Source organism: Suillus paluster (assembly GCF_016628075.1).
Source record: "Suillus paluster strain FC165 chromosome Unknown EDB91scaffold_15, whole genome shotgun sequence".
Lineage (NCBI taxonomy): Eukaryota > Fungi > Basidiomycota > Agaricomycetes > Boletales > Suillaceae > Suillus > Suillus paluster.
In genome coordinates this window covers 487,199-612,515 of record NW_024537575.1, presented here as the reverse complement: position 1 = coordinate 612,515, position 125,317 = coordinate 487,199, and the positions used below count along the sequence as shown (strand labels likewise).

The 125,317-nt window shown below is 48.9% G+C and overlaps 39 protein-coding genes and 1 non-coding gene across 40 annotated transcripts in view; 20 read left to right on the top strand and 20 right to left on the bottom strand.

Annotated features, from left to right (window-relative positions):
• The window catches only part of EDB91DRAFT_1246610 (glycosyl transferase family group 2-domain-containing protein), a gene marked incomplete at both ends in the record, with an annotated part of 3,471 nt that extends 359 nt beyond the window's left edge, over positions 1 to 3,112 (bottom strand). Inside the window, 15 exons of the mRNA XM_041322684.1 lie at positions 1 to 89; positions 140 to 362; positions 413 to 427; positions 481 to 603; positions 661 to 769; positions 819 to 1,060; positions 1,114 to 1,183; positions 1,232 to 1,703; positions 1,751 to 1,891; positions 1,938 to 1,975; positions 2,031 to 2,140; positions 2,195 to 2,585; positions 2,636 to 2,744; positions 2,806 to 3,005; positions 3,059 to 3,112. The exon at positions 1 to 89 is cut by the window's left edge and continues 178 nt beyond it. Coding sequence (XP_041179257.1) covers positions 1 to 89; positions 140 to 362; positions 413 to 427; positions 481 to 603; positions 661 to 769; positions 819 to 1,060; positions 1,114 to 1,183; positions 1,232 to 1,703; positions 1,751 to 1,891; positions 1,938 to 1,975; positions 2,031 to 2,140; positions 2,195 to 2,585; positions 2,636 to 2,744; positions 2,806 to 3,005; positions 3,059 to 3,112 — 2,386 coding nt within the window. The remainder of the gene's footprint in view (positions 90 to 139; positions 363 to 412; positions 428 to 480; positions 604 to 660; positions 770 to 818; positions 1,061 to 1,113; positions 1,184 to 1,231; positions 1,704 to 1,750; positions 1,892 to 1,937; positions 1,976 to 2,030; positions 2,141 to 2,194; positions 2,586 to 2,635; positions 2,745 to 2,805; positions 3,006 to 3,058) is intronic.
• Positions 3,113 to 5,702: 2,590 nt separating this feature from the next.
• EDB91DRAFT_1122519 (glycoside hydrolase family 16 protein) lies at positions 5,703 to 8,269 on the top strand. Its single transcript, XM_041318293.1, has 8 exons — positions 5,703 to 6,584; positions 6,640 to 6,993; positions 7,053 to 7,059; positions 7,115 to 7,227; positions 7,298 to 7,447; positions 7,498 to 7,661; positions 7,722 to 7,896; positions 7,955 to 8,269. The coding sequence occupies exons 1-8, from the start codon at positions 5,845 to 5,847 to the stop codon at positions 7,983 to 7,985; spliced, it is 1,734 nt and encodes a 577-aa protein (XP_041179256.1). The 5' UTR covers positions 5,703 to 5,844; the 3' UTR covers positions 7,986 to 8,269.
• Positions 8,270 to 9,896: 1,627 nt separating this feature from the next.
• Positions 9,897 to 11,909, bottom strand: EDB91DRAFT_1271705 (UbiA prenyltransferase family). The gene is made up of 8 exons (XM_041324587.1): positions 11,432 to 11,909; positions 11,225 to 11,377; positions 11,050 to 11,167; positions 10,905 to 10,993; positions 10,761 to 10,857; positions 10,666 to 10,702; positions 10,371 to 10,613; positions 9,897 to 10,314 (listed from the first exon to the last, which is right to left on the bottom strand). Exons 1-8 carry the CDS (start codon positions 11,514 to 11,516, stop codon positions 10,234 to 10,236), a joined length of 903 nt encoding a protein of 300 aa, XP_041179255.1. The 5' UTR covers positions 11,517 to 11,909; the 3' UTR covers positions 9,897 to 10,233.
• A 2,575-nt stretch (positions 11,910 to 14,484) lies between these two features.
• Positions 14,485 to 18,722, top strand: EDB91DRAFT_1220686 (uncharacterized protein; the record flags this gene model as incomplete). The annotated part of the gene is made up of 8 exons (XM_041320898.1): positions 14,485 to 15,361; positions 15,494 to 16,320; positions 16,383 to 16,742; positions 16,806 to 16,998; positions 17,132 to 17,358; positions 17,433 to 18,121; positions 18,188 to 18,527; positions 18,576 to 18,722. Exons 1-8 carry the CDS (start codon positions 14,713 to 14,715, stop codon positions 18,720 to 18,722), a joined length of 3,432 nt encoding a protein of 1,143 aa, XP_041179254.1. The 5' UTR covers positions 14,485 to 14,712.
• Positions 18,723 to 19,101: 379 nt separating this feature from the next.
• EDB91DRAFT_176151 (Hydantoinase/oxoprolinase-domain-containing protein) lies at positions 19,102 to 22,372 on the top strand. The gene is made up of 11 exons (XM_041326325.1): positions 19,102 to 19,462; positions 19,516 to 19,571; positions 19,620 to 19,736; positions 19,792 to 20,169; positions 20,221 to 20,668; positions 20,725 to 20,940; positions 20,995 to 21,192; positions 21,244 to 21,327; positions 21,381 to 21,509; positions 21,563 to 21,875; positions 21,923 to 22,372. The coding sequence occupies exons 1-11, from the start codon at positions 19,392 to 19,394 to the stop codon at positions 22,214 to 22,216; spliced, it is 2,304 nt and encodes a 767-aa protein (XP_041179253.1). The 5' UTR covers positions 19,102 to 19,391; the 3' UTR covers positions 22,217 to 22,372.
• A 2,029-nt stretch (positions 22,373 to 24,401) lies between these two features.
• EDB91DRAFT_1246605 (ABC-2 type transporter-domain-containing protein) lies at positions 24,402 to 29,699 on the top strand (the record flags this gene model as incomplete). Its single annotated transcript, XM_041322683.1, has 21 exons — positions 24,402 to 24,624; positions 24,682 to 24,888; positions 24,936 to 25,365; positions 25,417 to 25,676; positions 25,725 to 26,034; positions 26,084 to 26,179; positions 26,230 to 26,451; positions 26,508 to 26,703; positions 26,757 to 26,972; positions 27,032 to 27,412; positions 27,466 to 27,545; positions 27,619 to 27,735; positions 27,787 to 27,901; positions 27,951 to 28,066; positions 28,117 to 28,281; positions 28,331 to 28,433; positions 28,482 to 28,682; positions 28,736 to 29,100; positions 29,149 to 29,246; positions 29,298 to 29,554; positions 29,607 to 29,699. 21 exons carry the CDS (start codon positions 24,402 to 24,404, stop codon positions 29,697 to 29,699), a joined length of 4,251 nt encoding a protein of 1,416 aa, XP_041179252.1.
• Positions 29,700 to 30,441: 742 nt separating this feature from the next.
• Positions 30,442 to 31,658, bottom strand: EDB91DRAFT_1122464 (uncharacterized protein). The gene is made up of 4 exons (XM_041318292.1): positions 31,162 to 31,658; positions 30,946 to 31,092; positions 30,580 to 30,890; positions 30,442 to 30,542 (listed from the first exon to the last, which is right to left on the bottom strand). The coding sequence occupies exons 1-3, from the start codon at positions 31,274 to 31,276 to the stop codon at positions 30,871 to 30,873; spliced, it is 282 nt and encodes a 93-aa protein (XP_041179251.1). The 5' UTR covers positions 31,277 to 31,658; the 3' UTR covers positions 30,442 to 30,542; positions 30,580 to 30,870.
• A 119-nt stretch (positions 31,659 to 31,777) lies between these two features.
• EDB91DRAFT_1122461 (uncharacterized protein) lies at positions 31,778 to 33,290 on the bottom strand. Its single transcript, XM_041318291.1, has 3 exons — positions 33,269 to 33,290; positions 32,078 to 33,205; positions 31,778 to 32,017 (listed from the first exon to the last, which is right to left on the bottom strand). The coding sequence occupies exons 2-3, from the start codon at positions 33,080 to 33,082 to the stop codon at positions 31,877 to 31,879; spliced, it is 1,146 nt and encodes a 381-aa protein (XP_041179250.1). The 5' UTR covers positions 33,083 to 33,205; positions 33,269 to 33,290; the 3' UTR covers positions 31,778 to 31,876.
• An 824-nt stretch (positions 33,291 to 34,114) lies between these two features.
• On the top strand, positions 34,115 to 36,451 carry EDB91DRAFT_1200080 (cytochrome P450; the record flags this gene model as incomplete). The annotated part of the gene is made up of 14 exons (XM_041320646.1): positions 34,115 to 34,313; positions 34,373 to 34,502; positions 34,555 to 34,743; positions 34,796 to 34,947; positions 35,006 to 35,118; positions 35,170 to 35,275; positions 35,332 to 35,345; positions 35,395 to 35,584; positions 35,637 to 35,693; positions 35,746 to 35,770; positions 35,820 to 35,942; positions 35,995 to 36,008; positions 36,065 to 36,197; positions 36,248 to 36,451. The coding sequence occupies 14 exons, from the start codon at positions 34,118 to 34,120 to the stop codon at positions 36,330 to 36,332; spliced, it is 1,527 nt and encodes a 508-aa protein (XP_041179249.1). The 3' UTR covers positions 36,333 to 36,451.
• Positions 36,452 to 37,832: 1,381 nt separating this feature from the next.
• On the top strand, positions 37,833 to 39,256 carry EDB91DRAFT_1122439 (uncharacterized protein). Its single transcript, XM_041318290.1, has 7 exons — positions 37,833 to 38,050; positions 38,104 to 38,196; positions 38,251 to 38,337; positions 38,387 to 38,491; positions 38,549 to 38,722; positions 38,773 to 39,030; positions 39,080 to 39,256. Exons 1-7 carry the CDS (start codon positions 37,954 to 37,956, stop codon positions 39,127 to 39,129), a joined length of 864 nt encoding a protein of 287 aa, XP_041179248.1. The 5' UTR covers positions 37,833 to 37,953; the 3' UTR covers positions 39,130 to 39,256.
• A 908-nt stretch (positions 39,257 to 40,164) lies between these two features.
• Positions 40,165 to 41,905, top strand: EDB91DRAFT_1220677 (uncharacterized protein). Its single transcript, XM_041320897.1, has 4 exons — positions 40,165 to 40,624; positions 40,680 to 41,355; positions 41,499 to 41,669; positions 41,725 to 41,905. Exons 1-4 carry the CDS (start codon positions 40,249 to 40,251, stop codon positions 41,726 to 41,728), a joined length of 1,227 nt encoding a protein of 408 aa, XP_041179247.1. The 5' UTR covers positions 40,165 to 40,248; the 3' UTR covers positions 41,729 to 41,905.
• A 2,304-nt stretch (positions 41,906 to 44,209) lies between these two features.
• Positions 44,210 to 45,193, top strand: EDB91DRAFT_1122430 (uncharacterized protein). The gene is made up of 5 exons (XM_041318289.1): positions 44,210 to 44,386; positions 44,435 to 44,527; positions 44,576 to 44,653; positions 44,834 to 44,911; positions 44,963 to 45,193. Exons 1-5 carry the CDS (start codon positions 44,284 to 44,286, stop codon positions 45,010 to 45,012), a joined length of 402 nt encoding a protein of 133 aa, XP_041179246.1. The 5' UTR covers positions 44,210 to 44,283; the 3' UTR covers positions 45,013 to 45,193.
• A 1,040-nt stretch (positions 45,194 to 46,233) lies between these two features.
• On the top strand, positions 46,234 to 46,806 carry EDB91DRAFT_174875 (uncharacterized protein). The gene is made up of 3 exons (XM_041326323.1): positions 46,234 to 46,520; positions 46,569 to 46,658; positions 46,707 to 46,806. Exons 1-3 carry the CDS (start codon positions 46,418 to 46,420, stop codon positions 46,796 to 46,798), a joined length of 285 nt encoding a protein of 94 aa, XP_041179245.1. The 5' UTR covers positions 46,234 to 46,417; the 3' UTR covers positions 46,799 to 46,806.
• A 2,985-nt stretch (positions 46,807 to 49,791) lies between these two features.
• Positions 49,792 to 50,907, bottom strand: EDB91DRAFT_1050376 (kinase-like domain-containing protein; the record flags this gene model as incomplete). Its single annotated transcript, XM_041313528.1, has 6 exons — positions 49,792 to 49,829; positions 49,881 to 50,070; positions 50,121 to 50,233; positions 50,281 to 50,480; positions 50,540 to 50,738; positions 50,820 to 50,907. The coding sequence occupies 6 exons, from the start codon at positions 50,905 to 50,907 to the stop codon at positions 49,792 to 49,794; spliced, it is 828 nt and encodes a 275-aa protein (XP_041179244.1).
• Positions 50,908 to 52,284: 1,377 nt separating this feature from the next.
• EDB91DRAFT_1050317 (uncharacterized protein) lies at positions 52,285 to 53,878 on the top strand (the record flags this gene model as incomplete). Its single annotated transcript, XM_041313523.1, has 7 exons — positions 52,285 to 52,477; positions 52,525 to 52,578; positions 52,630 to 52,928; positions 52,980 to 53,291; positions 53,358 to 53,505; positions 53,560 to 53,672; positions 53,726 to 53,878. 7 exons carry the CDS (start codon positions 52,285 to 52,287, stop codon positions 53,876 to 53,878), a joined length of 1,272 nt encoding a protein of 423 aa, XP_041179243.1.
• EDB91DRAFT_174786 (uncharacterized protein) lies at positions 53,726 to 55,157 on the bottom strand. Its single transcript, XM_041326322.1, has 8 exons — positions 55,076 to 55,157; positions 55,014 to 55,025; positions 54,877 to 54,945; positions 54,678 to 54,830; positions 54,583 to 54,630; positions 54,473 to 54,530; positions 54,166 to 54,422; positions 53,726 to 54,108 (listed from the first exon to the last, which is right to left on the bottom strand). The coding sequence occupies exons 1-8, from the start codon at positions 55,115 to 55,117 to the stop codon at positions 54,019 to 54,021; spliced, it is 729 nt and encodes a 242-aa protein (XP_041179242.1). The 5' UTR covers positions 55,118 to 55,157; the 3' UTR covers positions 53,726 to 54,018.
• A 1,161-nt stretch (positions 55,158 to 56,318) lies between these two features.
• Positions 56,319 to 59,254, top strand: EDB91DRAFT_1122384 (cytochrome P450 monooxygenase CYP63). The gene is made up of 10 exons (XM_041318288.1): positions 56,319 to 57,022; positions 57,092 to 57,180; positions 57,229 to 57,271; positions 57,325 to 57,336; positions 57,391 to 57,907; positions 57,968 to 58,023; positions 58,083 to 58,218; positions 58,269 to 58,576; positions 58,635 to 58,829; positions 58,880 to 59,254. The coding sequence occupies exons 1-10, from the start codon at positions 56,636 to 56,638 to the stop codon at positions 58,919 to 58,921; spliced, it is 1,785 nt and encodes a 594-aa protein (XP_041179241.1). The 5' UTR covers positions 56,319 to 56,635; the 3' UTR covers positions 58,922 to 59,254.
• An 837-nt stretch (positions 59,255 to 60,091) lies between these two features.
• On the bottom strand, positions 60,092 to 60,663 carry EDB91DRAFT_1122380 (uncharacterized protein). The gene is made up of 3 exons (XM_041318287.1): positions 60,445 to 60,663; positions 60,311 to 60,388; positions 60,092 to 60,246 (listed from the first exon to the last, which is right to left on the bottom strand). Exons 1-3 carry the CDS (start codon positions 60,542 to 60,544, stop codon positions 60,122 to 60,124), a joined length of 303 nt encoding a protein of 100 aa, XP_041179240.1. The 5' UTR covers positions 60,545 to 60,663; the 3' UTR covers positions 60,092 to 60,121.
• Positions 60,664 to 61,416: 753 nt separating this feature from the next.
• Positions 61,417 to 64,846, top strand: EDB91DRAFT_1122377 (mitochondrial translation optimization protein). Its single transcript, XM_041318286.1, has 17 exons — positions 61,417 to 61,755; positions 61,803 to 62,000; positions 62,054 to 62,109; positions 62,161 to 62,335; positions 62,389 to 62,463; positions 62,557 to 62,771; positions 62,822 to 62,924; positions 62,981 to 63,076; positions 63,126 to 63,275; positions 63,325 to 63,350; positions 63,402 to 63,588; positions 63,650 to 63,727; positions 63,785 to 63,894; positions 63,944 to 63,993; positions 64,044 to 64,159; positions 64,213 to 64,370; positions 64,424 to 64,846. The coding sequence occupies exons 1-17, from the start codon at positions 61,596 to 61,598 to the stop codon at positions 64,592 to 64,594; spliced, it is 2,124 nt and encodes a 707-aa protein (XP_041179239.1). The 5' UTR covers positions 61,417 to 61,595; the 3' UTR covers positions 64,595 to 64,846.
• Positions 64,847 to 65,910, bottom strand: EDB91DRAFT_1122376 (uncharacterized protein). The gene is made up of 3 exons (XM_041318285.1): positions 65,563 to 65,910; positions 65,154 to 65,510; positions 64,847 to 65,094 (listed from the first exon to the last, which is right to left on the bottom strand). Exons 1-3 carry the CDS (start codon positions 65,820 to 65,822, stop codon positions 65,055 to 65,057), a joined length of 657 nt encoding a protein of 218 aa, XP_041179238.1. The 5' UTR covers positions 65,823 to 65,910; the 3' UTR covers positions 64,847 to 65,054.
• A 1,081-nt stretch (positions 65,911 to 66,991) lies between these two features.
• Positions 66,992 to 68,695, top strand: EDB91DRAFT_1122372 (uncharacterized protein). Its single transcript, XM_041318284.1, has 7 exons — positions 66,992 to 67,195; positions 67,251 to 67,391; positions 67,446 to 67,523; positions 67,577 to 67,695; positions 67,786 to 67,909; positions 67,960 to 68,343; positions 68,398 to 68,695. The coding sequence occupies exons 1-7, from the start codon at positions 67,047 to 67,049 to the stop codon at positions 68,528 to 68,530; spliced, it is 1,128 nt and encodes a 375-aa protein (XP_041179237.1). The 5' UTR covers positions 66,992 to 67,046; the 3' UTR covers positions 68,531 to 68,695.
• Positions 68,696 to 68,739: 44 nt separating this feature from the next.
• Positions 68,740 to 72,283, top strand: EDB91DRAFT_1220657 (uncharacterized protein; the record flags this gene model as incomplete). The annotated part of the gene is made up of 6 exons (XM_041320896.1): positions 68,740 to 68,867; positions 68,915 to 69,452; positions 69,636 to 70,205; positions 70,257 to 71,120; positions 71,185 to 71,680; positions 71,721 to 72,283. Exons 2-6 carry the CDS (start codon positions 68,922 to 68,924, stop codon positions 72,281 to 72,283), a joined length of 3,024 nt encoding a protein of 1,007 aa, XP_041179236.1. The 5' UTR covers positions 68,740 to 68,867; positions 68,915 to 68,921.
• Positions 72,284 to 72,519: 236 nt separating this feature from the next.
• On the bottom strand, positions 72,520 to 79,559 carry EDB91DRAFT_1050183 (Ion transport protein-domain-containing protein; the record flags this gene model as incomplete). The annotated part of the gene is made up of 22 exons (XM_041313517.1): positions 72,520 to 72,610; positions 72,664 to 73,092; positions 73,145 to 73,449; positions 73,502 to 73,684; positions 73,737 to 73,848; positions 73,897 to 73,926; positions 73,977 to 74,153; positions 74,200 to 74,522; positions 74,613 to 74,847; positions 74,900 to 75,955; positions 76,006 to 76,154; positions 76,227 to 76,504; positions 76,569 to 76,854; positions 76,905 to 77,340; positions 77,397 to 77,572; positions 77,626 to 77,715; positions 77,770 to 77,980; positions 78,036 to 78,118; positions 78,171 to 78,506; positions 78,723 to 78,795; positions 78,847 to 79,017; positions 79,072 to 79,559. 22 exons carry the CDS (start codon positions 79,557 to 79,559, stop codon positions 72,520 to 72,522), a joined length of 5,718 nt encoding a protein of 1,905 aa, XP_041179235.1.
• Positions 79,560 to 80,131: 572 nt separating this feature from the next.
• Positions 80,132 to 81,225, top strand: EDB91DRAFT_1050359 (putative methyltransferase-domain-containing protein; the record flags this gene model as incomplete). Its single annotated transcript, XM_041313527.1, has 7 exons — positions 80,132 to 80,182; positions 80,240 to 80,352; positions 80,412 to 80,544; positions 80,594 to 80,695; positions 80,742 to 80,852; positions 80,901 to 81,095; positions 81,151 to 81,225. The coding sequence occupies 7 exons, from the start codon at positions 80,132 to 80,134 to the stop codon at positions 81,223 to 81,225; spliced, it is 780 nt and encodes a 259-aa protein (XP_041179234.1).
• Positions 81,226 to 81,373: 148 nt separating this feature from the next.
• On the bottom strand, positions 81,374 to 82,311 carry EDB91DRAFT_173980 (uncharacterized protein). Its single transcript, XM_041326320.1, has 5 exons — positions 82,041 to 82,311; positions 81,902 to 81,984; positions 81,822 to 81,846; positions 81,695 to 81,761; positions 81,374 to 81,642 (listed from the first exon to the last, which is right to left on the bottom strand). Exons 1-5 carry the CDS (start codon positions 82,173 to 82,175, stop codon positions 81,500 to 81,502), a joined length of 453 nt encoding a protein of 150 aa, XP_041179233.1. The 5' UTR covers positions 82,176 to 82,311; the 3' UTR covers positions 81,374 to 81,499.
• Positions 82,312 to 83,096: 785 nt separating this feature from the next.
• On the bottom strand, positions 83,097 to 88,182 carry EDB91DRAFT_1050201 (ABC-2 type transporter-domain-containing protein; the record flags this gene model as incomplete). Its single annotated transcript, XM_041313518.1, has 19 exons — positions 83,097 to 83,189; positions 83,242 to 83,498; positions 83,550 to 83,647; positions 83,697 to 84,061; positions 84,115 to 84,466; positions 84,517 to 84,681; positions 84,732 to 84,847; positions 84,896 to 85,010; positions 85,062 to 85,178; positions 85,219 to 85,331; positions 85,385 to 85,765; positions 85,814 to 86,029; positions 86,083 to 86,278; positions 86,335 to 86,556; positions 86,606 to 86,701; positions 86,751 to 87,060; positions 87,109 to 87,368; positions 87,420 to 87,849; positions 87,897 to 88,182. 19 exons carry the CDS (start codon positions 88,180 to 88,182, stop codon positions 83,097 to 83,099), a joined length of 4,188 nt encoding a protein of 1,395 aa, XP_041179232.1.
• A 1,615-nt stretch (positions 88,183 to 89,797) lies between these two features.
• Positions 89,798 to 92,099, bottom strand: EDB91DRAFT_1328289 (ENTH-domain-containing protein). The gene is made up of 6 exons (XM_041325275.1): positions 91,846 to 92,099; positions 91,696 to 91,774; positions 91,116 to 91,645; positions 90,877 to 91,063; positions 90,635 to 90,825; positions 89,798 to 90,575 (listed from the first exon to the last, which is right to left on the bottom strand). Exons 1-6 carry the CDS (start codon positions 92,004 to 92,006, stop codon positions 90,131 to 90,133), a joined length of 1,593 nt encoding a protein of 530 aa, XP_041179231.1. The 5' UTR covers positions 92,007 to 92,099; the 3' UTR covers positions 89,798 to 90,130.
• Positions 92,100 to 92,174: 75 nt separating this feature from the next.
• On the top strand, positions 92,175 to 92,246 carry EDB91DRAFT_t58. Its single transcript has one exon. It is a non-coding gene; the product is annotated as a tRNA-Gly (tRNA).
• A 3,843-nt stretch (positions 92,247 to 96,089) lies between these two features.
• On the bottom strand, positions 96,090 to 97,396 carry EDB91DRAFT_1122323 (uncharacterized protein). The gene has a single exon (XM_041318283.1). It carries the CDS (start codon positions 96,970 to 96,972, stop codon positions 96,202 to 96,204), a length of 771 nt encoding a protein of 256 aa, XP_041179230.1. The 5' UTR covers positions 96,973 to 97,396; the 3' UTR covers positions 96,090 to 96,201.
• A 613-nt stretch (positions 97,397 to 98,009) lies between these two features.
• EDB91DRAFT_1200042 (uncharacterized protein) lies at positions 98,010 to 100,415 on the bottom strand. Its single transcript, XM_041320645.1, has 10 exons — positions 99,832 to 100,415; positions 99,736 to 99,783; positions 99,605 to 99,685; positions 99,505 to 99,555; positions 99,283 to 99,454; positions 98,789 to 99,230; positions 98,633 to 98,762; positions 98,513 to 98,578; positions 98,406 to 98,462; positions 98,010 to 98,350 (listed from the first exon to the last, which is right to left on the bottom strand). Exons 1-9 carry the CDS (start codon positions 99,966 to 99,968, stop codon positions 98,441 to 98,443), a joined length of 1,149 nt encoding a protein of 382 aa, XP_041179229.1. The 5' UTR covers positions 99,969 to 100,415; the 3' UTR covers positions 98,010 to 98,350; positions 98,406 to 98,440.
• Positions 100,416 to 101,426: 1,011 nt separating this feature from the next.
• EDB91DRAFT_1122313 (uncharacterized protein) lies at positions 101,427 to 104,898 on the bottom strand. The gene is made up of 3 exons (XM_041318282.1): positions 104,335 to 104,898; positions 103,837 to 104,281; positions 101,427 to 103,783 (listed from the first exon to the last, which is right to left on the bottom strand). The coding sequence occupies exons 1-3, from the start codon at positions 104,840 to 104,842 to the stop codon at positions 101,866 to 101,868; spliced, it is 2,871 nt and encodes a 956-aa protein (XP_041179228.1). The 5' UTR covers positions 104,843 to 104,898; the 3' UTR covers positions 101,427 to 101,865.
• A 293-nt stretch (positions 104,899 to 105,191) lies between these two features.
• On the top strand, positions 105,192 to 105,585 carry EDB91DRAFT_1246584 (uncharacterized protein; the record flags this gene model as incomplete). The annotated part of the gene is made up of 2 exons (XM_041322682.1): positions 105,192 to 105,308; positions 105,346 to 105,585. The coding sequence occupies 2 exons, from the start codon at positions 105,192 to 105,194 to the stop codon at positions 105,583 to 105,585; spliced, it is 357 nt and encodes a 118-aa protein (XP_041179227.1).
• A 656-nt stretch (positions 105,586 to 106,241) lies between these two features.
• On the bottom strand, positions 106,242 to 107,271 carry EDB91DRAFT_173780 (uncharacterized protein). The gene has a single exon (XM_041326319.1). The coding sequence runs from the start codon at positions 107,130 to 107,132 to the stop codon at positions 106,686 to 106,688; it is 447 nt and encodes a 148-aa protein (XP_041179226.1). The 5' UTR covers positions 107,133 to 107,271; the 3' UTR covers positions 106,242 to 106,685.
• Positions 107,098 to 108,087, bottom strand: EDB91DRAFT_173703 (uncharacterized protein). The gene has a single exon (XM_041326318.1). The coding sequence runs from the start codon at positions 107,872 to 107,874 to the stop codon at positions 107,287 to 107,289; it is 588 nt and encodes a 195-aa protein (XP_041179225.1). The 5' UTR covers positions 107,875 to 108,087; the 3' UTR covers positions 107,098 to 107,286.
• Positions 108,088 to 109,731: 1,644 nt separating this feature from the next.
• Positions 109,732 to 110,716, bottom strand: EDB91DRAFT_1080577 (uncharacterized protein; the record flags this gene model as incomplete). Its single annotated transcript, XM_041315250.1, has 5 exons — positions 109,732 to 110,097; positions 110,138 to 110,153; positions 110,202 to 110,365; positions 110,397 to 110,542; positions 110,590 to 110,716. 5 exons carry the CDS (start codon positions 110,714 to 110,716, stop codon positions 109,732 to 109,734), a joined length of 819 nt encoding a protein of 272 aa, XP_041179224.1.
• A 548-nt stretch (positions 110,717 to 111,264) lies between these two features.
• On the top strand, positions 111,265 to 114,156 carry EDB91DRAFT_173623 (uncharacterized protein). The gene is made up of 3 exons (XM_041326316.1): positions 111,265 to 111,583; positions 111,658 to 113,696; positions 113,750 to 114,156. The coding sequence occupies exons 1-3, from the start codon at positions 111,365 to 111,367 to the stop codon at positions 113,817 to 113,819; spliced, it is 2,328 nt and encodes a 775-aa protein (XP_041179223.1). The 5' UTR covers positions 111,265 to 111,364; the 3' UTR covers positions 113,820 to 114,156.
• A 542-nt stretch (positions 114,157 to 114,698) lies between these two features.
• EDB91DRAFT_173604 (uncharacterized protein) lies at positions 114,699 to 115,764 on the top strand. Its single transcript, XM_041326315.1, has 6 exons — positions 114,699 to 114,745; positions 114,794 to 114,841; positions 114,911 to 114,972; positions 115,022 to 115,072; positions 115,123 to 115,294; positions 115,345 to 115,764. The coding sequence occupies exons 4-6, from the start codon at positions 115,032 to 115,034 to the stop codon at positions 115,660 to 115,662; spliced, it is 531 nt and encodes a 176-aa protein (XP_041179222.1). The 5' UTR covers positions 114,699 to 114,745; positions 114,794 to 114,841; positions 114,911 to 114,972; positions 115,022 to 115,031; the 3' UTR covers positions 115,663 to 115,764.
• EDB91DRAFT_1200036 (uncharacterized protein) lies at positions 115,674 to 117,374 on the top strand (the record flags this gene model as incomplete). The annotated part of the gene is made up of 5 exons (XM_041320644.1): positions 115,674 to 115,942; positions 115,996 to 116,061; positions 116,111 to 116,176; positions 116,232 to 117,087; positions 117,142 to 117,374. Coding segments are annotated over exons 1-5 (1,296 nt in total), but the record flags the coding sequence as incomplete, so codon positions are not given.
• A 5,623-nt stretch (positions 117,375 to 122,997) lies between these two features.
• On the bottom strand, positions 122,998 to 123,156 carry EDB91DRAFT_1037560 (uncharacterized protein; the record flags this gene model as incomplete). Its single annotated transcript, XM_041312835.1, has 1 exon — positions 122,998 to 123,156. A coding segment is annotated over one exon (159 nt), but the record flags the coding sequence as incomplete, so codon positions are not given.
• Positions 123,157 to 123,292: 136 nt separating this feature from the next.
• EDB91DRAFT_1050146 (uncharacterized protein) lies at positions 123,293 to 124,145 on the bottom strand (the record flags this gene model as incomplete). Its single annotated transcript, XM_041313513.1, has 3 exons — positions 123,293 to 123,463; positions 123,512 to 123,695; positions 123,751 to 124,145. 3 exons carry the CDS (start codon positions 124,143 to 124,145, stop codon positions 123,293 to 123,295), a joined length of 750 nt encoding a protein of 249 aa, XP_041179219.1.
• Between the last annotated feature and the right edge of the window lie 1,172 nt (positions 124,146 to 125,317).

The window sequence follows — 125,317 nt, the reverse complement described above, 5'->3', positions numbered from 1 at the left end:
TCGTTGCTCCCCAAGTGATGTTGTATGAGAACATGTGGGCCAAAAGAGCGGTGGAGAGGTGGACACTAAGACCGCCAAAGAAGAAAAAGCTGCGAGAGTTGGCATGAGCTCGGGCCTGACATCAACGACGGACACGTACAAGAAAGGGACCCAGGTGCAGGTCTCGACAAGCGAGGCCCACATGTTACGGTGCCCAAGTCTGTATTCAAGAAGAACGTAGCCAACGTTGCCCGATCCAGGAAACACGGCGAGAATGGCGAGAAAGACTTCAAAACTATGAAGATAGTAGCCGTCCGTTTCGAATCCCAGTCCAAGAAGGATATAGTTGAGGACCGACAAAATTGCCGAGGCTGCGATACCATCTGTACAATCTGTGAGCTTAGCAGGGATACAACAAAAGACCTTGTCCTACAATAGGAAAACATGTCTTTTGAAACCGAAGTCAGCATATTGGCCATAATTCTTATCAACCTTACTCACATGCCATCATACTAATTTTGTAATGGACCGGCGCATTTGACCATACGAAGATACGCAGCTGTTTGTTGATTGGACCCTTCCTCCACCAGTCAATAAGGGGGTTGAAAATCAACTCGCTACAACCTTCCCAAGACCCTAATCGTCAGCACAGATCCCGTTGACGGAACGGCTCATCCGTACCGTATGAGTATTTTTGCCATCGATTCAATTCATCATCGACCGTCAACGATACACCTTCCTTGAAGCCGCCCTCGGAGTATGTCGCCCACCGTATGATGTACTTCTTTAGCTGTACACAAATGAGGAAATGATAAGGTTTAACAATGCAGGAACCATACCTGAAGTCGCAAAGCCATATCGAAATCCTCAGATACATTTGATTCCGACCAGATCTTCGTCTTCCCGTCCTCCGGGTCTACAAACGCGGCGTCCTGAAGCGCAGACCACCGAAGGAAAGCATTGTGTCCCACGAAAGGAGCTATTTCACCATTCGCGCAACCAAGGGATATACACTTGTTGATCCGCCTAGTGAAGTGGGCAATACCATTTTCAAAGTAGTGGTGGGCGACTTGCATGACATCTTTAATGCGACGTTGAGTTATCGCTAAAACAGGAGCACGAAGTCTGACTAACCTGATTCATGCTGAATGATCGCAACCTCGGGGCTCTCTGCTAGTTCACGAGCAGCATCACGAAGACAATCCTAGAATGGCGTCAGTTTTGTAAACACAGGAGGTGATATGTCGTTCACCTCGGGTACGATGGTATCGGAGTCGACAAGCAAAATGATCTCTCCCATTCGAATGGATTTGCCGTTGCAAGCCCACGGTTTCCATTTCTCTCCACTTTCCATGAAAAGTTCTTCACAAGCCAAATCCATAGCGCGATCCTCCAGTGGTTGGTCGTCGTCATCCAGCTCTTCTCGTTCTTCTGCTTCAAGGAGCACCTTGAGATGTTTCTCGAGTTTCAAGCTAAGCGTGAGCCCGTAATTCATATTCGACGCCTTCTTAAAGCGGCCGGCACGTTTGAATCCACCCGGAGAGGAATCATGAGGGGGACGTGCGACCCAGCCAATGTTGTGATCGGCGTAGAAAGCAATGCGTTCCGCGCGTTCCTTCTCCGAAATGAGCTGCAGACCATCGTCATGCACAAATATCGAAGATGTTCCACCCTGGCGTGCATATGTTTGCATAGCCTTTTTGAGGGAGTACACGGACGGTGAGCTAACAAGATGTGAATATGGGAAAGCAAAATTCGACTTTGAGCTTACATTGTATGTTCAAGACTTTCTTTGTAGACAGGAAGCTCGATAGTGACATGAGGAAGAGCCGAATCGACAGCCTTATCCTCGTCGGGCTTGATAGCAGAATAGTAACGCGAGTTTTCATAGTACTGAGAGACGGGACCGATACTACAAAAATGAATGCAAGTCAAGATGAATCAGAACGGGCACTTACATCATGCCGACATTGCCGATAATTTGCAAGGAGAAGAACTGAAATTACAAGGTAAATTCGATTACGAAACGTCTTTTGTGATGCATGACATACCAAAGAAACACAGAATGACAGTGGGGCTGTGACGAGCAGACAAAACCGAATCCATTGACCATCGAGCATGGACTCCTGCAGAAGCATGCTGATACCAGTACCGATGAAAACTGTCAAACGAGGTAAGTCTAACTTGAATAAAACCTGAGTCCACAGTTGCTTACAGATAGATAAGCCGCAGCCCAAACCATTGTAGCAGGGCGCGATGAGCTTGGTTCGGCGGGCTTTCTTCACACCCTTCTCGGGGTCACCTTCGTGCTCCTCACGAGTGGTACTCCAGCTGAAAATCTTCCAAAATGGTGATGAGGACTTAGGCTTTGGCTTCCGATTTGTGAGTTCTTTCTCAGTGACAGGAATCTCCTTCATAATATCATCCTGTATTGCTGGCAGACTGTCGTCTGACAGCGGAGTAGATGGCAAGATCTCAGAGGGAGCGGCGGAGATAGCGGTGCGTTGTCTCCAGACAAGCTTGATCAGCTTTTCCTCGAAGTCGCGGCATAGGGGTATAATGTTATCCAAGTTATCGGACCAAAGAATGAGAACACATTCGTCTCGCTAAGGTTTCGTCAGAAAGGCATGGTAACGTGATGAGAATTATCAATTACAATGAAGGCTCCACACTGTTCCTTCTCAGCTCTCGGCAGCATAGCCATGGAAGCTACTATCTGAATGCGTGTGTTATGATCGACATAGATAGCAGATGCATCTTCGGGACTATTATTACGGAATGCGGACCGTTAGAAAATGACCGAATACCCGACGAGAAGCAACATACACAGTTGTTAATGCAGCATGGACTGCAGCACTCCTCACTTTGACCGCAACCACGGGATTTAAGAGGCGTACTGCTGCCTCAAAAGGTGCAAGGTAGGCGTTCTCGTACGGAAAGACGCGGAAGTGACCAGGTTCGACACGAAGACAGACCCCAGCAGAGATATTCTCCTCGGATGGCTTGAACCAAGCATCACCCTGAGTCTGTGGGGGACAAAGATATAAGCAGAAGACGAGATCAAAAGAAATACACGTACTTGCTTGAATATGTGATGGAGGAGTGCATCATATGCGTCGTAGTCCATTGCCATTGTGGAAGCCCAAAGTAGGAGGTAGGAGAAAATAACAAGCGGTGTCCGAACAAAGATCGTTCCTAGCTCGGAGGGGGGATATGGGAATTTTTTGGGCTTGAGACTTGTTCAAATTTGGAGAGGAATATAAGAGTCCTCAGATGATTGACATCCGATTTGGAAGTGGTAAGCAGTGTCATTTGAACCTAGGGGGATAATGATACAAAGGCGATAACAGGCCAAGGAACAAGTAAGGGATCAGTGCCGTCCAAAGACCTGTATCCCTGGATGGGTATGATAATGCCGTAGTGCAAAGGAACCATCGGGCTCCATCGGGCTCGTATCTTCCTTGGATATGCATGGAGACTTCACAATAATTTGAGAACAAGTCAACGGGCTTGAGAAGCATCCGGTATCTGGAAGGTCGCCTTAGGACAGACCATAGGCACAGTGATATGTACCTGAAAAGGATTTTTTTGGTCTGCGAATAGCCTTGGACTTAGATGTGGGAGAGATCAATACACGAGTGACTTGGAATTTGAAAAGACCCACCCCTGCGCGCTTAGAGACGTACAATCTAGCTGATCTAAGACTCTGTTTGAATATTCCCTGTCAGATGAATTCCTGGTCATACATACCATTCACTGAGCTGTGCGAAAGACCCTAGGCAGGATCAATTAATCCGCTGTCACTTTTGGGCTCGGTCGGCGCTTCCGTGTCGCTGGGTCACGTTGAATTATATAATCAAATTTCAACCCCGCGACCAGTAATAACAGTCCTCGACACGGAAATAGTAGAGCTGGTGTTTGTAGCAATCATCCAAAGCTACTACGACTTGTTTCAAGCAGCTCGAAACATAACCAGAACGTTCAGAATTTAACTTTGGTATTGAATGATATCCTTACTGAACGTCATCAACCACTTCAAGTTATTCCTCCATATGGCGTCATGCAAATTGCGGTAACCCGGGGCCCGAGTTACTTGTTGTTATCTGCCGAGATGATGATCTCTGAGTGTTGATCTGCCAGGATCATCCAGGCAAATCAGTGCCGGTATATCCACAACAGCCCGTTTGATGTTCAAATATTGACGTTTGACGCTTTCTTGAACACTTGGGCGCTCCGATTGGTTCAAAGGACTATAACTCGGCTACGGTACATGTTCCGGGAAGGCTCGTGAAGTAATCCACTTCTCAACTCTCAACTCTCAAAAGGCAGCCTTGTAGTAGTTTATCTATTTTACATTTGTGAACGGAATTATTCTCGTGGACTCTAATTTCGTATGACATGTTCGTGCCTTCCTTCCTGCCAAACACACTTACGCATGCCAACAGCGAGGGTCCGATGACATTGTCCATGTTCCGAGCTCTCCTGACCCTGGATGCATGGCGCTGTCCGCGCATCGCAGGGACAAGCGCTCATGATCTGATTATCCGGAACGTGTTTTACACGTAATTTGCTCTGACAGCCTGTGGCCTCAACTTGGTGTTATCGCTCGCGAGTCAGGAGGAACTTGATCAGAAATTCATTGGATCATTGGATCAACCTTGCCATTTTGACATGTGCGCTTGCTCGAAGCTTATCCCCCCTACTGCGATAAGCAGAATTTGAAGGTACATTTGCCACATCACGCTTCGCTTCCTTGATTTGCTGGCGCGAAGTCGAAGCCGATCTGAATTAAGGCGTATACTACAACGTGTAAGTTGTCTGAGCCGCAGAAGTTCTCGTTTGGCGGTCCCGGAACAGAAAGGGAATTGTGCCATTCGCTATGATTCCCTGAATGAAGCTCGAAACGGTTTATCAAATGGTCGTCAATGCAACATTTAATACAGGAATGACGACTTTTTCGTTACATGGAGGATTGGAAACTCGAATGTTGATAACATCGATTCGACGTACCGGGTTCCTCAAAATTCTGCTTGGATAAGATCAGCAGGGAAGGCATGAGCGCTGAATGACGATATGCACAGGAATGGATGATGATTGAGGTTACACTACTCATCGCCGGCATCAGCTAGGGGTGGCATAATTCCCTTAGACGGGTCGGTTTTTCTTTGCAACTCTTACTTGTGGTTATCGACCTGCATCCAAGGCACCTAGCGTAATACGCTCCTGAAGATCAACACCCTGCAGGTCGGGATTGATTGACATAATGCCTGTTTACGTCACTTGTCCATCATGCATCTATATGCCGAGGGACTCCATCGAGCAAGTGACACCTTGGGAAAGGGTTCGAGTTCAAAACTCTGCGTCCTAGAGCAACCTGGGCCGGAGGAATAACAACAGCTATAACATGTATAAGTAACTTGCACAAATGCCATTTTAGTCCAAGTTGGTTGATGATCATGCTGGTTGAGCTGATCACGTTTGTTCTTGCATAGCCGGCCGCCGAGTCCAGGCAGTCAGAGGCAGTCCTGTCCTAATCCTGTCAGTTATATTATCTCCGAATCTCCGATGATGAAGGAGCCAAGAAAGGAAACCCGATCAATCTCCCTCGGGGAGAACGATCGAGATTCATCAAGTTTGAACGCTGGACTCGGAGGTGCCTCTAGGTGCCTTCGCACAAGTTCGCACAGCGACTGTCCAACATAACAGATAACGCAATCTAGAGCGCTCCCTGACATGGCGGTGAATTCAGGGATCATTTGGACGCGTTTGTACTTGGCTTTACAGGCCTTATATCTGCAATAAAAGTTCTCCATAGAGTCCAGTTGTCTGTGAGACTTGCCAGCACTCCAATCTATTGAATCCACCATGTCAACATCAGCGGACAAGGATGGCATCAAGCCGCCATCCCCATTCTATCTCGGCGACAACTCCAGACAAACGAAGGATAAGCACCATCACTCCACACCTTCGATTTCCAATTACTCTCGCCCATCTACTGCAGGAACTGCCGCAAGTTCTGTCGTCAACCCTTTTTCTCCACCTGCTAGCGTCGTTAGCTTCAGCGTTGATCCCATAAGCAGCGGACCTATGTCTGCTGTCACAGCAGGCGTTGCACAGTACGAGGTCCAAGAAGCCGTACCCCGTCATGGTGTGATGGCGCGTCCTCGCACTATCTCATACTATGGCAGCAGCCGCCCCAACACTGGAGATAACCCCAGTCGCACGAACTCCGGCGTTCGTCTTCGTGAAACGTTCGCTGCACCACCAGCTCGCCCCATGACGGCAGTCTCGACCTCTACGAGTCTCCCTCCACCAGGCAAGACAACCCGGATGCGTTCTACCATGCTTGAAGATCCAAGCACCTTAGAAAAGCCTTGGGTGACGACAAAAGACCCATATGCACGGATTGCATATTTCTTGACTTATTCGGTGGCGTTCCTTGGAATAGCAGCGTCTGCTGTGCGCTGTTACTATGGTTATAAGAGTGTGCCGTTGATCACTAGTAACTTGTGCATGGTGTTGGATGAAGATTTCAATTCTGACACCGATACTACTTTCGGACCCAGCGGAAACTGGTTCCGCGAAGTGCAGTTGGGTGGATTTGGGTCAGCGAATTTGTACTTTTGATGAATCAAAACACTTACATCAATGTTCTTTCAGAAACGGCGAGTTCGAGATGACAACATCCTCATCAAATAATTCATACACGTCCAACGGATACCTTTACATGACCCCTACCTTGACGTCGGACATGATCGGCTCGGACGCTGTGTATAACGGTTACACATACAACCTTACCGATTGCACGTACAACTCGACGAACCCGCAAGCACTTCCGGGCTCATTAAACGATACGGGTTTTGACGCAACTGCCTACTACCAATCCTGTGGTGCCGTAAGCAACAGTTCGACGGGTACAATAATCAACCCCATACAAAGCGCGAGGATCACCACACGCAACAGCGCCAGTATCAAATATGGACGCGTAGAGGTACGGGCGAAGCTTCCGCGGGGGTACGTGTTATACTTTTTTGACATGTCATGTAAACTAACTGACCGTCGGCTCCCTGTAGTGACTGGGTGAGAATTTTACCGCCAGGTCCTGAACCATATGACTTACTGATGGGCCCTGCAGCTCTGGCCTGCTATCTGGATGCTTCCTGTAGACAACACCTACGGACCGTGGCCAATGAGCGGCGAAATCGACATCATGGAATCACGCGGGAACGGTCGTACTTACCCCGACCAGTGAGGCACCTAATCATTCGCAGAACCGTAATCTGCTGACCATGATCTGTTTTGCTGATCTCCTTGACAGGGGTATCGATTATGTCCGCGGATCACTCAACTGGGGGCCCTTAACTTTCTTGAATGCTGTATCCAAGACTTTCGGCTGGTGGACGCAGCGACGCACCGACTATGGGGAGGACTTCCATGTCTATTCACTGGAGTGGACACAGGATTTCCTGTGAGTTCTATGTCACTTCCGAAGTTGGGCGATCCTCTGACTCGACCAAGTCGCATTTACGTTGACACTCGCTTGCACTATATGCTTGAGCTTTCATTTAACGAACCCTTCTTTACACGGGGAGACTTCCCCTCCGTGGTCCAAAACGGATCCGAGCCTATTGTTCTGCAGAACCCTTGGATCAACGGGACCAATGCGACACCTTTCGACCAACGTGAGCTCTTATGAACATTTACGGAATTGCAGTATGCTGAACTCACCGATCGATGTACAGGATTTTATCTCATCCTCAATCTCGCTGTTGGCGGGACTAACGGATGGTTCCCCGATAACGCAGGTAACAAGCCATGGCTGGACAACTCGAAAACAGCCATGCGGGACTTTGCAAATGCGCAGGATACGTGGTACCCCACATGGGGCTCAGATGGGGAGAGTGGTTCTTTCATTGTGTAAGTCGCTTGGTCGCTCAACGTGTTGTTCGTATTCTGACATCAAGATATGTTGCAGGGATTATGTCAAAATGTGGGAGGTCTGTTAGTCGAGCCGTCGACGATCTTAGAGAACTCGAGATAAACATACCTCTTAACATGATAGACTTACCTCGATCACACTATTGTGGACACTGTGGCATACCTTATATATCGTTGTACTCGCTCTTCCATAGTTCTTGTCTAAATATGCATTATAAGTTAGCGTCTGCGTGGGCTTGCGACAGTGCGAACTGATATTTTCAACTTGCGTCACGGGTAAAAGACAGGCGGTGGACAGGGGACCCAGGCGTCTTCGAGATAGACTTGTAGGTGAGCTCAACGTGCGTGTTAGCGTTCGTCAGTAGTTACGTCTGTTTGGCAGAAACACAGCCACCTAAACAGGCTCGAACGTTCACTAGACCAAGTAAAAACGGATATCGATCTATGTCAACTAGAGAGTCTTCCTTCTATAAGTTTGACTAGGGGCAACTAGGAGAGAGCTCTAATGTTTTAACAGCTCAAGGAACGCTCACTCACCCGATCATTATATTCTAGCAACCAATATGCACCGGCGATGCACGAGTCCTTCAAGTAGTACTCTGGGCAGACTTATTCAAACAAGTATCAACGAAGTCACAGTGTCCATGACCGGAAGCTTCAAGCTGCAAGCGCAGAGTATTGTTCTGAAAGCTGCGCATTCTTATTTTCTCGTTGCAAAGCTCAGATCTCAGCTTTGAATGTAGGTTTGTGATCATAACCGCCTACACGCTTTGTCTTTATCTAGAACGCAGCATTGCTCAGTGCATGCTCAGACATACCATTTCGCACCAGGGACAAAACGCCGTGATGCTATACAATGAAAGTGTATAGTAAGTACGTGCATCAGCGCTCCCGTGGACCGCACAAAACGTCATCAGCCAAGGGCCATAAGCTGCTCTTGAGTAAACTTACTGGTGGATCGGGCACAAACTCGGAGTCGGATGCAAGGGAAACCCTAGGCTAAACCTGTAGCATCAGAGAACCGGTGAGCCGTAGATGTTGTCATATATAATTTCGCGTTTCGTCACATTGGAATATAAAGCAATATATATAATCATGTAAACCCATCGCAATCTACATAATTGCTAGCAAGAACTCACCAGTTCACTGATAGGCTAAGGCAGGAGGCGGCTGTTGCTCAGGGATGGACTCAGTCATCTGCAAGCCGGGACTCCAGCCATTGCACCAGGACCTCCGGCACTCCCACCAAGGTGGTTTGCCCAATTTGTCATTGTCAATTTGTTGACAGCCCATACTTGTACGGAAACAGATCGGGTGCTGCAGGGTACTGCTTATTATATTTTGCCAGATCATCGAATGAAATTCAAAGAGGTTGAAATGTCCAAAAGAACGGATTTTGAAGGATTCTGACCGCTGGCAAGTACCGCGGACTCTACATACCAATCGATCAATTGCAAATTTATGTACCATCTGTGCATGACGAGATGTGAATGGTTCTCGGTACCCCGTTCGGGGAAGCGCATCTAGATGTCGTCACGCCGGCTCATGTCGGTCGACGCTCCACAATATACACGGCCTCGATTCATGAACACCCGAGGCGCTACACGGACATGATATATCATATGATAGTAGTACAGCGTCCGAGGTGTTTTACCCATTACACGTGTCTGCGGATGTCGATGAGGAGATCGCACTCGAGTTTTTGGAAATTCTATCGACATTTAGCACCATAGTATGTCTGATTTAGAGGGCTCACGCGGCGCTACCGGGGTATTGAGTGTTAATATAGCCTGAGCAACCGCAGGCCTTAAGCTTATGGAGGTGAAGAAGGATGAGGATTGATTCTAAAATTCGCAAGTATCCATGACCTGCATTCGCACTATGTAATACTAACGTTTCGTAGGATCTTGATTTAAACAAGGCCTTCGATATCGGATTAGCATCCTTCAGCGAATCACTATACGCGCGCCTACATAGTGACTTAGTCTTCCTTCTTCAAGGCAGACGAACTTTTGTAGACGCGATGAACGGCTTACATAATAGAGGCTAGTTTTATTTCTCACAACCGTTGACGGCGCAAGGCAATCTTTCATCATTCTATGTACTTAGCCACGCACGGCGATTAACATCTTGCATATCACCTAGATTCGCACTCTGGTAAGGATCAGCCCGTGATTATCACACTACTTATTACTCACGATTTGCGAGATACTTAGGGCGCAAAACATGAGGAATACCACAATAAACACGTCATCTATAGTAGTTATTATAGTAACAAGGATGGTGACCGAATTAGCATTGGATGGAAGTGTATGCTCAGATGGCAAGGGACGCGAGATTAAAGTAATGATCCACCATCAATCCTGCGCAGACCATCGCTGCGCCGTGGCGACCTGCCTGGAGAACAACGCGATATCAGAATCAGAGCATGTGGTTATAAGAGTTCAACATACGGTGAATTTCTTCCAGCTGTCTCGGGGATCATTGTGATCAAATGACCAGATATGCCAGAGACAAAGGAGGAACGGCGCAATGACACTTAGCACGTAGAACGGGAGGTGCTGGCCGTTCAAGTACCCAGCCCACAAAAGGCACGCAAAGAAGGTCACATCAAATATACTCAATGCAGGACGAATGCCGTCGCCCAGACGGACCGCCATGGACTTGACTCCGGCCTTCTCATCGTCCTTCTTGTCCTGAGATGATATAATCAGCACATGCCTTCAAAAAACCTTCCAGGTGAGTTACCTGGCATGCGTAAATTGTGTCGTAAAGACATGTCCAACTACAGAAGCATCGTCAGCACCTCGAAGAAAAACGCCGTTTGGCACGTGCACACTTACCAGCACGACGCAATTGCGACGTTCAGGATCATGCCCCAATTAAACTCGCCCGTCGTTGCTACCCAAGTGAATGGGACTGCCCAGCTAGCAGCAAAACCTTCGAACCAGATAAGATGGTATACTTCAAACTTTTTAAAGCCATACCGAGGAACAAAGAAGGCCAGTACATCCAGCGCTTCATAAGCGGATACGTCCCACCACAAGCAGGGAGTCCAACAATTCCGAGTGCAAGACTAAAAAAAACAGTTTGTTCGGAAAAGTCTTAATGTTTCTTGAAAGATATGCTCACGCTGTAGTGCCAGCAGTCGAAAACATGTAGAAGATGGCAGCGACGAGAACGGCTAGAAGAATTGAAGCCTCTGTCATAGTGACGGCTCCAGATGCGATCGGTCGGCCTTTTGAACGTTCTAATTGAACAGCGTCAAGAGACCAGTGACAAAGTTCAGGACATAGATGAGACGGACCAACTTTGCGATCGAAGTCGCGGTCAAGCATATCATTGATGACACAGCCTGCGCTGTGTACCAGTGTGCCCAACAATGCATAGAATAAAGTATTTTTCACGACTTCGTTCATGGGCAATGCCATATGATAGGACGCAGACAGGGAGCCCCAAGCTATGCATGATGAGTTAATATTAACCGACAGGTATGCCACATCTTCCGTCTTACCGAAGGGCCAAAACATGAAGTCGCACCCCACAGGGAACCAGTGGAGCCTTGTGAGCTCAAGCAATGCTCTTGCTTTGGAGGGCATCGTGACAAGTTTACAAGGAGGGGGAAAACTGGAGTGGAGAACCAGAAACACTAGCTATGTTCAATTTATACCTCTGCTTGGGTGCTCGGAATGACCTCTTTGACATCGGTAGGCTGCCAAGGCAAGTTGTAATGTCAACGCTTGCCAATTGGCGGTCAGGATATTCGCATCGGCTGGCTTTGTTCTGAGTCGATCACGGTGAGCGAATCTCAATTGCAATGCACTGCCGGTGTACAACCCCTGGTCTCTCCTGGGCAGACCACGGGAGGAGACAGCGTACCTTCTATACATGACAACTTCAGAAATTAAACTACGTAATTTTAAAGATAAAAGTAACTTTTGAGTACCTGTGAGTCTGTGATTACCACGGTATCCAATAGCACCATGTACAGTACTCGCTGTCTTCTTCCTGGTCGCGACCAACTCGTGAAGGTCAATGATTTGACCCGGAGCATATATATCCACATATGAGAGTAATATGTACCACCTACTTACTATGGGTCAACAGCTATGTCCACCAATTCAGCCTCCACATGTCCAGACCCTACTACCAGTCGGCCAGGAACCCTGGTCATAGATATTCTAGGGGGTCCTGTTCGAGTTGGGTATTCCACGGCCTGCCGTGTCTGATCTAGAGCAAGGACCACGCCTATACCTATGACCCCGTTCCGGAGGGAAGCATGTTGTACGTCGCATGGTACAATATTATAAGGTTCATTCATCAAAACGAACGGTCGACGGATCATTTTTGCGACCCTAGCCTAAAAACTCGTGAATGTCATTTTCTTGATCGCACTCACTAGACAATCCGTGCAGACTCCCATGTTCATCTTCGAACTTCATTATGATGGGAGTCTCATCAATCGGTGCCTCTCAGGTATATTTGCTTAATATGCACTAAATCACCAGTTCACATTAACGCAGACAATGAGCTTCATCTGCGTCATCTACAAAATGAACGGATCAGTCGGTTCCGTGGGATCAGGCCCTACCTCGTAAGCATGAGAATAAGTACTATGTAGTCTTGGCCCCTGCCGGAAAGTCTCACAAGTGACAAGTGTGAGCGTGTAGTTGCAATGTCGTTCTAACCGATAATGCCATAGGTCTCTTCATCTACACTCCCGGACTATCTGAAGTAATTCCAAGTGCCCGCTTCTGCTGCAGATATTCCTGACTGTATGACACCTTTTCCTTGCACAAGTCATACATTAATCACATACAAGAGTCCATACGACGCCCAGCTGCTCGACCTTGTAAATTTAAACAGGTATGCCCTTGAACAACCTTTAACTATGCTTCTGTTCCACAAAGTTCAATGATTTTAGTGAAGCCATGTGTGTTGCCGGTCATGGCTTGGCAGTTGATCCGCGGTTTGAAAGTGGCAGGAGATATATCGTATTTGCAATGTGTATACATTGCATGAGACAAAGAGAAGTACTAGCGACTGTCAGTACTCACCTTATCCGCTCGGAGATTACAGTAATCCCCATGTCACTGAAAGATAACATAAGAAATTGACATACAGTGAGAGCAACAAACCACGCGCTCACCTGGGCACCCAAATATACCGTTCAAATCGATGGAAGTATCTATGTGGTGGCATTGACGGTTTCGACTCTCGGGAATATCACTACCCCCATAAGGGGTGCGTTTCGCTATGCTGGTACGAACGCCTCTTGCATTTGAAAAGGTCAGTAAAAACCAACCGTATGGCGCAGAACAGAACAGTACGGAAAAACCATAGGTGCGATAGACAATTTGGACAAATAAGGCTGTTCAATAGGGTCGGTGACCCTACCGGATGATCATTAAATAAAAGACAGAAAGAAAAAACGCAGCCGATTGGATCATTTATCTTGCCTTCCCTCGCGAATCGGAACCATCTGATCCTATTAGTATTAGGGCTCAAGATTATATTACAAGGCACATCAAAATAGAGTACATATACAATTTTAACGCACTGGGGTCATCACTGCGACCAGCTAGGTAGGGACACGCAGTCAGTGGTTGAATGTGGATGTAGGGAGCTACTGGATGTAATTATGCCGGCGGACCGCCGCGTATGATACGGTCTGCTTGGTTGATTAGAGATTCGGACTTACGTGGTTTCATGTGCGGGATTCCAGGAGCAACGGCTTTGATCCTGCGAGGCGGATTTGCTTTCCGGCTTAGAGATAATGGACATGAGGCGTGCGGGATTCCAGGAGCAACAGCTTTGATCCTGCGAGGCGGTTTTTTTTTCGGCATAGAGATAACGGACGTGAGGCTGCATAATCTGTCTAACAGCGCTGTTCGGAGCTGCCCAAACATGGTATGATTGATACTCTGGCGCCAAAGGAAGAATTTCGAATATGAATCGAGTGCTGCACTGCGGAGCATCAGTACACATTGATGAGGCGTATCACATCTCCCAAACGTGTAGCCCATTGGAAAGCCGTTCGTAATAACCTGTGCTCTATATTGGCACCATGAGAACAGAAGAGAAGGGGAGGGAACGTGATGAGGATGGAATGTGATCCACTGATTATGATCAAAAGATGTGACTGATGGTGATCCGGATTCTGGACGTAACACGCTGCAGTTTGGCCCATGGGGGAAGTTGCGGGGAAGCTCTTTACATGCGCTCTCGTTGGTGCGAGGTCATTGTAAAAAGTACATACTGGGCTGCCAGTACCTGGTCAGGTGGCATCATTGATGGCAGTACTTTGGTCTGTGGGATATGATGACAACTTGAACTTCCATGGTGCCTGGGTACGTACATACACAAAGTGAAAACTTCAAACTTCAAAGGGCCGCCGCATCAAGGAAGCTTTGTCTGTCAAAAGTTGTCAAACGTTTTGAACAACGAGCAAGACTTATTTTTCAGGCTTTGAGCAATGAGCACTGAAGAAGATGAATGAAGATGTCAACGAGCACCCTGAGAAACTACTAGTTTGAAACTGGGCGGTTGCTTGTTTTCCGTTAACGACGTTAACGTGACTTTTCTTATTTCTCCTCGTCGTCAAGCGCTACGAGCTCGCAAAATTTCGATTGTGTACCGTTATCCACCTCACAACGACGACGACGACGCTTGGACGACCTCCAGATAATTCGGCTGGATACAACTCTCATTTTTAACGCTTCCCAAGTTTCAACTGAGCAACGCAGCACATTACCATTACCAACATCCTGCGAAACCTGGAATCGTCGGCTTTCGATGCCCAGTATATTTTCTAGAGCCCGCACTACTTCGACACCAGGCAAGAAGCAACCGAGTGGCAACCAAGACCCACCCTACGACGAGTTCGGGCGCGTAAACAGTAGAGGTTCTGCAAAAGATGTCGGTGGTGGTAGAGGCACCCCTACTCCTGTGAAACAGAAATCACGAAATCGAACCCTCAGCACTCCAGAGACAGACCCATTCGCTCACATTCCTGATGGGTCTTTTCTCCCTTTGAATTTGGAACCTAAAGTGTACGAGCACGAGCAGCAAGAGCATGACTACGGATATCTATCCTATCAGCGGCACGTTGTTCTTGGTCTTGATGAAATTGCACGCCTCGTGGACGTCGTGGCCAGCGAACTAGGCACCAGAGCGCTGACTACCCCGTTTATTTTTTCGACTCTGGCTCTCGATGTCTCAGCCAGCTCCGTCAAGAGGCTTATCAAAGCGTTTTTGGAAACATGCACCGGTGGAATCGACGCAGAACGACGTTGGAGAGAGGAGGCCAGGCTTGCAGGTCCCCACGAGCTCGGCATGTGCATCCGTTGGGGACTTGCTAGAGTCGTTAGAGTCGTTGGTGGACAGGCAGTGAGAGGCCTCATTACTTGGGACCATTATACAGAGTTCCGAGACTCTGAAGCAGGTGGGTGTTTTCTCTCTTCTGTTCCATTTCACTCTCACTCTTCACGTTCTCTGCATTGCATTGCAATCGCTCCTTCACATCAGACGCTCATTTTGCTTCATATCTTAAATGACTTTACTAACTTTACTGTAGCAGATAACTATCCCCCGAAACACTTTTCCACCTTCCTTCCACGTCTCCCCTCAACTCTGCGCTCGATATTACTCACTCTGTTGAGCCTGCTCATTCGGTTCACAGCACACAGTGCCAGCTCCGGACACACACCTCCAACCCTCTCCCCCCTATTCGGCCCCTTGTTATTTGGCCTAGGTCCCGCCACTCTCGCATTCCACCACACCTATATCCACTACCTCCGCGCAGTCAACGCCACCGAGCATCTCCTTCTTTCCTTCATCCGTTGGCAATCTACATCCGACCTTGGCGTCCCCACCCGGCTCAAAGAGTGGATCCGCTCCTACCCAGCGACACTCCCAGCTTTGCACCACCCAGGCAAGCATGAGCGCCCACAACCGCGCAGGGGTGCACGCACGGTGCGTGTCGTAAGCGTAAGGCGTAACGTACGAATGTATAGCCAGGACCTAGTACAAACTGCTGCGAGCTGGGCACATCGGTCGCATGGGCATGGCCTGGCGGGGTCGAAAGAATGGGAAAGGATTGCCCCACCTTCACTCAAACTGCCGCCGAGATACTCAGAAGCATACAAGAAGCGTATGGACCTTGCGTCCCATGTGCACCCGTACACCGGACCCGGAGTCGCTCCGGCAACTGCGACTAACAGCACGTCATCTTCGCTGTCTGATGACAATGAGGCTGTGGTGGGCCTGGGACTGCGGGAGGGCGAGGACCGGTTTAGGAGCCTTACAGATTTGAAGTGGGGTGAGTTTGAGACGATGGGATTCGGCACGGTCGCTGCGCATGAGGAGAAGTTGCAGTTTGATCTGACGGAAAGCGCACGGACGGTACGTGTGGCATGCATGCTAGGATTTCAACCATGTTTAACCCTTTCTTCATCGACATATAGGCCCGTGCTGCAAAACGCACCACTCTAACATGGACCGACTTCTCTACGACTGGTTTCACACGAACCGACGCACCTCTGAGCGCAACACTCCAATTTAGCACGCCTCTCACACACACGATCTCCGCGTGGCCCTCACACAATGCCGACATTACGAAGAAGCTGAAGAAAACCGCAAGGACCTTGCCTGCGTTTGGCTGGGACACAGAGCCAGTTCTCGGCACAGAAGAGATGGTGGAAGAAGCGTTTGTAGACGTGTTTTGTGATTTGGTTTGGGGAGGGGGTTGGAGGGAGGAAATTGGCGTGATCTTGGATGCGGAAGGGCCTGCAGCAGAGGTCGAGAGGGAGTGTAACTGGGCTTTGGTGGGTGCTTTTGTTCTTCATCTTCTCCTTCCCTTATTCTGTGCTGACCCAGGCTGCGCTTAGATCGAATTCAAGTCTCTTCCAATATCTTCACCAATATCATCACCCTTGCCCAAGGCTGGCAGTGGCTCAGATCCAAGAACAAGCACGACCCTTGTTTTGTTCGAGGAGTATGTGCCTTTGGAGTATCGCCAGCAGCTTGCCAAGGACAGCGGTGGGAAGCGAAAGCTGCCGTTCCCGTTTATGTCCCCTATTAGTAGTGAGTGGTCGTTTCCTTTAGTAGTTCCATCTTCTTTTTGATGCTTCCTGATAGCGTATTTTTGCCGATTGTACCTTCCCCCCTCTTTCGTTCCCATCCCTAATCACAACTAATTTCCCTCTATTAGCAGGCAAATCTCGCCCATGGAAACAAGCTGCAACACTCAATGGCCGTCCCTACGTTGTTGGGCACGTTCCTAAGAGTCCGTCATATCGCGAAGTTGAATTCGAGGGGCTGCTAAGATCGAATGGGAGCAAGGTTCTTTCGCTAAACAAACCCAGCACTTCGGGTGGCGGGGGTACGACGTCACCCACTACAACGGGGGTTCTTTCTCCAACAGCTACAGATGAACAGCCCGTCACCCCACGCTCAACTCCTTCCACACGACCGACAGGTGACTATCTCCGCACCACTCTACACCCGGCCAAAAGACAACGACAAACTTCCAGCTGCCGCCCGTGAAGGACAAAGAACCAAAGCTCGAACGGAGCGCTTCTGACTCACCCCTCTCCCCGACGTCTGCACGCAAACTCGCCTCACGTTTTCGTGTCCACCCCAGTTTTCGCCGCTCAGGGATTGTCCCTGCTGAATACACAGAGGCGATAGTGGATTTTGAAACGAGGCTAGCGAGCTACTCAGACGATGAGCTTAATAATTCGTCATCTGCAGGAGAGTCTAGGAGAGACAGAGATGAGAGAAGGCGCTCGAAGGACGATGCGTGGGTGGATATTTTGGTCGCGACGCATAACCGGCGGTTGAGTGGGCAGGAGGCGGATATTCGTCCGTTCGGCGCGCGCAGGAAAGGCATGCAAGACCCGGAGATGGCGAGCAAGGAGGTAGCACAGGTGCTTGCAGGCGTGGCGCGTTTACAATCGCCGCCGAGCGACCATGAGCCTGAGCCGATACCTGAACCCGCGGCGGCGCCGAGCGTGAAAAGCGAGGATGTGGATGTGGACAGTGTGATGTCGTATCCAAGGACAATAACCTCCAGCGTGCCGAAGCGCCTGGGATACTTTGATCTGCATCCAGAACGCAGACCCGTGCCCTCGCCGCAGCCGATGAGCGTGGGTGAGGACTCAGATGTAGATGAGGAGGCGCGCTATGGAAGCCCCGAGAGACCGTCGCCGTCGAAGTTTACCGTGCCCGCAAACACCGATACAAGTGCTTACCCCCAGGCCCTGCGAAGCTCGATGGACACCGTAGAAAGTGACTATGCCCCAACTTCCACACACTCCGACCAGGTTGATGCGCTGGAGTTAGTGTACGAAGACCACCGTGTAGCAAAGGAGACAGAAGACGCGTACTCGGGGATGGGGAATGTGACTCAGCTTATAGGCGTGCCGCCCGTGACGCCGGAGAAGGGAGAGAAGGAAAAGAGTCGGACGGCTGCACTGATTGAGATGTACCGCGAGCGCGAGAAGAAGTCGTCTACGACCACTGCCGTGCCGATATCGAGGCTCCCCGTGCGTTCGACGTCGCTGCATACTCCTCCCACGAAGGAGTCGGAGCTGCCGCCCGTGCCTGTGGTAGAGCTAGAGCCTGTTGTGGTCACCCCCGCGGGTGATATTATTGAGCAGCCTGCAGGCACAAAAGGCCTGCAGGGTGAGGAGTTTCTGCAACCCGTGAGTTTGTTGTATGACGGGAACGGGCGGGATAGTCCCGGGAGGTATGTGCACGGGGCACCGTTGCATAATGTGTTGGAAGAGGAAGAGGAGGAGTGAGTTGTTATGGCCTTCTTGATCACTATGCAGGCCTTTCTTCATTTTGCCATTAACTCACGCAACCCCGAGGTCCTTCCGCCATCGCTGATCCAGAAGCGGGTCCACCGAGGAACACGCCGTTAAACCCATCTTTTCACCTGTATTTGAACACCTATGCGTATATGAGTCCATATCACATCACCCCAACAACACCGACATCCTATCCTAAATACCACTACCGTCCCGATTTCCTTTGATACCAACTCTCCTCCGAGGCGTTGCAACGAATGCACGTTTCGTCAAGTCAGGTCGATACCGTATTTCGAAACTGGTCGATTGGATACTGGATTATTTTCTTTATTGAACAACATACATACACCATTCTTTTAAGATTTTTTCACATTCCTGACTTTCCTTGCTACTAGCGCATGCTAATTTCCCCGAGTTTGTTTCCATACATAGTCGTAGCCCTGACCCTCTCTATGTTGTCCCCCCTTTACTGTTTTACAGTGGATTTTATTTTATTTATGGTGCTTGTTCAATGGATGGAGTGGCAGCGGACCAGCGGCCCTCCTGATCCGCGAAGAGGCAATTCAGCTGACTTGGTCCAGGGTCACTGGATTAGACTATAATGCGTCAAGGGATCAATATTCCTCTCACTAGTTGTATTTCCTCTTGCTTTCTGCGAGCATGATCGAGGTTCCAGATAGATCCATTCGCATCTGTGCAGACAGAGGAGGGACGTTTTGTGATGTTCATGCGTAAGGCCAAGTCCAAGCTTTCGAGCGTCTTCCACGAAGCTGAGATAGAGCAGATCATATCCTGATCCAGACGATCCAAACGAGCGGAAAGATATCATCGTCAAGCTTCGTGCGTGTATTCGAGTGCATGTTATATAGTTGCTTAACTGCCCTGCAGTGTCGCAGGACACAGCCAACTACGGCGATGCACCAACGGAGGGCATCCGCAGGGTACTAGAGATCGTGACAGGAGAGAAGATCCCCCGTGGGTCCGTGCTCGATACTAGCAAGATTGGTTTGTACTACTCCTCCCGACACGTTCACCTATCCTGATAATGTCCTGCGTACAGATTATATTCGCCTGTCGACAACCGTGGCGACAAACGCGCTGCTGGAGCGCAAGGGGCATCGTCATGCGTTGCTGATTACAAAGGGATTCAAGGACCTCTTGCTCATCGGGAACCAGTCACGCCCACGCATCTTCGACTTGAACATTCGCCGTCCGAGCCCTCTGTACTCTGAGGTCGTTGAGGTGGACGAGCGTGTAACTCTTGTGGGGTACACATCGGATCCTAAGGCAGAGGAGAACGCTATTCAGTGGAATGAAGATGGGATCATTCAAAGAGGCTATAGGGGTCCGGGCTGGGATGGGGAGGGTGATGCTGAAGGTCCGGGAGACATTGTTCGAGGGATCTCGGGAGAAGCAGTGAGGATCTTGAAGAGACCAGGTGCGTAATCTACAGCATTCACAGTATTGTTCGTTGATAAAGATTTCTTAGATCTGGACCTTGTGAGGCATGATCTACAGCGACTGTACGACGCTGGATATCGCTCCCTTGCAATCGTCCTTGTTCATTCTTACACCTTCCCTGAGCACGAAATACAACTCGGCAGGCTTGCACGGGAAGTTGGATTCACCCAAGTCTCGGAATCCTCACAGTTGCTGCCCATGATTAAGATGGTTCCTCGCGGTGTATCGTCCACCGCGGATGCATATCTCACCCCCATCTTGCGGGAGTATCTAGACGGATTCTTTCACGGTTTTGACGCGAAGTTGAAGGATGGTCGGATACAGAGCCCCCGTGTAGAATTCATGGGTAGCGATGGGGGACTTTTAGACCTTAACAACTTCTCGGGCTTGAAGAGCATACTAAGTGGCCCTGCAGGAGGCGTCGTTGGATATGCGTTGACGAGCTGGGACGTAAAAAGGAAATACCCCATCATTGGGTATATGCTATGCTCCGTTCAGTTTTCTCGACTTGACTGACGCTCTTGCTCCGCAGCCTTGATGTGGGCGGGACATCGACTGATGTATCTCGCTTTGATGGTCGCTACGAAGTAGTTTACGAGACCACAACCGCTGGAGTCACTATCCAGTCTCCACAACTGGACATCAACACTGTTGCAGCTGGTGGAGGTTCTTGTCTGACCTTCCGAAATGGCCTGTTCCTTGCAGGACCCGAAAGTGCTGGTGCGCAACCAGGTCCTGCCTGCTACAGGTATGTGCATACCAACTGAATGAGATAGCGAAATTTAATAGAATCCGTACCCAGGAAAGGCGGTCCGCTAGCGGTTACAGACGCCAATTTGCTCCTAGGTCGCCTCATCCCGGACTACTTCCCAAAAATATTCGGGAAGTCAGAAAAGGAGCCTCTAGACTCAGAAGCATCTCACGTAGCCTTTGAGAAGGTCGCGAAAGAGATCAACGAAAGTCACGAAATGAACCTTGACTTGGATGACATTGTATATGGGTTAGTGCGCTATAGTCATTGATGATGGTATGCACTCATATTCGAGGTCAGGTTCATTAAAGTTGCCAATGAAACTATGTGTAGACCCATCCGCGCACTAACGGAGGCGCGCGGGTATTCAACAGGCAAGCATGTGTGCGTCCGATGTCTCTCTTTGCGTCTCCATTTGAACGTATTCCCTGTCACAGACTCGCAAGCTTCGGTGGTGCAGGCGGTCAGCATGCCTGCGAGATTGCAAGTCTGCTCGGCATAAAGACCATCCTCATCCATCGATACAGCTCCATTTTGTCTGCATACGGACTGGCATTAGCAGATCGGCAAGTGTCTATGCGCCGTGCTATTGATTTGGTCTCTGAACGGATGTCAACAGCGCATACGAACTCCAAGAGCCCTCGTCAGCGTTCTACTCTGCGCAGACACGCCAGTACCTCATCGCCCGCCTCGACAAACTTACCGGCGATGTCAAGGCCGAACTCAAACGCCAGGGATTTGAGGGCGACCGCGTGAGCGTCGAGCGGATGTTGAACATGCGCTTCGAGGGCACCGACACTGCACTCATGATACTTCCTAATAAGAATGACGGCGACAGTATCGAGGACTTTGAGGCTGCATTCAAGCGCGTGTACAAGGCAGAGTTCGGCTTCCTGCTCGATACCAAGAGTATCATCGTGGACGACGTGAAGGTAAGTGATATCTATGACCTCAAAGCACCAGGTAACCATGCCCCCAGGTTCGTGGCATCGGAAAGACCTTTGACGACCTCGGGGAGTCTGTCTACTCAGAAGTAGATCGGCTTGAGAAGAAGCCCGTCGCACGCGATCGAGCGGATTCAACTTATAGCGTGTACTTCGATAAAGTCGGCCGTGTGGGCGACACGCCCGTGTTCCTCCTGGATAACCTGGGCGTGGGCGATGAAGTCACGGGCCCTGCGATGATCATTGATAACACGCAGACTATAGTCGTCGTGCCGGGTGCGCGCGCTGTGCTCACTAGCAAACATTTGTATATCACACTCGGAGGATAAGTAACGAATAAGCCACGACATGGTAGATTATTGCAATTGATCAGCACTGGATAGTGATTCCAATTGAAAAAGTGCTGAAGCTGAAAGTTCCACTAGAACTTGTACTGAAATTGCATATAGTTAATCTAGCACGATGAACGATTTCCTGACTACGTTACAAAGATACGCTAGCTCCTTGGACAGAGGAATCTACAAAATTTCATGATGAAGATTAGGAAATTCATGCGACAGGCTAAGGGCTAGGTATGCCTCGTCAACCAGACAACGAACAAGGAGTGTGAATGAGAGCTCGGCAAAAAGGCTGGCAAGTCTTTACCCAGGATCCACACCAGAGCTGCGGCGTACAGGCAACTCCCCATAAGGTATGTATTGTCGAAGAAAGTCGGTATAACAAGGATGTAACATGACCTTCATCTTGCGGAAGGATCCGAGAAGTACAGGTAGGGTAGAAACGCCAGCCTTCAGGTCATCTTCGAAATCACGGTCATCAGTCATGATCTAGACAGAGTTCAAGGTCAAATGATGTCACCATAACTACTGCCGACTTACTGCATGGCATGCGACCAGGCTATCATTAAGTAGTACTCCATGGAGACGGTAGCGTGTCAGTCAAACTTCCTGATCCTGAAAACGCAGAAGAAGACACGCTATAAGCCGCATCTGAAAAGCAATGCGGTGTGAGTACAACAGGTATAGATGTAGAAGGCTTCTCTTCTCTACCACATTTCCCAGGAGGCGCTTTAAAACTAGCCCAAATCTATTGAAGTTGATCTGAGTAGTCCGGAGAAAGGCGGGAGCCACGACCACTGTCGTGGTGAAGACAGTTGAAATCGGACATAGGAGCACTGCGTTGGCGATGAGAAAGATTCGTGCATAGGTAAACCAAGAGGCGAGGTTTTCGCCGCTTGCGTTATGGTCGTCAGATATGAATTCACTCGCCTGGTCCTTAGGATGGTCAGAACCAATGGCAAGGATATCCGACGTCACACATATGGTTATCTTTGAATACGATGGAGTTAGTGATATTCTTCAGTGTTCAGTCTGCGAGCATACCCGGGGTCTTCCAATAGAGTTGTCCATTGTCGGACATGACATAGGACATAAGAGATGATAAGGCCAAGCTGTTCGTCGATATCACGAGGGCCGCAAGAAGAGCTCATCTGCAAGCTTCGAGATTGAACAGGTGAGTGTGTACATACCAGAGTCTTTGCTAAGTTTCTACTCGCGATATTATGTAATAGAGTTATTCCTTGTCTGGGTTCGAGCACTGAACTGAACACATCCAGTTTCGGCCATTTCGTAGAACTCGGGACCGAACTTATCTGACAGAACGGTTTATTTTGTGTCGGGACCCAATACCGATCCATAAAAAAACATAAGAAGTCGGACGACGCGTCTGAATAAGTGCATACACTAGTACTTGAAGATGTCAATGGTAAGTTCAGTAATAAGTTTTGACGTAAGGTTTGCCGCAGGCGCTGCGGAAACAAGCGCTTAAGCAGCCGACTGACTTATAAGTACAGGCGGGAGATTGACCGAGTCACTTCATGCTCGATGCTGGTTGGATGCTGGTAAGTATGCTTTTGCTTACTAGCAGCCTTGCAATCACTGCTAGCACTTGAGTCGGCGGCTCGGCACCATGATGATCAGACAGCTTACTCAAAACTGCAGCTCAATAACGCTGTCAGTTTACTTATTCTTTACATGTTGTTCGAACAGCAAATGAACTGACGAAATGATTATCGAGTAGGGATAATATTTGTTAATCCGGATGACGGAGCATCTATAATAGCTGACCTGGATTTGGAGGGTACTTAGCCGTCAGTGCCTGTCGAGCGGTTACTCTTTCTTCCTCAGATGTTCCAAACCCTCGCACGACTTTCGGGACAGGAAATACGAAGCGCAGACGAGGTCGGACGATGAGCGAGGTATAAATAGTAAGCCGATCCGATCAGTAAAGTCAGCCTCATAATCACTGACGTTCAATATTCAATGTTCAAATGTTCAGTGTATGCTTCTCTTCATCAAAACACAGACCCTTCAGTGGGTGTCGGGCCGTGGACTTAGCTGCACTTAGTGGCGTCAGGTTCTACCGAGTTCAACCGAGCAATTTCACCAATAAATTCCTGTAGGTTGCATGCGTTTCACTCCCTGCGTTCATTGTAGTCCCATTCTTAAAGTTTTTATGGCACCCAATCATGCACGACAACACGTCTTTCATAATACACCAACAGACTCCCCAGATAGGGCTCAACCCGCCATTCCAGTTCACAACCTACTAGATTCGGACACATCAGCTCTCTCACTCTCTAATAGATCGTCAGACAAATCAACCCCCGTAAACTATGAGCAATCTTTTGAATTTGAGCAGCTGCTCAGAGACCTCATGAAACGGCAAGTGTTTCATGGTGAATAACATAGATCGTCTGATTCACCATTTTGTTATCTCGCCCTCAGCCGTCAAGATGAAGGAATCAAGGACCGCCAACTTGGTGTCATGTTTAAAGATTTGCGCGTCATTGGTGGAGGTTCTCGTACCTCCCCCCAGCCAACCGTGGGCTCACTTTTCCATCCTTCAACGTGTATGCGCAAGATGAGGGGAAATCGTCATCCCTCAACTAAAGACATTTTGTCCGGATTCGAGGGTGTTGTCACTCCTGGAGAAATGCTGTGTAAGCACATGTCCTTCTTCGACCTCCAGTCTTGACATTCCATAAAGTGGTCCTTGGTCGTCCCGGCTCCGGGTGTTCGACCTTCCTCAAGACACTTGCCAACCGACGTGGGGAGTATCATGCCGTCGAGGGACAAGTTTTCTATGATTCATTCACCCCGACGGAGATCCATGACTCCTTCCGTGGCGATGTCACTTACTGCCCGGAGGATGACATCCACTTCCCGACTCTGACCGTCGACCAGACGCTCTCTTTCGCCGTCAGAAATCGTACTCCCACAACACGTCTTCTCGGCCAGACTCGCGAGGACTATGTCAAGGATACCACTACGATGCTAATGGAAGTCCTTGGCCTCTACCGTTCAAAAAATACACTGGTTGGTAATGCTCAAATTCAAGGTGTGTCAGGTGGCGAGAGAAAGCGAGTCTCTATCGCGGAAAATTTAGGCTCTGCAGGCACACTTGGCGCATGGGATAAGTAAGGTGTCGTCATTTAAGGTGGTAATCCTCTGACTTGTTTCTCATTCAGTCCCACTCGCGGACTAGATTCCTCGAGCGCAGTCGAGTTTGTCCGCACATTGCGTGCTATCACAGATGTTAAACGCACGACAATGATCGTCTCCCTCTACCAGGCGGGCGACCAATTGTACGATTTGTTCGACAAGGTCTGTGTCATCGATGAGGGGAAGATGTCTTACTTTGGTTCGGCAAACTCAGCGAAAGATTATTTCATGGATATGGGCTTCGAACCGCAAAACAGGCAGACCATCCCTGATTTCCTGGTTGCAGGTAAGGCATTCCGGTTTTCTTATATTGTCATATAATCATCATTGTCAGTTACGGACCCGAACGGGAGGAAAATCCGCCCTGGATATGAGAGCTTTGTCCCGCGGACGTCGGAGGAATTTGCTAGTCGTTTCATGGCTTCTGACCTCGGCGGTCAGAATCAGAAAGCGATGGAACAGTATCACGAGCACTACGTTGGCAACGACGAACGCAAGCAGGCATACATGTCCAGCGTGACCTCTGAACGTGCCAGTAGATCCACTGTTTACATGACTTCTATCCCCCAGCAAGTCAAAGTAGTCATGAAGCGCGGCCTGCAAGTGATTCTTGGTAATAAGTTTGAGCTCTGTGTACAACTGGCGTAGGTGACATTATCTTTTTGTCCAACCCTCAATGACACTGGATAATAGTGCTCAGGTCTTCCAAGCGATAATTATCGGCACCGTCTTTCTGAACGCTCCAAATGACACTTCGGCCTATTTCTCTCGCGGAAGTGTTCTGTTCTTGTAAGTATCTTCCTTGTCTTGATCTAAGTTGTGCCTCACGACTCTTTCAGCTCTTTGTTCTTCAATGCTCTTACATCTGTTGCAGAAATTCCTGCGCTCTTCGTCCAGCGTCCAATCGTACTTCGTCACCAGGAAGCCGCGTTACATTATCCTTTCATCCAGAGCATCGCGCATATCGCCATCGATATTCCGATCACGTTGATCGTTCAACTGGTTTTCGCTGTGATACTTTACCTGCTAGTTGGGTTGCAACGTTCCGCCGCACAGTTCTCGTGAGTTGTTCAAGTAGTACGGTCTTGGATTTCATACTTACGCTGCTGCACAACAGCACATTTTACCTTTTTATCTTCTTAATGTCGCAAACCATGAAGTCATTCTTCAGAGCAGTTGCCGCAAGCTTTAAAACTCGTGCCAGCGCATTGGCTGCTAGCGGTATCTTCGTTCTGTTAATGTTGCTCTATAGTGGATACACAGTTCCTTGGCCGACCGCTCCGACGGGCTTGCGGTGGATCATGTGGTTGAACGTACGTCATCCCTTGTTGACTTCTTTTGCTTAGTGACAATATCGCTGTCTTAGCCTTTGTGGTGGGGGCTCGGTGGACTTGTAGTGAACGAGTTCCATACGCTTGACGGAGTCTGCTCTACTCTTGTTCCTCAAGGTCCTGGCTACGCAAATGTCTCGCTTGCAAACCAGGTGTGCACAACAGTCGGGTCGCAACCCGGGCAGCTACTTGTGGATGGCAACATCTATGTTGAATTGACGTTCGACTTTTGGTATGGTCATCTTTGGAGGGTAGGCCGGTCGCAATACTTTGTGAATAGCTCATGATACCCCCCCCCCCCCCCCCCCAGAACTTTGCCGTCATGTGTGGCTTCTACCTTGGGTTCTTGGCCGTTCTCCTAGTTGCCACAGAATGCAATACCTCGTTTGCTTTCGACAGCGCCGTCGTTCTATTCAAGCATGGCTCCAGTGCTATCAACGAGAATGCTAAGGCCCTTGACGAGGAGACGGTAGATGCAGAGATTCATTCTGGATGCCGATCCAAGGCAGGCGATTCCTCGACTTTCGACAATGTCGAGAAGGAAACCACGGTTACGGACCTCTTCACTTGGCAGCACCTGCAGTATGAAGTCCCCATTGGTGGAGGGATGAAACGCCTTCTTGAAGACATCACGGGCTTTGTCGCCCCTGGGAAGCTCACTGCGTTGATGGGTGAATCTGGCGCTGGAAAGGTATAACTTCCTATGATACCAGTAGAGCATGCCGTTGAATTCAATGCTTGCAGACCACACTTTTGAATGTTCTTGCACAACGCGTCGGTGCTGGTGTGGTGACTGGTGACTGCTTCGTTAACGGACGGCCGCTGTCTGTAGACTTCCAGGCTCAAATGCGAGTACCGTCCCAATCTGTGCCGACCTTACCTGACTGTCATGCTTAGTGGTTATTGCCAACAACTCGACACTCACCTTCTCGAGGCGACTGTTCGTGAAGCGCTCCTTTTCTCTGCCAATCTTCGCCAGCCCCAGTCAGTTCCTCTCGCTGAAAAGGAAGCATTGTGCGTATGACTTATGTCCATGATCAACCGCTGCTTGACTTGCCAGTGCAGCGTTGACAAGTGCCTTGCAATGTGTGGTCTAGAGGAGTACGCTGATGCTATCGTTGGCTCTCTCGGTGTCGAGCACCGTAGACGCACCACCATCGCGGTGGAGCTTGCTGCCAAGGTTCGAACTACAATCCCTTCTGTGGAAGTTGTGCTCAGGCACATAACAGCCGAAACTTCTACTCTTCTTGGACGAACCTACGTCTGGTCTCGACTCGCAATCTGCCTGGGCTATCGTGCAGTTCCTTCGTGAGCTTGCTGACCATGGTCAGGCCATTCTCTGCACGTGCGTGCCGTTTCTACAATTGGGTTTCCCACTGCTTATGAACTTCACAGAATACATCAACCTTCAGCGGAGCTCTTCCAGGTCTTTGACAGATTGCTGCTCCTTGGCAAGGGTGGACGGACCGACTATTTTGGCGACATCGGCAAGAACTCGTCGACCATGTTGGACTACTTTGAGCGCAATGGTGCTCCACGCTGCGGCCCCGACGCCAACCCGTGAGTAAGGGCAGTCATACCGGGTCTTGCGCTAACCGGGGCATTCAAGAGCGGAATACATGCTCGACGTAATAGGCGCGGGAGCAACGGCAATCTCGACTACTGATTGGTACGAGGTCTGGATGTGTTCCTCAGAAGCGGCGCAGCTTCAAGTTCAGATCGAGAAGATGCAATAACATGGTCGTACTCGCCCACAACAGCTTAGCGTCCAGTTGTCTGCCTTTGCCACTTCATGGTCTTACCAGTTCGTTGCCCTCGCCCATCGGAACTTCCAAGCATACTGGCGCAATCCCATATACATCTGCTCCAAGTTTGTGCTTAACATCGCCGGCGGTCTCCTCGTGGGCTTTACATTCTTCCAGGCAAATAACTCTTTGCAGGGTACCCAAGACAAGCTGTTTGTAAATATATCCATCAAGGTTCTTCGTTTAATAACACTCTCACACCTCTTTAGTCAGTCTTCCTCGCCCTTGTGCTTTGTGTTCCCCTCGTCCATCAGCTGATGGCCGTCTACATCGATATTCGGACGGTCTACGAAATCCGTGAACGTTCTAGCAGAATGTATCACTGGACCGCTCTCGTCATGTCACAGCTAGCTGTTGAACTTCCTTGGAACATGACGAGTTCGGCAATGTTCTTTTTCTCCTGGTACTGGACCGTTGGATACCCGACAGACCGGGCAGGCTACACATTCCTCATCTTCTCCATCGCCTTCCCATTGTATTATACCACGCTTGGACATGGCATCGCGTCCATGGCGCCAACCGCTCCAGTTGCATCACTGTACTATACAACTCTCATTGTCTTTATCATGGTCTTGTGAAATGCACCTTTTGACCCACGGTACCCATGCTAATGATCCACCAGTGATGGCGTCATCCAGCCGTTCATCGAGCTTAATTGGTGGAAATGGATGTACAGGGCCTCTCCTTTCACATACATCATCCAGGGCCTCCTTGGTCAAGGTTCGTGAATGATTTTTTGCTAAACAATTTTATTCATTGTAGCCCTCGTAGCTATCGGTGGGACAGCTATAATCTGCTCGCTCACGGAACTAGTCTCCGTCAACCCGCCGGAGGGTTTGACGTGTGCCAACTACATGACTCCCTTCGTAGAATTCGCCGGCGGCTACCTCACGAACCCCGAAGCCGCAGAGAGTTGCCAGTACTGCCCTTACACGACTGCTGACCAGTACATGTTCTCGAGGTTCAACATTAAATTCAGCGATCATTGGCGTGACCTAGGCATCGTCTTCGGATTCGTCGCGTTCAACGTGAGTCACTGCTGGCTGTTGCTTGGAACTCGTGCTCATGTAAGATCTATAGATCATCGCTATTTTCTGGTTCACATATTTCATGCGCAATCGCACCGTCAGCGTGTTTTCTTCTCTCAAGCAGAAGTTGACTCGTGGCAAATAGATCGCGACTAATGCATACTGCGTAAGGTAGTTCTCGGGCACGTTCATCGAACCTCACGTGATGGACAGGGCTGTGACACTATGCAGGATAAGTTTAGGATAAGTAACAAACAAGCTAAAATGTAGTATCTGTATGTCTGTCTCAGGTCGAAAGTGCGAGAGTGCAACAGGACAACAAAAAGAATGTATTATACCTAACAGAATCTGTGTACTATAGATGTTATTAGATTCAAATCTCTTGTAAAGTATTATATGGATACCAGTATTAGTCTGAGTGTTGTGGATCAAGATTCGGGAAGCTTGAATCACTGAGACCAAAGGTTTAGAATATTTGGGTGCACATATTAGCTGTCAATTAGCTATCGATTGTTACCCAGGAATTGAATTTACGCTTGGTCTCTCTTCCTTCTAGTTGATCTGTCTAATAGGGGAAACTAGACAACAGTGAAGATAATAACATGCCAAACTCGTTCCTCATCTTTTCGAAAATCGGAAAGTGCTCGCAAGTTTCTATCATATCCCTGCGTTTTTGTGTGCTCCCATGTTTACTATATGTCTCGTAGTCGAATTGTTATGTCGGGATATCTGGAGAAATTTACGATCAGCTAATGTAAATTCTGTAAAGTTCTCGACATAAGTATGTTTTTCCATTGATCACGTGAGGTTCGATGAACGCGCTTCAGAACTACCTTATCAATTGAGTTTATCCGTTCGCTTATGTCGCCATCAACGAATCGTAGCAAGTACTTACATATGCGTGGCGAGGTCTCAACGTTGCAACGCGCGTATATACATTGCGTGTAAGGAAGAAGCATTTCAATTATGTAGTCTGCGCAAAACAGTACGAATCACCATAAGTAGTTCGTACTGTCAAATAAGTATTGAGTTGCGGAACAAAGAATTTGGGCGCAAGAAACGGTAACGCAGTCTGCTGCTATACAGTCGCGAGTGACTTTGATATACGCGAGCTAAGTGAGACAAGCTTCTACAGAGAAGCATATATACACGATAAGTCAACGATAAGTTATATACTTGCAAGTAATTTGAATCGTTGGGACAAGGGTGACATACTGAAACAAAGTCTGCCTGCCGATGGTACAACAGTCCGAAGGATACACATTTGAAAAATATTGCAAAGCGACCAGAACAACTCTTGTTGTCTGGTATAAATATTAGATGTAGAATGTCTCCTCTGGGTATTGCTTATAAGTTCCGCATCAGTCGCAAGACGGGTCATTTGCACTCACTCGGCTTGCGGCAAGAAAAATGGGAACAGTAGTCTTCGACCTGTAATTGCATTTCACGCAGGCGTGGATTGCCTAACATCCTGAGGAACTGTTCAAGAGGGCCAGTTACAGGGTCCATGACGCGTTTGTTCTGAGAACCTAGGGTATCTTCGAGATAGTAAGTGAAAAGTGAGCGCGTTAGCCATGACCCAAGCGATATTTCGAGAAGTTGCTTACCACGGGTTATAACAAGAGCATAATCGGAATCTGGTAGTGATAAAGGGAGACAGACCGTCATCCCAATAACGAAGAAGAAACTGAAAAAGAGTGCAAGGAGAGCTGAAGTGCGCATTCTGCTCTTAGACGATCTGGAAGAATTGAATGGTGGGGGAACGTTGGAATCGCGCCCGCGGAGTTGGTCACTTATATACTAAATTTTCCGTCAATAGCGCCATGCTTGCCCGTGCCCGACTGGCTTCCATTGACGCTAGTGTACTGAGTGTAGTATGACGTCTAGCATCGGAGTTTAAGAAGATGTTCTAACTTCTGATGCTGACAAAATGGAACGAAATGGAGAATGGAGAATGAATACCCAGTACTAGTACTATCACCTGATCCGGAATGCACAATCGATGGGTAATGCACAATGCACTCCAGAGCTCGTGAAAATTGTGCATTTCCCGTCGAATGATAGTATACTGCCAGCCTCAGCCCCATGGTACCTACGATCGCTGCTGGCAAGAAACAAAAGTTGAAGGAAGTTGATTTAGTTGAAGCGAGCTGTTAACCTTCTAAGCCACGTGACATTTATAATCACCCGAGGGTCCAGGGGGAAGCTGCAGAACTTGCTTCTTCGAAGCTTCACTGACTCGAAAACTTGGTCGAGTGTGTCCTTATGCTTGAAAGCTTGACCAGCAAGTCACCCTAAATTTGTCTTCGAAACATATTGTATTCAACAGTTATCGACAGCTTGTCGCGCCTCTGCTCCCAACACATCCAACATCTTGTTCTTGGACCGTAATACTGCCCTTATTTTTCTTCTCCTCTCCATTGGCTGCTCGTCGGCTTCGTCCTGTGCAATCAAAAAATCGAGGTAAGCCCGTTCCGTCGGATGAAGCATGTCGTCGAACGAGTCATCAGAGGAGAGCGCCAGACTTTTTTCTTCTTCGGAAGATGTCCAAAAATTAGTTGTGTAGCAGAGAGATGCATCCGGCGCAGCATCCAATGGTCCAATCATTTCGCTAAGTCGCATTGCTTCGAAATATCGCTGAAGGTTGCCACTCGGGGGTTTGGCAAACGGATTTTCGACGTCCCAAACAAAGCCCCTTGGGAAATTGCCGAATAGATCATCTTCCCCCTCTTCATCATCTCCCACCAGAAACTTGCCTGCAAGAGGCGTGTTGGTATCCTCACTCTCGTCTAGCCTCAAGAACGAGCATGCACTATCGTCCCTAACGGCAGTCGACAATTCTTCCTTGTCTTCCTGGTCGCGTGACTCGTTGGAGTACAAGGGCCCGAAGACCACGCGTTGCGTATACTCCCCAGCAACTCTTCGCTTCTTGTTCCGCTTCTCTACCAAGTCCATTCCCACACCTGAAGCGAGCCCGCGGCCAAGGTTCTTGAGCGGCCTAATGATCGTGACGGCGCTTGTACTGCGGTTACGTGAACGCTTTGCACCTATGAGAGCCATCATCTCTCCCAGGGTATTGCCGCCTTGGGTATCTTGTTGATCTGGACATGGAACTGAAGCAAGTCTCCTATCCTGGTTCGCCTGCTCCACGTGATTGCGTGTGAGTGTAACACCAAGAACCTTGCCAGCCTTGTAATCTGATTTACCGAAGGCCTTTCTCTCGGCGGGGGTGAGTCTGTCGGTGGTGGAGAGTGACAGAGCGTTGGTGATGCTCATTGAAGTAACGCTACCGGAGCGTGTCGTGACTGTTGTGATGGACATATCTTCCATGATAATGTGGAGTATGACTAGAGTCAATGAAAGAACACGCAGGGCACAACGAACAATTTTTGGTGATCTCCATAGACGCTCTGAGGTATGTTTTTTATATCCCGAGCCTTGTGGACGGCTTTGACGGGTTCGTTGTGCTGCGTCCACGGTGCCTAAAATGATCAGTGTGCCAGCCCAGTGGCATGCGTCTTTGTTCATCACGCTTTGATTGCTACTCTTGACAGGTGGTCCACAACTGGTCTTCAGTTGCGTGAGGACGCGCGTTGTCTTGCGTGACAATAGCGCGCGCAAAAGCCTAGAGAGTTGGTACCTGATACATTGGTAAGCAACACGGCCGAATGTGGGTCGAGCGTGATACTAGTACTGATCATCTACTCACGATAGTAGCTAGAAGATTGATACCTGCACATATGACGCATCAGCGCTGCCAGATCAGCTTCCTCCACAACCCAAGTATGCACTAACCTCTCGGTGCGTCTCAATGTTTGGATCCATTTTACTACGCACCGACACTATTTGGGTTCTGCGGATACACTAAGCTTTTTCGAACCTTTATGTGCCGTATTTCGTTATGTACGATGATTTGATAACGGTGTCAAGGTGTTCAGACGCGCACTTTACCACTGTGGTATCTTCAAAGACTAAGGCAATACAGTCTGTGGCGTCGTATATGTCTCACAATTCGATGCCCTAATTTGAAGGTATTCGATGCGGTGGCATTTCCTGTTTAACTCAGTGTCTGATTGCTTAGTCTCGAATCAAACGTTCTGAGACCTCCCTGGGGTTCTTGAAGCGCCAGCGGTGTCAACTCCGCTTCCCAGAACGTTTGGGTCGAGACTACTTATTGCTGTAGATCATGGCTTCTGTATTAGGGTCCGTGGCTTGGCGCGAGCAGATATAATTATTCGAGAGATACTGGAGACACCGAAGCGACAAGGCTGTGTTTCACCACTGAGACAAAGTATATTGTCGAAAGCTCCAGATCGGTAGCCCTATCTGGCAAGGCAAGTAAGCTAGTTTCACAGGTGAGCAACTCGAACCTTTCGCTCCATTTTTGAGCGAATATTAAAGATTTCCAACAACGGATGAGTACAAATATCGCCTAGCCTCTTCCCCGTTCCAGAATATCTCTCCATTCGCGTTCACCTCCAAGTTACCATTTTCGGCTATCAAAGACCCCTTTTCCCTTTATAAGGTGAACGAACATGTCTTAGTTTCGACTAATCCCTTCCCATGCTCTCCGCTCGTATTCTCGCTGTAGGGATTTCATGTATTATTTCTCTGGTCGCCGCTTTGCGTCTGGCTCGCAGGCGTGCCTACCCTTTGCCTCTGCCACCTGGCCCTCGTGGCTTACCATTCTTGGGCAACGCACTCCAAATGAACGCTAAACGACCTTGGCTCACATACACTGCGTGGGGAAAGACATTTGGTTGGTAGTCCAGTGGCCTCTTCGTCGAATGCTTCGATTTGATTCATAACTGATCACAGGAAAAATTATTCACTCTCGCGTCCTTGGGATCGACATGATCATCATAAGCTCCGAAACGATCGCGCGGGAGTTGGTGGACGGGCGTTCTGCAATTTACTCGGATCGTCCCGTTATTCCTACCAATGCAATGTATGTTTCCCTGGTTATCGTTCAGCCAGTTCTTGATCAACTGTCGAGGCAGGGCAGGACTGACTTTCAACACTGTGCTCCTTCCGTATGGCGAGACTTGGCGACAACATCGCAAGATCTTCCATCAAGTGCTTCGGCCTGAAGCCTCTGCCTCATACCGGGAGTTGTTCTCTCGCCACGCGAATGAACTAGTCTTCAACCTTTTGAATGCAACCAGTGACATGCACAAACCCACTCAGGCGTTCGTACCTAATTCAGTGATGACGTCTGGTCCAGCTGACGATCAAACACAGATACACGGCATCCCTGATCATGGCCTTGACATACGGACACGCTACTTACGGACTTCAAGACCCATTCCTTGCCCGCGCGAATGAACTCCTTGGTATTGCCACACATCTTCTGTCGCCCGAGAGGGCTGCCATATTCACAGCCCTTCCTTTCCGTGAGTGCTTCCATGCTGTCGACGAAGTAGATTTAAAGATTCAGCATGTTGGTTGCAGTCAAAAAGTTGCCAACTTGGTGCTTTGGTGGAGACTATGCCCTTCTGGGACGCTGTAGAGAATTAGGTCAGCAGCTTTTGAACGAGCCCTTTAACGAAGTGAAGACACAGATGGTATGTTTTCGCATTGTGGATGAATGTTTTGCCTGATCTGCTTGCCTGTAGGCAAATGGTACTGCTTCACAGTCATTAGTCGCTGACTTCCTCAGTCAATCTGACGACAACGCTGATGAAGACACGATGAAGGCTGTCGCGTTGATGGGGTACATAGGTAAGGGTCTTTTAAGACGATAAAATTCATTATTTGACGGGGATACGACATCCTAGGCGGCATAGATACGGTAAGTCATTAATCCTGATCGCTTCCTCGCTTACCTTGATGTTCCGCAGACTACATCCGCCTTGCAAACATTCCTGATGGCTATGGTGCTCTATCCTGACATCCAAGCCCGGGCTCGTGAAGAACTCAATCAAGTTGTGAGCCATGATAAAATACCATGCATTGATGATAAAGCATCACTACCCTACCTTGACGCCATTCTGCGCGAGGTTCTGAGATGGTTTCCTCCCGTACCCCTAGGTTGATCTGTAGTAATATAATATTGTGCTTGCATCGCTGACCTCTTTCACAGGAATGGCACATGCGACAACGAGTGATGATATTTACGGCGGATACTTTATACCCAAAGGTACGAAGTCCTATAAGTCGAGGTTACCATGACTCACCTGTAGTTCGATTAGGTGCGGTGGTAATGGTTAATCAGTGGTATGCTACGATGCAGCGTATCCGATTGCTTGAGCTGAGCATGACCCAGGGCACTGTCTCGGGACGAAAACACGTTTCCCGACGCATCACGCTTCGATCCTAATCGGCATCTCACAGCTGATGGGCAGTTGAAGGACCATTTCGTCAATCATTTTGCCTTTGGTAATGGCAGGTAATTACTTCACCCTTGCTGTCATTTTCAAGTTGCTCACTGACTCGTGCAGGCGCGTGTGTCCTGGTAGGTTGATGAATAGTTCATCTGGCGATGTCGGGGCTGACATATGCCCTTGGCAGGTCGTTGGTTCGCAGAGAACAGTCTGTGGACTGCATGCGCTACCATACTCTCCGTCTTGCGCGTCGATTATGCCAAGGACTCAAATGGAGAAAAGATTGACATAAAGCCGGAAACCACCACCGGCATGCAGGTGTAAGTGATCTAGATGTATGCGTGAGAAACGGCTAACTTTGAGTCCGAAGCCGCCCGAAGCCTTTCCGGTGCTCATTCGAAATCGTCAATACAACGAGAGAAAGGCAGCTTCGAGACATGATGGATTTAAAGTAGACGGTTGTACGCTTAGCATTGGTTAGGTTCTCTGTATGTACGATCACAAATGATTGAACAGCGGCACAGTGTCAGCTGAGCGCTGAGGGTCTCCTCTGTAAATAGTGTCGATGACCTTTGAAATATGTCTCATCTCACCATTAAATTTATCTAATTAAAAGATGGCACGTACGTTTTTCATGCGTTCTGAATAGGTCGACGTGGTCTCAGACTGAGTGCGAGACACAACTCAACTTCAGTCTTCTTTCAATTTATGACACAATTCGAATGCATAGAAGACTATAGAAGATTACTCATGGGCACATCGCAGTGCACATCGTGGCAAACGTCGGGTTGGTCACTTGGTGTCGTTTCAAGTTATATCAATAGTTCAGCCTCACTACGTATCGACCGTTCTTTCATGACAAGGAAACTACTTGAGTAAAAAAAAGTACGTACTGCAGGTCGAGGACTCACAAGGCTTTCCGGCTGACGTATGATAAGTATCATGATGCGGCTCTCCGAGTCGTGTCTCATTTGTCACAAGGTGCGATTTCCCTGCATTAACATTTGCCCTCGATGTGTTCACTTCACCATCAGGATCCGAGACACGAGGAAGATGACATGAGATCACGAAATCATGAAATCCGAGTCAGGTCAGATTACTGCACGCGCATGACGTCGAGTCAGCTCACAGGTCGTTGAGATCACCGACATCGTCGCGCTCGCCATGCTTGACACGGGGTGCATCGATATCCGCGGGATCCGGGCGGTCAAGGAATTTTATAATGTATGCCGCAGGTTACCAAGTGCTTGACCCGAAAAAAGCTTAGTGAACGGAACAGAATTCCAGACATTCTCGGTTACTGCCCCGAAAGGGCCCGAATCAATCATTCATGCCAAACACGATGGCGAAACATAATGTAAGTCATCGCTCTACGTATACGAGAAGGAATAGAAAGAAAGGTCGTGATAAGTGAGGATCGACTCATGCTCTGCTACTTTCAACTGATCCATTGACAGACACAGTCACTAAAGTACAAACCCTCGAGAGCCTCGAACTTCACTGAAAAAACACGTATGTCAGACCGGCGACGGCCTCGAATATAATTACGCGATTTATCTTTTCGGTTTAAATTTTAGGATCTTACGACTTGTCATACGTAAGTACGCAATTTTTCGTGCAACTTGAAGCACGCACGAACACCGATCAAGCCAATCTCTCCTGAGTTTACGTAGAATCACGTTCACCCTTGAGGGCATCCCAGGGTTGAAGGGACATCTCATTAGCGGAGTTGTCACCAAACACGGCAACTGTCCCTCCGGACTATCCAAAACGAGCCCTCAATACGAAAACTAGAACTCCTTTAGGTGTGTCTTCGGCCCTTCTGTGATTTCCTGACAATTCGCCGCGTCCTTCAATTACATGTACTAGTACTTGCCTGCATGCCAGATCAAATCGAATCAAACAGAGGTTAGACTAGGGACCCATACCTGGGAGCATTCTCGGCAAGCCCTTCTTGCAGTATAAAATGCGAGCGCGAGCGCCACAGAACACCAGCCTGCTAGTCTTAGCTTTTTGTCCCCTGCTTTCCTTCGCGCACGTTCTCCCTACTCCCTCCAACCGCCCCCCACTGTGACCATGCTGTCCAAGTCCTTCGCTCTTTTTGCTGCCTTCACGGCTTTTGTTCCTGCATTTGCAGCCCCCATCGCTGCTAACGGCGTCACCGCTGATGCCAGTAAGTTCCCTCCCCTTGATGTCTTCTGTGTTTTCATTATGCTTTCATTTTAGCTGTCACCAATGTCGGCAATAACCCCAACGCCAATGTACTGACTCAACGTGGTGATGTTGATTATGGGTGCACCCTTGTTGAAGTCATTGCAAGTAAGTGTACCTCTCTTAGAGGTCGAGACATGCAACCTGACCTGGATTTAACAGTCGTGGACAACGTGCTTAACAATGGTCAAATTAACATCTTGACTCAGTCCAAGCGCGGCGGTTGCGATGTTGCTGCGGTCACCCTTGGTAGATATCTTCTGTCACTTGTTGATGCAATTGTTGATCGCCTTCTCAGAGGTCCAGAAGGTCTTGGACAATCTTACCATCAACATTCTCACTCAGTCCAAGCGTGGCGATTCAGATGACCTTGACGGCTGTACACTTGCTGATATTGAAGCAAGTATGTCATCTTCCCAATTGCATATATATCCTCTGTCTGATTATCATTGTTATTCAGCTGTCACTGATGTTGCCAACAACTTGAACATTTCCATATTGAAGCAGACGAAGCGTCATGAGTGCGATCTTGTCAAGCTTACCGCGTTGGTGACCGATGTTCTCAAAAACCTCAACGTCAATGTCTTGACGCAGTCGAAGCGTGGCTCGGACCCCCTTGCCGATGTTTTTGTCGGTATGTCGCGTACTTTTTCTGTCGCTGAGTGATTCTGATTGACCGTGTAGATGTTGAGGACGTTGCTAACAACCCTGACGTTGACGTGCTAGACCAGCACAAGCGCGGTGATATCATGACGGTCGCTGAGGTCCTAGTATATCTCCAGGATCTCATCAACAACCCCAGTGTCAACGTGCTCGATCAACACAAGCGCGGTGATACCAAGTCGGTCGCTGAGGTTGTTGCATATATCCAGAATCTCCTCAACAACGCTGATGTCGACGCGCTCAATCAACACAAGCGTGATGTAGTGGACGTTACAGCTGGTAAGTATCCATCCCACTCACAATCTCAGCGCTTTACAAATGTTTTTAGTCGTCATCAATGCTGTCAACAACCTCAAGCTCAATGCCGCCTCCCAATGAATGAGTGAAGTACTCTAAAAGCAACATCTCATACCCGCGTCGTGCACATACCCTGCCAATCGTTTATAACTGTCACTCGTTCAACCACGTATTTCATAGCCGCATAATGCATTTTCCTTGACATCTCCATTGTGTGATGAAATGATTGAGAATGTCGTTTCTTTCATGAAGTGCAAGTGTAAATGGTATTGTTTCCATACGTGTACCCATGGAGCAGCGATCTCGATTTACCTGGAGCTTGTGTTCTTTGGGCATTTGAGAGCTTGCGTTGCATACCGTGAAAGGTCATGGTAACTCGAGGTCGCAGTTCTCGAGAGCCCCATGCCAATTAGACGTTGTGGATGTTATGGACCGCTCTACCCATCAGAACGGCCAGAATCATATGTCAGGCCGTCATGAATTGTCATTGGAACATTATTGATACCGGTTCTTTCTCGGGAATTACAATCATTGGAGTGGGAGTACAATTATATGAGATTATGTATAAGGGACGGAACGTTGCTTTGAAACCTCGGTTGGCATGAGAGGTTTATCTAACTGGCTCACCCATGGCGCTACCGCATGGCGTTTAGAAGTTCAAGAAGGGGTCTATAGTGGTGACATTATGTAACGCATACCTTGTCCATATCTACGTATATGGGATCTGAAGCGGGAGCAAACTTACGTTGTGGACGCAGTTGACAGTCAGAGTACGTTTCCCGTAGTAGTTGGACGATAAGACAGCACCAGGCTTGCGTTATTGATAATACAGGATGACTTTCGTTCTAATTTGGTCTGTCTAGAGCAGATTAATGTTGTGGGCGTCGTTGAACTTGTGAAACTAGTGTCGGTGAGCCTAGTTACCATAACTGGGGTCTCACTGTAATGATCACCAAAGGTTACACGATGATGCTAGTGGCGCAAACCTTGTGCAAGGTTTGCACGGGACGTCGTCGAAAGAATCCGAATCGTGCCCTGTGATGTGATGTGATGAGCGATCATTTTATAAGCTGGATGGTGTACTAAAGATATTCCCTTGGTTATCGCGAGAGGTCGCTTGAAAAAGGGGTCACTGGTCGCTTACATAAGCCAATTTTTCGTGAACTCGGAGAAGTGCAAGTCTGCTTACAGTTCTCTGGCATGTCTTCACAGCAATTTCTCGTACGTCGCGTTATTCGTTCAGCACACCAAGTAAAGGGATACCCCCCTTTTAATATTGCGCATAGAAATGTACGCGTGATTTCATCATCGTTGACGCGCTCAGCTGCGGCTGCACCAAAATTGAAACCGACTTCAACGTCTTCTCCTCCATCTTCCGAGTCTGTGCCACAGCGGGAGCAGTCATGGCTGACCACGAAAGTCAAATCTTCTCCACTCCTTTTCTCAATATTCATCTCCGTAGCACGCGTCCTTGGCTATGGCTCACCGCAACAGTTTGCTAACCGGCGTGCTCTACACTTGTACAACACCTTATGTGCCACGCATGCTGATCAGCAGTCTGCATTTTGGAGAGAAGGTGTGTGCAGCAACTCCTCGTGACTTGTAGCTAGCTTAATTAATTCCCACCCAAGCATGCGCTCTTCCGCCAACTTTCCAGTCCTGGTTTACAATCACAAACCTGCATGTTTGGCTGCTCACTGTCCGACTACGTGCCCTTCCTGCACCACATGGGACAAAGCACATCCAAGGGCTCATTGACCACTTCTTCCAGGACGTCGAAGAACGCTTGCGTGCTGTCCTCCAGCCAGGCCTCCTACCCCCTCGTTCTTCTTCGCCATACTCACCAAGCCTACCTAGCAGTGCTGAAGATGGTTCTTATCTCTCTCCCTATCCACACAGCTCCTTTTACACCACCCCCACCCCTCTTGCGTCCAAAAGCACTTTTCCTTCAACCAAAGCCTACAAAGAGGCCGTGAAACTCGAGAAACGTTCCCGTGCACCCGAAAAATTGATCACCAGGCAGATGAAAATTCTAAAAGAACAATGGGCAGGGATGGGAATGAGTCTCGACCTTGGCCTTGTGAGGGGCGATGCCGAGATGGCTGCAGCAGTTTGGAGGAATTTACTTGGTGCGCGGGGTGCAAGCGGAATCGGGTTGGGTCAGGAGGGTGACGGGAGCAGTTACAGGAGAGCGGTTAATCTAGTCGGTGGACTTGTTGAGGACGTGAGCAAGGTGGATGTGGATAAGGAAGAGTTGAAGGACGACAATAGCGGTGTCCACGATTTTACTCCTTCGGAGAACGACCGGTGCGTATATTCTTCCTTCATGGCGCTTCCTTAGAACATGTCGACAATATTACCTGTCGCGCAATACTCATGGTGCTTGTGTTATAACGCATTAATGGTATCTCCCATCTACGTTATTCCATGCTAATAACCATTTATCCTAGGTACATCACCTATCCTGAACTTATGGTCACACTTGTCTCCTACATCCGCCGTGAAAGTTTACGACTGGAGCGTCTCGATGACGGTGCCATCATGGGACCACATCGCGTCGGACGAGAGGGTGAAGGCGTCCAGAACTTGGTATGGGGAGATATTGAAAACGCTGTGCGGAGGTGAGTCAGCATCAGAACCATTTCTAGATGGCGGACTTAAATGTTTGTCTCCTAGATAGCACGTCAGACAGTCTGATTCGCAGCCGTAGCACCTAGAGAGTATATTACATCACACATGCCTGAATTCTGATGCTTCATGCTTGTACGGTAATTCTGATCCTCCGCCCCATCTTAGCTCCATCTTATCTTTTTATGTTTTCGCATTTATGGTCGTGAAATTTAGATTCGCGTGTTCGGTGAGTTCATTGGTTCATGTCCCGGTTAACAAAGACCCTAAGTTGTCTGGTTCTACCCCACACATTGATGTGCGTGAGATTGTTCTGGTCTGCGGCCACTGAATCAGCGCGGAAAAACCTATATCGTCTATTAGGTCAGCCACTGGAGAGTTCATAAGTAGTTCACCGCACTTCACTTATACAAGACATACTGGCACTACTCCTCATTTGTGGTATTTGTGAAAGCCGATGCGTTCCCAGGCGGCAGTCCCACAAATATCGTGATACTCAAATCCTGTTGGTATATGCGGTGCTCTAAAAACCTGTTACTGATTGACTTGTCATTTCGGGTGCAGGTTTTCTAGAGTGTTTCCACAGGTTTTCGACGTGAAGCTTCTGTTTGCAAGTGTCCAGTTGTGATGGTGGCTATTTTCAGACGCTGGTGCATCATGGTGGTACTCCAAACGATTGGTCTCATCAAATCACTGCACCCCATGATGCGGCAGGACCGGCGATGCAGTCTCTCAAGCTGAATATGCATTCGCGCTCAGTGTACGTTTTGCATCCGCCAGAACTTCTACGCGCTGGCATCGTGGGAGTCGGGGATAGGTTTAAAATGGGCTCGAAGCTTCGCGGCGATCGGCGCAACGATCAATATAGTACAACCAGCTTCCGAAGATCAAACAATGGCATCCAGAACACATCCAACATCTTGATAGATCGGCGGCCTGGTGCATCAAGATCTATGAGCGATCAGTTGCTGACGCGCTCTACCCTCAACAGGAAATACATGTATCCTCATCCCGAAGACGGGCTCAGCGCTAGGCTTAGAGAGTTGGACCATGACACAACACCCAGCAGCATGCCACCCTTACAAGGGGCTCTGTCTTCTTCATAACCTGGGGAATTCCGAGATGAAACTTCTTTGATTGAGTCACTTCGCTAAACCCGCCGCATTTTCGGCGGGAACAAGCATACGAAAGCGTGCAAGCTGGTCTGACGGGCCGGTAGCTTCAGGCGGCCGTCGATCCCTGGCTCCATTCATAACTCGAAGTACATCAAATTTGTTGTCTACGCTGCCTCACTTTGCGATTCATTGACATTTATTCATAGTATGTGATCATCGCATCAACTGAAAATAATTTTTTTGTCGTTTTGTCGTCCGCGGCCGCATTCACTGGCACACAGGCTGCTGACGCGGTTCTTTGGTTTTCTGTAAGTGATTTTCGGATCGCCTGAATCCGTAGCAAATCACTGAGTGATAGTTTTGCCAGCAGTTTAGCCTGACTGCCCATGTGGTAGGGAGCTACTTGAGAGCTCCACATATGCCATTACGTCTGCTGCCTTCCATTCTGATTGAGTCGGACATAACTGCATGTGCGTCATGGCCTCTCGTGATTCCCATAAGGCGATTACTTGGCGTGATTAACATGGTACGTCTTCAGCGCACAATTTGCGCTCCTTACGAACCGCTTGGTGATGTGACTATTAAAAATCATTGTCAGGTAATCAGATTTATCTGACCGGCCGGCACAAGGACTCGGATGACACCGCATCTAGAAGGGTCTACGAGCAGAGCTGATAGCCGGCGCCTGAGGTGATTTTCGGACCCTGAGTATCAGGCTTGACATGTCCGGCCTCTATATATGCCACTGCAACCGAGCACATCTGGGTCGATGCTCGATGCTCGACCGTTAGATCGAGGTTCAGCAGGTTTCAGCTTGAAACATTGATAGACAACGAGTATCATATACACGAGATGCGGCCTCATTGGTTCAACATTTACCGACGCGCCGATCTTCTCAAGTAACGACACAGTTCACACGGCGTGATCCGCACAAGCGCGTTACGGCATACACTGTCGTCCGATCGGCGAGTACTAGTACCTCGGGTAGACTGTTCAATTGCTGAGGTAGTATCTGATTGGCCTTTTATCTAATTTCAGGGTGGCTGATCCACGATGCTAAACAGGTGGTTGATTGAAACGAGTCGGGAACAATATTAATCGTAGGACGGCATCGTTCGCCTCGAGCAACATTCGACGTAATTTATGGCGCACGTAAATACAACAAGACCCAGAACTTGCCCAAAACGCTCGACTCCACTGAATGCGACATACTGAATGATGCCAATCATGGGCGAAATTACGCGGATGGCATGTTCATGCTCATAACGTACTCGAGGGCTTCTAGTTCAAACACAAATGTTCTTTGATTATTTTCGGGTCCCAAACTATGGATCGTGTTCGCCTGCACAATGTTGTTCTGTTTGGATCACGAATAATCTCCACGACCTCAGTGTTGGGTATAAAATCAGTGATCTTGGTCAGTCTGTTCTCCAGTCGTTCTTTGCCTCCCGACTTCAACTGTTTAGCTTCCTCCCCCCTGTTCACTCACGCAATGCAGTTCGCTCTCTTCGCATCCCTCGCTATTCTCTGCAGCACTGCCCTTGCTGCCCCTTCTCAGCGCCGTGGTGACGACTCTCTGGTCGACGTGGGTGTCTGTGGGTATTAGACCTTGTGTTGTAGATATGTTAGCTGACTCTGCATAGTCGTGGATAATGTCTTGAACGGTGCGGATCTCAACGTCATCACTCAGCACAAGCGGGGAGGCTCGGACGCTAGTTTGGCTGACGTCGACGTTTGTATGTCATTTCCATGATCTTGCATGTCGTTGCTGACTGTTTTTCAAGTGGTCACCAATGTGGCCAACGACGCTGACCTCGACGTTCTCACTCGGCGTGATGGTTCTTTGGCCGACGTCGCTGCTTGTATGTACATGTTCGCCAAGCATGTTGGCCGTTTCTAACATAACCCTACAGTAGTCACCAATGTGGCCAACGGCATTGACCTCGACGTTCTCACTCGGCGTGATGGTTCTTTGGCCGACGTCGCTGCTTGTATGTACATGTTCGCCAAGCATGTTGGCCGTTTCTAACATAACCCTACAGTAGTCACCAATGTGGCCAACGGCATTGACCTCGACGTTCTCACTCGGCGTGATGGTTCTTTGGCCGACGTCGCTGTTGGTATGTGCACATTCTCAAAGCATGTGGGCCGTATTTAACAAAGCCCTGCAGTGGTCACAGATGTAGCAAACAAGCTTGACCTGGACGTGCTTGACCAGTAAATCTGCCTGCGGCATGGTGCCCCATATTGCCCGTCGGAACTGTGGGAATGGATGTCTGCCTCTGCTTCTGCATATACATGCCAGTATACCCCTTACGAATAGCCTTGGTGGCCGCCCGATCTCTCATCGGCCATCCTAACGCATAATACTTCCAACAATACAATCATTTTTCTGAGACTTCGATGTGATTGATATTTCGCAAAAGAACAGTCTGAAGTAAATTTCGTCTTTACAGTGCTTCGATAGTCATCATTGAGAAATATTCTCTTGTTGGCCTTATTCATGCGGTAGTTTGACAGGCCGCTTATAAGGTATTTGGCTTGCTCTAGCCGCAGTTTGGTCGGCCCGTGTTCAACCATGATGCGTCGCTGACCAGTTGTCTAATTTATTTAGCGTCCACACCCTATATACGATGTAGAGCAAGGGGGAGCCCCAATCATTTATGCCGCCTTCCATCCTGAATCCTGATTGCGCCGGACATAAAACCATAGTGCGCTATGACCTTCCGTGAGTCCATTCAGGTGATTGCTTGGCATCATTAACCTGGAAGTCTTCAGCGCACAATTGCCTACTAGTTGCGCTCCTCACGAGCCGCTCGATAATTTATTGACAAATAACACAGAACACGATTGAACGCACATGTTTCTGGCCATCTGGCGCACAGGGTGTTTGCTTATATGAATGCGATGACACTGCATCTAGAAAAACAAGCAGAGCTGACTGATAGTTCTTCAGCCGATCCCCGGACCTTCGAGTCGCCGGCTCATACATTATGTCCAGCCAATTGAGCACTGGACGGGATCCCAATGCTCGACTGTTATGGAAACATTGATGGACACCGGAAATTCCTTACACGAGATGCTCTTTCAGTGATATGGCCTCATTCAATACCGACTCTGATACTTATATACACCAACGTCAATAAGTACTCACTTCCTCGGGCATTGGTGAGGCATCTGATTGATGTATTTCGTTCGATTTAAAGGTAATTAATCCAAGATGTAAACAGTGCTGTCCACGCTGATTGGAACGAGTCAGGAGAATGCGTTCGCCTCCAGCAAAACTGACGTAATTTTATGGCGCATCGAAATACAAGACCCAGAACGTTCGCCAGTCCGACGCACTGAATGATGCAATCATTGTGCGGAATTACGCGAATCGTACCTTGTGGCACATATGTTCATGCACATAACGTACCACCGAGGCTTCCTTCGAAGACAAAGATTCTTCGATTATTTGGGGGTCCCAAACTATGGACCGTGGTCGCCGTTCATGATGTTCTGTTTAGATCACAAATAATCTCCACAGCCTCAATACTGGGTATAAAATCAGTCATCTTGCTCACTCTATTCTTCAGTCGTTCTTTACCCTCGACTTCAACTGTTTAACTCCCCCCCTGTTCATTATGCAGTTCGCTCTCTTCGCATCCCTCGCTATTCTCTACAGCACTGCTCTCGCTGCCCCTTCTGAGCGCCGTGATGATGACTCGCTCATCGATGTCCTCGTCGGTTCGTATCAGACCTGGTGTTGTAGAAATATGAGCTGACTCTCCCTAGGCCTGACCAATGTCTTGAACGGTGCGGATGTCAACGTTCTCAGTCAACACAAGCGGGGCGACCCGGATAGTTTGGTCGGCGTCGGCGTTTGTATGGCATTTCCTTGAGCTCGCAGGTCCCCGCTGACAGCTTTTCAAGTGCTCACGAATGTTTTGAATGGCCTTGATGTCAATGTTCTCAGCCAGCGTGATGCCTTGTCCGATGTCGAAGCCGGCATGTACCATCCATAAAATATTTTGGCTGTCTTTAACACAACCCCACAGATGTTAAAGATGCTCTCGATAAGCTTGGTGTCGACACGCTTACCCAGTAAATCTGCTTGCTTCTAGGCGCACCATATCCGTCTCGAAATCTATGGTGATGGGTTTCAATTCTTGCAAGTATACCCCTTACGAATAATTTCTTCTCGGTGTTCCGTGGTCGGCCATATGATAGACTTCGACCGGTTTCATGCAGTACATTTAACAATAGACCTTTGTATTTGGCAAGGATGAGCGTGACGTCGTACTGCGAAGAAATTTGCCTTGCCCCAATGCACACGGCCATGTTTTTGGTGAGAAAAAGAAGACACGGGGCATTCACAGTTGCAGTGCTACCAAGAACTGCCCTTCTTTGTTCTTTTTTTTTTTTGCGGAAGATGGGAGAAGTATATCACGGCGACGTCTGGTGCGAACGTGCCCAATTTGACCATATTCGAGTTCTTTTGGTGATGGCCTTGCTATCGCAGGAACACCAGTGCGTTGTGCGGCCAAATGGATAGGGTTCGCCATGTTCCATCCACCAGGAGCCGCTGTTGTACCGTTCATCACTTCGATTATGATAATCAGGGTTTCTGCGAAAAGATCGGAAGAGAAGCTTCGTGTAAAAAAATAGTGGTAGGCTAGGCAAGAAGCTCAAGGGTCAACAGGGCGGGCTTTGGGCGAGACAGTGATGGCGGTGGTATTCTAGATTTCCTAGTAATTTAATATCAACCATACAGACGATGAACGTTGCAAGAGACGAGTTCCGAGGCAGTCGTGTTGTAAGATGTGTTATGCACTATCTTTGAGGCCACGAGCCATCATTTCAGAGCGAAAGAATCTCGTGAGCGATGATATCAGCAAGACCATTGAGACAACACACCAAGCGCAGAAATGGAGTAATAACCGTCTTTTCTACCGAAGTAAAAATCCACCAACACAGCAGCACGTTAATCGACACAGAACCAATACACTGCTTACTTTTTAATGGAGCTGCGAGGGCAGGTGCGAGCCCACCAGAAAGCCAGTAAGCCAAAACCATTCAAGTTGCACGTTAAGGACTGGAATTTAAAAAGGAACGACTTTGATACCTGCGACGATAAAACTGGAGAGAAGTTGGCGGGAGGACCAGGGCCGCAGGCTGGATTGGTGTTGCCAGATTATCAACCCGGACAAAGCAACATTGTTTCTTGCGCGGTCGCGGTGCAGACAGACCATAGCGAAACCCGAAGAAGATAGTGGTCGTTCCTAATTATTTATGATGGCCAGATTCTGACTCGAGCTATCTCCACGAAATAAGGTCAAGTTGGCAGAAAAATGCTCACTGGTGGCTCTCTTTGACAAGTCCTAGGCTAGTCTGTGCGGAAAGCAATGCTGAGCACCAGTTCGAAGGACTCACTGCAGTTGGACGTTGGACCGTGACATGAAACTTGCCATCATAGGTGTATATGGCGCAGCCAAATACTGTGACGCAAAGCTGATTGCTGAAGAATCTTCCTGTTACACAAGAACGAGTCAGACTCGGAGGACCTGGGGTGTGTTTGCACGTGGTTGATAACAAAGAAGGAGCAACTATCGTTTGGTCTGCCCAGACATAGCAGGAGAACCTGCCACGTCCTTGTATCTGCGGTGGGCTTCCGAGTCAACAAGTAAAACCACCATTGCAATACTTGGTGCCACAATTAGGAATATTCCAGGACCTCACAGAAGTCGAACAGCGCTACTTACTTACATAATCATTTCGAAGTTACTGCATAGGTGACAGCGCAGTTGGTACCATACCTCTACGATAATGGAGGTGGAAAGTATCCAGCGTCACGGTATCAGAATCATTGCATGTCTGAGGTAGATAGTCACAAGTCGCTACTAACACAACGTCAAAGCATCGTACGCGCTTTGTCTAAGCTTTGTCTGACAATAGATTCTCCCGATATCAACTTTCAACTCACACCAAAATGGGGTGTGGACGGTGGACAAACGCACATCCACTGTAGTTATACCCACCGATAACAGCGTATAAAAGTAAGGTGAAGTCAAAAGAATTAGATCAACACACCGAGACGTTACAATCAGTTCTCTACTCCTCCTAGTCTCGTCAATCGCATCATGCAACATGTATCGGACAACGCTTTTCTTCGAGGCTCCGAAGACCACCGAAATACTCCTCACGTTGATGCTCTCGTGACCCTCGTGCTTCAGAAATGCTCCCACCAGCGTTCCGATAGTCTAGTGGCTATAGCACCGTCAGTGATGGACGACTCCAACTCAGCAGTGCTCGCTGAACTAGATCCAGCCACCATTGAAGAGCTGCCGATGGAAGATAGCCAAGAAGTCGCAGGAGAGGTACTTAATGATGAACCTCAAACAGACGCGCAGCGGCTAGCAGCGCTCGTGAGGTCCAGGATGAGCAAAGACCAGCCTCTTCGAGGGAGTCAGGCGCCACACACAGAGGACACTGTAGATAAATCACCCTCTTCCAATCGCTCAAGCAGCCCAGACCTCTCGATACATCCATCCGACCTTATATATATCGACTCAATCCTTGCCCATGACAAGGCCGTCGAGATGGAAGACGCGGCGCAGTTGCGGGAACGTCGCACATTGAGATCAAGAATGCACAAGTTGAGCATTCTCAATTTGTGTAGGAAGGTGGCGGAGAAAGGGCAGGGGTGCTGAGGATCGTGAACCACAGCATGTGGACTACTTAATGAAAGCACGCAGCCTACCGGGGATTGTGTCAAGACAATGTCGGACAATGTACTTACATTCAACTGTTTACATGTGGCTTGCCCTGTATGCCGTGTCTGTTGACACAGGGATGAGAGAAAGGCCATCTCGAATGCTGAGAGACGTAGCCTAATTAGCCAAGCCCTAAAAGAGACGTGCTAGTGTTAAAGCCGCATCACGGTCGATTCTAGCCCATCAAAATGAATTAACCTCCATTTGAACTCACTCACACATTTTGAAGCGGACTAGCATGTAGGCTAACCAACCATACTCCGTTTTCTCCCTCGTAGTCGCACTAGCAAACAAGTGAGTACGCAGATCTGGTCATGCACTGAGTTCAGCTTACCGTCATCTAATCTCTTTCTAATTGGCAGCCAATATTTGCCCATGCGCTTCTCATATGCGCCCAGCACACCCGCAAACAGTGGCTCCGAGTCAGGATGAGTTGAGGCAAAGGCACGTTCCAGGACATAAAGATCCACAGCCTTATCCTCTACCAGTGTTGAATGATAGGCGAGCCCAAAATCTATAAGGACCTGAAAATAACATTGAAAAGACGATTGTATTCTCTAGTACTGTCACGTACCAAATCACTCGTCTTTTTCCTCAACATCATATTCGAGGTCGTCAAATCACCATGTATTACGTCTGCCAAATGCATTTTCGCGATCTCAGCACCGATCATATCCATCAGGGCATCTGTAAAAACTTGAGTATAATCCAATCAGCAAGTGGCACAGCCCTACCTTGAGAAACACCATAATCAGCGATTGGGTCTGCGGCATCATTTTCATCCATTTCACCCATATCTTCAGGTTCGCTGATGCCCTCAAGTTCAGCCCCTCCGGGTAAAAGTTGACGCACACACTCCCCGTCTATCCACTCGATACCCAGTACACCTTCGTTCACATCCATCATCCTGATTCCGGGTACAGTCACGCCGGACCTGCCAAGGTCCCACGTCAACTTAGCTCTGCCTTGTCACAAGACAGTAATTACACGTACCGCATACATCTCATTAACGCGCGAGCTTCTCCGGCTATACGTTGCCGGGTGAGTGATGCATCGAGCGTCGGGTGGCGGTAGTGCTTGTGGAACCGGTACTTCAGGAGAACCGGCTCCAACGCCTCAAAAGCTGCACCGTCAACTCCTGCATTTTTCGCCTGACCCGATGCCGGAAAGTGACGCAAATATGCTTTGTAGACTCTCTGCGTGGAGCAATACAAAGGGTGATCGGGGGTTCAAGTGAGCATGGGGCGAAGCAATGATTAGTTAAGAGTAGGACTTGCAGCTTCAGCGCCCTGAGAGACGAGATCCGCCGACTGTAGTAGTTGCTGCGTTGGTGACTTGGAAGACGATAAAGCAAGATGCATGATTATGATATCGCTCTCAGAGAGATAAGATTTTCAACTAGCATAATCTGGCAATTCCCGATTGCTGTGACTCTTGATCAGGGTGGCGCCTTATGTCCGAGGTCACCGTTCATCATGTTGTTTCAAACAATATTGTTCTTCTCTGCGAGTCTCGGGTGACCAAAATATGAGGTGGTATTATAACGTCGTTCGGACGATTACGGAAGGTTTCAGATGTTGAGTGCATGTTCTCAAGACGATCATTAACACCAGGATCAAAAATTATTCTCTTTGGACTTCGTACAGGCTCACATCATAACAACCGTCTTGCAGAGGTCTTGCAAAGGACCCCATCTGTAAATCCACGCAGTCACTGTCAGTGACTGGTGCATTCTGACAAGTGACGGAACTTGCCCTCAAGAGGCACACCAAGCCGCCCAAGCCTCATCGACTGATCTGTATTTCGAACCAATTATAACAGCCTGGGGTTCGGTCGGGGCTAATCATCCTCCGACTTTTAGCCACGAGTACTAGTCCCAATTTCAATCGTTCTAAGCCCTGAGTCCGTAACAAGTGTAGCCTATTATGGTGCAAGGGGACCTAGAAGGTAAGTCTTGTTAATTTATATATACACATATCGGAGGATGACAATCCCCGTCCTACGCAGGCTCGTTTAGTGTTGTTGATGGCTGGGTGACCCCCAAAACAATATGCCAGGTCTGAGGCGTCGCTTACAACTCGACAACGACGATCACAAAGTAAATTCTCAGAGATCGCTTACAGCCCTGAAATTGGCATCCGCCTTGACCATTGATCCACGGATTTGCATCATTGTTAGCACGACACAAGCACATATCCAGGAATTCTGTTGTGTGAAATCTCGTGCACACCCTACAAGTTCAACACGCTATCTTCAGAAGCCAGATTTTAATAAGTGAGTTATTTTGTGATATCCACACAAGTACCTACCACCAGAAGATTCACCTACAGGTGTGCTAACTTACTGTAGAGGCGCAGAACCGCTGGATAACCCTTTCTTGGACGCGTCAAAAGCTTGCTAATATCCTCGGTCGATTGTCCTGGCCGTCTGTTAATTCCCGAGTCTTCGGAACATATAGCAAGTAGGCGTCACCTTCTCTCACATCGAAAACATGTTGATCGTACATACGTTAGCTTATCCTATAGTATCCAGTCCTTGCGTGATATTCTTGGCTGACTGGGTTTTCAGCCCAGAATCATCCCCGTGAAAGATATACAGTGAAATTTGGCTATCAGGATTGCAATATATTTCATTCGACTATGCAACATTTTCATCCCTATGTCCAATATCCATCGGTCCAACAATATCCATTTGTCCAACAGCCCAACCAAACCACAGTATCCCGATACATGGTTTCGATGTTTGACCCCGTTGAAATACTCAGGCAGCCTCTTACTTTTCCATTTAGCGGACGAACCGCAAAAAATAGGTTTTTGAAGAGCGCAATGTCAGAACGCCTGGCCACGTTCTCGACTTTTGATCCATGTGGTCGGGGGCAACCAACGAAAGAACTAGTACGACTGTACGAAACCTGGGCAAAAGGAGACATCGGTAACTTGCATCCCATCCTTGATAACGCTTTAATCAAATCCTCAAAGGGATCATCATCACTGGTAACATACAAATAAAGAAAGACCATCTCGAAGCGACAGGTAGTCATATTTTTTTGCGAAAAGAAAATCGCGAGGTTGATGTCAGTATAGGTAATACAATCATCGACAGAGACCTCCCCTCGCATTATCTCCAGGAGTGGACAGATGTGGCACGAGCCGCCAAGTCAGAAGGGAGTTTGGTCATTGGACAACTCAACCATCCGGGGCGTCAGGTGTCTATTAACATACAGCCATATCCAGAGGCACCATCTGACGTTGAGCAACCCTCGACTGGAGGTGTTCTCTTCGGGCGGCCCACGCCTCTGACTAGAGAGGGCATCAAGGACATCGTACATCGTTTTGCATATGCAGCCTCCGTCCTGCACAAGGCTGGATTCGATGGCGTCCAGGTACAGTTCTTTTGTCAACATCGGGCCAGCATATCGGTTAATTAGACTCAGCTCCACGTCGCTCACGGCTACCTTCTGTCACAATTTTTAGCAAGAAGGACAAATAGGCGAAACGACGAATATGGCGGATCACTCGTCAACAGAGCTCGGATTCTTCTCGAGATTATCGCTGCAATCAGACAAGCGGTGCAAAATCTATCATTCATCATCTCGGTCAAACTCAACTCACAGGATTCGGTTCCCGAGGGGCTCAGTATCGAGGAATCGATAACAGTCGCCAAACTGCTCGAAAGTGCACGAGTGGACTTCATTGAAGTCAGTGGGGGGACGTATGAGCAAACCACCCGCAGCCCTCAGGACAAGGTAACGCTCTCCTTTATATATATATACCTCGTAGTCAATCCAGAGTTGATGTCGAGCGATTTCAAGCCGTATACTGTCGAAACCCGAGAAGGGTATTTCGTCCAATATGCAGAGTTCCTCAGACCCCATCTGAACCTCTCGAAGATAGTCGTCACGGGCGGATTTCAGACAGCGCAGGGCATGGCTGATGCTGTCTCTCGAGGAGCCGCAGACAGTAAGTGATATCTCGTCGGTTGTACATGTTTACTCAGCGGTTGGCATAACTCAGTTATAGGATTAGCAAGGCCATTAACCGCGGAACCGCTTCTGGTCAGAGACATCCTACGAGGGGAGAAGAAGAAAGCCAAAGGAGACAAATTTCCTGAAAGTCCGATGCTCCGAGTACGCGTGATCATTCACTGGTTCAATGCATAGCCTGATATCCGATTGCACAGTTCGCAGCCTCTGCGGCGCAGATTGCTGAGATTGGAAATGGTCAGGATATCACTGACTTCGACAACGCTTTCCACGTTGCAAGATTCATCGCCAAAATGCAGAAGGAAATTCCTGCTGCCATATCGGAAGCACTATTCTCGCGGCCGTCATGAACTTCAGTCTCGGTTTAATATTGCCTCTTTCACCAGCTTTTTCCTTGATCAAATTCTGATGCTTTTGCATCAGTTGAAATAACTGAGACTACGTAGTCGCTCTGCTATGGTACACACTGATTTCGTTCGTGATTGTAATTTTAGTCTTGCCCGGAACATAGCGCCATCATGCTGAAGTTGACGCTCTTGCTTTCCTTGATATAGTGATCTTTCACGTATTTGGCCACGTCCTGCAGATCCGGAACTGAGATGAACCTAGAATCATGAAAGCGATCAAAGCCGCCTACCTGAAGCAAGTTAGTGCATTCGCCCCTGTCAATCGGGCCATTGCGACCTCCGTCCAACTCTATGACGCGCCACCCATGGGCTTGGGTTTCCGTTTCCCTTGCAGTAGCATCGGGGGCCCTCACAAAGCAAGTGAAATGGAGATCCGTGTCCAGATCTTGTGGCACGGCGGTTTGTCCCGAGGTCGCTGCGGATGTATGGATCCGTTCAAATAGCAGCGTTTCCTCGAGAATTTTGGCACGCTCCAAAGGCGATTTGTCTATCTTTGTGATCAAGACGTGTCAGATGCTTGATAGGAAGTAGTTGTACCTTTGCACTCCTCGATGAATCTAGCCAATGGACTTTCAGGGGCAAAAGTGACATCTGACTGGAGTAATATCAGTGTGAGATAAAGTTGAAAGGGAAGGTTTGCGAGTTACGTTTATTAAAGCATGCAGAAGGCCCATGGTTCCGCAAGCGTTTGAGATCTACTAGTCCTCATTAGTATGAAAGACTGGGGGTGGATGGAACATACCGTCTGCTTCATCCAGAAAATAGTGGAATCGATCGGAGGCTGCCCTTGAGCCGCAATCTTTTCATCTTCCTCTTTGCGCTTTGTCGCGATAGTCCCTGAGCAGGGAAAGAGCAATGTAACCGCTTTTACACCTGCCGACACCATTCCCAGAAGCTGTATCGTCATGAGTTTATGAGCATGGTGAACCGAGTAGACGAACCTCTGGATCAAGGCCATATATGTCCTCGAAATGCGCCTGGGATTTTACTAGTCCGGCGGTTGTGGCCCACTATACGAGAGCATGTGTGTCACGTAACATGCAAACTAAAGTTGCGCTCCTAGGAGTCTTTATCTCACCTCGTTAAAGACCTACTCGCTGTCGTATGAGAACGATAATGTTAGAGACATAGAGAGCTTACATCTGGGTTGCTTTCGAGCGGGATCCAGCGGGGTTCTGACATGGTGATGAGCAATCTCTACTTTACTGTCACTACCGGCGGCAGCAGCTTACTGACGTCTTCGGCGCCAAAGCTCTTGCCTTGTATGGCAAGTTCACGACCCCATGCACCCGGGCCTGATCGACCCAAGACTTACTAATTTGTATGTGACTCCTGGCCTGAAGAGCCTCCTCGCTCGGTTTGTTTCTCAGACGGTACCGATGATCTAGATCTGTGCTATGACTCCAAGGAGCGCTGACCCAAGCTATTGGTTCGAGATAGAAGGGATCATCCATCGCTCACTGTATGTAGGACACTCGACCAAACGTGACGTATGCATGTGTTATCCTCAAGAATCTTGAAGGAAGGCCGACGTCTCCGCGGCCTATCACAGGTATGCCCTTGCATTCTTGATTTTTTGGTGTATTATTAGCTTCACAGGTCTCACCATTTTATTGCACGATGTCTAGATGCGGCCAGGTGCTTGCAAAAAATTGGTGACTTGATGCTTCGAGTGAACGCAGTTGGCAAGCCTTCACAGTGCTTAACCTTTTAGCAATCTGCAGCAAGTTCGTCAAAGCATCTTGACCAAGAAGTACTACGACATCGTTTCCCGGTTTGCAGGTACGGTAAGCCGCGAGATGTTCTCCGTTTACTCAGTGTGCCTATTTTGAGCCTTAATTTATGGTGTGCAGCTTCCATCTACTTATTTGATTCTTGAAACGTTGACTTTATCCGCCCTCTTGTCATATTGTTTCATAGTTGTGGGTACTTCTATTAATGTTGTGCTACACCAGGCGCTCAGAGTCACAACCCTTTAGAACCTCTCACACGAACCTGTGGCCATATGTCCGGGGAAATTTTGTCAACAACCCCAGATCTGAGAGTACGTGGCCGCATTTCCTCCCTGGTCAGGTTGAAGCCAGTCAACAAAATCGATAGGAACTTGTAAGTTGTCGCAGATTATGCTTCCGTACTGTTTCCGTATTTTATATCAAACACTCCTTGCCACATCAAAGCACGACCGCACAAAACTTTCTAGCGCTCCATGCACACTTCAGATTGCTAATACGCATAAAAGTTCACCGGCGCCGGTTGGGCGCCGGGCACTGCATAAGCGCGGTATCTCAGTTGTCAGTGGCCGTACTGCCCTTCGGAGCTCGGACCGTGAGAAGTATATTATTATGAAGTTGGGATTGTCAAAGGGTACCTGGGGTCCTCCATCCGTCAGTCGGATTCATTCCGCTATCATAAGTTCACCGACATTCAATCTCATTCATGATTCGACAGTACCAGTGTCGCTGCATACGGTCTTAAGATTTTTCCATCGCGGTGCGGATCGAGAAATTTCACATGCGTAATCGATTGCGTGGAGTTAATGTTGCTTCAGGTTGCTTCTCGACAATCTTTCGTTCATCCGCTGAAGTGCTGACGAGAACCATCATGTTGACAATTTCCCAAATGCACATAAAGGGCTCAAGTTTGAGTCATCAACAGTAGTTATCTCCCCCACAATCTCACTCGTTTGCCTATCCACTAGATATGACTCTCGCCGGCCATGCCAACTTTCGCTTGCGTATCTTGAAGGACATCTTTCATGCACTAGTCGTACCCCCCGTGCTGGTTTCGTTGTGCTATAAGACGTTAAACCTTCAGTTTGGATGGTGGTCGATACCAGCCTGTCTTCTGGCCGTTGCACTTGCGGCATTTATCAGAGTGCAGTATTCTGACTTTGTTCAAGCACGGGAAGCACGGCAGCTTGGTGCTAGACCGATTCCCCGAGTTGTGGGGAAATGGCCAGGGAATATTGACGTGATGCTCAAACTCAAGAAAGCGCTTGCCTCTCAGTACATCTATGAGCCTTACCTGGAATTATTTGAAGAATATCAGTGCACAACACTCAACACACGCTTTCTTTGGGTTGACAATGTAAGTAGTTTTATCCAGATATTAACTCTACCAAGTAAGTGCTGACGAGCACATTGACTATGTCGCAAGATTATTTCCATGGATCAAGAGCACTCTAAATATGCACTGGCCACAGGGTTTGGTCAGTTCTGGAGAGGCCCTGCCCAAAGAGAGCGATTGTAAGCGACTTTGGACCTGAAAAACTTTCTTTTCTAACGCTATCCCAGAGAAAGTTTCCTAGGCGATGGAATTTTCAATCGGGATGACGAGGTGAGAAATGAGACTTGCTTTACTACCTGGTCACTTTGCTCACAACCATACAGAAATGGAAATATGTGCGACAAGCTAACCACCTGACACAGTTGTTGATGGCTGATGTATCGCTATAGCACCGTTCACTCGCACGACCTTTTTTCACCCGCGATCGCATATCTGATTTCGAGTTGTTCGAAAAATACACCAGCCTCACGATAACCATGTTATCAGATATCGCCTCGCGCGATGAGCCCTGTGATCTCCAAGACCTTTTTGCTAGGTTCACCATCGACGCCGCCTCGGACTCCCTGTTTGGGCAAAACTTGGACACATTGTCCAAGAAGCTTCCTGCTCCTATTTCCGGCTGCCAGAGTGATAGAGGCTCTGCGACAGATGACTCGTGGGGAACATTTACCCAAGCATTCGAAGCGGTGCAACGCATAATCACCATGAGAGGTCGCACTGGCTCCATTTGGCCCGTATTTGAGCTTTTCGAAGATAAAACTGCCCCACACGTCGAGATCATCAAACGATGGTTGGATCCATTGGTAAAACAAACATTGGACAATAAGGCGGCTGCCCAGAAAATCGGTCTGCGGAGTCCAACAGAAGAAAAGACTTTCTTAGAGCACCTAGCGGACAGTACCGAAGGTCTGTGTTCTTTCTCAGTCCTCGCACGAATTCTGCGTCTCATTCGCCGATAATCCATAGACGCTGGAATGATTCGTGATCAGCTGCTTAATGTTCTCTTGGCCGCTAGGGACACCGTGTGTACCTATTCTGACTTCAGCGCTCAGGTTTCTGATGCGACCGTTCCGCTTGACAGACTGCGTGCCTTTTGACCTATGTGATATATTTCATGTCATTGTATCCGAAGATCGCGGCCAAGATGCGGCAAGAGGTAATCGACGTGTGTGGCAACAATATTCCTACCCACGAAGATATTCGAAAACTGAAATATGGTGAGTTTTTATTTGCTGTGGTGGGGATCTATCTAATGACCTTTCGTCAGTTAAAGCGGTTATTGATGAAACTCTCCGTCTTTACCCGCCCGTCCCGTTGAATCAGCGACAGAGCAGACCTCAGCCTTGCACGCTCCCTCCGCCAGATTGTACCTATCCCACTGAATCTCGGCAACCATTATATTTACCGAAGTCGACGACATTCTGGTACTCGACACTCTTGACACAGCGTAACAAAGCACTCTGGGGACCTGATGCGGACGAGTTCGATCCTGAGCGATGGATTGATCCTCAGAGAGTGGCGCGGTTCACGTCGAATCCGACGATGTTCACTCCATTTAGCGCAGGACCTCGCATTGTATGTTCTCCCTCCACGACACCGTTTCATCAAAAACCTGACCCCTTAGCTCTTTTAGTGCATTGGCCAGAATTATGCATACAATGAGGCATCATTCTTCCTTGTGCGACTACTTCAGCACTTCGACACTTTTACACTCGCAATGGACGCACAACCCGCTTTTTCCTTGCCACCTGCTGAGTGGAAGCTGGGTCGGGGCAGACAGGCGGTGGAGACGATTCGTCCCGAAGCCACAATGACGCTTTTCATCAAGGTGCGTTATCCCATCTTCGGTGTTTTAGCTGTGTCATTTACCTTTCATAGGGTGGCTTATGGATAAGAATGAAATCCGTGCACTCACCCTGATCTATGGACTTATGGGTTCTTTAAGGACCGTTTGGCACATGGAAATTCATTTGTATTGTCATTGTTGCATATTTCATACTCACTGGATCATTTGTACATGGATCAAAGACACTCTAGATATATCTGGCGGCACCTCCCCGTATTACCATCATGTTTCAGGATGTGAATTTTTCTTTTCCCGTTACTTAAGAGCGATAAGTCTCATCATACTATTAGTCTACGTTACTACGTGTGTTTGGAAGTACACGGAGCCATTACGGTTTCCATCAGAGCAGATGAGGGCATGTGTATAAAGCTACGAGGATCAAGACATCATCCATTCATATTGTGACGTTACAGGATAACGGAAGAATCAAGCAAGACTCCCACTACTACTAGTTGTGTCGGATGCTACAAGCTATGATGAATGCCAAAAATAAAGCGCCCACTTCCATCGTATGAGTCTGTCACGCCCGCTGCGCAAAGGAAGGATTCCCACTACCCCCTACTAATATGGGATCAAATGTGTGTCCTGTTTTGCATCGACTGGTCGCAGTTAATAAAGTTGCTTGTCGATGTTGAACGATTGCATGCATCAGATCGAATCCGACATCCCGCTCTTCTCGTGGGTGTTCCTTGAAAAAGCGTGTAACCATTACATAGCATGTAAAGCCGCATCGGTGATAAAAGATACTGTAGGAATCGATTCAATTCGACCGTCACATGTCACAGGCGGTGGTGTCAGTGTCGAAAACAGGTAGTTGTCACGCATAACATTAATAGGTGGTGTCGGGTGTCGAAATAACATTCAATATCACAACAGAAATTTGGATTTTTTTTGCTTCCGTGGGCATGTACTATCCCTTCCGGTGCTCCCACAGAAGTCGGCAGGTCAAACATTTGGCGGGAAAACGTGACAAATCGGTCACAGGAAGTCACACAAAACCCTGCGAAAAAGCGTGACTGCCGACGTCTGTGGGATGCCGATTGCACCGGAAGGGATAGCAGGGACTCCAAATTCGTGCAGCGGTCGATTTTACACCAAATTTGCGCGCTAGTATCTGACACGACACACTGAGAAGCACTTACAGGTATTGTCGTCCAACACGTCGAAATTTTTGGTGTGTCACAAGCCACGAGCCCCAAGTGTCGGAATGTCGAATCACGTTAAGGCGTCAGTCACATGGGGGCGTCAAATTGAATTGATTCATACAGATCATCTCAGCTGTGTAGGATGGGCAGAGCAGAGCTGACCCGCGAGCCAACTGCGGTGGAGCTTTGAAGACCGACAAAGTAGCTAAGCCCAAAGAATTGGAAGAAGAGATCGTCAATGATGTCACGCCTTGCTGGTCAGGCACTTCAGACATGCAAATACTTGAAAGGGACTATGTCCGATTAGTCTGCCCTTACCAGCCCTATAGACGAAGGGAGATGATCGTTCCTTCGAACAAAGTCCGATACCCGCAACAATCGATAGAACTAGTTCTGCTTCATGGCACGGTTACATTGTTGAGAGAAAGATATGTTCTAAAGATGTCACTTACCATGACATGCGAGCAGAATATCGGTGGTTGAAAACAGGAAAAACATATGTGCACCCTTCATCATTTGAAAGCCTCGAGCAAGGGAAAAGCGCATCACCATCGAATATGATGGCTGCTCTGGACCAGCTAGTGATCTGATCCGAGTGATAATCCGATGGAGGAACTATGTTGGAAAGTGTTGTCTTGTGCTTGACCGAAGTCAGGATCGACAGGTGAAACTATTCAAATCAAGTAATGAAATAATGTAGGCATCCATCTAACACGGGCCAAGGTAGACTGCTGCACAGCCCGTCTATGAGGCAAGCCGTCGATGGATGCTACGCTAGACCATTATGATTGCACGAGAGAGATTGAGCAAATAACTCCCTGCGGACCCATCTTTATAACATTATGGGCAAGGAAACAAAGATTCCGCGCAGCGGGCCAGCGGCAGTGTGATTGTCACTCCACCCTCGTACGTGACAGAGAGTCGAAGTCCAAGCTAGATCGTTACATCTGGAATGGAGGTCGGCAAATCAGAAACAAGTGCTTAGCGCACTGTGTGCAGTGCCAAAATCGATTTCGCGGCGTGAGGGTCGTCGACCTGCAAGTGACGGCGGCCAAAAGGAACGACTATCTTCATCCCATCAATGTTGTCTGACTACGGGAAACTAACGGCGGCCATGTATTGGTTATCCTCACTGAAATGTCCCAGCGGAGCCTTTATGCCTGCGTCAGGACAGATGGATTCCTGCCGCATGCAGCGGAATACACACTCTACCCCTGCTTTAATCCGCAAGGCTCCCGTTAAAGGCTGTGAGCTCTTTGGCAGGCAATCAATCATCCATGGCGAAAAGATTGGACAAGTCTAAATGAGAGGTTATGTAAAAGTAAATATTGGGTTCGCAGCATCTGGTTATTTCGGAGAGATACTTCTTTTGGATATGTTGTCGGAGCCCCCGTGAGACATGCTCAAATTGCATTCAATCAACACAGAATTTAGAACTTCAGCTACCTTAAGGATCTCGAACTCAGCCTCGAGCCCCGCATGCTAGCAAACTGTCTCTTCTTCATCCGGATCAATACAACCTACGTGCAGATTGTACTCCACCGTTTTCTGTTATCCTTGAAATTTTCACTTACCCAGAGAACCGTGACATTCTGGGACTATAATGATATCGAGAAGAAACTGGGCTACTCTACTGCGGCGACGACGACTCCTTGACACAGGCATAAGCTCGTCCACAAGACTACTCTCGTGTCCTGCCCGAGAAGCACGTATTCGGGCCCTACACACCACGACTTCTAACTCAATTCTAGATACCTACGACGGTTCGCAGTGTGCTATCAAGTTGTGTTTCAGCTGACGTTCTCGGCAGTATGTATTATCGGTGGAGGACATGCGGGCTGTGAAGCGGCGACAGGTGCCGCACGTACAGGCGCTCGAACAGTACTGCTAACCCAGCGGATTGAGACTGTAGGCGAGCTCTCATGCAATCCTTCTATTGGTGGCGTTGGAAAGGGTACACTAGTGAGGGAAGTCGATGCTCTTGATGGCATTATGGGAAGGATCGCGGGTACGTTGCTTCCGGGTGGGCGTAAACGTAAATACTTGAGACTTGTCGTACAGATAAAGCTGGCATACAGTTTCGTATGCTCAATGCGTCAAAGGGTGCAGCTGTTTGGGTGAGTAGTAGTCGATGATCCTTGCCTTGTCTCACCACATCTGAGAAACAGGGCCCTAGAGCGCAGGTGGACCGTAAGATCTACAAGCGTCATATGCAAAACATCATTTTTGGCTACCCTAACCTGGACGTACGTGCTGCAAGTGTATTTGACCTTTTATTTGACAATAGTCCCTCCACATCCGCATCCTCTTCAACGTGGGGGACGGTAACGGGCGTCCGGCTAGGTGCGTGCGCTATACCCTCATACAATACAAGGCCTCACCGGTCTATTTTTCAGAGACAGGAGATGTGATCAAATGTTCTAAGGTCGTTATTTGCACTGGGACATTTCTTGGTGGTGAAATCCATATTGGTACGTTGTGGCTCCAGCTTTGCATCATGCATAACTTACGTTTTCATGTCAAATTTATCTTCAACTCCTTATACATCCATAACTACATGGTAGGGATGCGTCGTATACCTGCGGGACGCATCGGAGAGGTACCCTCGACAGGTCTCTCTGTATCTCTCTGCGCGGCGGGGTTCAAACTCGGACGCCTGCAAACTGGCACACCTGCAAGGCTAGACAAGCACAGCATTGACTTTAGTCGGATGGAACGACAAGATGGGGATGAAAAACCTCAGCCGTTTTCGTTTATTCATAGGGAAGTAGACCATGCTGTAAGTCTCCGCTGTCCAGGAACTACACATGAAGACTGAATTTGGAACAGAACAATCAGATTCCGTGTTTTCAAACTCACACCACGTCGGAAACGCATCGCCTCATCAAGGAGAGTATGCATCTCAGCGTGCATATTCAGGAGACCAAGAAAGGTTTCTAGTTCATAGCTATTATCTACTGCTCTGCTGGTGCTACCATCATCTTACAGGTCCGCGATACTGCCCCTCACTTGAAGCCAAAATTACTCGGTTTGGACACAAGGGCAGTCATACCATCTGGCTCGAGCCAGAAGGATTTGATTCAGGTGTGCACTAGTGTAGAATCCAAACTGCACATCATAATTTGCCATGCAGACCTGATATATCCAAATGGACTATCATGTTCGATGCCCGAGGAGTTGCAAGAACCAATGATGAGAACAATACCAGGCCTTGAAAAAGTCAAGATGTTGCGGCCGGCATATGGCGTCGAGTATGATCATGTCGATCCCCGCGAGTTGACCTGTAAGTTGCACAAGAATGTAACATCATGCCTGGCTCATGATCTTCGAAGCGACATTGGAGACAAAACGCATCCAGGTGACTCTCATGTCTGCACTTCGTCAATACCGCCTGACAGGAAACTCGTAGGGTCTCTACCTCGCTGGCCAAATAAACGGCACAACGGGTTACGAAGAAGCCGCTGCGCAAGGTTGCCTTGCAGGAATCAACGCAGGTCTTTCAGCCCGTGGTCGTCCCTCAATGGTGCTCACCCGAGCGGATGGATTCTTGGGAGTCATGGTAGATGATCTAATAGGAAAGGGAGCGGAAGAACCATGTACGTGTGACATCTGATTGGCTCGTCTCTGACGCGAGGCTGATCTTGGTCGGTTATGGAGACCGGATGTTCACTTCTCGTTCGGAATATCGGATGACGCTGAGGAGTGACAACGCCGACATGCGGCTAACTGAGATTGGTATGCTCCGCAGATCCCATTTCCATTTACTTACGATCTGATGGTTTGTTGATATAGGGCATTCTGCTGGAATTGTCTCTCCTGACAGATGGTTAGCCTTTTTGAGTGACCGGGATGCCATACAGCGCGGCACTGAGCTCCTCACAAGCGTTGTGCTCAGCCCGCAGGTAAGGTCGTGTCGAGCTTGCCTGAATTCTTCCATTGATATTTGCTCAGGGTTGGGGGAGATACGGATTTGATATTCGTCGAGATGGAATCCTGAGGAGGTTCGTGGTTGCGTATTTATGATGTAACTCCAGCTGGAATTCTGCAATAGTGCGTACGACATGCTGAAGATTCCCGGTGTCACCGCTGCCGATCTCGTACGTTCCGGAGCTGTTCCAGGTCTCGATCTTGTAGAATCACATATTAGAGCACGAATCGACATCGAAGGTGAATAATCTCACATTTCCTTGATTCAACATGCTAAATGCGCTGCGAAATAGCATCCTACGCTCCTCACATCCCGCGACAGCTGGCCGATCTTGCATTATTTCATGCCGACGAGTCTATGCTACTGGATCCTGATATGAACTACACCCAAGTGCAAGGATTGAGCGATGAGGTGAGGGAACGCTTACAGAAGGTCAGACCCACGACTTTGGTAAGCCCTTCGTTTTGACTATGTAGTATGATGCGCGATTGACCGTGCGTCAGGGTGCCGCCAAGCGCATGGAAGGCATGACTCCGACTTCAGTAATCTACCTGCTGAAACATGCCAGGAAGACATGGCGGGCAGCCGATGCACGAGAACCTACTAGTAAAGAGAAAGTTGAAGCGGTGCATTCGGCTGATCACCAACCTCTCTTGAAGGCTGCAACTGCATGACCGTCTTCGCGGAGCATTAATACTATCCACGGCTGGCATCGACATCTACATAATCCCCACTTATCATTTCGTCTTCAGTTTGCACCAGGAGAGCTCAGATTACGTGACACGGAGGTTCGCGATCGACGTGCGTTGCACTGCGTTTGAAAATTCAGAAATCGTGGGCCGTCAGTGCGAGTTGGGGTTTTGCTTGTTCCTCACGATCGAAATATAGAAGACTTAGCACGCCATGAATGTCTCTACGTTTCAGGCTATAGCATGCAGTGCATGAATTCTGACGAACATAGAACAATGAGTGCATAGTATACAATATGAGGAATCTAGGCACTGTGGCTTCCAATAATGTAAGTAACAAGGAAAGCAAATAGAGCGTTAGTATTGAAGATGCAGATTATGTCGGTTGAGCGTGACAGGCTCCTCATGTTTAAATTGTTCCCTATCCTGATTCCTAGAGCACGTTTCAAACAACGGCGTAACAATCCACACAAAGAGTCCCATCACTGCAACGAGAAAAGGACTCAATCACCGCTCAACGTAGTACTAGTCATCGAAAGCTTACTTCTGAACACTTTCCACGCAGCACGTTCTGCAAATAGGTCGTCCACATCCAGGAACAAGGACTGCTCCATCGTCTAGCCCTAGAAGCGAGCCCCGAGATTTCGAAGGATGGTCTACATCGACGTCATCCTTTTCTGAGGGCTTTTTCCTCTTAGAAGAGGGGGTGAGGTGTATATCGCAGTTCATTGTAGAGATGCTTAGGCTCAATGCGACTCGTCTGGGAGATCCTGAAGGTGACGGTGATGGTGACGCAGTCAGAGAAGGACTGCGTGTTAATGCCGGCGTTGGCGGGAACGATGATGGTCGTATCATCGAGGAGCATGTACGGGCACAGACAGCACATACAGTTGATCCACATCTGAAAATGTATGAAACTGAGATGAACATTTAGAAGAAAGGTGGCCACCCACCTTGCGCAAGTCACACCTGCACCTGCGCCTGCACCATACCTCATCGATGCAGATAACAAACGGTGGCATGAGGAGCATGATGAGGTCGAAGCTTTATGTGCATTTGGTGTCGTAGAATATTGTTCTGCCCTCGAGGGACATGAGCCTGTGTCGTGGCGTGTGGATGACTGGGAATGGCTGAGCTTTCTTTTCTTGAACGAAGGTTTCCTGCTCGAAGGTACAGAGGATATAAGAGATAATTGTGGGGTTGGTGCACGCATTGCTGAGGCTTTCGACCAAGGGGGGCTCGAGGTGGGTACCGGTCAAAGGGTAACCTGACCACGGCGTTGTCCAGTTTGAAGTACTACGTTTGAAAGCTTTGATTTTTGAAACACGTGACTATGACGCGAGGCAGTTTGAAGTCACTCCGTGACTTATAAGTTGATTCGCCACCGTTCCATCACCGAATATTCATCACATCCTTACTCAACCCAGGGGAACATGGATGCCCTTTTCATCTTTCTGATGAAGCGCCTTCTGTTGTTTCTCGCTCTACGACAGCGCAAGGCTAAGGGCAACCTCAATACCATCATGACTCGGATTCGTCGCGTCCTCGGGTGGTTCCCATAGCAGTTTGTGGCAGCGAAAAGTATGAGGTTTAGTCAAGGCTCATAGTGACTACGGAGAGTTTGGTTGAAGGAGGGCACAACTGGACAGACGTGCTGAGCCTACACAGCTTGTGACCTTCGGCTCGTTGGTGCATGCAACCTTTGTGTTCTTCATTTAAAAGCAGAAACTGAAGATGAGGACATACTTGAGCGATTTTTGTCAGGGCGTTATGGTCGAGCGTGATGGAAAAGAGTGTCATTTATGATGTGAAAGTGGCTGAGGTAAGTTAACATGATTGATATCTGAGAGGGTGTTGGTGTTGGAGTAGCACACATAATTACGTTGTGGAGATGCTCGGTTGTTCCTCTTGCACGGAGAGAGCTGCTAAGTGCTTCCACCTGGTTGGATCGCACGGGCCCTCAGCTTGAGGTGGATTTGCTCCCATGGCACTGTGCAGGAGTTTTGAGATCTTTGTCAGCACCGCAAGTGTTCTGGAAGAGGAAGTGTCGCAGGAAAAAGATTGAATTTTCAAAATCCTTCATTGTGCGGAAAAACGAAGACGAGAGTTCCCAAGAGTGAATCAGACTCAACAGTGATGTGGGGGTGAATTACTCTTCTGCAACTTGCAAATCGGGTTCGGCGACAGTGCCATCACTCACTGCTGTGGCAGTAAAATAACATACGTGTGTTGCATTTTTTCCAATTTTTGAGGACCGAGTGCTCATCATGGTGAAGCCAGATAACTAAAGGAACAAGATGCATCGCAGTGACCCCCATGCGGATCACGAACTACGGATACTAAATTTGGATTTCTTATGTAATCCGCACTACCACAGTGGCACCGAAGACGCGTACTGATTGCGCAGGTCCATAGATCCGTATCATTGATTTGAACAATGTCAGGCGGACAATCTCTTGGAGGAAATCAGAACAGCGAGCCTCTACCTGCGGGATGGGGCAGACCATCAGCGCCTCGCGTGGGTCGGGTTGGAGACTGGAACACCAGCAACTCTCAGCCTGGCAGGAACTCCTCATCCTCGTCCCGGTGCGCTTCCAGCACCTTTATCTTTGACAACTATCTGAGCATCAGATATTAATAGAGGTGGCTTTGGAAGTCTTTCGAACCTCCCCACATCTGGTGGTGCTAGGATGCCTGGAGGACCACAGGTTGGCGACGATGACGACGACGACGATGTCGAGAATAAAGAGGGCGAAACCTGGTTTGCGGGTGGCGAGCGGAGGTGTGTAGGGGCTTGATCTTTACCTGATAGTATTTGAGCTCATCAGCTGGGTAGTGGCATTTCGGTGCAGAACCCTAACTCTGCCCGACCTGGTGGGCGTCTTGTCAGGGAAATTTTGAAGCAGGCTGCAGAGTACGCCGTTCAGTCAATATTTTAATCCTGACTAAGACTTCTATGTCTTGAAGGGCAGGGATGGCACCTCCACCTGAAGCCCGCAGAGCTGGACCTTTCAGTGGTGCTGGGCATACCCTTGGAAGTGATGAAGTGGAGAGCGCATACGTGCCGGATCCGAATGCAGAAGATAGTAAGTCCCAGATGCTACTTCATCACCTTTCTGTGCAGCTCGCCGTCCCAGTGGCTATTATTCATGGCTGACTTGCTACTTTATATGAAGACGAAGATGAGGTCGTTGTCCGGCACCTGCATCTTTGGAGTGACGGGTTCAGCATTGAAGATGGACCGCTGATGCGATATGAGGAGCCCGGCAATCAAGAGCTTTTGAGATCCATTCAGCGAGGGTATGTTAAATCCTGGCATTTTCACGTCTCATTGTCATAATTCTTCACAGTGCTGCGCCCCTGTCCCTGATGAATGTATTACCCTGGCAACGTGTCGACCTCAACGTGTCGACCCGGCTTAGTGAGGCGTACGTACCCCCTAAGAGAGGTAACTTTTCAGGAGATGGACAGAGGCTTGGTGCACCAATTCCTGTTGTCAACCCTGGTGCAGCATCTTCTGGCAGTTCGATGCCAGGATCGTTTCCAACTGGCGCCGGTAGTAGTAGTGCTAGTCCCAGTGCTCCCGTCGAGAGGCAGAGTATCAATACGCGCTTTGAGGTCGACCAGACGCAGCCTACTACGAGCGTGCAAATCCGTCTGGCAGATGGCACGCGGATGCCATGCAGGATGAACCTCACGCACACAGTTGGTGATATTCGCGCGTTTATCAATGCGTACGTTGTGTTTAGCCCTTGTAAATCTGTTTGAGGCACTGAAGATCATTATAGCTCTCGTCCTGAGAATCTGTCGCGCCCGTATACGATTGGAACGACGTTCCCTAATCGTACTCTGGAAGATGACACCCAAACAATCGAGGGTGCTGGATTAGCCAACAATGTCATTGTTCAACGTTGGATTTGAAGTGAAAACTAGGCAGATGGGGATGGGTCCAATAGATGTATTCAGTAACCTTGTAAAATACGCCATCCACAGGGGGACCGGGGGTTGTACGACGCATTGAAAGTGTTGATGAGGAGGTTATAACATTGTCCCCGCATGATCATTGATCATTAAATGAAAAGCCTGAAAAGTATAAGATTACCCACGGGTTACAGAACTTAGTTTTTTTCGTTGTCATTAACGGGACCGACATCGAGTCGCAGGCAAGGCCCATTAACCCGTTGAACTAACAGCGAGCTCAAAGAGCTGCACAAGACCACTCGAGCGAAAAATCCAACGCTCGAAATTTACTTGAACAGTGCGTACGATGGTCCGCTCGTTGACCTAGTACTAACAAACCCACAGCCCAATCATGGCGCCGTTCACAAAACCCGAGGCCGTCCTCAAGCAGGCAGAGGGCCTCGTCTCTGTTGGCCAGTCTCATGCAGCTCTTCAGTCGCTCGTAGAGATGTTCTCCTCAAAACGCTTTCGCTCGACACCACTCACTACGCTCGAGCCAATCGTGATCCGTTTCGTCGAGCTTTGCGTCGACATGCGCAAAGGTCGCACTGCCAAAGAGGGTCTTATGCAATATAAAAATATCGCTCAGAATACGAGCGTTGGAAGCATCGAGGTTGTCATCAACCGTTTTATTCAGCTCTCAGATGCGAAGGTCCACGAGGCACAAGAGAAAGCAGACAAGGTCACTGGACCTGTTGATGTCGACGATCTTGAGGCAAGTGAAACACCTGAGAGCATTCTGCTGGGCGCAGTTAGTGGAGACCAGAGCAAGGACCGCACGGATCGTGCACTCGTCACACCCTGGCTCAAATTCCTGTGGGAGAGTTATCGTACATCACTCGAAACTCTCAAGAACAATGCTCGGCTGGAAGCCATCTATCAGGTGAGTTCATTTTGCTCCTGGCTACTCGCATACGCCTTTGGAGACCACTTCCATTCCTTCTCCAATTTTCGGTCCTCATATACTTCCTGACGGGAAGGCTACCGTTTTAGGCAGGTATCAGCGCCTCATGATCTTTGTCTCGGGACGACCCTGATTCTGTTTTCTCTAACACGAATTCTTTAGCAAGTTGCGCAGCAAGCTTTCCGCTTCTGCTTAAAGCACCAACGGAAAGTCGAGTTTCGGAGACTTTGTGAAACTCTCCGATTGCACCTTTCTAATGTCGCAAAATATGCGCATCAAACGCACGCGATCAACTTATCGGATCCGGAGACTCTGCAACATCATCTTGACACGCGGTTCGCCCAGCTAAACACTTCTGTCGAGCTCGAGCTTTGGCAGGAGGCGTTCCGCAGTGTCGAGGATGTGCACAATCTGCTCACAATGGCAAAAAAGGCTCCCCGCCCAGCGATGATGGCAAACTATTATGAGAAGTTGACCAAGATTTTCTTGATGAGCGGAAACGCTCTCTATCACGCCGCTGCATGGGGTCGATATCATGCGATTGTTACCAGCATCGGGGGAAAGAGCGAGGAGGAGATGGCAAAGCTCGCGAGCCAGGTACTTGTCAGTACCTTGGCTGTTCCCGTTGGCCTGCAGGGTGATGATGAGGATGGCAAAGGCAAATCATCGCGCCTCACTGCTCTTCTTGGTCTCACCAAAGCGCCCACTCGCGCTGGGCTGCTCAAGGATGCCGTATGTATATTTGTGATCTGTCGAACTGAACACATACTCACTCATTTTCAGCTTTCCCGTGACGTTCTCCGTCTTTCCCCAGCACCTATCAAGTCCCTGTACACGCTCCTCGAAGCATCATTTGACCCCTTGACGCTTTGCTCCTCTACTGCCCCGCTTCTCGCAGAGCTGTGTGCGCCAGATACACCATACTCAGGCTACCGCCCCCTTCTGGAACGTGCACTACTCTCCCGCTTGCTCGCACAACTCTCTCAAATTTATTCCACTCTCACTATCTCCTCGCTCCTCGACCTCGTCGCACCCCTTGAGGACCTCGGCCCAGAGCAGGTAGAGGCGTTCCTCATGGGCTGTGCACGCCGTGGCGAGCGCAGCGTACATGTTGACCACGCCACCGGCACAATCACCTTCATTGATGAGGGCTTTGTACTCAGCTCCGAGGACCCCGTTTCGTCTACGAGCACCAGCACAGAGACGAGCATCCAGCCCAGCGCCGCAGACCTGGTACGCACACGGCTGAGCACGCTTGCGGTCACACTGCACAATTCCCTTGCGGTGCTGTACCCCCCGCCTAAACTCTCCCCCGAGGAAGAAGAAGCTGCGCAGCAGGCCAAGTTTGCGGAGCTGGTCGCGGCTGCGAACGCTGAACGACATGCGTTGTCGCTTCGCCGTGCACTTGTTGCGCGCCGTCGTGAGCTCCTCTCTGAGCTCTCCGCTCGCAAGGAGAAGGAGGAAGCTAGCCGGCGTGCTGAGACAACACGGCGCGAGAAGGATGAGGAGGTACGGCGGGCGAAGATTGATATGGCGAAGAAGGAGCGCGAGCGTGCACAGAAGGAGGTAGAGAGCATTCGTGCGGAGGAAGCGAAGAAGCTCGCCCAGACGCTGATCAAGAAGGGCAACTTAAAGGTGTCGGTGGGCGTGCGTGTCTTTTTTTTTTTTCAAAATACTTGGACTTAAGCGTTACTAATATGACTGACCACAGGAAATGGAAGATATGTCGACGGACTCACTCATGCGCATGCAAGTTGAACAGCTCGAGCGCGAGAAGAAGGAGCTCAATCAACGCTTACGCACTGCTGCAAAGCGGATCGACCACATCGAGCGTGCATACCGCAAGGAAGAGCAGCCGCTGCATACGCAGGACTATACGGAGCAGCAAGCCACCGACCGTGCAATATTCGAAACCCTTCAACGTTCGCGCATTGAGGGCGCTCGTCAGGCATTCCAGGAGGACATCACGACCAAGAAGCGCCTGAGTCGCATGATACAGGATTATCAACGGAGGAAGGAGCTCATTATTGCGCAACGGAGTGAAGAGCACACGGCTAAGCTTGCGGAGTCGCGCAAGAGGATCGAAGAGGAGAAAGAGAAGAGGAGGGCTGCACATCAGAAACAGAAAGATGAAGAGGAACGAGAGCGTCTGGAGGCTGAGAGAATCCGCAGAGAACAGGAGGAAGAAGAGGTTCGACTGGAAGCTGGTGAGTATGCTTCGTCGCATGACACCCTCGTTTTCTCAAGTTTCTTCAGAGCGGCGCGCAGCCGAGGAAGAGGCCGCAGCCAAGGAACAGGAAGAGAAAGAGAAAGCTGCCGAAGCACGCAGACAACGGGATGAAGAGCGTGCCAAGATTCAAGAAGAAGTTAGGAAACGTGCTGAGCGCGAAGCTGAAGCTGAAGCACATGCTGCTCAACGCCGCGCAGAGCAGCGTAACCCACCAGCACAACCAGCGCCGTCCCAAACTTGGCGGCGTGGAGGAGCGCCATCTGCGCCCGCACGTGCTACCGCTCTAGCCACTCCACCACGGGCTGAAAGCCCTTTGCCAGCTGCTGCTGCTGCTCCTGCCGCGGGCGCCTACCGACCTGGTGCATTCGGTGGCACCGGAGGAGGCTGGAGAGACCGCCAAGCGGTGAGACCTACTACTGGTACCGCACCTGTTCAGACTGCATCTCCCGTCCCTCCTGCCCCTCCTGCATCCCGTAATCCTGCGCCGCCTGAATCAAGAAATAATGATGATGGATTCGAAATTGTTCCGGCGAAGGGGACAGGAGTGTGGAAACCTCGGAGACTTCAAGGCCAGGCGTAGATACGGATATGTTTCATGTCACACCATGTTGTTCTACCATTATATGCATCTATTTCTATCCAATACCGTACAAGTGAGTGTTGATTTATTGGGAGTATACATGCAATGTAGTTAGTGTCCACGAAATGTCTCATGATGTCCATCATTAGTTGATATATTAAGATCGAGTTAAGCAGACTCCTCTTCCGCAGCTTGCTGCATGATTTCTGGGGGCGGGAGTCAGGCAATCGAAAAGGCTAGAAGACCGATAACATACCACCCCATATAGAACGCTGCATGGACGACATTATGTCTGCTTGATCACCGATGTCTAACGAACTATCCCTCCTACGTTAAAATCTATCAATAAACGTTTGTTATGAACGACGATCCAGACGAACCAGTAGCTATGACCCATGTCAGCAGAAAGCATGCTGACATCGCTTATTCTGCGGGAACGCTGAAGACTACTTCGGAAGGAATGATCTAAGACACCAAGCTCTGGGGAAGGGCAAAGAGTTTTGGGAGCTGGAGTTGGGCTAGAAGGGGTTTGGTCTGAACGGCCATGATCGCTACGAGGAGAAGTGATATCCCGAGTGAATGGGGGTGGAGTGGACGGCGCAGAGTCCACGTGAATAGCAGGAATGTCTACGATACCGATTGGATCATCTACTGATCCGATGACGCAGCAAAGCAGCTTACCTCTCAGCCTCTCGGCCAAAAATCTTCGTCGCAGTGATATCATTTTCAACAAAGAACGAACACGGTCCAGGTTCACCAGATCTGAGACAAGTTTGTTTGTCTCTTGCCGCACGATAAGGTCCTTCAGCCTGCCTAGTAGTCAGAACTGTACTAGCACCACAAGCCGATCAACAAACTTACACTAGTGCGTCGCAGTCCACAATCAGCTTATGGTGAGCCAGAAGGAAAAGCATGTCAGTGAATGAGATCCCTTTGCGATGACGGTCGATAATGCTGGCTTCGTGAAATAGCCGACAGTAAACTGCTCTTCGCTGTCTTATAACATCGAAGTCAATCTTGCGCAGCGTCCTGTTCACTTTCCGTGTATTCAACTTCAACTCTTGCGTCCCAAGCTTCTGGGTATCGTCATCTTTGCAAGCCGAAACAATGGCCGGAACGGAGTATTCCACTGGGTATATGCGGACCTCGAAGATCCCGTTCAATTTCTAAAAAAGAACTCAATTAAGTTTCGTGAACATTATATCGCACATAACTTACCCCCAGGAAGGGAACCAGTCGACTTTGTTCGAGCAGCCCAGTCTTTGAATTGGAATACTCCGCCCACGTTTTCTTGAACGAACGAATTTCTTCGCGAGTGATGGCCTTCGCTCCGCCAGTGGACTGGAAAACATAGGAGAAATTCTGCACCACGACTCCAGTAAACATGTTCAGGAAGATATACTGTTCGAGATAGTATCAGGAAGTAGATACTGAATGATTAATGTCGACGCACCATGCTCAGGAGGTTCCAGGCGATGAAAAGGGAGAACGCCCAAGGAGTGCTACCGCAATCCGTTTCCACCAGTCTGTTAGATGTGATAGTGCACCGCGGATACGCCAGAGTACTAGACCAGAGTCAACTTCATAACAAAAAGGGCTCTCAGGTCACGTACAAGTCATGCATGTATTGATTCCAGCCCTCGCTGCGAGTAGATATTTTAGAAAACATCATAGAAGCACTGATAATGCATACCCCGTGCTCATGAAGGCGAGCATGACGAGCGCCGAACCCATGGTTTGGTAGTTCTGAGTGTGAGTTTCTGCAGAATACCATTTTGTGAGGCCGAAGACTTCCATGTACATGATGGCGAAGAAGATAAAAAGGATGAACCACAGGCCCAAGAGGTTCAAGATGACGGGCAAGCTCGCACTGCAAAGAAATCAGCATTTCATATAAACATAACCTCTCCACTTACATCACAGTCTTAAAGAGCTGATTAAGGTTGTTGGTCCTCTGGACGAGCTTGAACGCGATACTCACGAGGAACAGCTTCTGCAGCTGCTCAACGACGAAACCCATGTACCCAAACCGGACAATCAGAGTCGTGATGAAACTGCCGCCAGCCACCACAATATCAAACATATTCCACCCGTTGGCTCGGAAACTCCTCCACCCAAGTCCGTAGAACCTCACACCAATATCAACAACATACATCATTGTGATGATCAACGAGAAGTCATCTGAGGGGAGCCATATTGAGAGGCATCGAAAGGGAACACAATCAAGCCAACTACCGACCTTGAAATTTCGCAATAGCTTCGCGGACTTCGAACGTTTGCGTCCTGAAAAAGATGAGTCTAGATAGCTACCCAGTAAATGAAGAAATACAAACATGAGTACAATGATTTGTACGACAAAGAAGAATGTCATCATTCGCGACCACCAGCCGTGCTTGTGAATGGCGCGGTCGTAACACCACGCTCGCAATAGCTGAGTAGGTCGACTCTTAGGACGCTTCGATGGCTTTTGGCGTTTGATCAGTTTTTGCAGGTCGATCCATTCTCGCTGAGGATGGGTCAGGAATGCAGAGCCAGTCTTAGATGAGAAGTTGCCGATAATAATACTAAGCAAGTTATAAGTCAATAGGTTGTCGATCCCCAAAGGACAAGACTCACCTGACAAAAAGCGTCAGAATGACAACTCCCCCGAGCAAATTGTAGATGACGAAGAAAATAGCGTTGATCTGCGAGTTATTGGACTGTGGTTGTTGGTCCTTCCCGGTAATGCTCATCGCAACTGACATGACGTCGATCCACCCTTCCAACGATACAATCTCGAAAAGAATGAGCATCGAGGACCGGAAGTTGTCGAAGGAGAACGTCGTGGAAGGCGAAGGATTGCCCCAAGCACGAGGGACTAAAAATCCGAAAGAATTGCCGTGGATTGTATTGACATACTCGTTGGTACAATCGTTGATGCCGTTGACACTGGTATCGGTGCACTCGTTCATTAATCCTGCAAAGATGTTGACGCCCCAAACGCTAAAGGGAATCAGATACAGGATGGCCAAAACAGCAGCATCCAAGATACGAGTCGCCCCGGAAATAATGAGGGATTCGAACGTGTTTCGCATCTTGTCGATCAATGTCACGAGGCGGAGAGCTCGAAGGGCCTTGAGTGCATGGATAGAACGGGTCAATCCGCTGACGAAGATCAGCGTGAACGACAAATTCACAAGGACACCGATGAGTATGATGAAGTCCAGGATGTTCCATATGCTCTTGACGTAGGCGTTCGGAGTGAACAGGAACCCATCAGCGATGACCTTGATAATGAATTCGGCTAGGAAAGGAAGGCCGAACGCTGCCTCGGCAAAGTTGAACCAAGTGCCACGCATCAAACCGTGCTGCATGTAGTAATCGCGCCGGTACAAAGGGGTGGCTACGCCCTCCGTGATGATACCGCCAAGTACAGTCAAGAAAATCAGGAGCTGGAACAACGTATGCGCGACGTCGGATGATGGGGCTCCGAAGAGGCGCTCTCCACCAGCAGGTTTAACAATCTTCTGGCACATAGTCCGGAGACGGTTTTCCTGCGAGAAGAGCCAAAAGGTCTTATCATACGTCGGGTGGTCTATGATGAAGTCCGCCTTCTGCGCCTTCCGCTCGGAGTGCTCATCGTGGTCGTCCTCAGTCGTGTCGGCACCATTGGTCGCCTTGGCAATAATGTCGCTAAAAGCCCGCATGAGCAAAGCTGCCACTCTAGATACCAGAAAACTCACAGATAACGCTCCGTCTCTTCGTCTTCTACGGCTGTCGACTCACGCCGTCCCTGTCGTAGGGCCACCAACGGCACATCATTCGAATTCGTATTCCCAGAAAACAGGTGTTGAAGCATCGTCAACGATTTCGAAGGGAGATGTCTCGCACCCTTCGACGATATGGGTTTCTATCCCACAAACATATCAGCAGCCCGTCATCTCAGACATTCAGAAATACATACAGTTCCGTTTCGGTTGTCCTGCCCAATGACCCCATAATCTTGCACAAGCGTTTTCTGCATCGGTAAGACCAGGTTCGACGGGAGGTTCTCGACCTTGACGCGAACAGGATCCGCCTTCATCCATCGATACGGATTCAGCTTGCGAGTCCAACTGTTATGCATGACCCGTTGCGGGTGATGTTGGGCCCAGTAGTCTGACGCTTGTTTACTCTTCTTCGTTTCTTCTGCAACGCTGAAGTTCTCGTTTATGACAGCGATAAACATCTGCATCACGATAACTAAAGAAAACAACAGCAAGTCAACGAAGGGAGGCGATAATCCTGAGCACTGCTGATCACTTACAATTTGCAAATACAAACCACGAGGATAGGAACACAGCCACAATCGCAGCCTGCCCCATGGGAATCTCAGCGTCTGTTGCCCCGTACAAAACGACAGTCCAATTCTCAGAAGAGAATATCTGGTACACAGCAAGGAACGAATTCCATAACTGTCCGAAATTTATCGTAGTCCCGTCGGGCATATCACCGCGAATGAGCTCCACGCAGACCAACGCAGCAAGGAGGTTGACAAGCAGCAAGAAAAGCGTCATGTTAGCTAGACCGTACAGATTCCCGAAGACCGTAAGCTGATGTGGTTCAGTCGTCTGCCAGAAATTGAGGTATTGACTAGACTCACCATGAGCGGCCTCATTCTCGGGAACTCTAGAATCACCCTGTAGAACCTCCCTAACTGGAATATCGTCAACCAGGGGTACAGCTCCGAGTTGTGGATGGCCGGAATCTGAATAACGCTGGACCCCACAGCCAGCACAAGATCCAGCCAATTGTTCCCATGCTGGAAAAACCTTCGCCACGCCGGGAGCTCTGCTGCGATGCGGATGATGATCTCGATATCAAAGGCCACTGTAAGCGCGAGCTCTGATTTGTCAAGGATCAGTCGATGCATAACACTCATGTCAGAACTGGCGGTGGCTTGTACGACGAGTGACGCGAGAGCCAAGAACACCCAGCACCAGCGCGTGTGGGTGTAGAACGCCTTGAGCGGGTTGTTCTGAGAAACATGTTTCCCGTCCACCCAACCCTCTTCTCGCTCTTCGACGCCAGGTCCTAGCCTGGAAAAATGGGAAACGACGTTAGCACTAGCATATGCAAAGGTCAAGAAACGTACGGTGCGGCACCAAAGGCACTCTTCTGCGTATCAGAACGTATAGCGGAGAACGTGTTCGTGATAACAGCGACAAATAAATTGATAAGCCAAATGTTTAGTACAAGGATGCAGATGATGAAAAAGAAGCAGGAGACAAAGAACTCGGCGTCGATGATCGAATACATGATGGGGGACCACTTAAAGAAAGAAAAAATTGAGCGCGACGTAAATATGGATAAGGAACACATACGCCGTTGGCTGAGGTTACGATCACAACTTGAAGTGCGGCGTAGTAAATATTGTCGAAGCTCTGGACGCCACTATATGGATTTGTTCCCTCCTGATCCAGCGAATTTGTGAGATGAGATCATCGAGGAAACACCAAGCAACAAACCTGACAAACCTGCCCCAAAGGGCAGATATAACCCTTGGCCGCAGAACTTGGCGTACCATCTAGCTGTAGGTAAGGGAATACGTCCAAGGTATTCGGATCGATGTGGCCACCGCAAAATTGGGTGGGTATTTGGGTTTGGGTTTCACCCAATGTAGGTTGAAGATAGCAATTCCGACGAAAAGAACCCTTGAAAGATTGGATTCCGATTATCCTTTGAGAATGATCCATGTTCGATTAGCATTCGCAGAGAGACCAGATAGACTCACGAGAATACTACCGCAGCGAAGACAACAAAGTATGCCACGTTAGTAAGCAGCGGCCGAGCAATCTTCAGTGAGTGCATGATTGTCTGTTGATACAAGCATTAAGCGCAGCATAGTTAATGCTGCGCGCTAACTCACAGTAGTACCAGACGTGATAGCCAGAAGCCTTGCTATTCGGAGCACACTCATCGCTCTGAATGCGGCAATATGATGAGACCCGCGCTCCACGCCTGCCATCGAGAGTGCAAAGCTTATCCAGAAACTGAGGATGGCAATGAAGTCGATTCTTCCCCAGCTTTGGCGTAAGTAGGGCATGTTGCGATGAACCTTGTCGCGTGCGTTCTCGATGTTCAGTCGGAATGGCAGCGAGATTGCGTCCGTAGGCGTTTGGTCTGACCGGAGGGCACGGGAGAAAAACGTTGGTTGCGAAGGACTTCGGAGGTGCGTGCGTGAAGTCTCTTCTGCATCGACCCGCTGGAATTTTTCCTTGCGCGAAGCGTCGAGAGGCAGATTGCTTGAACCAGGTACTATGTCGGGCATCGAACGTGAAAGGGTAGCCGCGGAGAGTTTGAAGGGTCGCGATAGGCGGTCATAAAAGGGCCTCAAGGACAGGCCGCGTGACAAGGAACCTGACGCGGAAGAACCTCTCCTCGAAGTCGACGTGGATGTCATTGGTGATGTTGAAGATACAAACAAAGCTGACATTGGAACTTCAGGATCTAGTAGAAATCCAGAAACACATATTCGTGCAACTGCTTCAAGCCTAAAACGAGGCATCAGGGTCAGAGCATGGTGTGACTAGTATGAAACCCACGTGAATAGGATAAACAACCCGAAAAGAACATAATCCTCCCAAACATGAAAGAAACCCTTTTGTGGGGTCGGCATGGCCTGGTCCGAGGGAAGAAGGACCGTGCGAGACGCTTGAGATATCAATACACAGGCATTAAGAATTATAAAACAAAGTATTAGAGGTTCTGTCCATCTGGAGGAGGAATAGTTAACACTGTCGGATGGGAGCACACCAGAAGAATCTTACGGGTGGGAAAGGGTGTGATAAAGGCGAAGACGGAATGTGCTTGAGGACTCTAAGAAACCGAGAGTGCGCCCTCGTAAGGGAGTCAGCTTTCTGGTGACGAAGACTTGGTCTTCGTTCCATTGTTCTTCAAAGGGTTCCTTGACCTCCTGCGCGGGAAAATAGTCGCCATCGTTGAGGTCCTCATCCGGTATGCGAATAGAAGCATAACCAGTAAGATTAACGACGCGGAGAGACGCTCGTCGAAGATGATGTGACACCGCCTTGAACGCTGAGCCCGTTCGCTTAAGAGGAGAAGGTGAGGTACTGTAGCGTAGCGTCCTCTGCCTGGTGGGGGCCGTGGCACCTCCCGTGCGCTCGGAGTCGATGGATAAATCATTAGCACTAGCCCAATTCTCATTTGCACTCGATTTCCATCGAGAGTTGGTGCCAGTGAGATGAATATCGTCTCCGTCCTTGGACGAGTCAAGGTCGGAATCTGGATTCGACATTAACGAAGAGGAAGATGGGCCAGTTTGCGCAGAGGTGTAGAGCAATTCGTCATAAACCGAGTTGTCATTGTACGCCGGTGTATTTGCAAAGAAGGGTTTGTCAGGAGAATAGAAAGGATTCTCATCTGAAGTAAATGACCGAGGTGAACTTCTTCTGAAGGATGAGGGACCCGCCTCCATAGTTGAATTATTCGGACGTAAGGGATCCTGCCCTACATCTAACTTGGCCCAGCTTGTTCGTCTGCGAGCAAAAGAACGACCACTATCTAAAGGGTGAAGTGTCGGCGAAGGAGGAGCTGAAGTGGCAAGGCCAGTGATAGTCCCAGTGAAGTCGATAGCCGAAGAAGAAGAACTTTGGGTTGAATGACTGAGAGATGATTGATGCTGACCATCCAAGTGCTGGCCATCCATATCATAAGAATCCGCGTTCAATGCTACGTGTGTTGTAAAGTCTTGTACCAACTTTATCCATTCACCCAATGAGTCCAAATTGTCCTGGGAAATAGTTCCTCGATATGGATCATTGAAACACCAGATCAAGATCGGGTCCTTTACTTGCACTCCTCCGCAAAATGCAAGACAGTCAAGAGGATGATGATCTATCTCTGGGCGACGTTTTCACGGTTTGTTATCTAGTTGCAAGTAAAATATCCCAAAATATTTATATATTTCTACTCCAGGAACCTCCCCGTCCACCAACACCTCCGCCAACCTTTGCAACATACACCCGAAACACCCTTCCCGATCTCAAAATCCGCCTCGTTGGCTCGCATCCGCTATGGGCCCATCACCTGTACTGATTTCCGGAGTCTGCGCTCATTTAACGCTACTGATTTCTTACGTTCGATCCAGATGGAACGCGGCATTAGCATTTGCATCATATATAGATTCAAATCCAGAGATAGCTCGTAATCGCTGCATCCTCGAACTCGGAGCTGGCGGAGGCCTTCCAGGACTCGTCGCAGCACAGAATGGCGCTAAAAAGGTCTCCACATTCACGACATCTCCATCGCCTTACCTCACTCATCGAACAGGTCGTATTGACAGATTACCCGGAAGCAGTTCTTATCGATAACTTAGAAGTCAACGTAAGACAGAATCTATCTCTTGATGAACAGAATCGAATCGAAACCCAGGTATTCTTTCGGCAACACTGGCTTACCTGATCGCTCATTTTTTCAGGGATATATTTGGGGTCATCCCGTAGACAACATAATGCGGGCACTTCCAAAGGATGCCGCAACTGGATTTCACTTAATCATATTATCAGACCTAATATTTAACCATTCGCAGGTAAGACTGCTACGTGCTATTAGATTATCGGTGTCTCAACCTACGTAGCATGACGCCCTGTTGAAAACTTGCGATATGTGCTTGGTTTCTCACTCCTCAAGCGATGACGCCTCCATTGCACCATGCGTGCTGGTTTTCTACTCCCATCATCGGCCGCATTTGGCCGATCGAGATCTCGATTTTTTCCGCAAGGCTCAGCGAGCAGGCTGGGTTTGCGAGGAGATAGTGACACGAAAATATCCGGTTTGCTTGATCCACACATTGATGTATTCTTTTCTGATGGCACGATGTTACACAGCCTATGTTCCCGGAAGATCCGGGCGAAGAGGAAGTTCGTGCAACAGTACATGGTTGGAGGATGACCCGGGGCTAAACTATGGTCCAGAAAACCGATAGTCTTCTTTTTTTGATCTCAGATAGGTGCTACAGCAGCACCTCTCATCACTTGTAAGACTTTCGATGAGTGCCGCATGATATGGTCACCCTCCTGAGATCAAGTAAGTCACAATCCGGTGATTCATACAAATCGATGGGTAAATAATAAACTATGTCCGACGTTACTCTACGGCTCATAGTACAGTCAAACTGGCCGGGGAACATCATTAAACTTCGATCCACCACCACGCGTGTTCATATGATACTGTTCTTTAAACCTTACCGGCCGGAGGGGCGTCACCCTGATACATAGCCCCATATCCAGTCGGCGGCGGGGCGCTTGGCTTGTACGTAGCCGCAGTCGGTTGCGGATCACATAGCTGAGGCGGTGGAGCGGCTTCCGTGCTGCCAGTGTCTGCACGGGCAAGTTATATCAAATGACACACGCAAGATTCCACGGTACTCACATCGATAGCTACCTGCAGCACGTCGCTCCTGAACATCGACACGCTTGAATACGAGCCACAGGGCGTGCTACAAATTTATCCAAGACGAGATGTCAGCTATAGTAATCATACAGACGAACATGCGCACGATGAGTCCAGGGAGGTACCCGAGTCTGACAGTAACAGTTCGTGAGCGAGATTCGTGAATTGCAAGGCCGTAGTACTCACAAAGTCAACAAGATGTTCACGAAGAGGTCGCAGCCACAGCCTGAGACGAAAGCAGCTGCGGCGGGAGGAAAGATGATCGCAACCTATTGATTTTCTGTGAGCATGCCAAGTGGACTTGCTGGAGCGCGAAGCAACCTACAAATATAAGTACGCAACTAGTGCCACTTGAATCCATGATATCGCAGTCTGGATGAGCTGGGGGTTGTAAACTTGTGTGAGACGGTAAGATGGTGAGTGCTCTAATTAATGGTCTCAGGACCCAAAGTGACGTCATCACTCCAATATAATTCTCAACAACAAGTGAAAACGACTTATGCTGACAAACGGAACTGATATGATCAGTCCCACCAAGGCAATGGCAATCCTACAAATGAGGACAAGTTATCCCTTTTGTCATCAACTGTACGATGTACAAACGTCTCAGTGTGTGGGGTCGGTTGAGCACGAATTCGTGGTATGGTTTAATACGAGGAAGGACGTTATTGTCATTCTAGATTTCCTTCGAGTAAACGCATATCTGAATGTAAAGTGTCAGCCAGATGTTTCATGACATCGTACTGGCGACTTCATCTACTGCGGCTCTTGGAACTGGAAGGAGAAAGAAGATATTACAGCTACTTTCATATCGATAGACCAGAATCCATTTTTGCTTACTTGTGGAGCTGGACAAACAAAAGGGTCCCGCCTATACGATACTTGGTCGGGCGAAATACCCCCAAATGGCGCTGGACTGCGCAACTTTCTCACTCGACACTCTCTTCAGACACTATCCTCACTATGGTTGGAAACCGCCGTCACATTCCAGCAACCGTAAAGCAACAATGGGTCACTAGTGGAGCATGTTGAAACCTGCGAGTACTAATGCAGAACTCATGCTGGCATGATCAGTAACAGAGACAATATGTTAAACATACCATGATGAGTTGGTGATAAATAGTCATACCAACAGTGAGCTCAGAAGGGTGTCAGATTCAGTGTCAAACGAGCAGTATACTGTATCATAGAAATTGCGCAGTCCAGTACCATTCTGGGGTATTTCGTCCGACCAAGTATCGTAATAGGTGGGACCCTTTTGTTTGTCCAGCTCCACAAGTAAACAAAAGCGGTGGTCTATCGATATGAAAGTAGCTGTAAATACGGTAGGTTGCAAATCAGTGCGTGCATCCAGTAGTATGCGGTATGCATTAGTCACGATCTATTTACTACGAGTTAACTTCTGCTTGAGAGGAGCAAATATGCTGACGGTGCGATTGCGCATGAAGTATGTGAACCAGAATGTAGCAATAATCTACAGATCTCACGTGAACACGAGTTCCAAGCAACATTCGGCCATGACTCACATTGAACGCGACAAATCCGAAGACGATGCCTAGGTCACGCCAATGATCGCTGAATTTAATGTTGAACCTCGAGAACATGTACTGGTCAGCAGTCGTATAAGGGCAGTACTGGCAACCCTCTGCGGCTTCGGGATTGGTGAGGTAGCCGCCGGCGAATTCCATGAAGGGAGTCATGTAGTCGCTGCACGTTAAACTGTCCGGCGGGTTGACGGAGACTAGTTCCATGGACGAGCAGCTAATAGCTGTCCCACCGATAGCTGCGAGGACTACAGTGGATAAAATCATCTAGCAAGAAATCATTCACGAACCTTGACCTAGGAGGCCCTGGATGATGTATGTAAAAGGAGAAGCCCAGTACATCCATTTCCACCAATTAAGCTCGACAAACGGCTGGATCACGCCATCGCTGGTGGATCATTAGCGTGGGTTACCGTGGATAAAAGGGTGAATCTCACAAAATCATGATAAAGACAATAAGAGTTGTATAGTACAGAGATGCAACTGGAGCGGTTGGTGCCATGGACGCGATGCCATGTCCAAGCGTGGTATAGTACAACGGGAAGGCTATGGAGAAGACGAGGAATGTGTAGCCTGCCCGGTCTGTCGGGTACCCAACGGTCCAGTACCAGCAGAAAAAGAACATCGCGGAACTTGTCATGTTCCAAGGAAGTTCAGCAACAAGCTGTGACATGACGAGAGCAGTCCAGTGATACATCCTGCTAGAACGTTCACGGATTTCGTACACCGTCCGAATATCGATGTAGACGGCCATCAGCTGATGGACGAGGGGAACGCAAAGCACAAGGGCGAGAAAGGTTGACTAAAGAGGTGTGAGAATGGTATTAAACTAAAAATCTTGATAGATATACTTACGAACAGCTTGTCTTGAGTACCCTGCAAAGAGTCATTTGCCTGGAAGAATGTAAAGCCCACAAGGAGACCGCCGGCGATGTTAAGCACAAACTTGGAGCAGATGTATATGGGATTGCGCCAGTATGATCGGAAGTTCCGATGGGCTAGGGCAACGAACTGGTGCGACCATGAAGTGGCGAAGGTAGACAACCGGATGCTAAACTGGTGTGGGCGAGTGCGACCATGTTCTTGCATCGTCTCGATCTGAACTTGAAGTTGCGCCGCTTCTGACGAACGCATCCAGACCTCGTACCAATCGGTGGTCGAGACTGCCGTTGCTCCAGCACCTATTACGTCAAGCATGTATTCCGCCCTTAAACGCCCCGGTAAGTACAAGACCTAATATGACCGCACCTTACTCACGGGTTGGCGTCGAGGCCGCAGCGTGGAGCACCATTGCGCTCAAAGTAGTTCAGCATGGTAGACGAGTTCTCGCCAATGTCGCCGAAGTAGACGGTCTGTCCACCCTTGCAAAGGAGCAGCAATCTGTCAAAGACCTGAAAGAGCTCCGCTGAAGGTTGATGTATTCTTTGCAGCTCATAAGCAGTTGGAAACCCAAGCGTAGAAACGGTACGCACGTGCAGAGAATGGCCTGTCCATTGTCAGCAAGCTCACGCAGGAACTGCACGATAGCCCAGGCAGATTGCGAGTCGAGACCAGACGTAGGTTCGTCCAAGAAAAGTAGAAGTTTCGGCTGTTATGTGCCTTAGCACAACTTCCACATAAGGGATTATATTCTAACCTTGGCAGCGAGCTCCACCGCGATGGTGGTGCGTTTACGGTGCTCAACCCCGAGAGAGCCGACAATAGCATCGGCGTATTCCTCTAGACCACACATTCGAAGGCACTTTTCAACACTGCACAGTAAAGTTAAGTGGGGGTTGATCATGGGCATAAATCGTACGCACTATGCTTCCTTTTCAGCGAGAGGAACTGACTGGGGCTGGCGAAGATTGGCAGAGAAAAGGAGCGCTTCACGAACAGTTGCCTCGGGAAGGTGAGTGTCGAGTTGTTGGCAATAACCACTAAGCATGACAGTCAGGTAAGTTCGGCACAGATTGGGACGGTACTCGCATTTGAGCCTGGAAGTCTACAGACAGCGGCCGTCCGTTAACGAAGCAGTCACCACTCACCACACCAGCACCGACGCGTTGTGCAAGAACATTCAAAAGTGTGGTCTGCAAGCATTGAATTCAACAGCATGCTCAACTGGTATCATAGGAAGTTATACCTTTCCAGCGCCAGATTCACCCATCAACGCAGTGAGCTTCCCAGGGGCGACAAAGCCCGTGATGTCTTCAAGAAGGCGTTTCATCCCTCCCCCAATGGGGACTTCATACTGCAGGTGCTGCCAAGTGAAGAGGTCCGTAACCGTGGTTTCCTTCTCGACATTGTCGAAAGTCGAGGAATCGCCTGCCTTGGATCGGCATCCAGAATGAATCTCTGCATCTACCTTCTCCTCGTCAAGGGCCTTAGCATTCTCGTTGATAGCACTGGAGCCATGCTTGAATAGAACGACGGCGCTGTCGAAAGCAAACGAGGTATTGCATTCTGTGGCAACTAGGAGAACGGCCAAGAACCCAAGGTAGAAGCCACACATGACGGCAAAGTTCTGGGGGGGGTATCATGAGCTATTCACAAAGTATTGCGACCGGCCTACCCTCCAAAGATGACCATACCAAAAGTCGAACGTCAATCCAACATAGATGTTGCCATCCACAAGTAGCTGCCCGGGTTGCGACCCGACCGTTGTGCACACCTGGTTTGCAAGCGAGACATTTGCGTAGCCAGGACCCTGAGGAACAAGAGTAGAGCAGACTCCGTCAAGCGTATGGAACTCGTTCACTACAAGTCCACCGAGCCCCCACCACAAAGGCTAAGACAGCGATATTGTCACTAAGCAAAAGAAGTCAACAAGGGATGACGTACGTTCAACCACATGATCCACCGCAAGCCCGTCGGAGCGGTTGGCCAAGGAACTGTGTATCCACTATAGAGCGACATTAACAGAACGAAGATACCGCTAGCAGCCAATGCGCTGGCACGAGTTTTAAAACTTGCGGCAACTGCTCTGAAGAATGACTTCATGGTTTGCGACATTAAGAAGATAAAAAGGTAAAATGTACTGTTGTGCAGCAGCGTAAGTATGAAATCCAAGACCGAACGACTTGAAAAACTCACAAGAACTGTGCGATAGAACGTTGCAACCCAACCAGCAGGTAAAGTATCAGAGCGAAAACCAGTTGAACAATCAACGTGATCGGAATATCGATGACAGTATGCGCGATGCTCTGGATGAAAGGGTAATGTAACGCGGCTTTCTGGTGGCGAAGTATGATTGGACGCTGGAAGAAGAGCGCGGTGACTTCTGCAATAGATGTGATGGCACTGAAGAACAGCGAGCTGAAAGTCGTGAGACACAATTTGGATCAAGACAGGGGAATATAATTACAAGAACAGAACACATCCGCGGGAGAAATAGGCTGACGTGTCATTTGGAACGTTCAGAAAGACGGTGCCGATAATTATCGCTTGGAAGACCTGAGCTCTATTATCCAGTGTCATTTAGTGTTGGACAAAAAGATAATGTCACCTACGCCAGTTGTACACAGAGCAGGAAGAAATTACCAAGAATAACTTGCAGGCGGCGTTTCATGACCGCTTTGACTTGTTGGGGGATAGAGGCCATGTACGCAGTGGTTGTGCTGGCATATTCAGCGGCCACGCTGGACAGATACGCCTGCTTGTGTTCGTTGTTTCCGATGCAGTGCTCGCGATAATGTTCCACTGTTTGCTTATTCTGACGGCCGATGTCAGAAGTCACAAAACGGCTAGCAAACTCCTCCGACGTCCGGGGGACAGAGCCTCCATATCCAGGGCGAATTTTCCTCGCGTTCGGGTCCGTCACTGACAACGATGATCATAAGATGATATAGGAAAACTGGTATGGCCTACCTGCAACCAGGAAATCGGGGGTGGTCTGCCTGTTTTGAGGTTCGAAGCCCATATCAATAAAATAATCTTTGGCTGACTTTGCCGAACCAAAGTAGGCCATCTTCCCCCCATCGATGACACAGACCTTGTCGAACAAATCGTACAATTGCTCGCCCGCCTGGTAGAGGGAGGCGATCGTCGTTGTGCGTTGGACATCTGTGATGGCACGCAATGTGCGGACAAACTCAAGGGCAGTTGAGGAGTCTAGTCCGCGGGTGGAACTGGATGAGAAACAGGTCAGAAGAATACCATCTTAAATGACGACACCTTACTTATCCCATGCGCCAAGTGAGCCTGCAGAGCCCAAAGTTTCTGCGATAGAGACTCGCTTTCTCTCACCACCTGACGCACCTTGAATTTCAGCATCACCGACCAATGTATTTTTCGAACGGTAGAGGCCAAGGACCTTCATTAGCATCGTGGTGGTATCATCAACATAGTCCTCGCGTGTCTGACCGAGAACACGTGTTGCAGGAGTACGGTTCCTGACGGCGAAAGAGAGCGTCTGGTTGACGGTCAGGGTAGGAAAGTGGATGTCATCCTCCGGACAATAAGTGACATCGCCACGGAAAGAGTCATAAATCTCCTTCGGGGTGAATGAATCATAGAAGACTTGTCCCTCGACGGCATGATAATCCCCACGTCGATTAGCAAGCGTCTTGAGGAAGGTCGAACACCCAGAGCCGGGACGGCCAAGGACCACTGTATGGAAGGTCAAAAGTGGAGGTTGAGGAAGGATTTGTGCCTACAAAGCATTTCGCCAGGAGTGACCACACCCTCGAATCCGGACAAGATGTCTTTAGTTAAGGGATGACGACTTTGCCTGATCTTGCGCAGAACAGTTGACGGTTGGAAAAAATCGCCCACAGTGGGCTGCAGGGAAGCACGAGAACCTGCACCAACGACACGCAAGTCCTTAAACATGACACCAAGCTGGCGGTCCTTGATTCCTTCATCTTGACGGCTGAGTGGGAAATAATAAAATGTCGAATTAGACAGTTTATACAGGTCACCACAAAACACTTGCCATTTCATGAGGTCTTTGAGTACCTGCTCAAAATCGAAGGCTTGTTCATTTTTTTCGGAGGTAGATATATCTGACAAGTTCCTAGAGGGTGAGGGAGGGGATGTGTCAGAACCGAGATTGTGGACTGGAGCGGCAGCCTGGGTAGCTGAGGAGTCTATTGGTTTACTAGGCAGGACATGCCGTGCTTGATGGAGAACCATAGCAATTTAAGAACAGGTGAACTTGGAGGCGTGAAAATTACACACATGGATACTTATATGTGGCCCAGAGTGCATGTAATGAACCTACTCAAGTACTGATGTTAGAAGCATGCATTGAACGTGACAACGTGCTTGGTGTTGCCACGCGATGAACAGATCGGCAATATGCGAAAAGAGTAGATGAAATCACCCAGCAATCACCCAATAACTGTGTTAGGACAAGGAAGAAGCAGCTTAGACAGTACGCACCATAAATGTACTGGCGGCACACCATAGTTCATTTATTGTTGTCAACGAAAAAAGAGACGCACCGTGTAGGTCTGTGAACTCCTCGCCGCTGCGACTTCATGAGGCGAATACACCATCTCCATTCATTTGAGAGTGAGATAGGTTTCGCATGCGAGGAATGGATGAACGAGGAAAGGAGCAAGTCTAGGGCACAACGTGGGGGCTCATCGATCACTGAGCAGCACCCCCTACCCTGATGAGCTGCCACGATCCATCCGACAATTCAGCCACAGAAAAACCCGTAAGCGGGCTTAAAAGCATCTTGTTGATTATATGACCACAATACTGCTAGCCAACATGGCCCCAGAAATCATAACCCTGTACATATCAATATCGTCAGTACTAGCGCCCTCCACGTTTTATCCGTACGAAGTGCTTTGTATGGTAAAGCTTGTTGTGTTAGACCGTCGGAACCTCGCAGTAGCTCCGAATCCTGAAATCCGCTTCGTCAGGGATGTGCTTGCCAAGCTTGTCCTTATGAAAAGATATCACATCGAGTCTTGGGCGCAGTGGGATCAACTCACAGGCTCTCTTTGTCTCAAAACAAAAGGGAATGAAATCAGCGCGCCACCGTCTCAGCATAGAAACATCGCCAGGTGATCAAGAATCACTATCAGCGGGTATTAAATATTAACCTGCAAAGCTAAAGATACGAAAACAAGCACACCTAGCGACTGGACACGCCGCAAGTCAAATTATTACTGCTGACTTCGTCTACACCCAGACTCTCCCACGCATGAAGGTCAATCACATACAAAATAGATATAAACGCATTGGCATATGCAATCTAGTCAACAACGGATTCCATGCTGACGGTTGCAGTAGCAGTTGCTGGACCCTCTGTGATACGTTTTGTGGTGATGCTTTCAGACTCGTCTCAGAGATATTTGCGATCTTCTAGAACCCGAGTGCGGACTCTTCAGAGTCTGTGCCGCACAGCCGTGCAATACCTTCATAGCTGATGAAGGTTCTATTTGGGTGGTATGAAGGGGTACTATGCAGTGATGAAATTGAAGAGAGAAAAAAACTTGTTTCAAAAGCTTGGGCAGCCTCCGAGCTCCGCCGCGAAGTTTTCCAAGGGGTCGACATTTGAGGGTCGCAAAATCGCGTCTTCTCAGTACTCTTGGCTCCATATGGTACAACTTCAATTTTCCCGGTGCTATGGCACTGGCTCCCTGATGCAGTAGTCTTGAAATCGATCCCTAGCGTATTTCGAAGAACTGGCAATATTGCAAATTAGACAATGAACAAATGGTGTGCTATGTACACATCCAATTGAAGAGTACTTCCGTTGAAAGGCAAGAAGCGTAAAATTTGGTATCGGGCGATTTCACATGAAGTAAAGAAGAGAGGTCGTAGTGTATGCAACAGCAGAAAACCGAGACCCGCAGGGAAAACAGAAAAAAGAAATTACAATCCAAGTCATCGCGATAAATCAACATCACATAACCTCCACCCGTATCTCCTCTCAGATAGAGAAAAACGGCTGGTCTGCATTCTGACCCTGGTGCTGCTGCTGCACCGATTGGAAGGGGTTGTTTTTTGCCCCAAATCCTGTCTTCTGTGCCGCCAGTTGACCCGCTTGTGTTTGCCCGTAGCGCAGCGCGCCAACATTTCCGAATGTATCTTGACCATCGTCACGGTTCGCAAACAGATTGGCAAGATGCGAATGCTCTTGATCGGCGCGAGTAGAACCACCACGACCCGCCCCTGTACCCGTGGACGCGCTGATGCCTGGGGAAGGTGTTGATGCTGATACTTGTGAGGGCGCAGGTGAAGAGCTGTAAGAAGGTGCAGTCGAATTGGAGTACGTTCCTTGGAGATTGAACGATGGTCCAGAGATGCCGTTGACTGGTGTCCCGGATGCTGTTGAGATGGGCGAAGCAGCAGCAGGAGCGAAGGGATTATTAGAACTAGAGGAGTGAAATTTTTGGTCACCATGACGAGCAATGCATATAAAGCGACGACATACCCGAATCCAGTTGGCTGCGCAAATAAGGATTGCTGCTGCTGCTGTTGTTGTTGTTGTTGTTGTTGTTGTTGTTGAGCTTGGAGTTGTTGCTGTCGGAGCCACTCCTCTTGCGCTGCTTGCTGGGCCAACTGTTGAGCTTGGGCTTCTTGCTGTTGACGAAGCCATTCTTGTTGTTGCCTCAAATACTCTGCCTATTGATGGAACATTGGATCAATCGATAACAAGATCGGATCTTAACATACCTGCATTGCTTCCTGCTGTGCTTGCTGCTGGTATGGGTTAAATGATGTAAACTGTGGCTGCATCGTGTATTGAGGCTGCATAGTGTACTGTGGTTGCATCTGGGCTTGAGGTTGCAAGCCTACTGCATATGGGGTGGGGTCGATAAAGGGGAAGGGATTGTTGCTGCTAGAACCGTTTGGTGAGGATCTGAAATGCACGATGCCATCAGCTTAGATCAGATGCGTATGAACTAACTTACATTTGCGCTTGGTCATCAAATAATGCATCAGCATTCGAGTCCTCGACGGCCTTGTGTCTCTTCGCCTCCTCTTCCTCACTTAATCGTATTGCTGTAGCAAGGTCACGTTCTTCAGCCTTCCGACCCTGTTCCTCCGCAAGGGTCTTTTTTGATGCTTCAATTGCCTTACGGAGCTCGTCTTCATCGCGATCAGCGCCACGGTTGTTCTTTCGTGGGGGTGTTCCAGGAGGAGGTGCAAAGCTCCTCCTTCCACCTTCTTCGTCGTCTTCTCCGGGACCATTGCTTTGCCCTCTGATCATTCGATCGCGCATGCTTGCCCGAGTCCGGCGCTCCTCCTGTAGACGTGCTGGATCACTGAGAAGGTTGGAGATATCCTTGGCCTTCTGCCGGACATTAGCACCACAATCTTTCCCATCTTCATCTACATATTGGAATTCTTTGAGCGTTTTGATGATGTATAAATTGTCACGGAAATATAGGACGACATTTTCGGAACCAGCGTGTAGGAGGTAGTCCAGCACGGTGAGGGACTGGGAGGGAGTTTGAATGGGGGTCCTCCATCGGAAGCACGGCAGCTAACCTTGAATACATGTCGCCAATTCTTGCCTTTATCATTCAACCTTTTATCGAGCATTTCCATGATCTCGACGAAGTCATTCCTGTGAACCACGGCGCATCAGCGCTGCTGGCGAACCACGACCACCAGGCAAGTTGCCCAACGATCACGCACTGATTGTATGACAGCTGAGCGACCTCGTTCATCTGGGTTCCAGATGGTCCCCATGGATCATTAGATGTTGCATCCCGGACTTTTGCCTGTGTGTCTGAGTAACCCTTGGTATAATTTTTAGCGACACGGAGGGCACCCTTGCCAAAGTGCTGGAGCGACATTGTACCGTATCGTGATTTGCAGAATCTAGATTATCAGACTTTGTTTTAGTTGGATAGCGAAGTGGATCGTGTGGTCGGTGTGGGATGCTGAACGGAATGGAAGGATGGATAACTGCGGAAGTCGCCGAATAGGGTTGACATATGTTGACAAGTAAACCATTACATCACACGCCGATGGTGAAGCGGTTATCATGCTTGCCTTCCAAGCAAGCGGCAGGGGTTCGACTCCCCTTCGGCGTACTTGGTTTTTTGTTCACCGTCGCATGCAAGTGCAATAAGACAGTCATTCTTTTGTATTACAGACGAACCTCCTTCAAAGACACACTAGCAACTCTTGAACATTCTTTGGGCGTACTCTTCTTTTCACAAGCGGTCTCTTCTGGCCGGACCAATCGAAGGAAGACATTCGTTCCTTTGTGACGAACCCTTATAAAACGAACCCCTTCAAAGTCACTCTTGAATGTTCAAGGTCTGACTATAGGAGACTACTACTAATCATTCAGGCTACCCGAACCTCCGTGTTCACAATGTCTGCGGTCAACAAAATTCCTCGCGCTTTCTTTATTTCTGAAATCCTTTCCAACGTCATACGCTTCTACCGCGATGGCACGATGTCCGAGTCAAGAAGGAACTTATTCGCCCTTGCACTGACGTGTCGCTCATTCTCAGAGCAGGCATTAGATGCTCTCTGGTAATCCATTGATGGTCTTCATCCCTTTTTGAAATGTGCTGGGATCGCATTACCGGACATACGGGAGAGTGGCAGCGAATCAGAAGACTGCTGCACTGTTTGTTTTCTTGCTTTTCAGCACAAAATACAATTTAATCCTATATCTACGGATGCTTAAATCCCAACAGAGTCACAGCTGGCCATTATTGATTGGTATGCACATCGTGTCTGGTTTTTTTTTTATTACGATGCCAGTGTCTTTTTGGTCGCGTCCTGTCCGATCCTTTCTACAAACCCTTGCCTACTCGAAGGTCCTGATGCCGAGTTTCGTGGTTCTGTGCCATCGGATATGTTCCATCTGCTGCCCCCCCTTCTTGGCCCGCATCTGCAGAGTATTTTTATCAACACCACATGTGGGAAGCAGGATTTTTCACAGAGGACTGCATTGCATGTGGTTTTATGTTCTTTGTATTCAACCTGTCCATCCCTTGAAAATTTTGCGATTTTCTTTCGCACCTATGGCGGCGCGCAATGGGACCCGCCCACCACTTTGACAATGTCGCACTCCATTCAAAAATTGCACAAGCTGCGTGCAGTCGATATACCAGCTCTCACTACGGATGCCCTGGTACATTTAGGTAACCTCTCGTGTATGACCAGCCTTAAGACGCATCTGCCTATTGGCAGTGATCTCGAAGATATTTTCAGGTCGTCCCGCACCGTTCCCTTCGAAAATCTCAGGAGTGTTGATTGGGAGATCGAAGACTGGGCAGATGTCGAAGATTTCGCACGTCTATGCCCTATAAACTCACCAAGTTGTCACTTCGATCTAAGGTTCACCTCAATTCAGACCTACTTCAAATACTTTTTGACTCATTCCCTACATGCGAGGCTTTCAAGCACCTGCAGTCCATCTACTGACGCGAACACACCGAACGTCGAGTCGAACCCACCATAATTATGACGATCAACACCATACTACGGCCGCTCTTGCACCTCAGTCACCTCCGGGTTGTGGAGTTCGATACGAGAGCCTCTATCTGGATTGACAACAAGGATCTGAAGACAATGGCGAGAGCCTGGCCTTCACTTAAACAGTTGTCGTTCAACGAATTTTATGGGTGCCACAATCCCACGTTACGCTACGTGACATCGTCGAATTCATCGAGCTGTGCTCTCGTTTGACGGACCTTGGCATTGGTGATATTACACTCGCTGACATACCCCCATGCTCAGGAACGCGAGGGCATGTGGAGAGAGCGTATGTAAAAGCTTTTTAGACATGATTTCCCCTTCGGCTATGACTTCGACGGGGATACGCTTCATCCGTGATATCGATGACAGGGATTTATGAGTAAGGCGAATGGTATTATTGACTCCTTCAGCCGAATCACTCACTTAACCACTTTACGGTGTATCACTCAATTCTGTCTCGATCAGTAAACAGCCCTTGCTTGCTATGTACAGTAGTGATTGATGGAGAACCTGAGCTCAAGTTGGCATCACTTCTCTTCTGCAGGTCTAAAGATCAACTAGTTTCGATTTGTCCAAGCCAGGCTGGAGATGGAAGTGGCTGCGTTGGTGGAGGAGCTACATGTTGTATGCTGATATTCCGGGGAGAGGGGATTGAGGATGAACGGGCGGGAGTCGTAGTATGGGGGGATATTTTGAAGGGGTGTACTGGGGGATGGTGCGCGAGATATTGGCGTAGGTGGAAGAGCGAGAGCAAGCGTGGATTGACGCAGGCGGTCTTTTCTTGAATCCAAGACAGAACTTGAAGCTCGGGTTGAGGGTGCTGCGGTAAGATGCTTCAGTGACCTTGGACTCGAAGGAACTGGCATCGGAGGACTGGTGGAATATAGTTGCCATCTCTGTCGTCGCTGGCTTGTTGCGACTTCTTTGGCTTCAAGGCCATTGCCCTATAGCTAGATTGACGGGAATTCCACTTCCACTGCAGAACCGCACTAGTTGGTGTACATTACGGTGTGAGAGATGGGAGTATGAGAGTACGTAGGCGTGAATGCGATGAAAACGAACGGGACAAATGCGATCGTTCTTGCCAGCTAGTGAGAGGCATAGAGCTCCGACTCGATGTTTGCCTGTCCCGTTGGCATTGGAGGTTTTACAATGCCAACGAGACAGGCAAACGTCGGGTCCTTAGTAGGATGGCTTTCTTTAGGAATACTTAGTACTAGTCGATCGTGACTACGTGGTAAACGGTCATGATGAGGAGGACGCCGAGATTACTGTAAGTGCTAATAGCCGATATGAAAAATATTTGCTCGGCCCCTTTCTGTACAGCAGATAAGATTTATCACAACCCCACTGACTCGGATCTCCTTCTATGAAAGACTCCTAGTTGAAAGTACATAGTACTGGTCTTGAACGCACATGGTCATGCCGAACTTCGTGCAGTGCGTTGCTCCCGGACCTTGGGGTACATAGAGGCTGACTGGATCCTAGCTGAGGGCCCCGGATGCAGTTCCGTCGCCGATTGAGAATGTCACTTCTCTCACTGGCAGTGGTTTGTGCTCTTTATAACCGCCTAAGACATGACCCTGCAGTGTCCTCGACTAGAGATTTCTTCAGAGGTAGTATGTGACTTGTTGCCTCAGTCCACCACTACTCTGTCAAATTTATGGCTGGCTAGACGACGTGAAAATTTTATAGGCAATCTATGGGGTATATTGTCCTATTGAATCAGTACTCTCATTTCCGCTGACCACAACTCAAGATCACCATGATATAAACAACTGAGCATCACTGAGGGCTGATAACGGTCAATCCATGCGAAAGTTCCTATCCGTTGTCTTCGGATCGTATCGAGCACGCGCAAGACAACACGCATTCGGGAAGGCAGCTACTTGTCTATGTAGTGCAACGAACAATAATTTGAAAGATATGTTGTGAACGACATCCAGCCCAGATATAATTCGCCACATATTGTTCAATCATTTACGTCGTTGACTTGCACAAAGCTCGATGGAGGTCAGGTTTAGCGGACAGGCACACTGGCAGGAGTGAGTGTGAAGTGCCTCGTCGCATGTCAACGGTGCTAACGAGGTTTCGTTTTAAACCAACTTGAATAACTTCTCGCACTTATAATATTGTGAGCTCGGAGTCGCTTGATAATGGAATAGCTCATGTTGATCACCGATGACCCAGGAAATCTAGTTCAGTTCTACGTTTCTCCATGGTATGTGGATAAACGGATGCACTCGGGTGGCCAAGTGCAAAACTTCGCATGCGATAGTGACTGGTTTAAACGACGTGGAATCGCCGTCGATAATGTTATGTGCTGGCTGCAATATTTGCTGGTGTCCCGAGTCACCGCATCGCATTCTTAGCTAGTGTTCATGGCAGATATGCGTCCATCAACTTAGAGTCATAAAATTTGTTCAGGTTTTGCTGCTCTCATCTCGCCAACCTTCCGCACTTGCACTGCCCACCATCCCTTCCTGCGATCTCAGGGTATGCGAGCATCGTGATAATCAAGGGAGTAATAACATATTTCCTGCCCGAAAACTATTGACCGGACCTCTCAAGTGTTTCGAGCTTCTCAAGCCTCTCGTATGCTACAGCCATCAAATCTCTCACAACAACGGCAACATCCTCCCTCTGCTTTGAACGCCACGCCAGCAAACGATTCGCATGTTTGATGAGCTGCTCGACATCGGATTTCGGAGCGATCTCTATATGCTTCTTTGTCCCTTCTACAAGGACAGGAAGGAACTCGAAACAGTGCATGTCGCCAGTTGTGCGGTAAGCGGAGTCCCATGCCCATCTTATCACCTCCCACCACTGCTGCTCTGTGATAGAAGCGAGGGGTGTAACTGATGCCTGTTCAGATGCGATTCGGAGGAAGATTCCAGCTAGATAAAATGCATGCTCTGACCCGGATGATTCGCAGCACTCTGCAATCATGCTAATGCACCGCTTTATATGGCCATCCCGAGACAAATGGGAGCGCCAGTTGGTGTTCCTCGCGAGGGAAAAGACTAGTTGGAGATAGCACAATTCACGGGCGGAATCAAAGCGGAGGTCGGGACTGTGTTTAGTGGGTGTTGCACCCGGTCGCGGACAAACCGCGGTTAGGATAGCAGGGGAGAACTTGGTGAAAACCATGTCCCGTAGCATCGCATTATCAATGGCATCGATCGAGGCAAAGACTTCCCGGGCACTGTGAGCAGCACGAAGGGCAGCATGACGTAAACGGTGAGACATGCTGCTGTCTATGCAAGCCATGAGCCTCTCGATGAACAGATGTTGTTTAGCGGGGCTGCAGGTCACTCCCATGCTACCCAGTAGCAAAGGATATTACCTGCCGTCTCATTTTCGTCGGAATAAATGTACTTGAGGTAATCAACCAGCCAGTCGAAGTCTTCTGGCGAGTGGGAATCATCTTCGGACAGCGAAAACTGAGGGTACGACAAGGCAGGGTCCCGGGGTACCTTGGCAGCGGTGAATGTGAAGCGCAGTGCATTCCGCAGAGCTGCCCGTGAACCCGATGGATCATCTTGTTTGGATGACCTCGGTCGCTCGTGAATCCTCTTGCACACGTTCAGGTTCCGCATCGTGTGGAATGAAGGGTCACGGAATGGAACAAGCTCGAGCATGCGACAGATGACATCGAGGAGTTTCCATGCTCGGCGTGCGACTCCTGTGCTGTCGCTATCGAGATCACCTACATCGCATCCCCAGAGAGCCTGTTGGAACTGCTGCAAGAGACGCTCCCCGAGTCGAGGCAGAGCAGAACTACATAATATCTTCGTTAAACATAGTGGAAGAGACCAAATGAGCCAATAGCACCTTTTATCAATCCGAACTATGTCCTTCTTGTCAAACTGAACCCCGATCATGAGGCAAGCCAGAAGAGCGCAATTGGCTACGATTCGAGTCGGCGGAGATGGAGAGGATAGTAGTTTTGATATCACTACTATGGCGAGTGTTTCTATGTCTTTGTCCACTTGCCCAGTGAAAAAGTGGTAAGGTAGAGCATGGGATAACCACTCAGGGACAGAGTCGGAACCAGCTTGCAGTCGGCCGAACCCCCAGAATGGATCACCGTCCGGAACAGACAGCTTGGCAGCCGTGGTAAGCACCACCGTAGGCACCGCCTGATCTGCGATCGCACACTGACGCCACATCTGTACCAACACCCCATAGTCTCTGCTCCCCTGGACCAGAAATTCACTACGGCTGGGATGTTCCTGAAGAACTCGTCCGCAGTATAGATGACTCAGAGCCATTGTACATGCCGATGCCTTCTCTTGCAACAATGGTACAATGTGCCGCTGAACATCCAAGCAGTTTGTATAGCTATCATACAGCTCATGCAGCGTGTCTGAGACATCAAGATCCAGGGGCCATTCGACCTGCGGAACAAAGCTAGCAGCGGCTAGAAATACTTCAGGATCAGTGGATGTCTCGAGCAGCCACTTGATGCTGGGTGCTTCGAGAGAGCTGGTGAGTGTGTCTGGGAGGTTCAGCTTAAGGTAGTATTGATTCTCGGCTGAAACGCTCAGGTTCTGGTCCGGTGGTGGTGCTTCGAGGTCCCCATCCATTGTCGGAGAGCGCAGAACCAAAGAACGCAGGGAGGATACAAGGTTATGAAGTGCGCCGAAAAATGGCTGGAGACAGCACAGTGCGAATGAGCCGACAGCATGCACAGGGTCTGTAGAGTGAAATGAGCACTGAGTATCCTATGCAATAGTAGCTAGGAGCATCACCTTCAGACATTTGGGTCCAACCAGATTTCAGGGCATCAAGTAGCCGTCGCAGCACACCTAGCAAGAAATGATCAAAGTCTGTTCATGCACAAGAAAACATAACTCACTGGGTACCGACGTCGTCAGCTGCTGGAAAGATCTGTGGGCTAATTTGACCATTGGGCGTAGAACTCCTGCATGTTGACTCAGACTGGAAATAACTACCAGAACTCACAGGAAGATCTTACTGTCGATGCGCAGTATGCGCAAAATCGTCGATATCGGCGTCTGAAATGGACACGCGGGTGATATCAATGATGCCATTACAGTCAAGGAATAGAACAAAAATCCGAAGACCGTTGTTGAAATGACGACCCAGGCAATAGTAGGCTGCTCGTGCCAAATGTTGGCGCTGAGGGCGATCCCAAAGAGCAGAAGGGAGATCTGAAGTAAAATCGGAAAGGATTGCACGACGGCATCAAAATACCACGTGATGATGCCGTCGAACTTCTCTTGTCTGCGCTTCCCTCGTTCCTCCTGCGAGCCACGGCCATATCTGTTCGATTTGTAGTACCCGAGCCACTGCTTGCCTAGTACGGCCCCGAACGCAGCGAGCAAACTCATGCACAAGCTTGCGTATGCAATAGATTGGATCCTTATATCCGATGTTGTCGGCGAAAACGTAGATGCTGGTGCTACGGGCGTAGAGCCTGCTGCAGCAAGGTTGCCAAGTCCGATTTGAACGAGCTGTGTGAGAAGGGCGTTCGTGGTGTCGCTGGGGTCGGGACTGAGCTTATACTCCATGGCTACGATAAAAGACGTGGTGACAGCAGAGAAAAGACCGGACTGATAAAACATCAATCTCAAAACGGGTTAAAGATGAGCATGTGAAACCTACGAAGACCAACATGATATCCATGTCGCCGTTGTATCGCTCGAGGAACTCGCCGTCGTGTTCCTCTGCGATTCTTTTGTATATCCCCCAGAAACGAGAGCGGTCGTCCTTGCCACCCTTGAAGGCAATTGTTGAGTCCTGGAGAACACCCAACACCCGCTCCATGACATTTACTCTGCGAGTATATCGTCAGTTGTGATCGCTTGTCTCATATTTTTCGCTCACACATCACTTAGATTTGGCTGTTCCGTCTGCCCTACGACCTTTTCCGCCTCGCTGAAATAATTCGTGAGTTTATTTGATATAATCGACAAGTGGAACTTACAGAGCTAGCAGGTCACCATCAGGTGAAACCTTGGAAGTGCTTTCCTGTTGAGGTTCTGATGGCCGGGAGGGGGTGTTCGAGCTGAAGTTCTGCTAAGGAGGACCCAGAATCGTCAGGGCAGAAATACTCACATCCCTGGTGGCTCCTTTACTGCCGAAGCTTCACAATTTTCCTTCTCCCTGTCCCGCTGTCAAATGAGGGATAGATTCTAGGATGTCTTAACTTACTCCTTGGTGGGCCCTGCGGCATCATTCTCAGGCGGAGCCTGCTCGTCGCTATTGGCGCTTTGAAGCGGGGCGCTGTCAACGCTAGCCTCTTTTAATGACCTTGGGCTATGTGTGGAAAAGCTTGATGCTCCTGACATGAGGACCGAGTCGGAAGATGTGAGTATCGACTGAAAAGCCAAGCTGAGTTAATAGGATGGAACAACGGAGGCAGAAAAGTCTGAGGCAATGGGACAGAGATAAGTGGTGGCAAAAACTTTATAGAACTAGCTCGGCCCAAGACGCCTGCAAACGCGTGTTGATACTGAGTGGTTCGCGGGCGCTCCCTGTACTGCAGCGGAAATGAACTGCCTACGCCCAAGTCGCATAGCCTCTTTGCATGCACTGGCGCTAGGGATAAGTACTGCAGCTTGAGATGTACATTCTTGCCAGTGCCAGGTATGTGACCTGCTTATTGTATTGACCCAGCTACGTCACTTTGTCGAATTCATGGCTGGCTAGAAGATGTGAAAGGTTTATAGACAATCTAAAGGGTACGTTGTCTATTGATCTAACCAGGTGAGACTACATAGGATGCAGATCCAACCAAGGTCCGCCAAACAACCGTCCACAATCAAGTGCACCCAGTCCTCGTTCCAACCTCATTCTATTGATGTCTCGCGTTCTCTTTGTTCCCGAAATTCTCTCCAACGTCATGATATATTAACACTGATAGCGCCCAATTGTATCGGCCTGGAAGGAACTTGCTCCCCCTTACGCTCAGAACGTGTCACTTATTCTCGGAGCAAGTGTTAGATGCTCTCTGGGAAGCCGTCAACGACCTTCATCTATTCATAGAATGTGCTGGGATCGTATTACCGGCCATACTGGACAGTGACAAGAACTCAGAAGGCTGTCACATATTGATCGCTATGCGCATCGTATCCGGTTTTTGATATTGCTCAATTTTTCGCGTCCTGTCCGATCCTTTTTACAAGCCCTTGTCTACTCCTGGAAGGTCATCATGCCAAACTTACGAGATCTTCGTGGATATTTCCCATTTGATGTGTTCCATCTGCTGCCTCCCGCGTCTGCAGGACATTTCCATCAACATCAGTCACTTCAGATATGAGCAGCAAGATTTTTCACAGAGGACTGCATTGCACGTAGTTTTACGTTCTTTGTATTCCACTTGTCCCTCACTTGAAGATTTCGTGTTTTGCTTTATCACCTACGGCGGTGCACAATGGGACCTGCCCACCAGTTTTCGCGTCAGATTGCATACACTTCTCCGAATTCTCCGTATGTCAAATCGCACGCACCATAATTATTACGATCAACACCATACAGCTGCTCTTGCACTTCAGTCACCTTCAGATGGTGGGCTTCGAAACGAGATCTTCTATTTGGATTGACAACGACGATCTGAAGAAAATGGCGAAAGCCTGGCCTTGTCTTGAGGAATTATACTTGAACGAGTTCCATGGATGCCATAATCTCACACCAGGGGTTACAATACCTGGCCTCATCGAATTTGTTGAGCTGCCCTCGCTTGACGACACTAGTTGCATTGGTACTATTACACTCGCTGGTGTGACCTTGGACTTTAACTATGACGAGGACTTTAACATGGGTTCCCTCAAGCCTTGCCGCTCGGAGCTCTCTCGTTGACATACCCCCCCATGCTCAGAGATCCCGTCGTGAGATGTGGGGTGACTGTTTGGAGCGGGTTTTAGAAATGGACTTTCCTTCATCGCGCCTATGCATCAGCTCTGACATTCGTGAATGAGCATAGCAAATGGTATTTCGCTCACTCAGCCACTTTAGATTTTTATCGAAGTATCACTTATATCTTTGACATATTATCTAGTTGGATTATTCATGGGGTGATACTTTTCGTCTAATAATTGATGGATCCGCCGAAGCTGAACATGATCTCATGTGCATTCCGCGCTTCCAAACTCAAGACTGTTACAACCAACGACAGCGGGTAAATACTAATAGTACTATGTAGTAAGCGTAAAATCCAATCCAACGCAAATATCAAAACACAATCAATCAACTACGACTCCTCCCCCGCCTCTCATACTCAACAAGCATGTCAACCGCCCGATCCCGCGCATCCTCCAACTCATCCCGATCCTCGCTCTGCTCCTCAAACACGCTCGACCCCAACGCTCTCCTCAACTGCATCACCACCTCCTTTTGCGGTCCTCTCGCAGGCGGACTAGGCGGGGGTGATAATATGAACGAAACTTCGTTGTTGTCGGTATCGCAACATAGAATTCGAGATGGGAAGATTCGTCGGAATAAGACGATGGTGCTGAGGACGGTTTTGATGTCTTCGTCGTCTACGATTAGGTCTTTTACGTTCAAGACGCCACTTTCCCATACTTTGGCGAAGGAGTCGGAGATGGCGCTGACGGGGCCGCTTAGGCTACGACCTGCGCTGACGGTCTCGTGCCATTGGGCTTCTTGGTCTGCGTCTTGGGATTGGGAGAGTGCGCTGGCGTGTGAGCGGGTGACGGTTTGCACGAAGAGGTCTGAGGTGTGAGAGCGGAGGCGTTGGCAGAGGAGGGTTGTGGCGAGGGTACCAAGAGGCGTTAGGGATGTTGTGGGAGACGTCGATGCGAGTGTCCGGGCGGCGTCTTCGAGGGAGAGCGTCTTCAGCACTAACCGCTCGTAGGGGCGCACCACCCCGACACGAGCACGGTTCCATAACCTCTGCGAACGATCCTGTATGTAAATGATAGGGAGGGAATGGGCAAGGAGTGCTAGTGTCGCGAGGTCACATGCTTGATGTGTCGTTTTGCCAGATGCGCCTATCAAGGAAGAGAGACGCAAATATACCCGAAGACGAAGAAGGGCGGGAGCCGAGGAGGGGTGAAGAGTAACGAGCTCTGCTAGGCGAACCCATGCCCTGCGCTCAAGTTCAGAATCGGAGCCCTCGTTCACCTTACGCCTAGTGAAAATGCTTCGTACTGCTCCAAGTGCACCGGTGCTCAATCCGAGTGCGTTAATGAGAGCTTCATATTCGTCCTGAGAACCCCTCTGAGCAAGCGCATCCGACAATGGACTTTTGGACTGCTCCTGGCGGGTGGTTCTCTCCGTGGACGTCGAATCCCCGTCTGACTCAGAGTCACTGACATCGGGGGAAAGGGGGGGAGAAGGGGGCTCGATCAATTCGTGAGTTGCCAGTGCTGCTTGACTATAGATCAGGTGGCTAAAGGGTATGAGGCGCATGATCTTGTCACGTTGAATATACCCTGGTAGAGGCACCCACGGGACGAGGATTGTGACAAGGACCAGAACAGATGCGAGGAGGTGGATAGCTTGTACAGCGCTGCTCCATGACCACGACGTAGCAGCGGCGACAGGCGTAGGATCTGCAGAAAGAACCGACCCTTGATGCGTATGAGGATGTGAAGCACCCGTAGAGGTAAAGGGCGAGTTGAAGAACGAGAACAGCGCAAATACGGCAAGAAGGTACTGCTGGGGCTGTGCCTGCATAGTAACATCGCCCTGTATGGGTGCGGCAACAGGACTGCTAAGCACGACGGGTGCGGCAACGACAATTGGGGCTGGGGCGCCAGGTTGGACCTTGCGGGGTCGACCTCGCTTGCGCTTCTCCGGTACTACACCAGGGAGGCCCTCGATGATGGGCGCGGGTGCGGCAGCGGCAACAGGAACGATGGGATGTTTTTCCTTCTTTGCTGCAGGTGCTTTTGTCACTTTGGGCTTCTTGCGGGCACGCTCAGAGTCATCACCCTCGTCTTCGCCATCACCGTCTTCTTCGTCGCTGCCTTCGTAGGCTTCGACTTCGTTGTCGATCTCATCACGCTCTGGGCCACCAAATTTCTTGGCCCATTCGTGATCCCATTCAGCAAGAAGAGGCTCGGCACCGTGAATGCCAAGGATGAGGGTACGCAATCCTTCTTGCTCACGTCTCAGTCTGATCTCACGCCTTTTCAGGACTCTGTTATGATATGATCAGCGCAAGCGTGATTATGGGATTAGGATTTTTCTCACCGAATATACTCGACAGCCTTGCCGAGTACGTTGGCCTTGCTTCCTTTCCTTGCGACTTTGACACCGTCAATGTACCCACGTTCATCTACGACATCGCCTTCCTGGGTAGTATTCTGATCTAAAACACGAAGAGCAGGGACGGCAGCCTTGAGGCTCTGAATGCGTGCGTTGAGGTTTGTACGGTAACGGCGCTCGATGGTGGTGTGACTGGTCTTTGGGCGACTAATGACAGTAGCGCCTACAATCTGGGGATTATGCGTAGATGATCCAGAGTCAGAAGTGGGAGTAGTTGGACCAGGAGATGGAGAGGAAGACGCGGAAGAGGATAGATAAGACTGAGGGGCGGGCTTGTGTTTTGTTAGTTTGGAGGCAGGGATTGCAGCAATAGATGATATAAGGCGGGGTATTGGCAATTTTGCCTGCATAACCACTCCAGAGAAGGGGTCTGTGATATTCCATGAAGAACTCGGTTGGGAAGCGAGAAATAGATATGCATACCTGTGCCCGTGCCCGTGCTAATCGGTACCATGACCGGAGACACGGATGTACCGGATGAGACGCTCATCCGGGGTGATTTCTCATCAGCAGAGCTGGTGGAAGCTGAGGCAGAACTGAGAGTAGGGGAAGAGAAGGTGAACGGAAAAGAGGACAGTAAATCCTGGGGCTGGACATGAATAGAGTTCATGTCGAAGACATTCTGAGATGTGCCATTATAGTGCAATGTACTTGGGTCTACTGCCATAGACAATGCAGCATTGAGGTCTAGGTCCATAGGGAACGAGAAGTCGAAAGAACCGCCAAGATCAAGCTTTGAGTTCTGGTCGTCCAAGGACTGCTGCGGCCAGAGGGATGAAAACTGGGACCAGTCTGATGGAGATGGCGCTTGGGATGAAGACGTTTCTGAATCTGATAGATTATTTAAGAGCATAGCGAGCGGGTCATTTGGATCCAGGCCGAGCTCATCGTTTGTAACATCCTCGACGTGTAGTTCACCGTCCATGTTCATTTGCGAGAGAAAACCAGTAGCCGGGCAATGCAAAGTAGTTACTTATAAGTTCTTGCATCGTGCCACTTTCATGATCGCACCACTTCCAATTTATTCATAGCTTCAAATAAGGAAGATTATTCTCACGACCACAAACCTTGTCTAAAGTATGCCACGGCCCGGAAGAGCAACTTACTGTTACATGATAACCGTAGGTACAGTTATTTGTGACGGCCCCCCAACGCACGACGGTATCACAAAAATATTGCAGAGGATGGAATCGATAGTTTGGGCTGATAGGCAGTCCGAACTCATCTAATTCCCTGAGAGGTGAGTGATCCTGCGCAGGAGCATCGAAGCTTTGGCTGTGATGTTCTTCACGACTGCAGTTCTGTCGAAAAACTTCGTGTCAGATCGTTACCTCCCTCAAATTCACTGGAGTTTGACCAGTGCGTCAGCTACAATTCGTATAAACCCCCCTCCACGAGTAAGTGGAATGGTGATACAGTGACTATCACGAACAGCAACTCTTCGTGCATGAAGGTCATGTTGGTCTTTCTCGGTGCACCTTCAACAATCATCATTTTTCCCAGTTGCCCCATGTCATCATGCCCAAGCTCATAGCCAAGGGCCACTTCGTCATGAAGTTCCCGGTTGCATTGCTAAAGGCGATGATCAGCAGCCGGAGGGAGGTTGCGGAGCTGGAGAACCTGGAGAAGAACGAGGAGGAGTTGGATAGTATGGACTCTGAAATATTCCGTTGAATCAAGGTGTTTCATGTGCATGGGGGACCAGCTCTGTCGCCCAAGAACAGGACGTGGTTCGAGGAACACTGTGCGGGACTTATCAACTCTACTTCGTGTGGGATTGCAAGAAGATGCGAAGGAGTAGTTTAATCGGTTCAGGGAAACGTACGCGTGTTAGTGAATTGGGCAACATCTTCACGGTTTTCGTCATGTGTCTCGGTTTTATTCTACGGATGAGCAAAGGTCCTGACTGCATGGGATGTTCAGTTTCTGGAGTAATTACTTGCTACTTGAGAGGCTCGTCTCTGCAAATCCCTCACCTAATGATTCACTTTTACACATCGAACGCCAACCTGATGGCATCTGTCGCATTTGATTGCGTTCTCTTCCATCGACGATGTCATAGCGCTCACCTTGGGCATATTTTTCTAGCTCTCTCCGGGTGGTATCTTGGCCTGTAGTAATGATGCGACCCAGTGCGGAATTGTGGATTCTATATACCAACCTTAAGTTCTCTGTAGTTTCGTTGAAACTACGATGGGTAAGGTAAGTGGTTATTGCGGCTAAGAGAACAACCTCGCCGACCAGTTACGACAAAGAGAGTACAAAATGCCTCTCATTTCCCGTACCCTTGATCGTATCAGGTTATCTTAACCTATCCGCGGCCACGTTGCGATCGTCGCTGTCAAAATGCAACCAAAGCCAGTATATCATATCAAGCAAGCGCGTTACCGCGTCTAACTTGACCTTATCACATCACGATTGTATGGTAAGGGATAGTAGAATGAAGAAGAAAGGCAGAGATTCAGAAGTGACTAGTGAAGCCCGGAATGCACCTCAGTCTCTTTATTGAGATACCTTGTCTTTTCAAGGAAGAACGGCACAATCGAACTGGGTAACGCATGCCGGTTTTTGGGCTACAAGTCAAAGGATATCGATAAAGATTATTGGTCGAGACAGAATTGAGTAACATATCGCAAAGTAGGTGGCGCTGAGTGAATGATCTAGCCGAACGAGTCGACAACACCATCTACCATGCTCATTCAGGGTTGGAGTATACGCGCGATGGAAAAACGGTTTCTAAAAGCTGCCTTATACGGACCATCCACATGTCATCATCACATCCCTGAGCATGGGGGGTGTGTCAACGAAAGGTGTCCTAGAGTGCCCGAGCGGCAGGGCTTGAGGGCATCCATGTCAACGTCTGTGTCCAAGTCCAAGTCCAAGTCCAAGTCCACATCAGCGAGTGTAACACTGCCAATGCAAAGCGTCGTCAAGCGAGGGCACAGGTCGACGAATTCGACAAGGCCAAGTATTGTAGCCCCTGGCGTCGGATTGTGACACCCATGCGACTGGTTGAACCACAACTTCTCATGAGAAGGCCAGGCTTTCACCAATTTCTTCAGGACATCGTTATCAATCCAAAGGGAAGATCTCGTTTCGAATTCCACGATGCGAAGGTGGTTGAGGTGCAAGAGTGGCCGTATGATGTTGATCGCGATAATGATGGTGGAAGTAATTTGACACTTAGGAGATTCGTAGAGGCGTATAGAGTGCAGGTACATGAAGACCTCGCGTGTATGGAGCGAGTCAAAAAGTATCTGCAGTAGGTTTGGATCGAAGTGATAACTGGGTGAGTCTATGAGGCCATAGACGTGTGAAAACTTCGACACCGGCCCAGTCTGTCGCAGTCGATGGGCAGGTGCGTCCCCAGGCTGTTCAGGCACGGGAGGCTACCCAGATGTGCCAGGGTATCCTTGGTAATACCCGGTACAGTGACTGTACGCAGCTCCTGTAATTTTTGAAAGAAGTGCAATGCTGCCCAAACGGTGGGCGGGTCCCATTACACGCCGTCATGGATGCAAAACGCAAAATTTTCAAGGGATGGACAGGTTGAATACAAAGAACGTAAAACCACATGCAACGCAGTCCTCTGTAAAAAAAAATCCTGCTGCTCATATGTGAAGTGACTGGTGGTGATGCATATGTAAATGTTCTGCAGGCGTGGACCAAATAGGTGGCGCAGCAGATGGAACGCATCCAATGGGAAATAACCACTAAGATCTCGTAAGTTTGGCATGAGGACCTTCGAGGAGTAGGCAAGGGCTTGTAAAAAGCATCGAATAGGACGCTGCCAACAAGACATTGGTACCATAAAAACCCGGACACGATGTGCATAGCGATCAATAATGGCCAGCTGGGACTCTGTTGGGATCTAAGCGTCCGTAGATATAAGATTAAATTGTATTGTGTTGAGAAGCAAAAAAGAAAAACCAACAACCCGGCAGTCTTCTGAATCCTTGCCATTGTCCGGTAATAAAATCCTAGCACATTCTATGAATGGATCAAGGCCGTTAACGGTTTCCCAGAGAGCATCCAATGCTTGCTCCGAGAATGAGCGACACGTTAACGCAAGGGCGAACAAATTTGTTCCTGACCGATACGTTGGGAGCCTAGTGCTGTTGATGTGGCTTATGACATTGGAGAGAATTTCAAAGAGAGCGCGAGACAAATATTGAGAGCAAGAACTGAGATGAGCACGTGACGCGCGTGATTGTGTGGTGATATTCATTGTGGACGGTTGTTTGGCGGGAGCCTTGGAAATGAACAAAGCGTCGCGTCCGGAGACAGTGAATTCTTCTATTAAGCCATCATCTAGGCTCGTGACCAGCCTGGCTTGAACAAATCAAAACCAGCACTCCGATTCTGAGAGGGAGAACTTGGACGGCACTCACTGGGATACTAGATAAAAGGGAAATGCACATGCATAGCATAATCAAACTGGAAATTTTAGGTTTATAGGTCAATGCAGAGCCGTTTGGTGTTTTAGCTCACCCGCGTCTCAGTACCAACCATTAGTTCGTACCTCGAGCGCCCACCTGCGATTATGCCACAGTATTTGATTGCGCAGTTTGTCATGTCCTAGCGGGCACCTCGGGCACCTTTCCCGCAATGTTGGTGACATGATGCGGGTGAGTGGTTGGTCTCTGTTAAGAATAACAACCTCGCTGCACACCCTCGGATGAAACAGTTATTCTCAATATACCTGGACACAGAGGGGTAATGATTGCAGAATGCCTCTCATTTCCGTTCTTGAAAGTTTGATGCGCTTCCTAATGTGCACAAACCTACCTTCGCCGGAGTAGGTGATCGGGACTGATTGAGAGTCCTCTTCACTCCGCGGTGTTCTCTTGTGTCCCTCCGAGACTTGATTGGTTCTATTTTTGGGCAAGCATCGACTCTTCCCGGAGGTTATACTTACATTCAGACGAGGTTTGTTCTTCTAGTGATAATACATGTCACTTATTTGACAACCACCACTGACCAATGGCGCGAAAGAGAGAAAGATGTGCTATCCAGTTACTTCCCGCAGAGACGTTGTGCAGCATCTTCAAGACTTGTGCTGGAAGCCGAGCATCGTACGCTGGAGGGAAGCCTGCCGTTCCCTCACACCATGGCATTGGTGTTCAGACATTAGCGAGGCGTCGTGTCTTCTGCACCTGAGCTGTGGACTCGGATGTTTTGTGCGCTGCCCCGGAAGAAGGCCCAGCGGACGTTAAGTTCACAGCTGGAGAAGACGAACTGCTATCTAGTCCATTCGACCATAACGACCAGCATTATTGCCCAAGTGAAGTTCGTGCGATTTTACGCTGCATTGCACCGCATATTGGACGACTCAGGAGTTTTTGAATATCTGACTTCTACGGGGCATACAATCATCACCTCAACATGCTAAAAGGATGTGCGCCCCGACTCGAGTGTTCACAACTCATAGACACCACCGCCTACTTGACCGATAACCCGCAAGGGTTTTTCAATTTTGATTGTCCCGTCCTTAAGATCTTTGATGTCGACTAGCTCGTGGTATTAACCACTAGTGGCTGAAGGACACATCCAGTTCGTGACGACTTCATGCAAACCCAACATTGAACATTGGGCGTCAATTTATTTTTTTGCATGTTGCACGCAGTACCACGACGAATACCTTGCCTCATTCTCGACAGCGTGTGCTTGGCACAGCATGATATCACACATAACAACATGAAAATCGGGACACAGAAAGTGATCCTGCGTCGAAGTTTTGGCTGCGATCGATGACAATTGCCGGGCCATTGTTCTTCACGACTGCAGTTCTTTCGTGTCATACCGTTACCTCCCTCAAAATCACTGGAGTTTGATGAATGCGCCAGCAAGAATCCGCACATATCTTCCTCCGTGGGCAAGTGGAATGATGATACAGTGACTACCACGAACAGCGATTCTTCGTGTATGAAGGTCATCTTGGTCTTTCTCGGCGTACCATCCAACGGCCATAATTTTTGCCAGTGGCCCCGTGTCACCATGCTCAAGCTCATAGCCAAGGGCGACTTCGTCATGAAGTTCCCGGTTGCATTGCTGAAGGCGATGATCAGCAGCCGGAAGGAGGTTGCGGGGCTGGAGAACTTGGAGAAGAACGACGAGGAGTCGGATACCATGGACTCCAAAAGCTTCCGTCCGATCAAGGTGCTTCATGTGCATGGGGGACCAGCTCTGTCGCGCAAGGAGAGAGCATGGTTCGAGGAACACGTACGGGACTTCGTGTACAACTACAAGAGAATGTGAAGGGGTAGTTGAATTGGTTCAGGGAAACGTACGCGTGTTGGTGAATTGGGCAGATTTCGATGACGTGTATATCGGTCTTTCTTCTACGTATGCATAAAAGGTCCTGGATGTTTAAAATCTGGAGTAATCGCTTGGGTGCGTCCCAGGTCAACCTGATGGCATCTGCGATTCTGTCACATTTGATGGTACAGCTTCTCTTCGATCGACGATGTCATCATAACGCTCACCTTGGGCGTACGCCGCTTGTTTTCTAGCTGTCTTGCGTGCAGCCGACGCCTCGTGTAATCTTGGATTCTGTGTGCCAACCTCAATTCCTCTGCAGCTTCGTTGAAGCTACAATTAGGTACGGTAACGACCGCGCTGCGCAGATTATCTTAAAGAAAGGACATATAGTGCCTCCCATTTCCCATACTGGCGTACCCTTGATCATATCGGGGTATCTTGACCTGCCGGTGGCCACGGAGCGATCGTCGCTGTCAAAACGCATATACTGAAGCAAGCGCGTTGACGGGTCTAACTTGTCCTGATGTTGTCGGTGTCTGAACATACAGTAACATAGTTTTTCGGGAGCCTTTCGGGACCTACATAGCACCGATGACGTTAATGATTGTGACCGGTCCCTGTTATTGAATTTGCAGGGACGAACCTGCTGAGGGTCCTAGGCAGGCGTGTCGTTCGAGGTCTTTTTATTGGCTGTGCCCTGGGAATCCGCCCTAGTTGTCTATCGATAGCTTGGAGAAAAGGGCGAACGTCATGTGACTTTGACAATGAAATGGAAAGTCTCAAAGCAGGGTTCCCTAAAAGGAAATGGATTGACTGTCAAAGAAATCGCTGTTTCGTCGGTTCTTGCTCAGCTTCGTATTTTTCTTCTTGCTCGACGTTATCGCTTGGGTTCGTCGCACAGTACTGCAGTAGTCAGTTACTTTCGTTTCAAGGTCGATCTGATTGTTGCAAGTACTAGCACTTTCAATCATCCCAGGTACCGCTTTCTCTAGATTATTTACCGCATTCAAGTCGTACTCACAGATATCCAAGTTTCATATCTGTTGCTTCCAAAGGCCAACAGCGCATGGCCTTTGTCTGGTCCAAAGGCTAGATTTTCAACTCACTGCAGGAATTCAGTGACATTTTGACCCTTTTCGCATTAACGCACATCGTCCTCATTCATTTACCAAGGACGCTCATTTTCATTAATATGTCATACACAATCCCACAAGTGCGCAGACGTCCCACGAAGCTCACTCCGTCCGGAGTAAGGCCAAATTCTAATGTCGTTCGTGCATCTGTTCTCGAGACTGCTCTCGAGCTAGGTATCGCTCACAGCTCTACCGTCGCGAATTGGATATTCAATAGTCCCTTGCCTGAGGAGCTAGAAGAATTGGAGGATATTCCTCCTGAAATGGAGGCAGAAGAGGTACGTTGTCATTATCTCAGATATGATGTGACATTCAACGTCGCACTTCATTACTACTGCGTTCACCACACCAGACTTTGACGCCTGCCCTTACTTTTGGCTCACATACTGCGAGTGATGACTCGTCATCGATCCCCTCCCCGCAACACAACGTTGCATCCGCAAGGCAGATACACACGCACAAACCGAGCGTGTTCGATCCTGTCCACGTGCACTTCAATGATTTCGCTTCCGCGCAACTGACGCTATCTTTGCCTCCGCTGAGCACGCCTGCCCAAGGAAGAGAGACGTCCGGAAGCATATCATCTGGGAAGCCGTCGAATGATGTGGCACACCAATCGAGTGAAGATGTCACACGTCAGACTGATCGCAAATGCGCTACACCGAGTTCTGCCAAGTCTGAAGCGGGCTATGGGAGCGATGGTCAATACCTCTCTGATAGCGCTGGTCTCAAAAAGTCCGGCAAAGCAAAAGGCAAAATCAAGAAAGCAAAGCCTCCAGCCTTGGACTTGCATTCCGGATATGGAGGAGAGCCCGGGTATACTTCGGATGGGGGATATCTCTCTGCGTCGTCAAGCAAGTCACAAGGAAAGTCTAGTAAGGGGAAATCTCGGGCAATGGCCTTCTTTCGGAGGAAACCAAAGAAGTCGCAGCAACCCAGCGACGACGAAGATGACAACTATATCCCACCAGTCCCCGCGATACCTCCGATGCCAGTTCCTTCGAGTCCAAGGCCACTGAAGCATCTCACCGCAGCACCCTCATCCCCTACGCGATCTGGCTTCACCCCCCTCACTTTGAACTTTAACACCTCAACCCGAGCGGCGAGTCCTGTCTTACATTCAAGAAAAGACCGCACTAGTCCCCCGCCTGCTCGGGTAGTGTCACCTTCCCCCACACCTTCTCCTCGGCCATCCGAGCAGACAGTAAATTCTATACTGTCGCCTTCACCTTCGCCTCCGCCTCCATCCATGCCTGCTCTCGCTCTTCCGCTGGCGCCGATATCTCGCGCACCATCTCCTAGTACACCCCTTCGTGCAGTATCACCCCCTACCTCGAAATCTCCCGTCCGTTCATCCCCACTCCCCGCTCCCCGGCATATCAGCATACGACCCGCAGCTCCTCCACCAACGCAGCCATTACCGCAGCCACCTCCATTTCCTATGCAATCCACACCGTCACGAAGGGCCCCTGGACCGCCTCCCATGCAAGCACTACCTCCGGTACCAGTGCGTTCGGTTCCCATTCCGCCATCTACGCCTACGACGCCTTCTCGGAGACTGCCACCTTTCCGACCGGTTGCAGTTCCTGGCCCTACAGCTCCACTGGTCCCTCGCAGGAATCCACAAGGTCAGCCCCGTGTGGTATTTGCCCCTCGGCCGCAGCCCCCGCATACCGCATCTGATTCGGTCATCCCGCAATACATGCATGCAAACGCTGATGCTTCACCGAAGAGGTACCAGACCCACAGCGCCGCACCCAGCGATGAAAGCTTTGAGTCCCCATCAGCTAGCGCAGTACGGAGACAGCATTCGGACATGCCATCACCTCTGTTCCTACAACGGCGCATGCATGGCGTGCAGAGCTCCCCACGTCATCCACCACCGGATTCACCTCTGCCACAGGTTCCGAACGCACGCCCTATACATCCTTCAGCGTTTCCGTCGAAGTTCCACGAACATTTTTCGTCTGTGTCGTCGATGGGCCATACTTCAGCTGGCCTGCTGACCCCGCGCAGTGCGAGTGGGTCAGGTTCGTCGTCCGACCCGTCTGTTCGCTCCACACGCTCCTCCAACGCTCCGTCATTATCGACTTCTGATAGTCATGGCCGGTCGAGTCGCCATTCGGGGGGCGTCGTAGATACTGGTCCGGAGATGAGGTCCTCTTTCCGGTCAGAAACCAGTTACGGGAAGAGCACAGCCTCCATCTCTAGAGCGCATTCGCACTCGTCTATGCTCGATACTCGGAGTGATGTCAGTGCCAGCGTCTACGACGAGCGTTTGAGCACGTACGACGAGGAGGGGGGAAATGACCCCAAGGGCGCACAGGCTGACGACGAGGATGACGACGACGACGCATCGTTTTATCCCTCAGATGAGAAGACAGCTGGGAGGCTTACAATGTACCTCATCGAAAACGGCCGGGCTCTTGAGGAAGAGGAAGGAGATGTTTTCCCACCCCCATTACCGCCTCCGGTAGGAAGATACTTTTAAGTGTCGATGAGACGTCGGTATAGACATTCGCTTTAATTTATCTGCTGTTTATAGCTTTTTTTTGAGGGTCGCTCATTCGCTCGTTTTCTGTTTTTGTCTTCTTTTTGGCTTTTTTGATGATTTTAAATAATGGCACAAGACTCGAGAGACGTATGTGGTACGCTAGTGGCTGCTCGATGTAGCTGTGGTACTTACTGGTAGATACGATCTTGATAATAGCTTAATGGCTTGAATCTGGATGTGCCTGCAGCTCGTGTCATTGAACTTGATATCAGTGGGCACGTGTTGTTTGGCGTTTGTCTTCATCCCTTTCATTGAAACTCCGTCGATCTGGCACTGGAATTTGGAACGTTTCTAAATAGTCCTGTTCTCCTATTCGCAATAGAAGGAAGATATGGATAGATCACAAGTCTGGCTACCACCGGAGGCTAGGATCACGCACCAAAATGTAAGTAATCATCAATCATTGAAATATTGATCCAGAGTCTGGATTCTACTCCACCACGGGTGTGTCACAGTTTGATCGTGAATACTAAGCATCCCACAGTGTAGCTAGCCCTGGCAAGAATGTCAATCTCGAGCTGCAGTACCGTTATCACTAGCGCCAGTGCATGCAGACAGTCTATGCTACTCGGCTGTAGGTGGTTCACTTCGGCTGCAGTGCAGGGAGCGCCCATGAACCAGTCGGTATCAACACGTGGTTGTCATGATAGCAGATATCTTGGGCGGAACTAGCTGGCTCTCTCAGGGATCAATCGATCACCTCAGACTTTCCTGCCTCCGTTGTTCCGTTCCACTAGCTTTACTCTGCAGCTAATATCTTCCTCATGTCAAGAGCATCAAGCCCTTCCATACATAGCCCGGGGCCATCAAAGGAGACTAGCGTTGACAGCGCCAATAGCGATGAGCAGGCTTCGCCTGAGAATGATACCGCAGAGCCCACCAAGGAGTAAGTTAAGACATCCTGGAATATATCCCTCATTTGATAGCGGGACAGGGAGAAGGAAAGTTGTGAATCTTTGGCGGTAAAGGAGCCACCAGGGATGTGAGTATTTGTGCCCTGATGATTCTGGGTCCTCCTTAGCAGAACTTCAGCTCAAACACCCCTTCCCAGCCATCGGAACCTCACGTACAGGAAAGTACTTTCAAGATTTCACCTGACGGTGGCCTAGCTCTGTAAGTGCCACTCAATGATGATGTCAAACAAGCTCACGAAGTATGTCAGCGAGGCGGAAATGGGCGAAGTGCAGACGGAAAAGCCAACTTTAAGTGATGTGTGAGTGAAAAATATAAGACAAGCAATCGCAGCTGACGATATAGCCGCAGAGTAAATGTCATGGAGCGGGTGTTGGGTGTTCTCCAGGACTCGACAATTGCCTTGAAAGGTGGTAAGGATGACCGCTCTCGTTTCTGGGGAGTATACAAAAGAATCGCGGAGGAACACGACAGCGAATTCCTTGAGCGATACAACGGCGACATGGATATCGTGTTGGTCTTCGTAGGTTTCACATGCTCATCTATAACCCGTTTGAGACTGATGTTCGATAGTCCGGTCTTTTCTCTGCTGTCAGCACGTCTTTTATCGTAGCCATGGAGTATAAGCTCAGTCCTGACCCTACCGACACCACCAATGCCCTTCTCACGCAGCTCGTCCAAATCGGACTTGGCAACATCGCTGCAGCGGGCTCTACCCCCGCAACGCCAGCATCTACGTTTTCGCTGGCACTCTCGGATATAAGAATCCAAATGATCGCATATGCAAGCTTGTGCATGAGTTTACTTGCTGCGTTCGGGGCCGTACTAGGCAAACAGTGGCTCGGGTACTACAAGTCGAACAGATATGGCCGCGGGTTGCAGGAGGAATGAGGGAAGCGCAGACAAGAAAAATTTGACGGCATCATCACATGGTACTTTGATGCTGTCGTGCAATCGTTTCCGATCCTACTTCAGATCTCCCTTCTTCTCTTTGGGATCGCCCTCAGCGCCAACACGTGGTATAAGCAGCACAGCATCGCATGGGTCATCATTTCGACAACGGTCTTCGGATTTCTATTCTATTCCTTGACTGTGATGGCATCGTTGATATCACCCGCGTGTCCATTTCAGACGCCCGTATCGACGATTTTGCGCGTGTTTCGCATCGACAGTGAGCGCTCTTGTGATTTCTGGTGGTCGTTTCCAGTCTAAATGACATCGCAGGAGTACTACGGCTGGTGTTCAAACTAGCATCCAGGTATTTCCAACAGTTCACGACCTCGGTTTACGGCAAGTTACATTTTCTTACGCATGCACGCATTTTGGCCGTTGTTGTTAGGTGTGCTGCAGCGGCTGCGTAGTACCCTCAGGTCCAATTGGGCTCGATTATCTTGGGCACTGGCAGGTGATGTTCTTTGCTACGATCGCATAGGACACCCAGCGCTCATTTCGCTCCACAGACACTGCGTTTGCGGTCGGCTCATTCGCACAGGGCTGTCTCCACCCATTATTCGGTGCACTTCGTCACCTGATATCCTCCCTGGGTTCTTTGATTCTGCCCTCCCGGACAAAGGTCATAGACTCTGAAGCACAACCGCTGGACCAGAGCGTGTCAGTCAATAATCAATCTCCCCTTAACCTCAACCTCCCGGACATACCCACCAGCTGTCTCGAAGCACCTAGCATCCTGTGGCTGCTCGAGACATCCACTGATCCTGAAGTATTTCTCGCCGCTGCTAGCCTTGTTCCGCAGGTCGAATGGCCCCTGGATCTTGACATCTCAGACACGCTGCATCAACTGTATGATATTTATACAAACTGCTTGGATGTTCAGCGGCACATTGTACCGTCGTTGAAGGAGAAGGCATCGGCATGTATAATGGCTCTGAGTCATCTATACTGCGGACGAGTTCTTCGGGAACATCCCGGCCATGGTGAATTTCTTGTCCAGGGGAGCAGAGACTATCTGGTTTTGGAACGGATGTGGCGTCAGTGTGCGTCCACAGATAAGGCGGTGCTTATGACGGCTACCCAGCTGTCTGCTCCGGACGGTCATTCAATCTTGTGGTACCCTTTACAACACCTACTGCCGGCCGGTTCCGACTCTGTCGCTGAGCGGTTATCACATGCTCTGCCTTACCACTTTTTCACTGGAAAAGCGGACGAAGACATAGAAACACTCGCCATAGCAGTGATATCAAAACTGCTATCCTCTCCATCTCCGCCGACTCAGATCATAGCCAATTGCGCACTTCTTGCTTGCATCATGGTCGGGGTTCAGTTTGACAAGAAGGACATAGTTCGGATTGATAAAAGGTGCTATTGGCTCATTCGGTCTCTTCCACTATATTTAACGAAGATATTATGTAGTTCTGCTCTGCCTCGACTCACGGAGCCTCTCTTGCAGCAGTTCCAACAGGCTCTCTGGGAATGCGATCTAGGCGATCTCGACAGCGACAGCACAGGAGTTGCACGTCGACCATGGCAACTCCTCGATGTCATCTGTCGCATGCTCAAGCTTGTTCCATCTTATGACCGTTCACTCCACACGATGCAGAACCTGAACGTGTGCAAGAGGATTTATTCACGAGTGAGGTCATCCGAACAAGATGATCCATCGGGTTCATGGGCAGCTCTGCGAAATGCACTCCACTTCACGTTCACCGCTGCCAAGGTATCCCGGGACCCTGCCGTGTGGTATCCTCGGGTTTCGCTGTCCGAAGACGATTCCCACTCGCCAGAAGACTTCGACTGGCTGGTTGATTACCTCGACTACATTTATTTCGACGACCACGAGACGGCAGGTGACATCCTTTTGCTACTGGGTAGGATGGGAGTGACCTGCAGCCCTCCTAAACAATATATGTTTACCGAGAGGCTCATTGCCTGCATGGGCAGTAGCATGCCTCGCCGTTTACATCATGCTGCCCTTTGCACTGCTCACAGTGCCCGGGAAGTCTTTGCCTCGATCAATGCCATTGATGATGCGATGCTATGGGACATGGTTTTGACCAAGTTCTCCCCTGCTGTTCTGACCGTGGTTTCTCCGCGACTGGGTGCAACACCTGCCGATGGTCCTGACCGCACCTTTGATTATAACTCCGACCGGTGCTATCTCCAACTGGTCTTTGCCCTCGCGAGGAATGCCAACTGGCACCTCCGTTTGTCTGGGGATGGCCATATAGATCGATGCATTAGCATGATTATAGTGTGCTGTGGGCCGTACACGTTTGAGGATGCATTTTACCTAGCTGGTATCTTCCTCCGAATCGCATCTGAACAGGCGTCAGTTACATCGCTCGAGTCTCACATATTGCAGTAACATATCTCCGTATTATATGAGTGAATGGATGTGCATAATATCCCATATGATACGGGCCAGCGGACCATGGGCCGAAGGTAGATATATCCTCGACTATGACGGATGGGCCGGGAGTGTTATTATTCCTGATGGAGACGGGTGGGTCCATGTAGGGAATATGTAGAGTAGATGAGTGGGCCGATGGACATGAATATTCAATAGACGGATGGGCCGAGGTAGTTGGATATTATGTAGATGGGTTTACCAAGGTAGATGTGTATCAAATAGCTGGGTATGTCAAGGGTGCTTGTTATCACATAGACGGGTGGGCCCAGATATATATCATGTTAGACGGGTGGGCCGACGAATTAAGATTATTTTGTAGATGGGTGGGCTGACATATTGGTATTATTTTGTAGACGGGTGGGCCGAGGGAGTGGTGAAATATTTATTATATATACGGGTGGGCCGAGGGAGCGGTAAAATATTTATTATATATACGGGTGATCCGAAGGTAGTCGTATATTGCGTAGACGGGTAGGCCAACGTGGGGGTATATAATATAGACGGGTGGGCCGAGAGAGCAATTTATTAGATATTATATAGATGGGTGGGCCGAGGTAGTTGGATATCACATATACGGGTGGGCCCAGATACATATCATATAGACATATGGGCCGAGGTGGTAGTATATTATATAGACATATGGGCCGAGGTAGTAGTATATTATATAGATGGGTGGGCTGAGATGGTTGATATCATATCCACAGGCCGGGTAACATCTATCGAGTTCCAGGTAACATCTATCGAGTTCTGGGTAACATCAATTGATGTCCAGGTAACTAATATCGAGTTCCAGGTAACTAATATCGACTTCCGGGTAACATCTATTGATGTCCGGGTAACTAATATTGAGTTCCAGGTAACTAATATTGACTTCTGGGTATTTCATAAATTGAACAAATCACCAAGTACCGAGTACTGAGTTCCGGGCATCGAGTGCTGGGCATCAAGCACCGAAACACGAAACTAAAATACAACATTTTGTAAATTGAACAAATCACCAAGAACCTAGTACCGAGCTCCGGGCACTGAGTTCTGGGCATCGAGTTCTGGGCATTGAGCACCGAAACACAAAACTAAAATACAACATTTCATAAATTGAACAAATCACCAAGTACCAAGCACCAAGTTCCGGGCACCGAGTGCTGAGTACCGAGTTCCGGGCATCGAGTACCGAGTGCCGAAACCCAGCACTCGGCACTCGGTACTCGATACCCGGAACTCGGTACTCGTGCTGAATATATTGGTAGATCTTAACCTATTGATGTCATGAGACTATGGATAGACTCCCCTAGACAAGGGCTACAACTTTAGTTTTCATCGAAAAAGTTCCCATGGTCTACAATATCGAGTACCGAGCACCGAGCACCGAGTACCAAGCACCAAGCACCAAGCACCAAGCACCAAGCACAGAATACTCGGTACTCAGTACTTAGTACTCAGTTCCCGGTACTTGATACACAATGCTGAATATCTTGGTACTCAACTGAGCACCAAGCACCAAGCACCAAGCACCACACACCAAGCACCAAGCACTGGGCACTGGGCACCAAGCACCAAGCACCAGGCACCAAGCACCGGGCACTGGGCACTGGGCACCAAGCACCAAGCACTGAATACTCAGTACTCGGCACTCGGTACTTAGTACTCAGTTCCCGGTACTTGATACTCAATGCTCAATATCTTGGTAGATCTTAACCTATTGGTGTCATGAGACTATGGATAGACTCCCCTTGACAAGGGCTACAATTTTGATTTTTATCTACATAGTTCCCACAGTCAAAGTGCTTTCTTGAACCCTCCATTTGCAAGTATTTTGCTTATATCCTACCGGGATCTTAACCTATTGATGTCACGAGACCATGGATAGACTCCCCTAGACAAGGGCTACAACTTTAGTTTTCATCGAAAAAGTTCCCATGGTCTACAATATTGAGTCCCAAGCACCGGGCACCAGGCACCAGGCACCGGGCACCAAGTACCGAGCACCAAGCACTGAATACTCGGTACTCGGTACTTGGTACTCAACTGAGCACCGAGCACCGAGCACCGAGCACCGAGCACTGAGCACTGAGTACCGAGCACCGAGCACCGAGTACCGAGCACCAAGCACCGAGTACTGAGCACCGAGCACCGACTACCGACTACCGAGCACCGAGCACCAGGCAGATATTTATCTAAGGCAGATATTCATCTAAAAAGTTCCTATGGTCAAAGTGCTTTCTTGAACACTCCATTTGCAAGTATTTTGCTTATATCTTACTAGGATCTTAACCTATTGATGTCATGAGACTATAGATAGACTCCCCTAGACAAGGGCTACAACTTTGGTTTTCATCGAAAAAGTTCCCACGGTCTACAATATTGAGTACCGAGCACCGAACACCGACTACCGAGCACCGAGCACCGACTACCGAGCACCAAGCACTGAGCACCAAGCACCGGGCAGATATTTATCTACAAAGTTCCCATGGTCAAAGTGCTTTCTTGAACACTCCATTTGCAAGTATTTTGTTTATATCTTACTAGGATCTTAACCTATTGATGTCATGAGACTATGGATAGACTCCCCTAGACAAGGGCTACAACTTTGGTTTTCATCGAAAAAGTTCCCACGGTCTACAATATTGAGTACCGAGCACCGAGTACCGAGCACCGAGCACTGACTACCGAGCACCGAGCACCGGGCAGATATTTATCTAAAAAGTTCCCATGGTCAAAGTGCTTTCTTGAACACTCCATTTGCAAGTATTTTGCTTATATCTTACTAGGATCTTAACCTATTGATGTCATGAGACTATGGATAGACTCCCCTAGACAAGGGCTACAACTTTGGTTTTCATCGAAAAAGTTCCCACGGTCTACAATATCAAGTACCGAGCACCGAGCTCTGAATACTTGGTACTTGGTACCTACTTGATACTCAGACCTCGGTACTCAGTATACAATGCTGAATCTCTTGGTACTCAACTGAGCACTGAGTACTGACTACCGAGCATTTAGTATATTGAGTATTGAGTATTGAGTACCAAACATTAAGTACTGAATATTGAGTACCAAGCACCGAGCACTGAATACTCAGTACTCGGTACCTAGGGAACTGCATGGGTAAACCCGCGGGTATGGAGAGTCATACCTGTACCCGTACCCGGAGATATACCCATACCCGTGGTGCGGGTACGGGTTTTACTATGGGTATCGACATAACGGACCCGGGGTATTACCCGCAAGGGGTATACCTGTGGGTCACTATGAAGAGCATTGTAATGAATAGTACTACTAGGATACTAACAACAAATGTAATACTATTCTACCTGGATTCTGTCCCAACCCTCATCCATTGCTTCCTCTTCGCCAATGACATCTGGGAGCTTAGAGGCACGAATGATATCCTCAGATTCGACAAGGCCCAACTCGCTCCATAAGCCAACACAAAGCAGTGCGCGCATTGACTGCGCTGATAAACGATTTCTGACGTGTGACAGGACAAGACGCCCGTGACTGAAGAGACGTTCAACGTCTACAGAAGTTGCTATAGGCAATATAAGCTTACAAGGTATTAAAAATAATAATGCCACATACCAGGGATAGTTAGATAGTCAATGGCCATGTGCGACAGGCAGGGGAATGATTTGTGATGTTCGCGCCACCAAGCAATAGGGTTGGTGACATGTTCCACGTCCGTACTAAGGTAATGGTCGAGTTCGGAGCCTGAGTTAGTAGGTTTGGGGGCTACAAGTGCTGGGAGATTGTCAAAAATGTTGTCGCTCTAAGATTGAGTCAGTACAAACACTAAGTAAAAAGCAAATAGAAAAACACCATCAATATATCACCATTTGACTCCAAGATGTCCTCCTCACACCCGAAATCAGAGTCGTCATCGAGTGACAGGTACGAACGTTTGAATTCTTCACGCACAAGTTGCTCCGCAGTTTGGATCCAGTCGTCTTCCCAGTGTGCTGCCTTGAAGTATGATAGTTTATGTTTGGGATGTAACACTAGTATAATAATATTAACTGTCAGTAGAAACTAGAAAAAAAAGAATAGAACTTACCCATTGCGATTTGATATGTGTGAGACCTGTCTGTGAGCTGATAGTACCGGTTGAGTGTCTTTTTGCGAGCCGAACTGCCGAATGAATTGAGGGCAGATATTTCTTGTTGCGTGAATAGGAGGTGAGCATCTTGTCGACGTGATCCATTGCTGGGATCACTGTCGCAAGGTTAGGTGTTGCACGCGAGAAGTAAAGTGTGGCGTCCTTTAGAATCTAACAAGAGCAAACAATGTAGCATAAGCATGTGTGACATCGGAAAAGGAGCACGCACCTTAAGTACATCCCTCAATTGTCCTAGTATCGCCCACTCATCATCCTCCAACTCATACTTCCGTAAACCTAAGTCCCGCCGTTGTGTAACGGCATTCACGGCTTCACGATGGTCCAGCGCATAGTCCAACATATCGAACGTCGAATTCCAGCGTGTGGCCACATCACGTGGCATGAGGGTTTGGGGTTCCGACAAGTCCCTCAGGATGCCATGCCACGCAGGAAGGACAATAGTAGTCGAGTGTATGATCTTGTATGCGAGCTTGCGCACCTGGGGAATAAGCTGAGTTCAATGGCGAGTTTTCTTTTGTTGCATGCACTTACCTTGACAAGCGCTAACTTAATCGGTTGAATCTCTTTGTTCAGTGCGACCCGCTCACCCTCATCCAACAACTCAACCTCATCGACAAATCCGTCATCATTATCTACATCATCTGTCATCCGTCATCCCTGGATCCTCTTCGACCTCCGCGCTGAGTTCTTCCAGCTCCAGCTCCATGTCAGTACTATCAACTTGGTCGGCTCCTTGTTTCTTCACATCGAACTTGCGGATCAATGATTTTGCTACCAGGTTTACCGTGTGGAGGAAGCACCTCGTGTGTGTCACTGCTCCGCCAAACTCCAGCACTTTATCACTCAGTTCGCGAATCATCGTGTCATTGTTGGACGCATTATCGCAAGTAATACTCAGGATCTGTGCGCCATAGATTTAGTTGCATGTAAGTGTGTTTTGTTTTTGTGAACATACCTTTTCTGATATGCTGAATTCTTCTAGCGTCTTTGCAAACGTCTCCGCAAGCTCTTCGCCAGTGTGGGACTATGAACCTCTTAGCTCACACACACCTACTAGATAGGTAAGTTTTTACCTTCGTGACTTCAACCACGTCTAATGGTATGCTTAGCAGCTCCCCCTCATGCTCGAAATGGGCCGAAAACGCGACCAATGCACGATGGTTGGGCGATGACCAACCATCAGTGGTAAAATTAATTTTGCCGTCATATTCCTGGTATGTCTTGATTATCTGTCTTTAAATTAATGAAAAATCACTCACCTGTAGCATTGTAGCAACACGCTGTCGAGTTCGCACAAAGACTTGCCGCACATCACGCGAAACAGTGGATGGGGAAGGTATGTAGTATTCGGGCCTCCCCGTCTTCATCAGTGACTGAAATGCACGGTCCTTGACAATGTCAAATGGACGCAGGCTCTCGGACACCCAGCGCACAATTTCGGCCCTGAAGCCAGATGCTTTCTCAGATTCCCAAGACTCTGATGAGACTTTGTTCATACCTCGTTTCTGCACGTGTATGTTGACGGTGCGAGTATGTAACTTTCCCTTTCCCTTTGCATTCGAATGATGCAGTGATTGATCCGTTTTGCAGGAAACTACCAACAATCTCTTGGCGCACCTCATTGGCATCCTTGGCCTGATCAGCAGCTTTCAACACTTCGTCACCCCAGCACGAACGCACGTGCTTCCGCATGTTACCAGTCGAGCGGGCATCACCTTTGTCAAGGTACCGCCGCACTTTGGTCTTGCACCTGTTGGCTTGGCACTTGAAATCATGAGCGCGGCGGCCATTAATTTTGATAATCTGCGGTGTCGGATCAAAAAATGCGTAAACTGGTGAGTTCCAATCTTTCATTAGGCGTTCTGTTTTGTACTCGATTAATATAATATTCATATCAAGGTTATTGCACATATGGAGCTCGTCTTCTGCCATCTCATCAGCTTCGTTGTCGGCCTCTGATACTGTGGTAATGGTCTCAGTTCTGTTGTTGTCGTCTTCGTACAATGCATTCTCTTCCTCCTCGGTACGCACAACAGCACGCCGACTCAAAACCGACTCTGGACGTGGAGACAATGATGCTGTTAATGAAGCTGTGACAGGCCTATTTTTGTCAACTGGCTCGTCTTCGTCTGCAGATCCTGCACCATTGGTGGGAGTGTTACCAGGCAGTAGGGTTTTTTTTGCCTTCTTCAGGTTCATGTTCTGACTATCTCCACTGCCATCATTTGCCCGCTTCTTCAACGAAGTTCTGATAGTCTTCTCTTCTAGAGCGGCTTTGGCCTTCCCAGTCATTTTGATAACTTGTTTGGCTGTGGCTGAGGTGAGCTGCATGATGGGCAGTACTAGTAGGTGATGAAGGTTTGCGAGTGTCACGCAGGACATTTATATTCGTCTTTAGAGTTTGACAGTTTCTTTAGAGTTTGACAGTTTTTGACTTGTTTAGGTAGTCAAAATTTATTTAGATGCCGCACCAATTTTTATTGACACCCGTGGCAGGGGTACGGGTAGGGGTATGGGTACCATGACCCCAGACCCATACCCGTACCCCAGTGATACCCGTACCCGTGACCCGTGCAGGTTACCCGTACCCGTGCAGTACCCTATCAGTACCTACTCAATACTCAATACTTGGTACTCGGTACTTGATACTCAATGCTCAGTACCTACTCAATACTCAATACTTGGTACTTGGTACTTGATACTCAATGCTGAATATCTTGGTACTCACCTGAGCACTAAGCACTGAGTACTGACTACCAAGTATTTAGTATTTAGTATCAAGTACCGAGTATTGAGTACCAAGCACCAAGCACTGAATACTTGGCACTCAGTACCTACCTGATACTCAACACTCAGTACTCAGTAATTGGTACCTACTCAATACTCAATACTCTGTACTCAGCACTGAGCACTGAGCACTGAGCACTGAGCACTGAGTTCTGACTACCAAGTATTGAGTACTGAGTATCAAGTACTGAGCACTGAGCACTGAATACTTGGTACTCGGTACCTACTTGATACTCAAGTACCTGTATAGTGTACCCTCCCTCAGATACATCATATCA

Excerpts from the sequence above, each read along its gene's own strand:
- EDB91DRAFT_174786 (XM_041326322.1), bottom strand. The coding sequence starts at position 55,117 with ATGTCAGAACCCCGCTGGATCCCGCTCGAAAGCAACCCAGAT. Across the intron at positions 54,631-54,677 it reads TTTTCTGGATGAAGCAGACG|ATCTCAAACGCTTGCGGAAC; the intron begins GTATGTTCCATC and ends GAGGACTAGTAG. Across the intron at positions 54,109-54,165 it reads AATGCACTAACTTGCTTCAG|GACGTGGCCAAATACGTGAA; the intron begins GTAGGCGGCTTT and ends CCGGATCTGCAG.
- EDB91DRAFT_1122464 (XM_041318292.1), bottom strand. The coding sequence starts at position 31,276 with ATGCGCACTTCAGCTCTCCTTGCACTCTTTTTCAGTTTCTTCTTCGTT. Across the intron at positions 31,093-31,161 it reads TGCTCTTGTTATAACCCGTG|ATACCCTAGGTTCTCAGAAC; the intron begins GTAAGCAACTTC and ends ACTATCTCGAAG. Across the intron at positions 30,891-30,945 it reads TTTTTCTTGCCGCAAGCCGA|AGGAGACATTCTACATCTAA; the intron begins GTGAGTGCAAAT and ends AGCAATACCCAG.
- EDB91DRAFT_1271705 (XM_041324587.1), bottom strand. The coding sequence starts at position 11,516 with ATGCCCTCCAAAGCAAGAGCATTGCTTGAGCTCACAAGGCTCCACTGG. Across the intron at positions 11,168-11,224 it reads CGACTTCGATCGCAAAGTTG|AACGTTCAAAAGGCCGACCG; the intron begins GTCCGTCTCATC and ends CTGTTCAATTAG. Across the intron at positions 10,703-10,760 it reads GTCGCAATTGCGTCGTGCTG|TTGGACATGTCTTTACGACA; the intron begins GTAAGTGTGCAC and ends ATGCTTCTGTAG.
- EDB91DRAFT_1328289 (XM_041325275.1), bottom strand. The coding sequence starts at position 92,006 with ATGTCGCTCCAGCACTTTGGCAAGGGTGCCCTCCGTGTCGCTAAAAAT. Across the intron at positions 90,826-90,876 it reads CACAGCAGGAAGCAATGCAG|GCAGAGTATTTGAGGCAACA; the intron begins GTATGTTAAGAT and ends TTCCATCAATAG. Across the intron at positions 90,576-90,634 it reads GCGCAGCCAACTGGATTCGG|TTCTAATAATCCCTTCGCTC; the intron begins GTATGTCGTCGC and ends TCACTCCTCTAG.
- EDB91DRAFT_1200042 (XM_041320645.1), bottom strand. The coding sequence starts at position 99,968 with ATGTCAGGAGCATCAAGCTTTTCCACACATAGCCCAAGGTCATTAAAA. Across the intron at positions 99,455-99,504 it reads CAGCCAAATCTAAGTGATGT|AGTAAATGTCATGGAGCGGG; the intron begins GTGAGCGAAAAA and ends ATATACTCGCAG. Across the intron at positions 98,763-98,788 it reads GATCGCCCTCAGCGCCAACA|TGGGTCGTCATTTCAACAAC; the intron begins TTTGGCACGAGC and ends CCTACTATTGCC.
- EDB91DRAFT_1122519 (XM_041318293.1), top strand. The coding sequence starts at position 5,845 with ATGTCAACATCAGCGGACAAGGATGGCATCAAGCCGCCATCCCCATTC. Across the intron at positions 7,448-7,497 it reads GAGTGGACACAGGATTTCCT|TCGCATTTACGTTGACACTC; the intron begins GTGAGTTCTATG and ends GACTCGACCAAG. Across the intron at positions 7,897-7,954 it reads GAGAGTGGTTCTTTCATTGT|GGATTATGTCAAAATGTGGG; the intron begins GTAAGTCGCTTG and ends GATATGTTGCAG.
- EDB91DRAFT_1122376 (XM_041318285.1), bottom strand. The coding sequence starts at position 65,822 with ATGCGTGCACCAACCCCACAATTATCTCTTATATCCTCTGTACCTTCG. Across the intron at positions 65,511-65,562 it reads GCAGGTGTGACTTGCGCAAG|ATGTGGATCAACTGTATGTG; the intron begins GTGGGTGGCCAC and ends ATACATTTTCAG. Across the intron at positions 65,095-65,153 it reads TGCGTGGAAAGTGTTCAGAA|TGATGGGACTCTTTGTGTGG; the intron begins GTAAGCTTTCGA and ends TTCTCGTTGCAG.
- EDB91DRAFT_173780 (XM_041326319.1), bottom strand. The coding sequence starts at position 107,132 with ATGTACCTGCACTCTATACGCCTCTACGAATCTCCTAAGTGTCAAATT.
- EDB91DRAFT_173604 (XM_041326315.1), top strand. The coding sequence starts at position 115,032 with ATGGGCGAAGTGCAGACGGAAAAGCCAACTTTAAGTGATGT. Across the intron at positions 115,073-115,122 it reads AAGCCAACTTTAAGTGATGT|AGTAAATGTCATGGAGCGGG; the intron begins GTGAGTGAAAAA and ends ATATAGCCGCAG. Across the intron at positions 115,295-115,344 it reads TGGATATCGTGTTGGTCTTC|TCCGGTCTTTTCTCTGCTGT; the intron begins GTAGGTTTCACA and ends GATGTTCGATAG.
- EDB91DRAFT_173623 (XM_041326316.1), top strand. The coding sequence starts at position 111,365 with ATGTCATACACAATCCCACAAGTGCGCAGACGTCCCACGAAGCTCACT. Across the intron at positions 111,584-111,657 it reads CTGAAATGGAGGCAGAAGAG|ACTTTGACGCCTGCCCTTAC; the intron begins GTACGTTGTCAT and ends TCACCACACCAG. Across the intron at positions 113,697-113,749 it reads GATGAGAAGACAGCTGGGAG|ATGTTTTCCCACCCCCATTA; the intron begins GCTTACAATGTA and ends AAGAGGAAGGAG.
- EDB91DRAFT_1122384 (XM_041318288.1), top strand. The coding sequence starts at position 56,636 with ATGACTCTCGCCGGCCATGCCAACTTTCGCTTGCGTATCTTGAAGGAC. Across the intron at positions 57,181-57,228 it reads CCTGCCCAAAGAGAGCGATT|AGAAAGTTTCCTAGGCGATG; the intron begins GTAAGCGACTTT and ends ACGCTATCCCAG. Across the intron at positions 58,830-58,879 it reads CAATGACGCTTTTCATCAAG|GGTGGCTTATGGATAAGAAT; the intron begins GTGCGTTATCCC and ends TACCTTTCATAG.
- EDB91DRAFT_1122377 (XM_041318286.1), top strand. The coding sequence starts at position 61,596 with ATGATATCGAGAAGAAACTGGGCTACTCTACTGCGGCGACGACGACTC. Across the intron at positions 62,925-62,980 it reads TATTCAGGAGACCAAGAAAG|GTCCGCGATACTGCCCCTCA; the intron begins GTTTCTAGTTCA and ends ATCATCTTACAG. Across the intron at positions 63,895-63,943 it reads GCGTTGTGCTCAGCCCGCAG|GGTTGGGGGAGATACGGATT; the intron begins GTAAGGTCGTGT and ends ATATTTGCTCAG.
- EDB91DRAFT_1122439 (XM_041318290.1), top strand. The coding sequence starts at position 37,954 with ATGCTGTCCAAGTCCTTCGCTCTTTTTGCTGCCTTCACGGCTTTTGTT. Across the intron at positions 38,197-38,250 it reads CCTTGTTGAAGTCATTGCAA|TCGTGGACAACGTGCTTAAC; the intron begins GTAAGTGTACCT and ends TGGATTTAACAG. Across the intron at positions 39,031-39,079 it reads TGTAGTGGACGTTACAGCTG|TCGTCATCAATGCTGTCAAC; the intron begins GTAAGTATCCAT and ends AAATGTTTTTAG.
- EDB91DRAFT_174875 (XM_041326323.1), top strand. The coding sequence starts at position 46,418 with ATGCAGTTCGCTCTCTTCGCATCCCTCGCTATTCTCTACAGCACTGCT. Across the intron at positions 46,521-46,568 it reads GCTCATCGATGTCCTCGTCG|GCCTGACCAATGTCTTGAAC; the intron begins GTTCGTATCAGA and ends GACTCTCCCTAG. Across the intron at positions 46,659-46,706 it reads TTTGGTCGGCGTCGGCGTTT|TGCTCACGAATGTTTTGAAT; the intron begins GTATGGCATTTC and ends CAGCTTTTCAAG.
- EDB91DRAFT_173980 (XM_041326320.1), bottom strand. The coding sequence starts at position 82,175 with ATGACGTCACTTTGGGTCCTGAGACCATTAATTAGAGCACTCACCATC. Across the intron at positions 81,985-82,040 it reads CTAGTTGCGTACTTATATTT|GTTGCGATCATCTTTCCTCC; the intron begins GTAGGTTGCTTC and ends GAAAATCAATAG. Across the intron at positions 81,847-81,901 it reads GTGAACATCTTGTTGACTTT|ACTCGGGTACCTCCCTGGAC; the intron begins GTGAGTACTACG and ends TGTTACTGTCAG.
- EDB91DRAFT_1220677 (XM_041320897.1), top strand. The coding sequence starts at position 40,249 with ATGTCTTCACAGCAATTTCTCGTACGTCGCGTTATTCGTTCAGCACAC. Across the intron at positions 40,625-40,679 it reads GTCTGCATTTTGGAGAGAAG|CATGCGCTCTTCCGCCAACT; the intron begins GTGTGTGCAGCA and ends TTCCCACCCAAG. Across the intron at positions 41,356-41,498 it reads ACTCCTTCGGAGAACGACCG|GTACATCACCTATCCTGAAC; the intron begins GTGCGTATATTC and ends CATTTATCCTAG.
- EDB91DRAFT_176151 (XM_041326325.1), top strand. The coding sequence starts at position 19,392 with ATGATCGAGGTTCCAGATAGATCCATTCGCATCTGTGCAGACAGAGGA. Across the intron at positions 20,669-20,724 it reads AGGAAATACCCCATCATTGG|CCTTGATGTGGGCGGGACAT; the intron begins GTATATGCTATG and ends CTTGCTCCGCAG. Across the intron at positions 21,328-21,380 it reads TATTCAACAGGCAAGCATGT|ACTCGCAAGCTTCGGTGGTG; the intron begins GTGCGTCCGATG and ends TCCCTGTCACAG.
- EDB91DRAFT_1122372 (XM_041318284.1), top strand. The coding sequence starts at position 67,047 with ATGTCAGGCGGACAATCTCTTGGAGGAAATCAGAACAGCGAGCCTCTA. Across the intron at positions 67,524-67,576 it reads ATTTTGAAGCAGGCTGCAGA|GGCAGGGATGGCACCTCCAC; the intron begins GTACGCCGTTCA and ends TATGTCTTGAAG. Across the intron at positions 68,344-68,397 it reads ATTCGCGCGTTTATCAATGC|CTCTCGTCCTGAGAATCTGT; the intron begins GTACGTTGTGTT and ends AGATCATTATAG.
- EDB91DRAFT_1122323 (XM_041318283.1), bottom strand. The coding sequence starts at position 96,972 with ATGGGAGTGACCTGCAGCCCCGCTAAACAACATCTGTTCATCGAGAGG.
- EDB91DRAFT_1122461 (XM_041318291.1), bottom strand. The coding sequence starts at position 33,082 with ATGAACAAAGACGCATGCCACTGGGCTGGCACACTGATCATTTTAGGC. Across the intron at positions 32,018-32,077 it reads CTTCCGAAGAAGAAAAAAGT|CTCGATTTTTTGATTGCACA; the intron begins CTGGCGCTCTCC and ends GAACGGGCTTAC.
- EDB91DRAFT_1122313 (XM_041318282.1), bottom strand. The coding sequence starts at position 104,842 with ATGAACATGGACGGTGAACTACACGTCGAGGATGTTACAAACGATGAG. Across the intron at positions 104,282-104,334 it reads TAGCACGGGCACGGGCACAG|ACCCCTTCTCTGGAGTGGTT; the intron begins GTATGCATATCT and ends GGAATATCACAG. Across the intron at positions 103,784-103,836 it reads AAGGCTGTCGAGTATATTCG|AGTCCTGAAAAGGCGTGAGA; the intron begins GTGAGAAAAATC and ends ATATCATAACAG.
- EDB91DRAFT_173703 (XM_041326318.1), bottom strand. The coding sequence starts at position 107,874 with ATGGCAAGGATTCAGAAGACTGCCGGGTTGTTGGTTTTTCTTTTTTGC.
- EDB91DRAFT_1122430 (XM_041318289.1), top strand. The coding sequence starts at position 44,284 with ATGCAGTTCGCTCTCTTCGCATCCCTCGCTATTCTCTGCAGCACTGCC. Across the intron at positions 44,387-44,434 it reads TCTGGTCGACGTGGGTGTCT|TCGTGGATAATGTCTTGAAC; the intron begins GTGGGTATTAGA and ends GACTCTGCATAG. Across the intron at positions 44,912-44,962 it reads TTTGGCCGACGTCGCTGTTG|TGGTCACAGATGTAGCAAAC; the intron begins GTATGTGCACAT and ends AAAGCCCTGCAG.
- EDB91DRAFT_1122380 (XM_041318287.1), bottom strand. The coding sequence starts at position 60,544 with ATGGTGATGCGCTTTTCCCTTGCTCGAGGCTTTCAAATGATGAAGGGT. Across the intron at positions 60,389-60,444 it reads TATTCTGCTCGCATGTCATG|CAGAACTAGTTCTATCGATT; the intron begins GTAAGTGACATC and ends CGTGCCATGAAG. Across the intron at positions 60,247-60,310 it reads TCCCTTCGTCTATAGGGCTG|CAAGGCGTGACATCATTGAC; the intron begins GTAAGGGCAGAC and ends GTGCCTGACCAG.